The sequence below is a fragment of the Colius striatus genome, chromosome 1 (genome assembly GCF_028858725.1).
Source record: "Colius striatus isolate bColStr4 chromosome 1, bColStr4.1.hap1, whole genome shotgun sequence".
NCBI classification, from domain to species: Eukaryota; Metazoa; Chordata; class Aves; order Coliiformes; family Coliidae; genus Colius; species Colius striatus.
This window is the reverse complement of record NC_084759.1, coordinates 187746138-187890316: the sequence shown is the minus strand read 5'-3', so window position 1 is coordinate 187890316 and position 144179 is coordinate 187746138. Positions and strand designations below refer to the sequence as shown.

At 38.5% G+C, this 144179-nt stretch overlaps 2 protein-coding genes and 1 long non-coding RNA gene across 11 annotated transcripts; 1 reads left to right on the top strand and 2 right to left on the bottom strand.

The window, feature by feature from the left end:
* Positions 1-44269: 44269 nt before the first annotated feature.
* Positions 44270-103975, bottom strand: BRD1 (bromodomain containing 1). Of its 4 annotated transcripts, none has more exons than XM_062018408.1 (13): positions 103609-103974; positions 97764-99144; positions 86923-87079; positions 79407-79538; positions 77040-77168; positions 76020-76332; positions 75025-75285; positions 71285-71773; positions 57472-57607; positions 55510-55637; positions 50179-50288; positions 47177-47331; positions 44270-46157 (listed from the first exon to the last, which is right to left on the bottom strand). In XM_062018408.1, the coding sequence occupies exons 2-13, from the start codon at positions 99128-99130 to the stop codon at positions 45974-45976; spliced, it is 3561 nt and encodes a 1186-aa protein (XP_061874392.1). In that variant the 5' UTR covers positions 99131-99144; positions 103609-103974; the 3' UTR covers positions 44270-45973. The 4 variants fall into 4 exon arrangements, with proteins under 4 accessions (XP_061874392.1, XP_061874407.1, XP_061874399.1 ...); XM_062018423.1 differs by having other exon boundaries at positions 71285-71389; XM_062018415.1 differs by lacking the exon at positions 103609-103974 and adding an exon at positions 102726-102791.
* A 332-nt stretch (positions 103976-104307) lies between these two features.
* LOC133628817 (uncharacterized) lies at positions 104308-114636 on the bottom strand. Of its 5 annotated transcripts, none has more exons than XR_009820865.1 (3): positions 109993-114636; positions 105647-108448; positions 104308-105558 (listed from the first exon to the last, which is right to left on the bottom strand). It is a non-coding gene; the product is annotated as an uncharacterized LOC133628817 (long non-coding RNA). The 5 variants fall into 5 exon arrangements; XR_009820864.1 differs by having other exon boundaries at positions 104308-105719; positions 106791-108448; XR_009820866.1 differs by having other exon boundaries at positions 104308-106959; positions 108355-108448.
* A 93-nt stretch (positions 114637-114729) lies between these two features.
* On the top strand, positions 114730-141752 carry ZBED4 (zinc finger BED-type containing 4). 2 transcript variants are annotated; one of them, XM_062018363.1, is made up of 3 exons: positions 114730-114887; positions 119687-119764; positions 135657-141752. In XM_062018363.1, exon 3 carries the CDS (start codon positions 136095-136097, stop codon positions 139581-139583), a length of 3489 nt encoding a protein of 1162 aa, XP_061874347.1. In that variant the 5' UTR covers positions 114730-114887; positions 119687-119764; positions 135657-136094; the 3' UTR covers positions 139584-141752. The 2 variants fall into 2 exon arrangements, with proteins under 2 accessions (XP_061874347.1, XP_061874354.1); XM_062018370.1 differs by lacking the exon at positions 119687-119764.
* Positions 141753-144179: the final 2427 nt, after the last annotated feature.

Below are 144179 nucleotides of genomic sequence, written 5' to 3'. Positions count from 1 at the left end.
GGCTGGATACTACAGGATCAAGCCTTGCCGTTTGAATTCCTTACTACTGCTGTTGCTTGGCCCTACCTTCTTTGGGGCAGTTGTATTTTATGCACTAGGTGGAACTATATGCTGGCTGAAATACAACTTGTAATGCCATGGCCCTGGATTGCTTTATATCTTATGAAAATATTGTTTCATAGCTATCTTCTTTCACTTTTTAATTAAACATTTTCCTAAGAAATTTTTTTCTTGCAGTGTGACACGTATTAAATCTTTTTAAATAACCTTCTTGAACTAAAAGGAATAGTCTTTCTGGCTTTTTCCCTTTTGTCATATTTCTAAATTTTATATCTCTCTTCTGCTACCCAGATAGTGCTGATGAACAAAAAGAATAATCTTAAAGCTTTTCTGTTTAGTTCAACATTTGGCTGAATTTTATTATGATGTTTCTATTGTTCATTCTTCTTCTGGTTATGCAAATATCTGTATATAGGCAAATTTTAATGAAAGCAAGCCTCTTTTCAGTATCTCTGTGAAGTCTTCATGCTTTTATTCATTACACTATAGTGTCTGAGAGAAAAAGAAGAAAATGCTATCTAGAAAGCCAAGTATAAAGTGAGCATGCCAGAATCTACTGTGGAGGCTTTTGTGGTTTTGACAAGTGACACAACTAATTATAGAGTGCAGAACCTTCTCCACATCCATCAAAGTCCAGGTGCTCCACTTAAACATTTCAAACTTCAGAAGACTCAAAATCACGCTTTAGAGAAATCATTGCTGCTTTCAAGCTGTGCACACAAATACAACTAAACCATATACATGTGCTTCAGGAAGATATTTAGTGTAGCACGTTCCTTTGGCATTTGTAAACTTAATCCTCTCAAGATTATAAACACAAACCATCATCTTGAAAAGTCAACATGCTACAGATGGGTAAAATTATGCCAGCATGTTCTTATGCAAAAACATCCTCCAGAAGACACAGGACATGAGTGGAAGATGATCTGCACTGAAAATAATGTTCAAGATAGGAATTGTCAAGTTTCCTTTGCCTGATCCTTCCAGCAGCCCTCAAGTACTGCACGAAAAAAATTGTTCAATGGCATGTCACAGAAATGATAAAGGAGGCTGACATCCTAAGATTATCCCAGTAATCCAGGTTTTTTGCACTCACTATGGTATGTAGCAACAACAGCACAGTTTGGTTTCATAGTGAATGAGATTAAGGAGAGGCTCTTTTCTCTGTTGTATGATTGTAAAGACCTAATATCTTTGTGATCACACTGTAAGTCTTAATAAAGTGATAGAAGTAATTGCAGATAGTGTTCTTAACGTAATGTTCTTAGACTATTGTAAGTCTTAAAACATTTCACTTGCAAAATTACAGCTACACAAAACCAAGATGAAACCTATCAAAAATATTAAAACTAGCTGATAGTTTCATAAATTAACATGGCAGTTCCCACTTTAAAAAACCTACCTCATCTACTAGTTGTTCAGTTCACTTGATTCATTCTATAAGAGGCAGAAAGAAAAATTTGAGATGGAAAAAATGCAATTTGCATGCTTAGAAATAGTTTTGAAAGGAATCCACTACTACAACCCATAAGGAACTTTGGCAGTCTACTAACTGAGACAATTAACTGAGACAATTAAAGTTGTAATCCACGGACAGAAAAGGTAAATTAAGTATCATCATTGCATCAGGAGTGGACAGCAGTTATGTTTTTGAACATAACTGTATGATATATGTGTGATTACACAGAAGTACTTCTAGAGTACATAAAGTAATTTACTTTTGGAGGATGTAACAGTGTGTGAGAAAGGCAAACAGTAAGGACAGATCACTGATACTAAGGTTTGATCACTTGCTAAAATGAGAACCAGTGTAAACACTCATTATGGCTTTGAGTATTTTTTAATGCATTTAGTGTGGTCAAATGCAGCCATACTTACAGAACAAAAGAATCTGTCTGTTATTGGTTATCTGAGGATATACACATTAAGAGACCTAATCAGCTAAACACAAGCTCCAAATGAAATAATGTGATCAAAACCAGACACATAAACCTTGTTTGAATAAACAAGATGTTTATTGGGGATGATGAGATCTGTATTTCTGTGCTCAAAGTGGTGTTTACACCTACTGGGGTATTGTGCTGTCCAGCTCCAAGGCCTGTGATATTAGGAGAGTATTAATAGTGAAGAAAATGTTTATAGAAGATATTTCAATCAGAAAAAAACTTCTCACAGTATATGTCCTTCAGCAGCTAGTTCGTTCAGTCTGCCTTGACAGAGGGTAAGTGAGGAGATTGCACGCCCAAAGTCTCTGTACGTACATGACAAACAGGCACTTCATAATAGAAGATTCATCAGTGCAGCAGGTAATTCTGTAATGAGTTCAACTGATCCAGATGAAGCAAGCCAAATTCAGATCGACTACATAGCACTAAAGTTAAAGACTAATAAAACACTAAAATTATTTGCGACTGATTATGGCAGACTTATCTCTGGAAACACTTTCAACAAGATTGGTTATTTCTCTAAATGGAACACTGTAGTCCACATGGGAATTAATTAAAAAATCTCCAGTGGACTGTGTAATGCAGGAGGTCACAGTAAATGATCACAATGGTTCCTTCTGAATCTTATAATGTATGAATCTCTGAAACTGGTGAAATAAAATGAGTACAACTGCCTAGTTGCAAGCACACCAGACAATGGGCTCCTCTTCCCACCACTGCTGTGGAAGCTCACATTCAAAACACTCAGCAAACAGTTCACTGAAATAAATCAATATTGGTTTTGATACAAGTGGCTGGTACATAACTGAAAAAAAACGTATTGACTTTTATTGTTTAGGCATCTTGACCCAGAATTAAAAGAAAATGTAAGTACCTAGAAGAGTCTTGAAGGATAAGACACAGCTCACCAGTAACTGGCAGTCAGTTCTAAACCCAAGAGATTCACAGAAGCTTTCTCTATCATCAGATGAGACTTGAAATGAGATGCCTGCAAATCCTAAAGTAGATGTCCAGGCGAGTTGGGATGATTCTCTGCCTGATGGTGTCTCTCTCTCTCTCTGACTATGGCGTACTATGGTGCATAGACTAAATATCCAACTTGCAGACAGTTAGATGGGCAAATCTGAGAATGTATGATTAAGGGTAAAATTCTCACTCATATGCTCAATGGCCACTCAACATTTGTGTTGCAACGAAAACTATGATAAGTCGGAAAATTAGAGATCACCGTGACAGAAATATTTAAATGCCTGATAAGTTGGGCCCATTTCAGACTTCAAAAAATAGTTAACTATCTTGGCACTCATTAACAATATACATGCCCAGCGGTTATTTCTTACTCAGTATTGATCACTATCAATACATATTCAAAACATCCAGTCGTTAACAATCATATCCAATTAGCTGTGAATGCACAGTGACATTGAACTGATGCATTTTTGTTGTCAGCAGGAGCAGGGAGGTGATCATTCCTCTGTAGTCAGCTTTGGTGAGGCTGCACCTTGAATATTGTGTCCAGTTTTGAGCCCCTCATTACAAGAAGGACATTGAGGTGCTGGAGAGGATCCAGAGGCGGGCTACCAAGCTAGTAAAGGATTTCGAGCATGTCTCATATGAGGAATGGCTGAGGGATCTGAGGCTGTTAAACCTGGAGAAAAGAAGGCTCAGGGGAGACCTTATCGCTCTCTGCAACTACATGAAAGGAAGTTGTAGCAAAGTAGGGGTCAGTCTGCTCTCTCTAGTAACAAGCAATAGAACAAGAGGAAATGGTCTCAAGTTCCCCCAGGGGAGGTTTAGGCTGGATATTAGGAGGAATCTCTTTACTGAAAGAGTTGTCAGGCATTGGAATGGGCTGCCCAGGGAGGTGGTGAAGTCACCCTTGCTGGAGGTATTTATGAGATGGGTGGATGTTGCACTTAGGGAAATGGTCTAGTGACTGATAGGGCTGGGACAAAGGCTGGACTCAATGATCTTAAAGGTCTCTTCCAGCCAAAATGATTCTATGATTCTATGATGCAGTACAGTCAGCTGGCTGACGGCTATAGCCCTTGATAGCCTTAGACATCTAGGTTGGAATGACCAGGTGTAAGAGGTCTTCAATAGGTAGTCATCAAATATCTATTAGAATTTTAATATACATAAGGCTTAAGGTTTTGCAAAATGTATCAAATTAAAAGTACTAGACATAGATTTAGTTTTTAAAAAACCTGTTGCTTACTGTTAAATGAGGCACGCTTCTTATGTGGAGTCAGTAATTTATTTTTAGGCTAAATAAAATGTTAACAAGTGTGGTTTTGGTGACAGAGGTCCCTTCCTCCTCAGCTGTATTGAGGTAGATATAATTTTAACATTCCTAGTAAAGGGCCACAGGCTCTCTCCTGAGCTGAGAGCTTAGGCCAGTCCTGAGACTTGGGCTCACCTTGTCCAAGGCTGGGACGATTTCAGCTCTCGACTTATGGGCAAGTGTCTGTTGCCTGAGCTTGAGCTCTCCCAATGCCTCTGTGGGAAGGGTCTGAAAAACCCAGGGGGTCACTGCTCAACAAACAAAAGCCTCTGCAGGGGGCTGGGCCTGGAGACGCTTTGTAGCACACACGCTCAGCTGGGAGCAGCCAGAAGTCAGTAGCTGCAAGCAAGGAAAGTAGACCCCAACACTGCGGATAAGGGGATCCACACCAGCAATGCTACATTTCTCCCAGGGAAAGAACTTGGGATGCCAATGACATACTTGACTGTGGGAAGGATGACACCATTGGCCTTATAAGCTGAAGGGGCACTGAGAGGGTGAGCACAGCACTAGCAAAAAGGAGTAGATATTAGGGTGGGGTTTTATAACAAATTTAAGGATATTATTATTAAGACATTTCTTATTCTGTACTAATTTAGACTGTTAGTGCTAGTATTATTGTAGCTTAATGACAACTGTTGCTATATTTTTATTAGATTAAGATTTTAATTGAGTTAAAAGTTAATTCTTAGCTCATGAGGTGCATCTCATTTTTCATCATAAGAAGATTTCAACTTTAACATTTCTGCCAAAGCTTTAATTTCTTCAACTACAGATTCAGGCAGAAAGATATGATTCCTCAAAGACATATTGTAAAAGTAAAGATCAAAAAGGAAGCTGAAAGATTACCTTGTTTACTGGTTACCATAAGACAATTGCCCTGCAAAGCAGCCATCAATTAAACAAAACATAATAGTTTTGTTCAATGCCCGAGTAAGCACCAGGTTAACATCTGGGCAGCTCAGTGAGTTTATTCTTCTCTTATGTTTCTTGATTTGTAGATAATTTCTCTCATAATCTAAATCAAAATTAATCTAAAGTACTGGTCTAAGGCCTATTAAAATCATTAGGAGACTTTATACTGACTTCAGCTACCTTTGATTCACTCCTTAAGTCTCTGTACAAAGAACAGCAACACCAAGAGGTCATTTAAATAGATGTTCCAGCTTTCTGCAGTTACTATGTGGTATTGCTTTATGTTGAACCAGATAAGCAAAACCTTTCCAAATAGGTAGTTTACATGTACCAGTTCTTGTACTCACCATGCTATTCCTCTTTCCTCTAAAGATCTGTAGTATTGAAATTCCTTCTAGATACAGTTTGGTTGTCAGCAATCACAACAACTCTTCTGCTGAACAGAAAGTTGTTTCATTTCTGTTGTAAAAGTCACGGAAGATAAACCTCGGAGAGCAACGGAAGCTGTGGTGTACTGAACATTTTAAACTCAAAAACGTAAAACTCGGGTGTATCCAGTACGTTCTGATATGTTTCTGCAGCAATCAAATGAGAAATCAAGAATAGGTCATTGAAGGTTATGGAAGGATAGCAGTGTATGAGTACAGATGTGTGCTGCAACTTTTCTGCTGAGTTAGAAGATAGTTCTTCACTGGTATGTTGAAGGAAAGGAGCAGATGGGTGAAGCAGAGGAAAGGGAGGACTCCACTCAGCATTTACCATGTCAACATCACAATGACAGCTGATGCTGATGAAGATGGAGTCAAGAGCAAGAGGAAAGTTTCTGATATCACCAGCAAGAAAGAATAAGACAAGGAATGTGTTAAAGACACATTCCCCTTAAAACAATATACCTTAACTCATAATCTTGAGGTTCAGTTTTGACTACAAAAAAAAGGAGAAATTGTAGAAACACTTTAGCAAACAGTTGAAGGAACATATCTGGACACTAATTCAAAATGTAAATTACTCTGGTTTACCAAATCCTTTCAGTTCTGGTCACTTTGTCTTAGTCAAAAAAAGAGCAGAATCAACCTTTCCCATTCATTTTCCTAATGGTTTTGAATCACTGAAGAGAAAAAGCAAAAAGTGAAAACTGTAGTATATTAACCAATAGACTAATGGTTAATTCCCATGCTATGAGACACTGCTCTTAAACGGGATGAGTGAAATGGATGAATGAAGGATGGAAAGAGAATGAAAGATAATGTGTGAGTGCATAAGTATATGCACACACACAGTTTTTATGTGTATAGAAGTGTGTGTGTGTGTATCTTACAAAGTGTATTTTCTACAGACAAAGCTTAGTTCAGGGAATGCTTTCAAAATGAAAAATGAAAAAAAAGTGTTCTAATGAGAAAGCTTTTGAGCACTCTGGAGTTAGCTGACAACAGACTCAAACACTGCAGCATGCAGGAACAGTAGACAGTTGTGGAAAACAGAACAGTTTACAGTAGTAAGAAAATCTGATGCTGTGCAGTAGCTAAGGTAACATTTTGAATTTAAGAATCAAAGCAAATAACTTAAAAACCAGAAATGAAATAGATGCAGTACAGCATACACAGCTTATTAAGTCAGTCACAACATTTCTGGTTTATGCTGCTATTTTAACCACAGACTTCTGATTTTTAAACAAAGCTCCTGATCTCATGCAGGGTTAGCCTAGATTTTAAATTCTGATAGAAGCAGCTTCCTATGTTAGAGAAAACTCAATAGATGGAAAATAGATTGTTTTTCTTCAGCAATTATTTTATTCTACAGATCACGGAGTTGCTAAAGGCAGTGGGACGCTCCCCTGTGGTGCTTTTTGCTTGATATTTGTCAAGTGAGTTGCAGAATTGTTCATCCGATACTAATAAACAATCTCATTAATGCTGCCTGAGCCCTGCTGCCTGCTCCAGCAAATCTGTCCAAACCTTCATAGACTAGTCACCTTTACTGCAACACGTTCTCTCCCTTGTGTGCAGGGAGAACTCTCTGCTGCATTCCTTATCTTCCTGACTCTCTCTTTGTGGTCCCAGTCATTAAATTAACACAAAAGGAACAATGTAGAGAAACCAATGTACCAATTTAACAGTCGTATATTGCTTTCACAAATAACAATACACTAAGCAATAGAAATCATATGATCCAGGGCACTGATTATTTTTCATCCTTCTATTATTCATGAACCTTTTTTTACTCATTCCAAACAGTCCATTAAAACTAGGGAGAAAGCTGACTTACAAGCAAAGTTTCAAATTCCATTTAAAGATACCTCAGATCCCAGTCCTCTGGGAAAATCACATTAGTTTCTTCTGCTAGAGCTTAGAGTCTCTCCAAATGCAAATAAAGACTCAGGAATCCTTCCTATTGTCTGATTAGAAACTTCTCAACCTGGCAAAACCTTTCCCATGTGGACATTTGTGTGGTGGGTTCCTAGGAATTTCCATTCCAGGTAGAAGGAATGTGAAATAATATTTTTCTGAAGGAAGTCTCTTAACTATAGAAACATGTACAGATTTTTATATCTTTAAACAGGGAAGTAGGTAGATAGCCAGTTCTGGTTTTCTAAGATAAACATTTTTGAGAGAGAGTTTAAGAACTTCCGTTTGGCTTTTTCTTATTCAGTTCCTGTTTTCACTGTATGTAGTCTTTATAGAGTATTTATGCAACAGACCTGCAGTTCAGAAAGTTATTTACCTAAGTTGTGACAAGAGGAACTATTAATGACAAAATGACAAGCCAGACTACCATTATAAGAGGTCTGCAGATGTAAAGGTATGAAAAAAAATCTACACTAAAGAGCATATGCAAATATAAGCTCTGAAGACTCTGAAGCCTCCAGAATGAGTAAACTCAATAAAAGAAACAAAAATAACAAGAAGTTGTTACGGAGAGTGTTTCTATACAGCCAGAATTCTCAGCTCCTGTTTTGAGAGCTGACCTACAAACAAAACATTCAGGTGACAGATTTATTTGGGACCAGCGGAAGGCATTCATGTCTGTATATGTTACATTATCCCTCTGCTTAGCCCATTTGGGTACTGAAATTTCAGGGTCCTTCTCTTCCAAAATTATCATGACAGCTACTCCTTTCTAAGTGAATTCACAAAAGGTTATAGCTTTTTTCTAAAGGAATAGGAAAATAAAGGCTTAATGAGGTGCTAGGTAGCACAGTTTTCCCTTCAAACCTTGCTCACAGCATCCAGGGCATCTGGATTTTTGCAGTCTTGCCCAGAATTATTTATGCACATGAAGAAAGCTCATTTATTTTGTTCTTTGTAAGATATGCTTGGCAATTTACTAATGCCAAAAGGCAGAAAGGAAAATGATTCTTTACTGTTAGATTCAGAAGCTGCTTCAGAAGTGAAAGAGATTTAAAAGTGGGCCGAGTTCCATTAATGTCATTTCATAAACTTTCCTCCTGCATTCTCATCTGAAACTCTGCATCTTTCATCATTATTATGGCTAGCTCCACCATTCAATGCAGGCAAAATAGTAAAGGTCTCATATTCTACTTTTCCTGCTTTCTATCATCAGTTTTAACTACGAATATATAAAACATATACAGTTTTTCAATATAGTTATGTTTTAATGCAGTAAACACCAGTGTAGATGTTTTCAGTAGTGACAGAATCACAGAATTTCAAGGGCTGGAATGGACCTCAAAACACCATCTAGTCCAATCCCCTGCCAGAGCAGGACCATCTACAGTAGGTCACACAGGAACTCATCCAGGTGGACTTTGAATGCTTCCAGAAAAGGAGACTCAACAATCCATCTGGGCAGCCTGATCCAGTGCTCTGTCACCCTAACAGTGAAGAAGTTTTTCCTTATGTTTCTTTGGAACCGCATCTCTGTGGCTCTGTGCTGAACTCTCTCCAGCAGCTCCCTGTCCTTGAACTGAGAGGCCCAGAACCGGACACAATATTCCAGATGTGGTCTCACGAGGGCAGAGCAGAGGAGGGGGGAGAACTTCTCTCAACCTACTCAACACAGCCCTTTTAATACACCCCAGGATGCCATTGGCCCTCTCGGCCACGAGGGCACACGGCTGGCTCATGGTCATCCTGCTGTCCACCAGAACCCTCATGTCCCTTTCCCCTACACTACTCTCTAACAGGTTCATTCCCCAACCTGTACTGGTACATGTGGTTATTCTTTCCCAGACACAAGACTCTACACTTAACCTTGTTGAATTTCATTAGATTTCTCCCTGCCCAGCTCTCCAGTCTGTCCAGGTCTCATTGAATGGCAGCACAGCCTTCTGGTGTGTCAGCCACTCCCCTGTTTAGTATCATCAGCAAACTTGTTGACATCATCCTCTGTTCCCTCATCAGATGATTAATGAATATATTGAGCGTACTGGTCCCAGCACTGACCCCTGAGGGACTCCACTAGATACAGGGCTCCAACTAGACTCTGCCCCATTGATCACAACTCTCTGCCTTCTTCCCTTCAACCAGTTAACAATCCACCTCACTACCTGATCATCCAGCCCACATCTTTTCAGTTTTGCTGCAAGGATGCTGTGGGAGACGGTGTCAAGTGCTTTACTGAAATCAAGATAAACCACAACCACTGCACTGCCACCATTGACCCACCTGGTTACATCTTCATAAAAGGCTATCAGGTTGGTCAAACATGACTTCCCCTTAGTAAAGCCATGTTGGCTGCTCTCAATGACCCTCTTGTCCTTTAAAAGTCTGGAGAAAGAACCCAAGATAAGTCATTCCATCACCTTTCCAGGGATGGAGGTGAGACTGACCAGTCTGTAGTTACCCGGCTTCTCCTTCTTACCCTTTTTGAAATCTAAAGTGACATTTGCTTTCCTCCAGTCTTCAGGCACCTCTCCTGTTCTCCACAACTTACTGAAGATGATAGAGATGGGTTTAGTAATGACTTCTGCCAGCTCCCTCAGCACCCGTGGTCATATCCCTTTGGGGTCCATGGATTTATGTACATCCAGATAGCTCAACTGATCCTTAACCCAGTCCTCATCAACTAAACAAAACTCCTCCTTTAACCTAACTTCCTCTGGAGTTTTCAGCAGTATAAGCAGAGGCAAAGAAGGCATTCAGTAGCTGCTTTCTCTGTATCCTCTGTCATCAGGCATCTGCCTTATTAAACAGTGGGCCTACATTGCCTCTAGTGTTGGTTTTGTCATTATTTGAAGAAGCCGTATTTGTTGTCCTTGACCTTCCTTGCAAGACACAACAAGGCTTTAGCTTTCCTAGTTGCCTCCCTACATCCTCTGACAACAGTCTTATATTCATCCCAAGTGGCCATCCCTTCCTTCCATGATCTATAGACTCTCTTCTTCCATTTGAGTTCCTTATTTAACCATGTGAGTCTCCTGGCTCCCGTTCTTGATTTCCTACCCATTGGGATGTTCTGATCCTGAGACTGGAAAAAGTGATCCTCCTTGAACGAAGACCAACTATCTTGGGCCCTTTTACCTTCTAGTACTCTGTCCCATGGGATATCCCCTAGTAACTGCTTCAAAAAGGCCAAAGTTGGTCCTGTTAAAGCCCTTACTATTAGCCACACTAACTCATTTGCAAGGATCCTTCTCCCCTTTGAGACAGATGAACTCCACCTGTCACCAGACCTGGCATCATGAAAATGTCACCATGGTCAAAAAGCTCTAAAGTTGTGTTGGTGACACCAGTCTCTGAGCCACCTGTTAGTCAGTTGTGCTTTCCCTATTTGTTCAGTATTCCTCCCTGCCATGAGAGGGATGGAGGGCAACACCACTTGTGCTCCTGGGCCATCTAGCATTCTCCCCAGTGCCCTCAAGTCCTTTTTAATAGCTTTTGAACTTCGCTCTGTCATCTCATCAGTAAAAACCTACATTACCAGCAGTGGGTAGTAGTCAGTTGGCTGCAGCAGACCAGGGAGGTTCCCGGCTACATCTCTAACCCAGGCCACAGGTAGGCAGCAGATCTCTCAGTGGGATAGGTCTGGTCAACATATGGGGCCTTCAATTCCCTTCAGAAAGGAACCTCCTGCTACTATAATCTTCTTTTTCTTTCTAAATTGAGGCAGTCTTAAGGCATGATGGTGACTGACTCACCCTGGTCAACTCCTCAAGTGGTCCAACATCTTCATATTCCATTACCTGGGCCTCAACTTTCAAAGCCTCAGACCTGTTATGGAATAGCTAAGCAGGTCATTCACTTGGTCACATTGAACACAGGTGTTGTATTTATGTCATCCCATAGGAGTGCCAGACCCTAGCACTCCCTGCAGCCAGAGACCTGGACACCTGAATGTTTACGAGTGTCTGATGTGTTTATGCATCTGACAGGTTTTTGTAACCCAAAAAGCAACAAATTTTAAATCACACCAATAACGCTACTGTAATTTTTATTAATATTTTCTTAGGTATTATTAAAAAAAAAATTACTCTGAAATGAGAATTTCCAGAGATCCTGAGAAATACGTCTGTGTGATGAGAAACATATCAGAACTGTATTTAATTCCATTTGGAAAAATATCGCTGAGATGCCAAGGCTTAAAAACTTTCTTAAATAATCTGTATCAGAAGAAAATTCACTAGGTTATCCTGATAACTATCTAAAGAGCTTTAGCTGCCTATGAAAGGTTATCCACAGACAAGCAGGATTAATGCAAGCAGGAATCTTTGGTAGCAAAAGCAACTATTTTGACAGCATAGGTGAAACAAACTCTGAATCACATATGCAGGACTGCAGCAAACTGCAGAAATGTGCAGGGAGCCCTTTTCTTCAAAGTCGAGTACGCAGAATTGGTTACTGTGATGTGCAGTACCATACTGCTGCTTATGTTAAGTACTGCCTTATCATAAAAGGGAAATGTAAGTCTCATACTTTAGCCTCCATTTTACATTTAGGCTTAGTCAGTCAAGCTATCTGTCCTTGAAGTTTCATTTTAAAATTTTGATGCAGAAGATTGAGCCCTTCTAGATAATATTTAAATTTCAGTGCCACAGAGTCAAGACTCATCAACCTCATCCAAAGGAGGCAGTATAACTTGCAACATCCTTCTATGTCAGGAAGCTAATCTAGCACATCAAACACAGGATTACATCCTTGGCTTGCCCAAGCACAGTGGATTTGCTATGTCAACACATCACCACCCCTCAGGACAGGAGAATATCCCCAGCTCAGTACTGACTCACATAACAGATATTTTCTTACTCACATAAAAGAAACGCAATCACAGAAACATTCCTGTGTGGAGCAGACAACATGCAGCCCTGATATAAGGCATCTATGGGAATCTACCTTTCCCATAACTTCAGCATTTTGCAGTGTCTACTGTGGTTTTCCCCTCCTCAGCAGGACAGGAGGAAAAAATAAGATGAAAAATCTTGGATAGGGAGGGAGATCACTTACCAATTACCCATCATGAGCAAAACGGATTTACCTCAGAGAAAACTATTTTAATTTATTGCCAATTAAAATAGATTTGGAAGATGAGAAAAAAGACAAATTAGAACACTTCACCTCCAAAAAAACATGTTTTCCTAGGTTCATCTTCACTTCTTCATTCCCAGCTCCTCTACTCACCTCCAGCTCTTGAATGGTGCAGGGGAATGAGGAACAGAGGTTGTGATCAGTCTATAATAGCTCCTCTCTGCTGCTCCTTGCTCCTCACACTTTAGCTCCAGTGTGGGTCCTACCACGGTTTACCAGTCCTTCAGGAAGAACCACCATGGTCTCTCCATCTGGGGGGTGCTGGGGAGTCTCTGCAGCATCTTCTCTCTCTTTGTCTCACCTTGGTGTCACAGGGCTTTTTCTCTCATATTTTTCCTCACTCCTCACTGCCATCTCGAATTTTGCCCATTCTTAAATCTGTTTTCACAGAGGCACTGCCACTGTGTCCAAGGGGCTGAGCTGTTCCCTGCAGTGGGTGGGCTGAAGCCATCTGGAATCATCTGCGTCCAGCCCAAGGCAGGCCTAGCCTGCCCTCAGGGAGACAGTCCCACAGCCTCACTGCCAGTGCTGGGGCATGGAACCCAACACAGACCTGTTGTAGTGGAGGAACGTGCCATTTGCAAATGCCTAGATTTGAAAAGAAATACATGGACAGGTTAAACAAGTCCTTCCACTTTAGAGAGTGACACAGTAGCCTCAGCAGGTCATTACAGCTGCTTGTTAGACAGAAATTTCTGTCAGGGCTCTCCAGTGATGTGACTTGCACCGGCTACAGACTGCAAGCAGCAGCCACATGAGTTCCAGAATTATCTTGACATGTATTTACTCATCTTCAGATGTCTTTGTCATTTTGTCTATGACCAGAGAAATGTATTTACTTGAAATGTTGCATCCTTTCATTTTCATTCCTTTGATTTGTTTAGCTGGCTACAAAGCCAGTAGGATATGTTAGCTCAGTGCTGTTTCTTAAATAAAAAATACACCATGGAATATTCTGACAGATGTACAACCAAAATTCTTGCTGTAATATCCAGTGCCTTGCAGTAGTGATGGCATTTCCACCATTTTATATTTTTGTAAAGACGGTATAGCTTTATATGTTTTTAACAGTGTTGTAGGGACTGTATGATGTAAATCCTGAACGAATCTGATCTGCAGGGGGTTAAGAGGTATCTGTAGTAGGTCCGTGCATATCAATGCATTCTTCAACAGCTCTGACTTCAGAAAATGTTTAGCTTCAGGTGCTCCCATGAAGAATTAGCACAGTAGGTCGATAACAAAAAAGAAAAGATAAAAACAGAAATATATTTAGGTAAGTTGAAGAGAAAATGGGAGAAAAGAAAGACAAAATACAAGAGATCTGCTAACTGTGTTGGGAATCCATGCAGAAGTGGGGGAGGAATCGAAATACGTAATGGAGCATTTTGTCCCTTTGAACTGCTCTGAGAAACAACCCAAAGTTAACCTAGAGTATTAAAAATGTATATTTGCTTGCCCTCTGAAACTAGCATCAGACACCTGAAGTCATTTAGCACACAGAGGTATTTGCACAGTACTGGAATGGTTCAAAAATGCATTGTGGTTGAAGTAAGATATAAATTCCATGTGACTGTAAATATTCAAGAATGCTGTACTATAGACTCTTTTATGGACAGCACTAATGATAATTGCGATCTGGAATGTAGTCAGTCTACCTTCCTGCATCTTTTCAGCTGCCTTTTCAAATATTTTATTTTGTTTTGCCCATCTAAGATTTACAAAATATAACAGAAAGACCCCAAACAGAATCCTTGAGTAGGTTTTCTGCTGCTGAAGTTCTTTGACTAAATCTGAATACTGGATAAGATGCCACTCACTGCCAGAGGATTTCAAAAGGTCTTCTCTGAATAGGCAACCTTCAAATGCCTGATTAATACTTAAACTGCCCTTAATTTAGTGCCTGGACTGAACTAATTATCAGGAACATCAAAAGGTTTCCAGAAATAGAGTCATTAAATATTTTTCCTTTTCCTAGTATTAAAAAGCAACTCCTGGCTTTATTAGTGTAAGTTTTCTCTTTAATTGGGTACTAATGATGGTGCTTTTTCAAGGATTTTCATGGCTAGTATCTTGGGGTAAGTAAACATATAAATAGGTAAGCTTTGGGGCTGAAATCTCAGGTTAACAACATCATTATGGAGATGATATACAATTAAAACACTAAATTTTTCCATAAACTGGCTTTGGTGCTTTACATTTCAAAATAACTCATAACATGACCAAAGTCAGTAGTGTAGGCCCAATCATTAAAAAAAAATATATTTTCTTACAGCTTGAGTCAACCTCTAAACAACCATTTAATGAATTTCAGTGATGGATTATTTAACAGTATCCTTGCTCATTTTTTCTTTTTGCTTTAAAGTTAGCTCAAAATGGGGAAGACTCCTCTAGCAGCAGGAAAAACACCTCTTTGATAGCTGGAATGTGAAGAAACGGGATCTCAGAGCATCATTCTTAATATACATCTTGTTTTTCTGGATATTTAATTAAAGACCTCTCGGTCCTTTTAGTCACAATTGATGTTTATTAGTATCTTGAGTCTTATAACTTGCATTACATGCCACTTTGTGCCCAAAGGTTTCAGGGAGATGATCAAGCTTCTGTCCTTCTTCATGGGTTCAGACTAAGGCTCTTTCTTTTATCTTTTCACTCTGATAATGCAGAAGTGAGGGCTTTCACTGATGACATTTGAGGCGTGAGATTTGTCAGTGATGGAGCACCTTGAGATTTGGTCTCACTTTCTCTCAGTCTAATGCTGGTAGAAGTCATTATTCTTTAGGAAACCCATAACAGCCTGCTGTCATCAACCTCCAATGTAGAAAAGCACCAGCTTACACCAGAGACTATCTCTATTGCTGTTCTCAAAACATATTGACTTCTGGTTTGAGATTCTGGGAAAAGAACAAATCAAAATATTATTAATTTGGTTTATGCACTGACCTTAACAGCGGTGACTTTAGCTGGGAAAATATTACTTTTTAGTAAATATTCTTTCTTGCAAAAATGCTTCATTCCATGTAGTAGACTTGAACCTTCTCTCAATCAGACAAGGAAGAACAGAAGCTGGCAGCAAGTGTGCTACAACTCAGCTACTCTCCAGACCTTCTAGGTCAAATTTCCATCTACCTAGGCCTTTCAAATGCAAAACAACTGCCACTCACATGAACTGGAAACTCTCCATTCTGCAGGAATGCCGACATTTTGATGAAAATTACAAACTGATTCACTTATGAAATAAGAACGGGACAAAAATTATAAAGTATTGGATAAGTTCATCTTCAAATTTTGTGTCTGTTTGTAACTATTTTGTAGTCTGATCAAAATATTTAACATTATTTTCATTAATTGAAAAAATGAATAAGATTCCTTTTTTATCATCAAAAACTTCACTGAAAGAAATAGGTTCATCTGAAGCATCTAAGAGAGATGACTGTTGTCTCTCAACACATCATTAGCTGTTCAGAGGCAGTGGAGTACTCAGACTGTACACAGACTGGCCACTGCAGAATATTTCTTTTGCTATTGTGTCCAGTTCTGGGCCCCACAGTTCAAGAAGGACAGGGAGCTGCTGGAGAGAGCTCAGCACAGGGCCACCAAGATGATTAAGGGAGTTGAGCATCTCCCTTATGATGAAAGGCTGGGGGAGCTGGGGCTCTTTAGCTTGGAGAAGAGGAGACTAGGGGTGATCTCATTAATGATTACAAATATATAAAGGGCAGGTGTCAGAAGGATGGAGCCAAGCTTTTCTCAGTCATGTCCAATGACAGGACAAGGAGCAACGGGTATAAGCTGGAAAATAAGAGGTTCCAAAGAAACATAAGGAAAAACATAAGGGAGCACTGGAACAGGTTGCCCAGATGAGTTGTGGAGTCTCCTTCTCTGAGGACATTCAAAACCCATCTGAATTAATTCACGTGTGACTTACTCTAGGTGGTCCTGCTCTGGTAGGGGAGTTGGACTAGATGATCTTTCAAGGTCCCGTCCAACCCTTAAGATTCTTTGATTCCATGAATCACAAAATGATATGTAAACTTATTCCCTGTCCCATGCAACATTTTTCTTCTTTAACTCCACATGCCATACACCTTTAGATTCTGAACGTGATTCTTACAGGTTTTTTTCCTAACATTCCTGTGGAACTACTAACAATATTACCTCCCAGTGCTGAAAATCTTTCCATTCTAAAGATTTTCTACACAAAGGATGTCACAAATTGTAATGGTTTACTAAACAACTTAAAGTTGCCCTTGCTTTTTTAGTGTCAAAACAAAGCAACTTTTCATTGTGACTGAAAAAATATGCTACAGTTTCCCTCTATCTTTGAATAAGTTGCAACTATAGCAATTTAAAATGCCAGACTGAGACCTGGACCTTGTTCTTTAAAACCAAAAAGTTTGATCACTGGCATCTTTTGCTTTTAGTTTTGCAAATACATCGCCTTCTTTTACAATGCCCTCTGGTCAGCTGGCTTTCTGCACTAGGCATTTAGCTCCAGACAGGTGTAGGAACTATTAATCATGGCAGTGTTTTACCTCCTACTGCCCTTGACCTTCACTGGGGAAAGAAAAGATCTCGGAAAGAGCAGATCAATTTGGGATGAGTCCTCTTCATTTTGGGCCAGATCCCAAGCCAGAAGCAGCCTAAAGACTCTGCTGAAGCCAACAGATTTATTTTATTGAAACCAGTTGAATATCTTTTGCCACAGCAAACTCTGCACCACTCAGAAGAATTTCTTTTCTGTTGTTTCTAGGCTGCCTGAAATATTAAAAATACTAAAGTAAGTATATCCATATTATATGTAAATAGTACAATTTAGATTATCTGGGAGCCAAATAAAACTACCGTGATTGGCATATTTCTAAATTATCGACAAATAATAAGTAATTTCATTCTTGCAGCCTGTTTCTCAGCTAGCTTTGCAGGCTGTCTTCTTATAATTGCTGTATTTTTTTTCAGCTCCTTACTAGTACAATATGGTGAATACATGAAATTCAGTCTTCATTTCTTACTTCAAAGAAGATTCTAGCTTTCAGAGCTACAATAAAAAGTACAAAAATATGTCTTTAATACTTTAAGGACATAGAAAGTCTCCTCAGTTAATTAAAAAAATAAACAACAAACACACAAAAACCCTCACAAGAACTCTGAATATTGGAAAAAAAAAAAGATTCTGAGAATATACTGCTCATCACATTTCATCTTTTGAGACTGACAATGCAGGGATTAGTCCCATTTCACGAAATAAGAGAATGAAGTAGGCTTTTGGATGGATCAGGGTGAGCTGTTTCTGAAAATGAGCCAAATGTTAGGGTTCAGAGGCAAGAGGGAGCAAAAAGGCTCCCAAAAGCCCCAGGTAAAAGCTCAGACTATATTCATCTACCTGTTAGACTGTATAATCATGTAATGAGCTCATGCCTCAGAGAAAACTAATCAATCCTTGTCCTTTCAAGGTGATCGCCTTGACAGGCTCTGTTCTGGAAAGCTAGAGACTCAAGCTCCAAACCAGTATATAGTTCTTCAGGCTATGTAAACCAGGGCAACATCACAGCAACGAGTGATTAGCCAAATTTGTATGAAAGTAATATGATTTATTCCAGTGTAAATAATGTAACAAACCCTCATAGATTATTAACTAAGCGTGATACCAGCAGTTGGCAAGAAGCATTTCTGAGAAGAGACAAAAATCTTTTAATTGGAAAGTGTATTAATGGTCTCTATTTTTAACAAGGAATAAATGTTCAAGAGACCTACTATGTCAGTAATTTATAACTTCCTCCAAAAGCAGCCACAGCTGGGGCAGGAGCTGAACAAGCTACCCCATTAATGAGCCTAGGCCCTGTTTTGAAGGAATAGCAGTGACAATGACAGGAGGTCGATAAAACTCTGACGTACGGGACAGGAGAGGGGCTGCATGACTGATCAACCGTAGTCACTTCTCAAGACAGAGGAGCACCTACCCTCTGGGGCAAACTCATGCATTGGCATGAGCTAACACCTGACATCGGATGGGGTCCAGTGTGCCAGGAGCCCATGGCCCAGGAGCAGCTCCTACATTGCTCAGGAGTCAAAGGAGTGCCAGATTCTACCCTATTTGATGAAATCTTGTCACCAAATCCTGATTCAGACATGGTCCTAAACGAGAGCTGCTCTGATGTTCCCATATGGTGAACATGTTGCATGATACAAACATTTGCAGTCTCCAGGGTTTGCAGATATCAAACTTGAGTAAGGTAACTCCTTCTGCAGGGGTAGTTCAGCTCATTGCAGGAAAGGTTTGGAAAGCAGAAGCAGCACAGGATTCAGTTGCTGCCGTGGTTGCAGCATGGGGGCTGACAAGACAGCACCAGCGCAGGTTCCTGGTGGACTTGGCCCCAGCCCTGACTGGGAGCTGAAACAGGGGCACACACGTGGGCAGAAGGACCCGTCACCTTTCTCAGGTACACCATTTCGGCAGCAGTGCAACACCCATCTGGCAAACACAAATGAGCCAGGCATTTATCTTATGCTTTTCAGTGTATGCAATAAATAAAAAGACAATATTGATTATGTACATGTTAACTACAGAGAAATAGTTTTGCTTTAAGTGTTCTGCAAATAATGAGGTTTTACATGAGGAAAATTAGGTTTTATATGAGGAAATACAGACTAGCAGACAAGGTTATCAGAAATGGCAAAAGAAGAAACTCAGCTCATGTATACACACTCTAATGTTTCTTCAGACGGTTTGGACTGAAAAAGAGCTCCTGCTGGGACATTTTAAGAATAAAAGCAATTAACACAAATAATTGTTGACTGTTTACATTCTTAAGACCTGATCTCTCTCTCAGAAAAACGCCTAATTATATAACAAGATTTAGATGAGCCTTTAATTTTCCTGTCACATTTCTAGCCTGTCAGGTGTGTGGTTTTCGGTGGTAGACAGATGGGTAGGTTTTTTTAGTATTCCGATTACCTTTTTTATGACCTTTATACACAACTGTGAGGATCAGGTCTAACCTTCCATTAGTGTTTCTGAATCAGATCTTTATTTAATAAGCTTTAGATATTAAGAGAGAATTATTGTAGACTATTTTAAATTCATTTCACAATCAACTCTGTCGGTGAAACACTATAATTCAGTATTATTGCATTCTGGTAAGCTCTCTTTTTTTCCCAGAAATACTAGCTGAAATGTGCAAAATTTGATTTTTCTTATACATTCATAACAAAAAAATACTGGAGGTGACGAAGAAATGTGAGAGATTTATTAAAATATTTTGTGCAGTGTTTCATAAAACCTTAATATATCCAGAATTAATTTAACTTGGAATTGTAATAAAGACAAACATACAAAGTGGAAACTATCTGAATAGCCATAAATGCTCATCAATTATAAATATCAAAGTTCTGATTTTTGGGCAAAAGTACTGAAAATCCAGTTTTGTTTCAAATTTCCCCATTAGGCCTGGAAAGTAGGAGTAAAACATGATACTAATAGCAGGAGGTTTGAGGTATGAAAAAAAGGTATCTGCTGAAATTAGAAATGTGTTATTGAAAAGTGGTACAGCTTACGTACAATTTCATACCTCTGACTAAGACTAACGTAGAGCAAAACTGGAAAGAAGGAGAAACCAGGAAAGCAATTACATCAGAGGGATTCAGGCTGATCGCAATTTCCTATAGCTATGTGATAGCATCGGTTCCTGCCAGGCTGCCTACACCACTATTTTCTGGACAAAGTGAAGTACAGCTGCTCAGATGAGTTCTTGTCCATTTGCACAGAGTATGAGCACACGGTCAGAGGAAGGCCCCAGATAATATAGTTTTTTATGGCTACCTTAACTTTTGTTCCCTTTTCTGAATGACACTTAAGATCAAGCTGGATTTCTTCATTTGGGCGTCAACCAATCTTTATCCTTTTAATTAGGCTTGACGAGAAGGAAGTCATGATGGTCTCTGTATACCTTATGCTTTAAAAAAGGGTACTAGCACCTCATTTTGATCCTCAGAAGCCTTCAATAACTCAGAAAATATAAATAAAATCCAATGCAAGAAAAGAAGGAAGTTTTTAATTTTATTTTTGTTGGCTTTCTCCAAGATAATTTCCTGTTTGCACTTATTTCTGGGATTTTGTCATTTCCATATCCCAAATTCAAGCCTTGGCAAGTTGAGATGCCTTGAACAGTAACAACTAGGTACAGCTTGCTCACTGACTGAATGTAAAAAAATCACAAAAGGGGATCTTTTTCAATAAGGCTGGCAAATGAGGGTTTGTCATTGTCCAGGTTTTGAAATCGTATTTTAAGTTGGAGAAAACAACTAGACAACCAGAACAGTGGGACTGATACATGGCTGTGACACTCATACTCTGCATGGCCTTCTCCAAACCCCTCCTCAGAGCCTCCTGCTGCCTATTTGTGAAATCATTTGTAGGAAGGCTGAACTGTCCCCAGGACTAAATTACCAACTACACTGTGTTAAATAGACTAATCTTAAAATTGGCATAATGCCTTTAAATCTTTGAGTGCCCCATGAGATCGATAAGCAACGTGTTCCAAGGTGTTATTATGCCAAATTCAATGGAGGCACACTAGTTCACAAAGTTAAGAAGCTACAACACTGCTGCCTTGTTAGTACTGAGGATCTCACACGAAATCAGCACAGCTCTACTTCAGACTCTTACAACTCTGGTTCACCCAAAATTCACCCTAAGAGAAGCTTTGGTGGCCTTTCGATGCTGAAATCCATGTTTCCTCATTCTCTGAAGTGTGAGGTACCTAATAGATGTGGGCAACCATGCTGCTGTTTGCTCTGTAGACCCGTTTCAGTCAGACAGTAGTCTGCAGTATAAAAATCACTGAATTTCTTGCTTGTGAAGACTATTATGTATCTGACGTGGTGCTTCTGCATTCTCTCCATCCATATCCACAAGATTAGAGGTAGAGTTGCCCACCACCAGGACACTGATTTATCAGGTGTTTCCTCCCTTACATCCCTGGAGCACCACAGCTGCACAAGTGGTCCAGTACACAACAAAAGTCTGCAAGTAACCTCTGTCCATAAGTCTCCCTTAAGCTTTCCTGAGAGAGAAATACCACTTGGAAACAGAAGCAACAGTACTTCCAAGTTCACAACTCATTAAGAGGATATATGATTTTTAAAAGAATGTCAGAGGTTTTAGTGCTATGGTAAGGACAGGGTAACATTTACATCCATCTGTTAATGTGTAGTATGTTTTTCTTACACATTCATAAACAAAAAGATACTGCAGGAGATCAAGATATGTAAGAGAGATTTATTAAAACATTTTGTGTAATGTTTCAAGTGGAAACTATCTGAATAGCCATAAATATTCATCAATTATAAATATCAAAGTTCTGATTTGTGGGAAAAAGTACTGAAAATCCAGTTTTGTTTCAAATTTCCCCATCAGATCTGGAAAGGAAGAGTAAAACATGATGCTAATAGAAGAAGGTTTGAGGAATGAAACAAAGATATCTGCTGAAATTACAGATGTGCTATCAAAAAGTGGTATAGCTTACATACAGTGTCATACCTCTGACAGACTAACATAGAGCTTTTGTTCCCATTAAACATACAGAAGCCATTAAGAGATCTTCATACCTCTAAACAGCCTCGATACTTCCAAACAATTCATTTCAAAAGTGGATGCCTGAATTAGAATGAATATTACTGGAAACTGGTTAGAGTAAAGAAGAATGTTTTTGCAATACTTGAGCTGCTACTCAGCCCCAGCCATCAGCACAGCACTCCACGCTTCAAACCTGCTCCCAGAGTTGGAAACAGCAGCAAGACTATTAATGGAAAAAGTTGTGGAGGCACTCTCGGTCCAAGATTGCCATCTTGTGGACTGTAATTGCAGAAGAAAATTCTTTTAAACCTAGGCTTGCCATCCTGTGATCAGTGACGAAAAAACTCATCTCACATTTATTGCACTCCAAAGAAAAATTATTATTTTTCTAAAGACTCTTTAATGAATCTTTAAGAGCAAAGTAAGGATGTTAAATACTCCTGAAACAATCACAGAAATTGCCGTTTACAAAAAAAATTAATAATATCTAATAATAAATATTTTATAGCTGCAATGTTTTACAATTACAAGGAACAGTTTTATGTGCAAGAATTTTAAATGTAATTTAATGGTTTATAAATTCAGGCATAAAAATTTAATTAAACCTTTCAGAGAGTGAATCGCTTGGTAAAGAAATCTGCTCTCTCAACAGACATTAGCTAGGAAAGCAGCTTTAATACAGAAAAACTGCTCTCCTTCTGAATTACCCAGATAAGTGTGGTTCTTTGGAATGGTTAGTGGGCATAAAGTATTTTATTTACTCAATATTTTGATCTAAAATATTTTAATAGATTTACATCATAGTCAAAAATATTTCAGAAACTTGTTTTCAAAAAATGAAAAATCAGTGTTGAAGGAAAGATGAATGCAACAAGGGAAACTTTTAAGCACCATTATGTGGATCAAATAGCGTATATCCAATATACATGTATAAAGCACCATGGTGGTTGTGATTTACTTAGTTTTACCACTGCCCCACTTTCCCAAAGTCCTGGCTTTGTAAGCAGACTACCCTCCTGAGTCTGATTGCTGGGCCTGGAAAGCAGGCAATCAGATGCTCCCAACAGCAGGGCACATCTGGAGAACATAGGTTCATTACAGGCAACGATGAGCACTGTTCCCTGCTCTGTCATCTGCTATCAAGGAAACTATTTCATCCAAAGATAAAAGCTAAGAGCATTTTTTTATATTTTCTAAGGCCCTGAAGTATATGCAGCTCCTTCTTTGTACTCGTAATATGTGGCTTACAATGAGCCCCCAAAATGTCAAATTCATTTGAGAACCTAATGAGCATCCGTTGAAAGGGCTCCTTGATCAATATTAACAATACACTAGGGACATAAGTTTGTGTAGAGCCAATTTTTGCTTGGTGACAGGAAGGGAGCTGCAGTATTGGTCCCAATAAGCTGTTCTCAAAACATCTCCCAGCTCTGAGGCAGACCCATCTCCAGCCTAGCCAGGACAATCTGGTACCTCTGCCATCACTATTTAAGGAGGAAAATCTGCAGCCACAAAAGGAGGTGGAGGAGTGGTACAATATGGACGTGATTGTGCAACATCTCAGAGGAGGAGGAAGGAAGAGTGCTGGACCGAAGACCCCTCTGCAACCTGTGGTGAGAATGCAGGCTGTGCCCCTGCAACCCATGGAGGGGCAATGACAGGACTGAGAGCCACTAGCAGCTCCAGGTGAGTGCATCTGGATGTGCAAGAGATTATGTGAGGAGGCAGCCATGGCGCAGGCCGTGCTGGAGGGCCCACGGGCCGCAGAGCAGACCCACACAAGAGGCAGAGAGCAGCTGTTATGTTTTGAAGGTTTATGTTTTTGGTTGGTGGTGGATTAAATTAATTTCTGTTTTCTTCCCCAAGCTGAGTGGTCTTGTCTGTTTTGCCTGGGACCATAAGTGGCAACTGAGCCCTCTCTGTCCTTAGGGCATTCCAAGGGCCCATTGTGGCCCATTGTTCCTAGATGAGCTTAAACCAGGATTTTATTAAAGACATACTCTTTTTCTTTAAATATTTTGCATTGTATTTCAGAGAGACAAATGACAAACAATAACAGGTTCGAAATCCAATTACATAGTAGCAATCCAGTAATAATCAGTATCAGCCTGATTTGCATTTCATTTGCAGGTTAATTTTCTTAAATGGAAACTTTCCTTTAATATTTTACGTGGTATTGCAGTCATTTTAAACAATGGTTTAAATTTACAATATCAGCTAGTTAACTCTAAGAGAGTTCTGGTGTCATTTTCTACACTATTTTACATAATAATCACTCAGTTCACTTTGCTCTATTTACTCTGCTATTTATTTGTTATAGTAACGCACAGAGGAGATTCTAAGTTAATACACACAATTTCTGTCACAGAAGTTAAAAAAGGCAAACGTGAACCTGCCTCTGCAGAGAGGTTGGACTAGATGATCTCTAAAGGTCTCTTCCAACCCTACCATTCTATGATTCTATGAAATGTATCCAACCATTTTTGTCCAAATAATCAGATTAATTTTAACAGTGAACATTCATTTTGACTTTCCAAGTGCCAGCTATACATAACTGATATTCAGAAGCTCTTCACTGTCTTCTCTAAATTAAACGAAAGGAAATGTTGCTCTGCTTTAAAAAAAAAGAATCATGAATGTCTTGAATGGGGCATGTAAGGCTGTTGTATTTGAAAATGTACAACATAATGCCTCAACAAACATCAGTGCATGTCTAAAAGGGTCAGGTCTGTAACAATGTGAACATGTCACTCTGTAGAGTGAGGAACAGGATAGAATATTCAAGTCCTTTAAAACAAGACAGACAAGCAAACAGGCCATCTCCCTTCAACTAGGCACTAAGGTGTGGATTTGGCTAATGAAGGGCACTCCCAGGCTAACATAATTATATCTCTGAAGAGCAAAAATCACAAACCTTCACTTACTGTTATTGAAGCTGTAAACACATAAGAACACGTAAGCTGTAAGCAGAGATGCTTGTCAGTTTGATTACTTTATCTTTTGTTCAGATTTTGAAAATTTGCAACTTTTCTCTATTATCAAATTTCTCATATGAAGTATGCAAGTAGAAATGGATATTTTGAGTCACAATAATAGCCAATATAAATCTCCCCATGTGATATGTTTTGGCATGTTTACATTATCACCTTTCTGTTGAATAGCAGTTTTGAAGAAAACATCAGATGTGACACCAGATTCCATAAAAAGGAAAACATATTTGTACCTGTAGAGAATAACTGAATATGAGTAGCAATGGAGTCTTTAATATCCCTAGATATATCAGCTAACAAAATCCAAAATTTGAAAGTGACTTCTAATGCTAAAGACATCAGTATTTAATCCATTCCAGTGTTAATTATTATTGTATCAAAACTTTTCTTCCACCAAAAACCATTGTGAATACAACCTATTCTAAAGAGCTATTTAATGCAATGCTGCTGACCAGTGTTTCCACTGACAAGAATGGAAAGACATAAATACAACGAGCTTCTGAGACACAGCTACTAACCCATAGCTTGTATTTATGTTAAAACTGAGAGAGACAGAAACATAGGAAATTTCACACTAAATAAAAATCGTGGTGTTCTTCCTGGTGCTGCAAAGAGAAATATGTAGGGAACCTTGCTGTGGACCACACCCAATAATTCCTCGATGAAATTGACAGGAAAATGAGAGTAGAAACACCATTTGCACATGGGAAAAGTAATCTACAGATGTCACCGGTTTAAACTATTACTAGAAAAACAATTAGGTGAGTTTTATTCATTTGGAAAAAACCCAAACATCAGTAGAAGTAATTTAGATATGTGTATCCTGGTCATCAACAGCATACACCTTAGCTTTCAAGTAAGAGCTAAACTTCTGAAGGCTGAAATCAATAAGGTTAATGCCAAGACTATGCACATCAACAGTTACCACCTTCCTAGGGCTAATATGTTTTATTCATGCAAACTGTTTTGAGGGTTTTTTAATTATTTTATCAAAAATAGAGACTGGTGCTCAGTGGAAGTCATTTTCATCTATTAAAGCAGCAAGGACTTCTTGGGAAATTCTATATGCACTTGTTAATCATCTGCTGGTATATATGTTTGCTGTAGCCAGATGTTGAAATTTGCTTAAAGATTTCCATTGATTTTTAAAAAGTCACAGCTGTTTCTCAGAAATCTACTTTTCTGGAAAGACAAGTTGGGGCTGCTTTACTTAGTTTAACAAAGGCTCCATATTTACAAGGACACTGAACCATCATTGTGCAAGAAGCCACCAGAGCAAAATCTCTTTACAAACCAGCTTGAAGCTTTAATGGTTTTAGAATAGGCTTGAAAAGATATTTCTATGCCAGAACACAAGACTTAAAGTTCTGATGTATCCAAACTTGCCTGTTGTAGTGGGTCTGGGATGGTAGTGATTTTCCACAGCAGCTCCTGCAGTGCTGTGCTTACTATTGATATCAATATTATGACTACCGCTTGCACAGCATCAGGGCTGTCCCTCCAGCATTCCTTCCCTCACCTTCACCAAAAGCTGTGGGTGGGCATGATCTTGGGAGGGACTATGGCCAGGACAGCTGACCCAGGCTGACCAAGGAGATATTCCATACCATATGACGTCAGCTCAGGAATATAAACTGGGGGAGAGGAGCAGGAAAGGGAGGCGAGATTCATTTCTGGCCTTCCCAAAGCAACCGCTACGCGTACTGAAGCCCTGCTTCTCGGGAGGTGGCCGGACATCGCTGCTGATGGGAAGTAGAGAGTAACAGCTTTATCTGCTTCTGCTTTGCTTCCCGCGCGCGCGGCTTTGCTGCTTATTTATTAAACTGCTTTTATCTCAACCCACGAGACTCCCATCTTACTTTCTCCCCTCCCCTGGCTTGCTGAGGAGGTGGGGGATAAAGCGGTGTGGTGGGCACCTGGCATCCAGCCAGGCTCAAACTACCACACCTATAAAGGAATATATTTTCAGTCTCTCTCTGTATTGTCTTGTGTGAAAATAAAGCCTAGACACTTTTGTAACTACATTCTCTGCTTGTGCAAGGAGATACAGCAACAGTTTCAAGCAATGTCACAAAATGAGCCTTGCTGTTATTACCCACAGGTCTACCACATTATGGGAATGAAAAGATAATAATCCTGCATGACAGTGTATATTCTTTATCCCTTGTTACTAGATGTTTTTATGACTGTCGTGGTTTAGGCCATCAGGGGATAAAAGACCATGATTAGACTCAAGTACCAAAGACTTGAGAATTCTTAAAGGACAGGAAGGGCTTAATTACCACTTATGGTCTAGGACAAAACAGACCAGGCTACTCGGCCTGGGGAAAAAACCAGAAAATAATTTAATCCACCACCAGCCAAAAGCATAACTGTAAAATCCCAAAACATAACCAACACAGAGTGGTACAATGATGAAGAGTACAACCAGCCCTTTAAGACCACCTTCCCCCCACTCCGCCCCTCTTCCCCAGTTCAGAGCCCTGATCCCAGTGCCTTTTTCTCCTCCTCCCCAGAATGGCCCAGGATGGCAGTGAACAGGTGTTTCAGTCAGTCTATTCCTGATGGCTTCTGCCATTTGTCTCTCCTCAGGGCAGGTGGGCTCTACACCAGTCCTACCTGCACCTCCATGGGGTACCTTACGCACACGGCAGCTCTGCACGAGCAGTTCCAATGTCCATTCATCCCAAAGGCTGCAGCTCCTCTCTGCCTCTTGTGTGGGTCAGCTCTGTGGCCCGTGGGCTCTCCAGCATGGCCTGCGCCATGGCTGCCTCCTCACAGTCTCCTGCCCGTCCAGGCGCACTCACACAGAGCTGCTGGTGGCTCTCAGTCCTGCCATTGCCCTCCATGGGTTGCAGGGGTACAGCCTGTGTTCTTGCCATGGGTTGCAGAGGGGTCTCTGGTCTAGTGCTCCTCCTTCTTCCTCCTTTTCTGACTGTGGGGTCCGCGTGGTCACCTCCATCTTGCACCACTCCTACACCTCCTCCCAAGCACTTCAAACTACCGTCCCTAAATAGTGATGGCAGAGGCACCAGATTGCCCAGCTGGGCCGGAGGTGGGTCAGAACCCAAGAGCCAGGGGAAAGTCTGGGAACTCTTTACCAGGTCTGCACTGCAGCCCCCTCATGCTGTTACCAAGCAAAAGCAGCTCCTTGCTAAACCATGGCAATGACCAATTTGCTGGGCTCTTACAGGAGAATAAGGTTCTAGACTCCTCTCAGTTGCTATAAGTCACTTTACAGAGAAAAGAAATTAAAGCTGTGGGTGTCATTTTCCATCATCCTTTTGGGGCCAGTAATCATAGAATCATAGAATGGTAGGGGTTGGAAGGGACCTTTAGAGATCATCTAGTCCAACTCCCCTGCAGAAGCAGGATCACCTAGGTCAGGTTGCATAGGAACATGTCCAGGTGGGTCTTGAAGACCTCCAAGGAAGGAGACTCCACAACCCCTCTGGGCAGCCTGTTCCCCTGCTCCGTCACCCTCACAGTGAAATGGTTTTTTTCTTGTATTTAAGTAGAACTTTTTGTGTTCCAGCTTCATCCCATTACCCCTTGTCCTGTTGCTAGCTACTGTAGAAAAACGGGATGTCCCAACCTCCTGACACCCACCCTTTAGATATTTATAAATGTTAATAAGATCTCCCCTCAATCTCCTCTTCTCCAGACTAAACAGTCCCAGTTCCCACAGTCTTTCCTCATATGAAAGACGCTCCCTTTCCCCTAATCATCTTGGTGGCCCTGAGCTGGACTCTCTCCAGCACTTCCCTGTCCCTCTTGAGCTGAGGAGCCCAGAACTGGACACAGGACTCCAGATGAGGCCTCACCAGGGCAGAGTAGAGGGGGAGAAGAACCTCCCTCGACCTGCTGGCCACACTCTTCTTAATGCATCCCAGAATGCCATTGACCTTCTTGGCCACAAGGGCACATTGCTGGCTCATATTTAGCTTATTATCAATCAGGACTCCCAGGTCTCTCTCTGCAGAGCTGCTCTTCAGCAGTTCCACCCCCAGCCTGTACTGGTGCATGGGGTTTTTCCTTCCCAGATGCAGGACTCTGCACTTGTCCTTGTTGAACCTCATGAGGTTCCTCTCTGACCAACTCTCAAGCCAGTCGAGATCCCGCAGAATGGCAGCACAGCCTTCTGGGGAATCAGCCAGTCCTCTCAGTTTGGTGTCATCAGCGAACCTGCTGGGGGTACACCCTGTCCCATCATCCAGGTCGTTGATGAAAATATTAATAAGCTGACCAGAGCCCCCTAAGGCAAGTGATTTCTATCTTAGCAATGATATCAGATACATTTCCAAAGAATTAACCAGCACAGGAGGCTTGGTCTGCTCCCACAGGCCCTGTTTCTGATGGAGCTGATGAAGGATGAGGAAATGCTATAGTGTCCGTGCAAGACTGCATGGAACAGCAAGGTGTGATTACAGCAAGGCATGTGTGCTGCTGCCATAGAAAGGTGGCTGAGACAGAGAGATTCACTGTGCCCAGGCCGATGCTGCTGCAGAAGAGAGGTTTTGTCTGTGTTCTGTTCACTGTAGATAGATACCCACATCATATGCATTTCTCAAAGAGCAACGACTTTGCAGGAACTTTCAGTCAGGGAATGAGTTGTACAAGGACCACCTCTGCAATGCTCCAGATGTCTCCAGGAAAACAAAAAAAAAGTAGAAATACAGCTTAATGCAATGTGATTGAACTCTGCTGGTTTTGCCCTAGTTAACCCAAGTTAAAGGAAATTAATTTCAAAATCCCACCTTTAAAGGGTGGATAGTGGTTTTGCACTCAAATAACCCACAATTCAGTCTTAAAATCACATAAATATTTAAAACAAACATATACAGTGTTGACCACCTGTCAGGAACAAGCAGAAATCCCTCCAGACCTTGTTTTGTACAGGAGGCTGTGTTAACCACCTGTCTGTACATATGTCTATGGGGACATTTGGGACTAGCTCAGTATGACCTCTGTGTTCTTTTAAATTTATTTTAACAGGCAATATGTTATGTTAAAACAAAACTGTCCCTGTGGCATCATCCATCAAAGAGAATATCTACAGGTAAAGAGCAGGCCTTCATGAGGGAAAACACACAATTCTTTTCAAAGTTGTCAATATTCTTGAGGTTTTTATTTAAACAATAGTTGGAATTTTCTCTGGGTAGAAGTTGGATATAATTAGGATGGGCATATTCATTAAAATAATTGAAAGAGGATCTGGATCTGAAGTTAAATCAAGACTGATGGAAGAAAACCACAAGTGATCATATTGCTCTTGTTTCTGGTACTAAACAGAAGAACCTCCTGGTTTAAGATATGCAAGAAACTTCCTGTGAAGAAATGGGTTTGATATTTTAGTGGCATCTAAACTAGACTTGTAGGATGTTTTGGCTCTCCTATCTGTAAGCCTCTAAAATATTTCCAGGCACATTTTTTATCAGATTGACAATAAGAATTACAGTATCATTAAGATAAAAAGATTTATACCTCAACCACACACAGCCTTCCTGTTCAGACCACTTTTATGAGGATTCAGAGGATACCAAACCCATAATAATGAAATCGTTTTCTATTAAGATGATAATTAGGTGTGCTACATAATATCATTGTAGAACAAAGATGTTCTTAAAGTTTCAACTACTCTATTAATTTCAGTACTGTTAACTCTAATACTGCTAATGTTATTTTAAAAGTCAGTACTGCTAAGTATTTCACAATTAAACAATAAATGTGATGATCTCTAAACGTCCCTTCCAACCCCTACCATTCTATGATTCTATGACTCATTACAAATACTTATATCAATATTATAAATCTGGATAGCAGCAGGCACATGCAAGAATTGTTCAAAATAAAATGCATTTGTGTTTAACAGATCATGTGAAATATCTCGAGCATGAGTAAGTGAAGTTTCAACAGACTAACTTTGCTCTTTTTTTTATTTTTTAACAAAAACAAAACCTCAGCAAAAATAAGAAAACTACATGTGTAACTCCACTGATTACTGAAATGGTGATGATTATTTCATCTCTTATTTTAACAACAAAAACATTTGTGAACTCATGTAGACTGAAATTTCATCCAGAAAATTTTAAAAACCTGCAAATGTCTTATTTAAGCATAAAACAAACTGCTCACAGAACCACAGAATAGTAGGGGTTGGAAGGGATCTTTAGCTATCATCTAGTCCAACCCACTTGCTAAAGCTGGTCCACCTAGACCAGGTCACACAGAAACGAGGTTATGGGAAACAGTCAAAAGCCTTGCTGAAGTCAAGGTAGATGACATCCGCTGCTCTCCCCGCATCTAGCCAGCCGGTTATGCCCACACAGAAGGCTGGTCAAGCAGCACTTCGCCTCGGTGATCACTCACTGCCATCAGCTGCCAGAGCGGGTAGTCAGCGGAGCACAACAGCTGCTGAAGTTCGTTTTCCTCGGGCCGAGCTACACGTGGCGAGTGGCGCCCCCTCTCCACTGCTCCGGACCTTGCGGGGGAGGCGGGGACAGCTGAGGCCGCAGCCGCAGCCCGGGATTGAAACGCCTCAGGAGCGGAGATCCCTGAGCAAAGTGGGGCACGGAGGCACGGCTGGGAGTCATCCGGAAGGGAGGAGTCGCTGTGAGTAGTCGGTGGGGCAGCCAGCTATGGCAGCCACCCTGGTGAAACGTGGTTTTCAAGTAAATGTGGCGACCCTCGTAAACATGCAGGTGTCTAGGTCTCTGGCTGCAGGGAGTGCTAGGGTCTGGCACTCCTATGGGAGGACATAAAAGGCAAGACCTATGTTCGATGTGACCAGGTGAATGATCTGCTTAGCCTGGTGGCTGAACTGAAGGAGGTGGAAAGGCTCAGGAGTGTCAGGGAGTGTGAGAGTGAGAGAGAGAGATAGACTGAGCATCTGTGATCCCTGAGGTGTAAGCAACAAGCTGAGGCTTCACAATAAGTACAGGGTCCCCTACTGTCTTCTAGCCAGGCTAACAGAGGGGACCTAAGAGATGGAGGGAAATGGGTACAAGTCCCTTCTTGGGGAGGCAGGCAAATGCCTTCCTGGCTTCCCATGCCTCCTCAGTGGCCACTGCATAACAGGTCTGAGGCTTTAGAAGTTGAGGCCCAGGCAATGGAATGTGAAGATGTTGGGCCACTTGAGGTGGCTCAGAGACTGGTGTCACCAACACAACTTTGGGTTTTTTGACCATGGTGAAATTTTCATGATGCCAGGTCTGGTGACAGGTGGAGTTCATCTGTCTCAAAGGCGGAGAAAGATCCTTGCAAATGAGTTTGTGTGGCTCACAGAAAGGGCTTTAACCTAATTTTGAAGGGGGAAGGGTTGATATCTGAAATTGTTGCTTGTTTTATACCCTTTGAAGTAGGAATTAATTTTACACTACCTATTCCTGTAGCCTTGTAACTCCAGATGATTATTCAAATACAGAAGGGAAGCTGTACTTTTTTGAATCTGAAAAAAGAGTGCTTATCCTTTGAGGTTTGATGTCACTTCAAAACCTTAATTAATGGTAGAAGAATAACCATCTTAAAAGATCACCTTTAGCACCATATTCTTCCAAATTGTGCTATATTAGTCATATATGCTCCAAACTGAAGGATCTGCAGTCCATCAGGCCAGCAAATACTGATTTAATGAAAAGCCAATTTCAGTAAATTTTAGAAGAGACTCTAGCTAACATATTTTGATATGTTGGACAGGTGGTGATGAATCAGCATCTAAAACCAGCAGCTTAATGATCAGGAATCAGCAAAAGTGAGAAGTTAGTTCTAGCTAGTGAGACTGTGGACAGTGGAGGATAATAGCACTCTGCAAATGGTTCAAACAAAAGAAATTTGGAACTATTTTTTAAAAATTACTAAATGGCACTGCCAAACTGTGCTAATTGTGCAACAGTAGGGTTCTCTCTTCCTCTACTCCAGTGTCGGCTCTGTCCCATGGAGGACAGTCCTTTATGAATTTCTCTAAAACATGGGTCCTTCCTACAGGCTGCAGTTCTTCATGAATTTCTTCAGCACTGGTCCCCCACAGGGTCACAAGTCCTGACAGCAAACCAGCTCCAGTGTGGACTTCTCCCCTTCCATGGGTTCACAGGTCCTGCCAGGAGCCTGCTGCAGTGTGGCTTTCAATGAGGTCACAGCCTCCTGTGGCTATCCACTGGCTGCAGGCCCTCCCTGTGCTTCTGGTGGATATCTGCTCCCCCATGGCCTCCATGACTGCAGGGGCAGGGTCTCACCATGGGCTGCACCACAGGCTGTGGGAGAACCTCTGCTCTGACGCCTGGAGTACCGACTTCTTCAACATCAACTTGTGTGTCAATGTGACTTGCAGAGATATTCTCTCACATTATGCTCAGTCTTCTCTCTGGCTGCTGTTACGCAGCAGTCTTTGCTCCCCTTCCTAAATACATTATCTCAGAAACATTACTACTGTGGCTACAGGGCTGGGCCTTAGCCAGTGCTGGGTCTATCCAGGAGCTGTCTGGCATTGGCTGTGTTGGACATGGGGAGACTTCTCTCAGAAGCTTCTCACTCCTGTAGTCCCTCTGCTACCAAAACCTTGCCCGTACAAACCGAATACAGTGTGTTAACTAACAGGTCTATCTTGGGCCCCAGAATACTCATTTACAAAAACAATTCTGAAATTTCTCTATTTCATGGAAGCTTGAGGTTCAGCAAACTGACCTTTTTTGATAAAATAAAACCTTTTTTTAATGGAAAAGTTTTTTAATACTTATGTCCTAGAGATTTATCCTTTGCCAGCATATCTTCCTTGGAGCACAAGTCAGGATTTAATTCCGTCGCACCGTAGGGCTTCTCATGATTTTCTAAACAGTTAACTTTCATAATCTTTGCACATTATCAGCTTTCTCTGCCAAAGGCCTATTGACATTGCTGTTATCTGTATGATCCTTAGAAACCATTAGCAGTAAGTCCACTCTGTGATTTCAGTTAAAGTTGAAGGACCCTGCAAACCTCCTCTTGTTTCTATAGAGCATGAATTAAACCACAGCAAACTGTAATAAATTGGGTGAAAGGCAGCTGATTTTACATATTGTAATATCTTCACACAAGTGCTCCAGAATAAAAAAAGAGGCGTTATTCTAAAAAAACATTCATTTACCAAAATAATTCAAATATGAATCTGTTCTGCTTTGCAGAATGCAGGCATATTTACTGAATAATAAACTATTGCAATTACCTTTACATTATCTGAGCATATTTGTTCTGTTGGAACTGCTAGTTTTAATATATTATCTGGAATTCAGCATATTTTCAGACTTGCATTTGTCTATAATTGTATCATTTTTTAAAAGTTAATACAAAAAATCCAGTCAAATAGCTTCTTTTAAATTTCTTACCTAACACTGTCCTGGTTTCAGCTGGGAGAGTTTATTGTCTTCCTAGTAGCTGGTACACTGCTGTTTCAGATTTAGTGTGAGAATAACATTGATAACACACTGATGTTTCTGTTGTTGCTAACTAGTACTTATCCTAAAGTAAAGGACTTTACAGTTTCCCATGCTCTGCCAGTGAGGAGGTGCACAAACAGCTGAGAGAGAGCACAGCCAGGACAGCTGTCTTGAAGTAGCCAAAAGGATGTCCCGCACCATAGGATTTCATGCCCAGTATGTAAACTGGGGGAGTTGGATCACTGCTTAGGCATCAGTCAGCAGGAAGTGATTGCATTGGGCATCACTTGAGTTTTTCTCATGGGTTTTCTTTCTCTCTCTTTTTGTTATCTCTCTTTTCATTACAGTTATTAATGTTACTATATTTTATTTCCATTATTAAACTGTTCTTATCTCAACCCAAGAGTTTTACTTGTTTTCAGTTCTCCTCCCCATTGCACCAGTGTGGTGGAGGGAGTAAGTGAGAAGCTGTGTGGTGCTTAGTTACCAGCTGGGGTTAAACCACAACAGATACAGCTCATGCAGTTGCAAATGCCCTAGCATTAGTCTTAAAAAGGAAGACAGCTAAGACGGCTTAATTCAGCAGGCTTGTTGGGGAGTACAGAGCAGGATCTAAGCTAAACTGTTTCTGGTGCACCTTCTTAATTTCACATTGTGCAGTGGTAAAAGTCCAATGCTCAAGAATTGCTCGGTTTGTTCATCTCCTTAATGTTTTCCTCTTTCAAAGCAGAGAGAAAATAGACAATCAACAAAGGGGAAACCTGAAAACAGCCATTAAGAACAGGCACATAAGGAATCTGGAACGTGAAGGAAGACAGAAAATGGAGGGCAGGGCCAAGTCCTCTTAATCTCTATCTCCAGACAGACAGTTACTTTTCAATTTCACCCTTGAGAAAGACTGTAAAAAAAGGCTAAGGGATGAAGTGCGGGGAGGAAGGACCATGGTCATGTACAACCTATGTCCAGACCCATCTCCGTCTTTGGGCCTGGGGGATGTGTGACATTGGCAGGTGTTGGAGCAGTCCAGCAGCAGCTCTGTTTACCCAAGAGCAGCAACCCTATATATGACAGTAATCCTTCTTCTAAACTAACAAAGGAGGTGTACTGTGTAATAGGATAAATCTTTCAAAGATATTAGGACGCCTTCAGCATTTTAGTATATTGACAATTCACTTACATCAAACAAACTAGATGAGAACAAGTTTTTTGTGCTTGCATTTCCACAGCCCTTTGAAAGCAAGCTAACAAACAACTTTGACGGAGTAAAAGAGTTAGGTTTAGTCTTTTGCTGTCAAAAATGTTAGTCCATAGCTGCAATTTTTCAGTAATAATATATGAACTTTAGCTTAAACCTTAGGTTTGGGCAAAATTCAGCCTGTGAAGGGATTTATGTCTTACCCCTGAGGGAGAACTGTTTAACTAAGGTTGCACTCATTTAGAGAAAATGAATTATGCTTGTGAAAGACCTATAAGCAGTTTGTAATATCACTGTGTTTTCACAATAAGCTGGTCTTAATGAGAAAAGTTTTCCACAAGAAAAATTATGCCAACCATAATTCTCCTACATCTTCATAATATATTTGTTTTAAATGAGTAGCTCATCCATCAGAACGAAGTACTTAAATACCTTAAAGACCATTGTGCTAACTTAGTGCTATCATTTGATTAATAGTGCTTTTTCCAAAATAAGGTTTTGTTGGGTTTTTTTTTCACTTTATTACTTTAACGTACATTTTGGGAATCATATTCAGCAGGCTGTCATCTCTTTGTCTAGAGATTTAGCAGTATAAAATGAATTTACATAGAAACATCCATATTTCAATCAGCACATGAAATGTAAATACGGTTTCCAAAAGAAGCAGCAGAGAATGATCAGAATAATGAAACCCCATAGCTTTAAACATAGAGGAATTTAAAGTCTTTAACTACATGCACTAATTATTTGTTTTGTTAGTTCCCAAATGCATTCCCAGGATGCACAGTACAATTTGTATTTCTTTCAATCCTGTCATTGTACACCTGTATAGATTGTTGTCACAGTTTAGGCCTAGCTGTCAACGAAGCACCACAACAGGCTCTTGTCTCTGCTCCTCATCCACCCCCACCCTACTTAAGATGGCAGAGGTCCCAGTGAGATAGGAGGAGAAAAACTAACCTAGGTTGTTGTGGGTTAAGACAAGGGCAGGGAGGGCTCACTGCCAATTATGGTTCCAGGCAAAACAGACTCCAGTACTCAGACAGGAAAGTAAGGAAAGTTTATTTCTATTTATACCTACAAGAAAGAGAAGAGACAGAAAAAGCAAAAACAGAGCAGGATGATGAGAAAAATTACAACCAGCACTTTAAGATCTCCCTCCCCCATCCCTCCTTTCTTCCTGGGCTCAGCTCACTGCTCCCGATATCTCTACCTCCTCCCCCCTCAATAGCTCAGGGGGGCAGGGAATGGGGGATGCAGTCAGTCCCTCACAGATGGTCTTTGATGCTTCTTTCTTCTCAGAGGAGGAGGACTCCTTGCATTTTTCACCTGCTCCAATGTGTCGTCCCTCCCATGGGATACACTCTCTAATGAATCTCTCCAGTGTGAGTTCTTCCCAAGGACTACAGCTTCTGCTCACAAGCTCCACCAGTGTGGGACTCCTTTGTGGCCAGCAGCATTCTAGGCACCTTCTGCTGCAACACTGCTCTCCCACAAATTCACAGCCTCCTCTGGGCACAGTCACCACCCCTAGTGTGAGGCCTCTATGAACTGTCAACAAATCTCTGCTTCACCACTCCTCTCCACAGGAGGCAAGGGGACAGCTGCTATTTCCCCACAGGATGCAGGGGAGTTTCTGCTCCAGCACACCTCCTCCTCTCTTCCCTCACTGACCTTGGGGTCCACATGGTCACTTCTCTCTCCTCCAACTCATTCCACTACCAGACAGCAAAGAAGGAAAAACAGGAAGAATCCTCCTCTTCTGGCTTCTTCTTAAAAAGGGATTGTGGAGTTGCCCAGTTGGCTGAGCCCCAGAAGTGGGTCTGGCTCAGAGCTGGGGAGAGTTTTGAGCAACTTCTTACAGGAGCCATCTTGACAGCCCCTTCCCCATCACCAGAAACAGCTGCACACAAACCCATGACAACTGTATACTGGTAACAGTCAGTACCAGCAGTCAATATAGCACTCAAATAGATAAGGGTCAGTATTTGTTTTATAAGAAATGCTTTATACTGTGCCTCACATCTGCAGGACAGAGTAGAGATTAGGTAGAGTCAAGATTTATGGGCAGATAAAAGACTGCAATAAGTAATTGTACTGATGAGAAACTTTTTGATAAAGTTATGAAGTTATTTTTGTAATAATTTTAATTGTTCATTGAAGCATATTCTTTTCAACAAGGCTTTTTATAGAACGCTTCCTATTTACAGGATGGATGGTTGAGGTAACAGAGGTAGAGGGGCCCAAGTTCAGTGTCCACATGATGCAAATGGGACATAGAACATTCAGATAAAGTACCTGTGTCAAATACAAAGTGGGGCTTTTAACTCGAACCTCCCATGTCCCATGGGATTGCTCTGACTACAGCACTACTGACTATTCTGACAAGAGTCTGGAGGACCTTTGCCCTAAAGATAAATTTAAAAGTTTATCGTAGTAAGACCTTTGATGTTGATGCAAGATGAATCCAAATAGATAAATTTTGTGTACCGAGTCTGTCTGGAACTGAGTTAACTTTTTTCACAGCAGCTCATATCATGCTATTTTAGATTTGTGACAAAAACAGCCTTGAGAATGCACCAGCGTTTTGGACACTGCTGAACAGTGCTTGCACAGTATCAAGGCTACTTCTGTTTTTCACTCTGCCCCTTCAAGGGAGCAATGTGGGGCTGGGCATGAGGCTGGGAGGGGACACAGCTGAGACTGTTGACCTGAGCTGGCCAAAGGCATGTTCCGTACTGATTTATTAAAATGCCTTTATCTCAGCACATGAGTTTTCTCACTTCTGCTCTTCCTATATCCTCCTGTACTGCACTGAGGCAGGGAGTGACTGAGCAGCTGTGTGGGTACTTTGCCACTCGCCAGGGTCAGCCCACTATGCTGCTTTTCTAACAAAATTCACCAAGTGGCTGTGGTAGTGATTAAATTCCAAATTTAATAGCTGATTAAAAAAGAAGCCACAATTTGGAGGCTGAGGCAGAAGCGTCTTCAGTTCAATACCTCACTCTGTCCCAGGCTTCCTCTGTAGCCTTGGACAAGTCACTAAACTTCTGCTTCACTCCACTGCCAGAAATTGCTTCCTATTATATTTTTCTGTTGCACATAAACTACAGCCAAAGCACCAGAAGTGTGGGGCACAGTGCAATACCACAACACACACAAGCAAGAGATCTGAAGACCAAGCAGTAGGGTAAGCAGTACCATGTAAAACTAAACATAAGCAGTGGAAGAGCATTTTGCTGTAACAATCTTCAATGATCATCGTGTGGTACCTTCATAACACCACATGAACACACACAAACATACATACGTATCTGTCTATGCCCATATCATGTATGCAGGATAATCTATTGATCAGCTCTGCATACCTGAATCAAGTATGGGGCCAGCTCAGCTTAGGCTTTTTGTTGCAGGCTTAACATACATGATCTAAAGAGGATTTCACCAGTGCTGTCAGCTATGGGCAGTATTCATAGCTTGTCATACAGTTCCATATGTAACCACAACGTGGTCATGTCATCCCAGTTCAGCTTTTTTCTTAAGTTTTTTTTTCTTACTATCTTTTGGGACACAGAATTTTCCTCAATCCTTCAAACCAAATGGTTTATCACTAATTCTATCTTTACCATAACTAACTGAATGTTAGTAGCGGCAGCACTAAGCCATGTATTGCCTTTGTCTTGCTCTAGAACTGGTTTCCATCATTTGCACTCAAATTAATAAGTGGTCATCTAAACAGCCATACAGCCTTCATGTTAGGACAGATTCCATGACGATTAGAAAGGAGAGTGGTAATTTGATTATGTGCACTTGAGTGGATGAACATCAACTGCAAAGATTTCACGTCTTGCTGCAACAACAGCTAAGCTGTCTCGTCTTCAGCTTTGAAACTGTTTTTAGGCTTTCCAAGGCCATTTGTTCTTTATCTGGTAAGTGTACACATGTGGCTAACATTAAAGAGACAGTTGACCACAGGAACTACAATGAACTTCAGACTGTCCTCAAAACTAATTTTTAGACAGGCAATAAAACAGACTTGTGTGGTTCACTGACTACACCTCCCCCTAGAAGTGACTGAATACATCACTGTCAACTCCACTAGCCTTGGACACAGAAGATAGTGTCACACTAACCAAGATTAATGAAAAGACTGAATGTTAAATATGAAACAAGAACAGAGTTTTCAAAGCCAAAAATTGTTATTGCTGAGGTGTTAAAATGCTAATGGTTTGTTTTTATGCAAGTAGCTTATATTAAGCATGAAAGACTTGACAGACAGCTTGAGCAATTGCAGTAATAAGATGTCAGCATAAGCAGGGTCTCTGGCATATGAAACTCTGGAGTAGGTGTCAGGTGACTATATGCTGCTGCTATTGTCTTAGACTTCATCTTTTTTTAAAAATTCTGACCTAAACTGAGAATTGTGCTCTCATTTTCTATGCAGCCTTCTTTTCCATGCCTAGAAATATGGACTTGTAAAATAGTAACTGTTGTACTGTTGTTTGCCAAATTCAGTTTTTTGGGTGTATTTTCTGGTTGATATAGTCTCTGATAGAATCATAGAATGGTAGGGGTTCGAAGGGACCACTAAGAGATCATGTAGCCCAACCCCCCTGCAGAAGCAGTTCAACCTAGATCAGGTCGCACAGGAACATGTCCAGGTGGGTCTTGAAGACTTCCAAGGAAGGAGACTCCACATCCTCCCTGGGCAGCCTGTTCCACTGCTCCGTCACCCTCACAGTGAAATAGTTTTTTCTTATGTTTAAATGTGACTTTTTATGTTCCAGCTTCATCCCATTACCCCTTGTCCTGTTGCTAGATACCATTGAAAAAAGGGATGCCTGAACCTCCTGCCACCCACCGTTTAGACATTTGTAAATGTTAATAAGATCCCCCCTCAGTCTCCTCTTCTCTAGATTAAACAGCCCCAGTTCCTGCAGCCTTTCCTAAATCTAAATCAACTAGTTCAGTAACATCACTGTTAACAGTTCTCTTACTGTATATTTGGATGAGAAGTATTTTTAGTAGTTTTCATTCTATTCCAGATCTTCTGAAAACAGAAAAAACCCACAATACTGGTGTAGACATTTTAATCTACCTACAGTATCATTATCTAGAGCTTTTATGCCACTTAATGATGTGTTTGTATAACCAGCACAGCCACTCATGGAAGAATACAAAATAATATGAAGTAAATAATAAACAGACTGTGAGAGTAAATAAACATGAAGGAGAGCAAAAAGCCTCGGATGTTGGCTTTTCTCATTCTGGGAACCACTAATTCCCATGATTTAATCTGGCTTTAACATATGAACTTGGGACAGGGGGAAAATCATTCACAGTAGAATTATACTTACAGAAATATGCTACAAATCCAAAACCAAGCTATATTTACCTGTCATTGAGCAGCTTAATGATTAGGAAGCAGCAAAACACTGTTGAAGACTTCTGGACTCTCAAGAGCAGTCACCTGTTATTGCAAACAATGGAGTTACATAGATACTCTCACAAAATTATTAGTACCATTATCAATAATACCATTACCAATGATACCATTATCAGCCTACAATTTTTGTATATTTAGCCAGTTAAATTTTAATGCCCAGTTGCCTCTACCCTAGTGCTTCAAGGGCCGCACACCAGATGCTGGTAAGAAAAGTCACCTGGTTTCTTTGTCCGTGTGTTAATGCTCTGCCTGAGTGAGAGGACATGCTGCTGCACAGAGCACCTCGATAGGGACCATCCAAATCCCAGAACATCTGCTCTCTTCTGCGTAAATCCTTGTGATTTCTTCCCTTTTCACTACTTCCTTACACTTATTGGTCTAATTTTCAATGAAATACTATTTCAATGAAAATACTAATTTTCAATGAAATAGCTGAGAATAGAGTTTGATGATAGCATTAAACATCAGAATTACTGTCAATAAACAACCTGTGGTAAATAAAGCTGGCCTTTTTTTCCTTTTTACAAGATGTTTGCTTTACAATGTAAAATTATATTAAGTCTTAATTCATTATAAAATGTTACATACAAAAGTGTTAAAGAGAAAACCTTAAGAAGCAGTGCTTTAGGAATACTCATAATCCTTAACCACTTTTTAAATGAGCCCTAGAAAAAGAAGGCATATGATTTATTTCCTCACAACTTCCTCCTTTCCCCATGGTGCCTCCCAATTTAAACTAACTGAAAGCGTTACAAAACCTTTGTGAGCTCTGCACACAGAACAATGATACAATCTTCAGGAAGAAAGCTACTTGTATCGTGGGCTGCCAGCGGCTGGAGAACCCTTCACTATTTTTGTTGATAAACAGAAATCAACAGCTGTTGAAAAAAGAAAAGAGAATCAACAGCTAAACAAAACACAGTGTAAAAATGTTAACTCACTTGATGCTAGCAATTAGACACACAGGCAAAAAATCCAGAGTTGTTGTTCCATGTACTAGCTCTAGTTAGAAATAAACATTCCCAAAAGGCAACACTTGCAGCAAGGGTGTCAGAGAAAGCTACTTTTGATGGAATACAAATAGTAGAAAAGGAAAAGACTGTTTGCCAGCAAAAAGTTTTAATAGCAGCATTTTGAAAAGAAAATATTAAGTATTTACTTTGTGAATGTTGATGGTCTGTGTGTTTTGCTCCCTCTAGTGTAAAAAATACAAAATCACAATCAACAGACATTCAAAAAGTCACCAAGTTTGGAGAAACACAATTTGCTTTTTTTTTTTTAAAGACATTCTCTATCGACATTTTTCCCTAAAGATTTATAACATGTTTTCTCACATTTTAATACAAGAGAAGACAAATTTTAACTTAGTTCATTTATGATCCAGGATTCTTACACTTAATTAGCAGGAAGGAATGCAACAGTAAGTAAACCTACACTGTTATCTATTGTTGTAACCTCCCCCAAGAAATCACTAAGATACACTGTGGTGTTCCTTTTTAGCTCCTGAACACAGATTTTCACTCTTAAGATAATCGCCCATTGTTACATGCACACGTTCACCTGACTACTGTACTTGGCTTGGCCCTACAATTTGGAAATCAATCTCAGACTTTGCTTACTAAATAGGTATGAAATCCCTTCAAAAACACACAAGTTACACTGAAGACTGACAAGTCTGAGAAGTTATTTCAGACTTTAACCCAATATAAAGAGCCACTGGATGATACTTGATTTCAGCATGAGAGTGTAACAGCCATAGCCACTGCTGCAGCCCCCTCGAATATCTGGGAAAAATTCCTGGGACAGTTTCCATCGCATATACAAAGGAAAAAAACTTACAGCCTTTCAAGCCAGTTTCAACGAAAGACCATGCAGTTCTTGTGGTTCGTGAGAACATTTAACAGGCTGCTTCTTATCAGTAAAGTTTCCCAGCTCAGAATTCTCTTAAGTGCATACAGACATCTGTAAGATCAAGGCAGCCAGTTTACCTTCTCCAAGAACTGACAGAGCTGTCTCTGAAGATAAAAGCCAGGAAATGAAACTTGGAAGTATGAGCAAAATTCAAATGACATCTTTCACTAAAGATGTGACTAAACAACGTTAAAGAATAATTAAACTAATGCTCCGCTATAGTTTTCAAAAAAAGGACCTCTTTTATCTCCCTCCTTTTCCATTGCTGCCTTCAGAAGCAGTTGAGAACTTGGGAAGCCTTCTATTGAAAAATTTTGCAACTGCTTGTATACTTCTTTTACCGGGACTTCATACTTTATAGATATCAAAATTCTTACTACACAAGTACCAAATTATAATCTTCCAACTCCTACTGCAACTGCAATTTCAGCTTTCCAAGGTCTGGCAGATCCAAAACCTCGTATTCTCTGCTTGTGAGAACAAGGCTCCGAATTATGATCCAGCTTTGAACACATTCAATTAGAGTATATTTGGTGGAACAAGTCTGGAAAAATCTGATGCAGACTGTTTTTTGGAAGACTCGCAATAGGCAGTCTCAATATTGCATAGATTAAGCTCTATTCCCCTTCCAAAATAAGCAGTTGGTACACCCTTGAAGTTACTACACAGGTCTATTGAAGGCAAACAACCAAATTTTCATTTTGTTTTTCTACGTGATGTGGCTGTTGTTTCTATCACAGCAGCACACCTCAGGGATGGTCCTTCCAGGAAATCGCTACTCTTCCTAAAGCTGTGTTTACTTTCGAGCCTGAGAAAACTATCTGCTTGATCGTTTGTGAAATGTATCCAACTCATCTCTGTAACTACTTGAGTCTATTATAGGCAATGGTCTCAGCCAGCATAGCCGGCTGGAATACCTACCACACAGAGGGCTCAGTAAGGACGATACTGCCAGGGCAAGAAAACAATTGGGTTCTTGAACCAGCGCCTCTGTAACAGCTCAGCCGTGGGGTAAGGAAATGGGCACTGTGGCAAAATCTCAGGGGCTAAATTCAGGACAAAATTAACAGTTGAGAAAGAAACTTTATTTCAAGCTTCTAAGGGGGTATTACAAACAATAGAGAATAAAAACATTAAAAACTATTTAAAAAGTAATTGTCCCTTTAAAATAAAGATTCAAGCAGGTTTAACAATGAAGTATGCTATTCAATGAAGTTTTAAAAAAAGATTTAAAAAGTATTGGTTTTGCTGTATTTGCTAATCCTTTATAAAAAAGCTGGGCATAAATACTTCGTGCATTCATATGCATTATTTGGTGTTTCATATTATATAACTTGGTACAGTATTTAAGATATCACTGCAAAAGAGTTCAAACACAGTGCATTTATAAATAATGGAGTCAATATAAATCACATTGCAAACATACCTTGCCATTTTCATTGTTACAAATTCAGTATCTCAGTGAAGGTAGGAATAAAGTAGCTACAACAATCAATATCTTGACTTTATTTTTTTTCTTTTTAATATAAAAATGCAGTTCTGGAAACCCACCCTCCTTCTCCCCCCCTGCCCAAACATAATGCTTTACTTCTTAAAAATAAAAATAAAGTACTAATTCTATATACATCACATGTACCATACAAAAATGTATCCAAAGTTTCTATTGCTACCAAAGTGTTCTAAATTAAAAGGTACATAAATCCCCTCATTGGAAACAAAAGATTACAGGTTACAAAAAAAATCAAATTACACACAAACCATCAAGTTATTTTATACAATTTCCAATACATTTTTCTCCCAAAGCAAGTTGTCTTCTCATGTGCCTGTATAAAAATGCATATCAATATATCTGTCAATTTTATTTTTCATTATAAAGCAAATTAATACATTTTCTACAATAAATAAAACAGAGGGAGGCACACATATCAACAAAATTAAACCAATGGGAGATAAATGGGATATGGTTTTGAAAGAAATAACGTGCTTGCAGGCTTTAAGCCAGGTTTGTTTAAAACAAAAACAATCTTAAGTTATTTTGGGCAAAAATGGAGTGTTTTTGGTGATTTGCAAGTGATGTACATAGTATAACTTTTTTTTGACGTCTTTCTCACAAAGTACCCTTCAAAATAATGCAACCTCCTTTCTTAAAATACATATTTGTAATCGTAAAATTTACATCAATTTTAAATATGTGGTACTTTGTGCAAAGAGCAACGATTTACACAAACATTCAGGAGTCTTTTTCAGAAGCTACAGACCAAGGAAGAAATGATACAAGCAGCACCATACTGTATATGATTTAGGCAAACATATATTTGATGCCATTTTGATATTAGGCTTTAAGATCCACTAAACACCTTAAGCTGGAAGATGGTGCCTAGGTAACTCAATCTCAGAAAGAACGAAAGAAGTAAAAAGCATGGAAACAAAAACTCCCTCCCCAGCAAAATTATAAAAGGAATTAAAGAGTTACTTCTAAAATCAGAATAAGTTAAGTGTTGAATATACATTTATGTACAATTATGAACACTATGAACAAGACATTTTAAACAGGTTTAGTGGAAAATCCTCCAACTACAACACGATAAAACCATTAATCAATATGGCAATGGTGATTTAGAAGAATTGCTCAACTATTTCAAGTTTGCAGTCAGCCACTGAATCAACAATTAAGGGGTTGTATCTTCAATACATTCTTTTAGACAAAGAGGTTCATTAGTAGAGTTCAAGCCTGTGTGGTATTTTTCATGCCTTGGTAGAATTTCTGTTAGTCAATATCACTGAAGTCACTGACTGGTTCTCCATGGACTCTACTCAGGTGATTCATAGCACGATCAAAAGCAATTCTTACTGCTTTTCGTATGCTTGAGTTACGTCCTTCCATCATTTTTAACTTGTCTATGGTCTCATCTATCCCAAGGGGAACCATTTTGGATTTGGGAAGCCACTGCCTGTAATAAAGAGTAAAATAAGTCTGTTAAATATATTTTACAAAACAATCAAGAAGTCTGTCCAGAAATGTGAGGGCTGCTATACTGTGTTCCTCACTCAGCAGATCAGATTTACCATCTTAAAGTGATAAAATTTCCTTTAAGATAGTACTTGCTTGTCTGAAATATTCCAAGAATGTGAAAGATTAAGAAAACCTCTTCCACAAAACATTCTCATTCAATAACACTTTTTAAATGATATTAAGCGTGCACTGAAAAAAATTAGCATGAGGTACTGATGCAGTTTAGTTTAAGAATAAGCAGCAGCGAGTAACAATGAACATGGCTCAAGATTCACTTGACACAGTATTGTTCATTCTTTCACTTCCATTATTAAAAGGAATTTGCAGGTGATATATTTTTGCATTCTTCTAAGTCAAAGAAAATGCATTTAAAAGATTTAATTAAAATGTATAAAGTAAATTTACTTCCGTTTCCACAAAAGTTCACCTGCACCCTGTCTTCTCATGTTACAGGTGTTTATAAAAACAAAAACTAGATAAACTAACGAGTATCTACTAAAGTATGTTACTGTACTCTGCAATCTCAAATGGCACAAACCATGGTTCTAGTTAAAAACTTCAGTTTAGGAGTCCATTTAGAGCTGAACCAACAGCAAATTAGAGAGTAAAGTCTGATAGAAAACATGATTATTCAAAGATATATTTTTAACTGAATAAAACTGGGGACCAGAACAGGAGATTGGAGCATCTTCCTTATGAGGAAAGGCTGCAGGAATTGTGCTGTTTAGTCTAGAGAAGAGGAATCTCATTAACATTTGTAAGTTTATAAATGGTGGGTGTCAGGAGATTGGGGCACCCCTTTTTTTTATTGTATCTAGCAACAGGACAAGGGGTAATGGGATGAGGTTGGAACATAAAAAAAATAATTTAGGAAGGACTAAGAACTAGAGCAGTTAAAAACTTAAAAGAAAAATGCAGTTGAGCATTGACATCAAACAATACATTTCAATAACATACCAACTTCTTTTATTGTCAAAAAATAGTACTAAGAATAGTTTCTCATCTGATTTGGTCTGCATTTGTTCTCCAATTTTCAGTACATCCAGAGGTGGCACTGGTATAGTAACACCGTTGTGATGGCCAGCAACACGAGGCATCTTAGGGTCAATAATCTATAAAAGAGAAGAAGGACAGTTCCTAATTTCTGAAACAACATCATTTATTTTACAGAGATATTAGAAATAAACTTAAATTGGAAAGAACCATAAACTAAACAGCCAATGCTTATAAATTGGCTTTATGTTACACACTTATAACTTTTTGACATAACCTGAACAGCCATGCTGGAGGTGTAGAGGTATATTTAACTGAAAAAAACATCTCTATGTCAGTTCTGCTTAAAGGCATATTTGAATGTTGCTTGGTACCACTTTGCAGCCTAACACGTAGGTTTCAGAGTGAGAAAGCTGAATTGGGATTTCTAAAAAGCTGAAACTGGCCTCAAATTTAGGGTTTTGAATTGCAGATAACATAAGCTGTTTCTTAGAGGTAAGGCAGGAAGATTTGCTTCTGCAAAATATAAGCTCTGCACTAGAAATTTGGGACAAAAAGCCTTTAAACAAGAAAAAAAAGCTGAACAGAAAAAAACCTCTAAAATTAGAAATGGCTTTCAAATGTTTTGCATTTACAATTCAACAACTCCATTTTCAGCAAAACAAGCAGTTACAGTCAAAAATTTATTCTAAACACAGGTTGGGGGAGGAGGAAAGATGCTGCTAACATTAAACTAATCAAACTGACGGAAAAATCTCCTGTGTAGGCAGATCACAGCATTATCAACTGCTCAGCTTCCACCAAAGAGGGTTTATGTTACTCCATGCCTCTTCCATCCATCTTCTACCCTACAAACTCTTGCTATTTTTCCAGCATTCACACTGGCACCAATCTTAATCCACACTAAAGCAATTATGGGAGCTAAATCAACAAAAAGCTAACACTGTGGGAAGTTTGTAGAAATCAGAAGAGCAACTTTCTTCACTGAGGTTTAATTCCTCAAAGAACTCATCACACACTCAGAGAAACACCAGTGCTGACATAAAGGAGTGGGCAGAAAAGGAGCCCTTAGACTGTGACCAAACACTAAGGTGCTAACACCATTCAAGAGACAATAAAATCATCAAAATTTCCAGCATCTGACCCAGGAGTGTTTTGTATCACCACTGCAGGTAGTTAAGTGCTCTAATCTCACCTCCACAGGTTTTAATCTGACTCTGCATGATTACATTTCCTGATGTCCCCAGCTCACATATATTAAAACAGTCATGATTGTCCAGTCTATTACGTAAATCAAGCCACAGCGTAAACAGTTCCCAAATGACACTTCATTAACATTTTATCTGAAAGCTCTGATTTAAGCAGAAATGTGTGTATTTCTCCTAAAATAACATGGGCAAGACACTTTTAAGTTTATAGTATATCACTTATAACTGGATAAAATCAATCAATATATTCTGACCCTACTAAGCCTTTTGTTTTTCTAATGAACTGCAGAATCACAGTATTTTTATCCTCGTTTCACAGTAGAGCATATAGTTCTAACACTAATGTCTGCCATATGCTTATTAAGTTGATCCTTTAAACAATAATATTGATTGCAGAAACAAAGACTACTGAGGTATGCTGGTTTGGTCTAGGGTTGAATTGATTTTCTTCATAGTAGCTAGTAATGGGGCTATGTTTTGTATTTGTGCTGAAACCACTGCTTGACAATGCAGGGATGTTTTCGTTATCACTGAGCAGTGCCTTTTTCTGCTTCATCATCTCACCAACAAGTGGGCTGGGGGTGCACAACAAACGGGGACAAGACAGAGCTGGGACAGCTGACCTGAACTGACCAATGGGATATCCCACACCACAGGATGTCAGGCTCAGCATGTAAAGCTGGGAGACGAAGGAGGAAGGGGAAGATGTATCAAGAAGAGTGTGGCCAGCAGGTCAAGGGAGGTTCTTCTCCCCCTCTACTCTGCCCTGGTCAGGCCTCATCTGGAGTACTGTGTCCAGGTCTGGGCTCCTCAGCTCCAGAGGGACAGAGAACATCTGGAGAGAGTCTAGTGCATGGCCACCAAGATGATCAGGGGACTGGAGCATCTTCCTTCTGAGGAAAGGCTGCGGGAACTGGGGCTGTTTAGTCTGGAGAAGAGGAGACTGAGGGGGGATTTTATTAATATTTACAAATATCTAAATGGTGAGTATCAGGAGGTTGGCACATCCTTTTTTTTGATGGTATCTAGCAACAGGACAAGGGGTAATGGGATGAAGCTGGAACACAAAAAATTCCACTTAAACGTGAGAAAAAACTATTTCACTGTGAGGGAGCAGTGGCACTGGCTGCCCAGGGAGGGTGTTGCATCTCCTTCCTTGGAGGTCTTCAAGAGCCGCCTGGACAGGTTCCTATGCAACCTGATCTAGGTTGACCTGGTTGTGCAGGGGGGTTGGACTAGATGATCTCTAAAGGTCCCTTCCAACTATTCTATGATTCTATGTTTGGAGTAATAGCATTTGTCTTCCCAAGTAACTGTTACACACAAAGCCCTGCTTTCCTGGAGACGGCTGAGCACCTGCCTGATGGTGGGAAGGAGTGAAAGATCTCCTTGCTTTGCTTTGCTTGTGTCCACTGCTTTTACTTTACCTATTAAACTGTCTTTTCTCACTTTTACTCTTCTGATTCTTTTCCTCATTCCACTGAGGTACAAGTGAGCTGTGTGGGACTATTGCCAGCAGGGGTTTAGCCATGACAACAGCTAGTGTACATCTCAAAAGATGCATAAGGTAAGGTAGTAAAAGTTATTGACTTGACATTTAATATTGTAATAACTTTACAAACTGGATGGAGGGTAAAGAGGGCAGAATAATCCACCTTTATTCAACATGAATGGGAATTTATCAATTACCTTAAGCTTATGCATCAGTATCTTCTGAAACAGTATCATTAGTGTACTGACGGGAAGCTGTGTACTTACCAGAGCTGGATAAGAAGGATAGCCACTGCATTTGGCCCATACTACTTTTAGAGGCTCAAGAACAGATGTTGCAGCATCAGTTGAAATCCACATGCTGCTATGCCCAACTTCTAAGAACAAATAATAATTAAATAAAAAATTAAAATATATAAAAAAATGAAATCTCATACAAATCTTCTGCAGTTGTTTCCTTATCAATATCTCATGATCATTAGAATCCAAATACCAATACCTTTCCTGCACATATCAATAAAAAGCAGATAATGTTCATAACAGTTCTTTAAATGATACCAGTACTTTAATCCAGGCGTACAGATATAGAACAAGTTTTTAGATACTTCTACAAACAGAACAGTTTAAAAAAACTTAATTCTCAGAAAGTAAGTGCTTGCCAAATTCTAATACTCCTTTCTCTCTGAAAAAACTCAACAGAAAACAGAGAATTATGGTACTCCAAATAACCAGCTTCTTCTGAAACTACGACAACAATCCTGTCAAACAGGTATTGAAGAAACAAGCTGTACGGTATGATTCCAAAGTATTGGATATCCATAGTAGGATTAGTATCTGGCAACTGACAATGCTTGTCTGGTATACTCTTCAATTGTTATGCACAAAATCTAATGTGTTTTAATTTCTATTTATTTAATCGGCCCTTTGCATCAAAGTTCAAAAAGAACAACAGTGTTGAAGGAAGCAGCTGCAATAGTTGCTTTTTCCCTCTCAGGAGGCAGCATAACAGAAAACTGAGTTTATGTTACTGTCCACTTCTACCAGAATCCTCCATTTTCTTCTCTGTTGCTCACCACTGCATTGGAACATGACACAGGTTTAAGCCTTTCAGCCAATCAGAACTGCAATTGGTCCCCTAGAAACACAGGGATACGGTGAAGGGACTAGGCAGTTATCCACTCAAGATCCTTTATCTGCCCTTTTCCACCCGCCCCTCCCCGGGGATGTAAAAAGTAAGACAACAGCAATGAAAGTTTACAAGCTGTAAAGGAGAGGAGGCACTTCTTGTATGTGAAAAAGTGGTACAAAAAATATAGTTCAGAGGTCGCAGTCACTCTTTTTTTTTTAGCAGTAAGGCAATACTTAATACAGTAGCCCTCTTCTTGCCAAAATACAATTTATTCCTCAATTCTCCCCAGTCTGCTGCTACTTAAAATGGGAAATGCTTATTAGTAATGAAATGTAGCCTGCAGATACACGTTCTGTCTCAACATCACAAAAAAATAATGGAAAAGAAGTGGTTTCAGACCACAGAATATGTTCTCTACAATATATTCTAGGTCACTTTTCAGCCATAGGCTAATCCATTCTTTTTTTTTATATATAAATCATGCAATGGTACCAACATTTCAAGAATATAGTTAATTGGGAAGTCTAACTTCAGAGATTCCCAACTACGTAACATCAGTTATCGAAATGCAATAGCTCATAGTAACTTGCCACCACAGCATAATTAAGACATTAGATGCTTTTGAAGCTAAAAGTTGTTACAGGTTCTATTAAAGGCATCGGTGTCATAGAAGAAAGACAATCTAATGCCATTTTCCCAATGTCTTTAAGGTCTTGAACAAGTTTCCTAAAGAAAACCAGATATCTCTGCCACCAATTCCAGCAGGCTTTACAGGAGATCTTTTAATTACTGGATTCCGTTGCACAAAACAATGACACTTATTGTCTTATTTACACTACTTCTTACTGAACTACACAACCTTGGCAAACAGTTACTAAATCTATTTACTAGCTTATTTGTTCCTTTCTTTATATTTTTAAAGAAGCCATTCTAGAACATCTTTCACTTTCTCTTTAAAAGCTATAATAATATTATTCAGATTTACAAACACATAATACACACAAATATAATGCCTATAGGCAGTCCTGTTACAAGTATAACTGACTACATAAAATACTGGATATTATGGAGAGACACATTAAATCCAGATGACTCTTTTTAATAGTATCTCAGAATACCTATCAGAGTAATTGCTAACACATTTAGGCAACATCTTTACTCCTTTGCTGTATTAATACCAGTATGTGATGTATTCACACACCAATCAGAATCATGAAGGTTTGGATTAATGTATACCTCATACACAGGCTATTTTGAAAAATATAACTTTATCTAGTACATAAAAGCAGTATAAGTCCTCTTCTTCAAGGCAGTTAACAAGAAAGAAAAGAAACTTACATTGTTGTCAGCTGCAGAGTTTGTATGAAATAAAGAAAATAGTATTTAATGCTGACTAGAAGGTCATCCACAATCTGATAGAATGCACACAGCCAGACTCCCTCAGAGACTTCTTGGGTGTCAGTGAGGAAGAGTCTGAGAATTTTTCCTAGTCAGAATTTATTCCATGTGTTGATAAGGAGTTACTACACTAGTGCAAATGGTTGCCAGTTTTCTTTTACAAAACAAAGCCCCCTTTATGTCCTCATGTTATGAGAGACAACGAATTTAAGTTAGCAGTCAGGATAATGTACTGCTGAAGTTTTTAAACAACAGTATTCCCACCAGCTGAAAACCAACAGTACTGAAATATTACGAACTAGACTTAAGATCTTACATCCTTTACTATAAAGCTAGGGATGCCTGATTATACTTTTCCTCCCTTTATAGATTTCTTTTCTTATCACAGTATTTTAAAAAGCAGCTAGTGTGTTTTTTCAGCATCATTCTTAGAATCCTTGTGTTTAGTTTTTTTCGGAAGTTGAGTAAGACACTCAATAGGTGCCAGCATTACAAGTCTCAAAACTTTAAGGCACTTCTCTCTTCAAAAATGGAGCTAAGAACTTCAAATCCAGTAACTGCATCGCTTTTGGCAAGACAAATGAGCTCTTCCCAGGCCAGTCTTATTTTAAACCAAAAATTTCATCTACATAGAGAAGTGCATTTACTGAAAGATAACCAGTAACAGTGCACAGTGTTTTCTTTTTTTCTTTTTCTCTTTTTTTTTTTAATTATAGTGAAAATTGATTTTAACACCTTACACTGAACATATTTAAGCTCCAAAACTATCACTACCCAAGAAGTAGCTGTGGTATCTGCAGCAAAGATGGATCATTCTTTAGCACAAGTGATAGAGACTTTCTTTTTATTCTGTGACTCTTGGTTGTACAAGATGTTCTCTCTGCTAGAAATGTCACCTGTTGAAATTAAGACCACACAGAGGAGAAAAGTATTTTGAGTCAAATGAGGCAAAATGTTGCCCTACAACTTGCCTACTGCCCACTCCTGTGCACCAGCGTAATGTGATTGAAGGAAAAGACAACATTCAGACACTGCTGGAGTAAACTTATTGAGGGGGAGAAAAAACCCCAAGCAAAAATGAGGAAGTGGACAAACTGGCTGGACAAAGATGGGAACAAAGAATTGAAAAGCAGAATAAAAAGCATGAGAGATAAGAAAACAAGAGATAGATAATAATCTTGGATGAGGGAACAAGGAATGGACAGGTAAAACGACTGCACAGGGCTCAGGAGGGATAGGCTGGAGAACACATTGTCACTTTGTCAGAGCAACTTACAGTCCATACAAAGGAATCCAAGACCTACAGCCTCAGCAAATCTCTGTATACAGCAGCTATACCACTCATAGTATGTGTATGTTCATCTTCCACTGCTCTTTGACACCAAGGACAATGGATAATTCTACTTGAAGGACAGAATTCTGAGTAATTTTAAAAATTTTGTATCCACACCTAAAAAACCAATATAAACTTCACATTTCAGTATAGAACATGTTTTTCTCTAATATAACTTGTCCAGCACAAGTGGACCTGGTTCTGAATCATACCTCAGTCTCACAAGTCAAAGATGCTGAATGTGGCAGCAGTATTACAGAAAACAGCATGCCCTAATTTGCACATCTGTCTGTCACCTCAAAAGCACTCTTCTAACACTGCGTTTGGACTAAAGTATTTCAGTTTGCTTGCATTACTATGATTATGTCCATTAATCAATGTAAAATTGCATCCCATCATAATGGCAGTATTATAACACATCATAAGTTTTAATAAGGCATCTTGTAAATAGAAACAAGATATTTCTTGGGCTTAAAGGCAGCCTAATTCTAAGCACTGTGTTTATTTCTAAAGCACATGCATTCTAACAGAACTTTTTGAGACACTTTGCCCTTTATTTACGGTTCTGTTAAAAATCTGTTATATCATTAATAAAAGCGAATCATGATAAAATTTCAGTTATGTACAGAACGTAAGCAGAAGTCTTCACTTCATTCCTACTTATTTCCTCACCTTCATCTGCTGCAGAGGGCAGCCAAGACCTCAAATTAGACAGAATATATGGCAATATATAAAATAATGCTGTTGAATTTCATTTACTCCTCCTTTTAGACAGTTGTAGAATGCATTTGAGAACAGACAGAATTAAGAGCGATCAGGAGTTCTGAAAAAATGGGTACAGGAATTCTAAGTGGGAAGTGTTAAATGTAAGACTATCAAGGACAGGGTAAGAAAAACAGAAAAGGTTAAATCCTGTATAAAGGGGTTACCATACAGATAATAAAAATACTAAACCTGAGAGTCATGAAGCAGTAGCTGAAAACTGATTAGCTGCAAGAAAGAAAAACAAAACTGATCATGTAGGGAGGAAAGAACAGACTAAGGCAAACAGTCAGATAAAAACATTTAGACAAAAAGAAAGTCCTGGACAAGGAACATCCAGGATGAGGGGGAGAAGAGCTGGAAGGTCAGACACTAAAGAAAGGCCTGCTAGACACTGCAACGCTGACAACTTCTGTGTGGGAGTGCTGCATCACACAAATACAGTTCTTAGGGAAGAGATGACCTACTTAAATCTTGTAATGCAATTAAAATATTGAAACAGCCGGAAAATGTTTCAAGAGAACATAAGTATTTCCCTAAAATTTGGTATCTTGCTCTACTCTTTATTCCTAGAAATTTCGACTTCTTTCCGATTCCAAGCTTTTCCTGAATCTAAGCAGATCATGTCTTACTCATTTGTCAATACATTTATGTAGAACAGCATACAAGGAGTAAACCCTAAACCAAGAAGTCCAAAGAAAGATATTGACAAAACCACACACAGTACTTCAGGTAAAGGTTTGTTTGTGTTACCAGAGTAGCTTGCTCACTGTGAATATTACTTATTAATAAAAAAAACTCCAAATAAAGTACTATTCTCTTATCTCCAAAGTCTTTAAAAGAGTCAAAAACAGAAACAAGTAGTTCATTTTCTGAATGCTTAATGTATTCAGCAGTAGAAAATAGGAATGTTAGAATCTGTCAAATAAATGGAAAAGAATTATAGCTATACAAGAATACCATTATTGATACTTACCAGCTGCAATTCTCGCTGCTTTGGCATAGTTTCCATTTTCAATGCATGATATCAATTCACTTCGGTCTTCCAGTGTGTGTCTTCGTATCAGTGCAGGTTTACCTTTACCACACTTTGGTAGGCTGAAACTACGAAAGCACTAACATTAAAATCATTACTTGATAATTAACATTGTTTGCTATAAATCAAGACTTTGAAAAAGTATTTTAAACTAATCAGTACACAATAAAATCACAGCAGCAATCTCTCAGAAATGCTATGTTACAAACATAAACAACACCACAAAAGCCTGGTTATCAGCAAAGACAAACTATGCAACTGCACCTCAGTTGCTCAATTGCTGTACAGGTTATACACACACAAATCAGACACGCCTCCAGTGTTACAGTGGATACTGGCCAACACACTTCCTCCGCTCCAACAGTTCCACTCTATTAGGAAACACAATTATTTTCTCTTTCATTTTTCAAGTCTTTCAGTTGTGGAATGTCTATACACAAAATGGGAAATTTCTTCTCTGTATGTTTGAATTTTCTTTAAAAGTTAAAGAATTGGAACAATTATTCTAGCTTAAATCACATCTAAAAGAGATGCAATATTAAATTGTTTCCGAAAGCCTGTCTGACTTAAGTGCATTAACACCACACCCTTAAACAGTTTAATATCAATTCTGAACACATAAATAAAGCCGCCTTTTTTGTCTGTCTTAACAGATTTACTCTATGCATCTGTACTCCCCATCCTTACAGCCTAGGACTGGAGACAGCTACCTTTTACCTAGGGCCTAGTGTGTTTTTGGAACATGTGCACCATTGGTAATGGAGAAATATTTATTAACGCTGGCAGAGGTGACCTCTCTGACAGTCCTATCTAACAACGAACTTCAGAAACAGAATGTCAATAGCTGGTATACAAGTTCTATAATCATTGCAGCAAGTAGCCAGTAAGACAAAACAGACTGATATTCTGCTGTTCCACAGCTACGGAATTCACCTTTCCTGCTGCCCTGGTTTTGGCTGGATAGATTTAATTTTCTTCCCAGCAGCTGCTACAGGGCTGTGTTTTGGGTTTGAGAAGAACACTGATAACACAGGAATGTTTTGGTTATTGCTGAGCAGCACTTGCACAGCATCCAGGACTTTTCTGCTTCTCACCCTGCCCTGCCACTAAGGAGGCTGGGGGTGCACAAGAATCTGGGAGGGAGCATGAGCAGGACAGGGGACCCAAACTAGCCAAAGGGCTATTCCAGACCATAGAAGGTCATGCCCAGTATATAAACTGCAGGGAGTTGGCTGGGAGGGGTCGATGCTGCTCAGGCATCAGTCAGCATTGTGCATCACTTATTGGGAGGGTTTTTTGGAATGTGGTTTTTTTAAGTTTCTCTTTTTGTTATATTTATTTTCATTACAATTATTGTAACTATATAGTATTGTTATGGTTGTTGTATGTCATTTTAGTTAGCAAACTGTTCTTATCTCAAACCATAAGTTTTGTTTTTGTCTTTGTTCCCTGATTCTCCTGCTCATCCCACTGAGGTGGACGGGGACAGTGAGTGAGCACCTGCTATGTACTTAGTTGCTGCCTAAGGTTAAGCCACAACACTTGTGTACAAGATTATACTTTGGAAATTGCTTCTCTCTTCCCTTCACACCCAATTTCAGTGTTCATGAACAGGAAGGTAATTAAAGTAACATAGTATACAGAGAAACATGTATATGTACCTACACAAAGAAAGACAAGCACAGTCAAGTAGAAAGTGTAACTGTTCAAATCTGCAACAACCTGAATTCAGTAAAAAATGATCAGCAATCCTGGAAAGGTGTCTCAGATCTGACACGCAACACAGAAAATTTAAACGCATTCTTTTTTTTCTAAAATTTATGTACATAAGCACGAGACACAAGGACTAAAGAAAACTGATACATTCATTCTCAAATTTATATTTCAGATTTACAGTTTTACCTTGAGTTACACAGAAGACTGTTACTAGATGAAATACTAGATTCTGATGCACAGCGGCGACGAGGTTCAACTTTTCTTCCTGGAGTATCATCTAATGCTCTGTCTTTACTTCCATCTCCAAAACCATTTGACAGTCCTAGAGCATAACAAAAATATAGTACGTCAAACTCGAAATCACATCATTTTGATTAAGAATTTTTGGTATTTATACACTGCATGATTATTGTTCTGTACTTCAAGTAGTCTGATATGACGAAGAAGAAAGAACATGAATATTAACAAACTATTTCATTTCTAAACATAGTACTATAAATACAAGGTTAGACACTCAAGGCTGCAGAAGGTGGCTAGAAAAAACAAATTAAAAAAGTTACAAACCAGGCAGATTTACCAAGTCAACACAAGACTCATTTGAATACCATGTTACAATCGTAAGTCAAAACTACAAATTCTTTTCAAACACTAGAAGCAAAGAGTAGCAGGAACTCCCTCTTGACACTTATCTAGTTATTCCTGAAAGTCTTTCCACTTTAGTAAACTCAGACTGACATTACCATGTCAGTTTTCTGTGATCAAAAATCAGTAATATGCACATTACTCTTTTTGACTATCCTTCCTCTGCACAAGTTTATATAACATCTAGTGATACTATATTTTAATTTCATAATTATAATGAAAATGTAAAAATGGCTTTTACATTACAAGCTACTGATCTGATGGGCTGCTAATCCTGCTCTGGAACTGTGTAGTTCTTATTAAGCCATTTCCATATGTGACTAAAGAGACAAATGAAGAGGTTTAAAATAGTGTTCTGAAGACTTTCCAAAGGGGAGTGGATGGTAGAAATTAGGATGAAGAATCCAACACAGGCTCAAGAGTATTAACTAAAGTGAGTGTATAAAGACGTTACTAGCCTGCAATCAGCTAATGCAAGCTGTAGACTCCAAAAAGAACAAAACTTTATCATTAATTCCATTCTACGCACACTTATTTCTTTAGAAAAAATTGAAGTCTTCACTTAAGGCATCTGACCATCATGCTTCTCAATGCAAGGAAGAGCTACCCATCCCAGCCATCCTATAACCAGTCTTAAAGGTTATGATGATCTTTGCTCATTCAGACAAATAAGCTTACCTAACTTCACATGCCTCTCCATAGAGTATTATAAGAAGACAATTATGCCAGAACTGACTTTATTAGCTTCTAATTGTTCCAGTCTGTTTGCTACTAAGACCTCTGCAAAGAAGGCTGACAACTAAGGAATTTCAGCTTAGCAAATTACTCTGTACAATCCAGTCACATTTCAAGGCATTTCCATACAGTGATTTATGGGACTTTCCCCCTCCACCCCAAGGAGACCTTCCATTTGGATTATCAACACAATTTTACATTTTTGAGACAAAAACGAGAATTTATTGAGCAACCTGAAAGACTTACAGATGAGCATTCTCTCCCATTGTCATTTAGATGAAATTGCAGAACATTTATTTAAAAGCATCTGTTTTGTAACTGCTATATTTGCTTTGTTTCCTACACAAGAAAAATAGGACAAAGGGAGCATTGTCTTGAGTGTGCCTGAACAGATATTACTGATTAATCTCCTTATTCTCAGCAAGTGAGAACAGGCAGAGAATAAAGAGTTCAGTCCTAGACTATGCTGAAAAACCTGTCAGAAAGCTTAAATTCCCCTATAAACCATCACAGCACACTTCCCATTGAATCTCAAATGAAAAGCTGAAAAAATATCCTGCAAAGATAAAAATGAGATCTCTTAGGTCTCTGCAAAAAGGGTATTTTTTATTCTTAGATCTCCTGCCAGACCATTTTTCAAGGGAAGTGTAGAAAACGTTTTGTTTTCACCTAACCACAAGCCTGAGACGTGTTACTCGTTATTATTCAGGCATCTAGCTAATATACATCAGCTATCAGCAGAAATAAGTTAGATCACAGATTAAATTTTAAAGACAGATTAAGTAATTATTGCTACCAGAACCAAAGCACATTCCCAACATACTCCTAAAGTGGAAGGAAACGTCTGTTTATTCTTAAGAGCATGTATAAAATATGTAACCATATGTATGGTCAAATATGACTCGACTGCCTATCTCTGCATACACTGATTCTGCACATGTATGTACATCCAGGACAAAAAAAAAAAAAAAAAGGAAGTAGTTTCACCTTTTGATTGCTTTCATCAGTTATGACTATGCTGCTGCTGAAATGGGTATTTTGGCACTCAGTCCCTTGCAATGGTTTCTTATCATCACCATGTCAATACAAAGAAATATGTGGTCATAGTGATGCACTAGTTTTCAGTCATGCACTGGGGAAAGCAAATGTGATGGCTGATACTAACAAGCAAGGGATGCAACAGAAACATGGCAACAATAGCAATGGAGACAGCTCTCTGCAGTAGTAGTCTAGTCTTATACTAGTTTAAAACATCATCTACATTACAAGTGTATTGCCTCACTTAATTCACTAAAGTAGGTTTTAAGATCACTAAGCAAAGTTTTTTCAAGCTGTAGAATGGTTACTAGCAGTGGGGGGAAAAGCCCACACACACTATAATGACAAAAAAGGAATACTGAAGTACAAAATAATTTCAGGCTTCTCAGACACATATCTCTTGCTTGTGGAAGTATGAAAAGCCAGGAACATGCAAGCTATCAGCAGCAGTAATTTTACTGAATATCAAAAGCCCAGAATGATATAACCTTAAACAGTTCTTGAGAGTCAAGTTCATATACTCCACTCCTCAGAAATTACAAGTAATATGTATTATTTTAAGAAAGGAAGGTCTCAAAGCTTATTTTAAACAAAAGACAAAACACACAGATGCAGCAGTTCCCAAGTGACCTTGTTAACTTGCCAGAAAAATGCAGGCAATAAAATACAAGTGCTTTATGGTATCACTGATACAAAAATAAACAGATATACTACATTTTTATGCTGTAATTGGGAATTTGGGATTTTTAAAATCATTAAAAAATCTCCAGTGAACCAAGAAACACTCAATCTCCTGCAGATACTAGAACAAGTGAGATTAAAGAAGATCCCTATTTGCTTGTGAATCAAGAAACACCCAATCTCCTGCAGATACTAAAACAAGTGAGATTAAACAAGATTTCTATTTGCTTGAAGGAATTTACATTTTATTGGCTCGTAAGATATTACTAAGAAAGTCAAATGAAGAAAATCCATGGGAAAAGTAACGCATCCTGCTTTTGAGGATTAGTAGTTTGGGTAAGCTTGCAACAAACCTTTATGAGCCATTTACATTTTCCAAAAGCTCATGATTTTGATAGATCAAATGAGCTTTCTCTGCAGTCATGGAGAGAAACTTTATTAGGTCATGTACTGAACTTCTTATACATATCCACACACCAACATCCTTGCCTGAGAACAATCCCACTTAAAAAAATCCCAAACTAAAATCTTTCATTAGTGAATAATTTTTTATATTCCCATCTGTTAAACTGCTTCAAAAAAACCAGTCCACTCAGAGGCACAACTTTTTTTCATTGAAAAAATGTAATTCACAAAGAGTGATGTCTGCTATCCATCCTAAATGCAGGGTTAACTGCCAGTTTCTGCCTTCAGCTCCAGACTGCAATTTACATAGAAAATTTACTACATATCAATCATGGCATATAACTATTTTAAAACTAAAGAAATGCTAACAAACAACTGTTATCCAAGAAGAAAAAAACCACAAACCAGTAAGCCAAAGATTATCAGCTTGCTACTTTTTCACAGGTTTCTCACTTGCCTGAAAACTGTATTTTATTGGGGAAAGTTTCAACTTTTTCTCAACAGTAGCAGTTTGTTCTTAAGCTGCAATTCAAACTTCATTGACTGCCTACATCAAGCAAGTCAGAACCTTGTTGTTCATATCAAACTAATGGAAGCAGGAAAAAGTAACTAATGAAAGACACCAGAAGTTCAGAAAAAATGAGAGAGGAACAAAACTCAGGATAGTCCAAGGAGCAGTATGCTCCATGCATGGACAAAATGCTGCCACTGAATACAGAACTGTGCATTTCACACTGTAATTGCATCTTGCAGTTCTGCTGAAACAGAAGAAATGGAACAATTTTTAAAGCACTTAAAACTGTATTATGCATAGCCTGATGCAAAAACCAAGTATCTTCAAATGTAAGATGAAGTGCTCTATTAAAACCACAGCTGAAGAGCTGAGAAATAATTAAAACTGTTAAATAATTTCAATACCTAAAAAAGTGGGAATATTCAAAAAACAACTGCACACAGTGTACCAGCACTCATATAACACTATCCAGGCTCATTTTACCAAGCAAGGACTAATCAAGACCTGACTTGTGCACTTACCCACCACCAGTGATGTCAGTCTTCATTAAAATATATAAAGAAAAAAATGTGTATTTTACTAATGCTACATAAGTGCACTAAGAGGGAAAACATTTTTTGATACTCTTTACTGCTCCAAGGAGGATTAGACTGGTTTTTGGGTAAAGGAAGAGGATGGAGGTGAAACATTCTGAACTAATCTGCTCTTACATGGCATGTTTTGAGAATAAGAACGCTGGGACTGGTAAAAATCTGCGACCAATTTGTGTCACATATACTACAACATGTACAACTTTATAACTTACGGAAATGGGGAAATATATTGAATGAAGAGCATAGTTTCATATATGTCAAAGACTTCCTCCAACAGTGTTCATATTTTTTTTTTTGTTTTAAGGATGGCTGGTGTCTCCAACATGATCCAAAATAATTACTTCAAATGTAATTGTCTTTCTGTGTTCCAAAATGATCATTTAATTGAATTCCATTCCATGTTGAGGATAACAGAAAATAATTAGGATCCAAAGAGATAAATACCCAGCATGATATTAGTTAATATGAGAACCTGGAAGACAGTGAAAAAGCCATTAAGTCTCTCTGAAAGGAAACAGAGCTTTCAAATAAATAAGCCATCCTTACAGCAGTGTCCAGAGACAGTGAGAATGATTCAAGTGTTAATGCATTCTAACACTAATACTCATCTAAAGTTTCAAAAGGTGCAAAACTAATTTAATGTTTTGCTCTGATTCAATCCTCTTTCTTGAAAGAGAAAATAATTGAAAGCACAGAATACAACCTTCATGTGCATGATACCGCATCAAGAACATGGTTTTGAAATGTATCTAAAAGTGCCTCTAAGAAGAACAAGAAGGGGGATGACCCTAATTTAAGAGTATTTCTACATACAGGTATGCACAGAAAGGATAAAGCAATACTTTAAGGTAATAAATAATCAGAAGTTATTTATTGAATATGCAAACCTTGAAAATGAGTGTACTGCAGCAATAGGAAGGCATCCACACAGTTTTTAAAAAGTGAACCTTAGAGTGATCCTACAAATGTCTACTTCCAACAGTAAATCCTGGAGTGCAGAAAGAATATTAGACACAGTCTTCCATTTCCAAATACACAGATGAATATCTGGGCATGTCAAAGTTTACTCCCAAAGCCAGTTACTGACAAAGAAGATAAAGTTTTGTGTAAGAGTCTGTTTGGAAACAAAGCTTTTAAAACTTGCTCCAAACTTGCTCATGGCCAAAGACAGCAAAGAAGGCTCAATGGGAGTACATGACATCACATCTACATGACAAATAACAGCAGTTTTCAAGATCCTAAACAGGAAAATTTCATCTTTATTGGTTTAACTAGCATATAATTAATACAGTAGTAGCTCATTGAAGAATCAGTTTGATGTGTTTCAAAAGAATGCTTCAGAATTAATGCTGTAACTACTGATTTTCTTAAAAATCTGGAAATAAGAAGTGTTTCTGGCTAATCAGATGAGATCTGATAGAACAGTTGATTCTGATCTGCATAACAGAAAGGAAAACTAATCAACATTTTAAAACTACAGCTTTCATAAGATAAGGATTTTCTGTTACTCTGTGCACTACAATAACAGGATCACTGTATTTTTATGCAGGACATTTTAAAATATACAAGTGAGAGGCAACAATAGTGGAGGAGTTTGAAAACATTCCAGAAAACTATGAAAGGAAAAAAAAGCATACAAGTAAAAATGTTTCTCAAAAAAACACATTTTAAAACTTCTTCTAGAAAGTGCCAGGTGTTCTAGCGATATAGAAAAGACTGATGACAGTAGTTGTATAGTAGAAAATGACATTAAAAAGCACCAGTACAAAACTTTTAGAATATAATACTAACTTTACAAATTCAATTCATGGGTCAGATCTAGTTTATGTGGTTTATAACATGTAAAACACACACAGATGACTGTAAAATACAAGGTTTAAGTGCCTAAGTCACACACAGATCAATGGGGTATGTCAATCAGGAATCAAGAAATATAGTGACTACAGAACCATTTACTTCTAATTATCTTGGCAAAAACTACTTATGAGGATTTTAAATCAGAATCTTTTTTTCCAGTTAAGCAATAATGCAAACAGTAAAGTTCCTTTAGAAAAAATACTCTTACACTTTTTCCATTTGAAGATTTCTCTTCTCATCTACCAAATCCTGATTTAAAACAAGTGTTATTAAATAATCAATAAGTATGATTTTCATTCTCAACTCATAATGAAAAAGCATGATAATTATTTATCAATACACTGCAACAAAAACTTAGCACTTAGCAGTGTTTCAGAGCAGTCCAACAGGACCTATGAAGACAAGTTATTCAACTTCCTAAATGGAACTTAATTTCTTTTTCTTAAATGACTATCTAAAGGATTTTATACAGAGCTTTTACTAATTTTTTTTTCTTTCTCTTTGAAAAAAACGTTTCTCTCTAATTGTGAAAACACAATTGCTGGGCATGATATCCAAAGAAAAAAGAAAAGGACTAAGAGGTAGAACTTCAGAGCTGTCTTCTGTAAGTATGTCCTGCAATATTGCTTTATTAAAAATGAAAGAACTAATTTACCATTTGTCTTTTTTAGCCAAGTAAAAAAACCAGTTCCTAATTTGTACTTCCTTCTAGGACAGGGAACAGAAACTGAAACTGAAGCTGATATTTGATTTGAAAGATCAAGGCAGGAATGTCTACCAGAAATCTGCCACTCCAGAGAGGACATACAGAACACAGCCCTATAACAGTTTTTTCCTTCAGTCCTAAAATACTTTTATCTTCCACAAAAAAATATTTTTATAGAACTCGGGAGTACTTAAGTTGTTCTCATCAGCTTAAGGTTAGTTCTCAACCTCTGCTTTTGTCTCCATTTTTTAAAGTGACTTGTTTGAAAGCAAATTCTGAGTGACAGCTCTATTATTACAGCTTTACAGGGAGAGGAAATAGAAAAAAAAATAAAGAGAGAAAGGAAAATGAAAATGGGGGAAATGTTACCATGTTAGGATAGCATTGCCTGACAAAGTCCAAGTGACAGCATGGCCAATAAATATGGTTTTAATACAAAGTAAAAAGCAAGCAAAGTAACAGCAACTTCACTTCAAGTAGTTTACCTATCCTTCAGTAATATATTTTTCTTTTTATGAGATATCTTCTTAATGCAAACACTTCCTTTATGCACACCAAAGAAACTATATCTAGGTACTACAATGAGAAACACAGAAGAGAGCTACCAATTAAAAATATCCCAGAGTATTGGACTGCATCTATGATACACTAAAAGAGTATATACTACCATAATTACTGTTTTACAGAGGAACTACCTCTATGCATGTAACTATATAATGTCTTTTCATCTAGGGGGGAAAAAGGGGGAACATAAAAAAAACCAAAACAACCCAATCCCACACAAATCTTTTATGAGAGACATTCATCTCGTAGTGAATCATTCAGGGAACTGTCTCCACTCACAGCAGAGATTTTTTTTTTCCTTGAATGTCTTCATTTAAATTATTTCTTCTCTCATTAGTGCTGTCACTTTTTAGATTTTCTTTCTAAACCTGATTGAGGTATTTTGTCCCTGTTTCAATTTTTTCCTTGATTTTTTTAATATGCATCACCTGAATTTTTCTTGCTATGCCTACTTTTATCCTATTCACTGCTTTCATGTTTTAATGAGTTCTTAAGGCTGTTGTTTTAAAAAATTTCTGTATGTCTGCATTTTGCTGTCACTAATTTTTAGTGCTTTTGTCTCCAAATCCTTTGCTTTTTAAATTCTTCAACTTTTACCTCACTGTTGTTAATTTTTAATTTTTTTTCCTTAGTGCTATCATTTAAATTTTTCTTTCTCCTTTTCCATTTTAGTTTGCTATTTATTAATTTTTTCCTCATTTCATCAATCCTACTTGTTTTTAAGATACTTTTTTATTCCATTCACTGCCTTTATTTCTTGTCTTTATTGGTGCCTTGGCTTTTAAAATTTTCTTTCTATATTCACTTTTTCCCCTTTAATTATTTCCTCTCTTTCCTTAGTGCCCTTGCTTGTTAGATTTTCATTCTACATCTGTTTTAGTTTGTAGTCCATATATTTTCCTAATCCCCCTTGCTTTTTAACTTTGTTTTCTACTCCTCCTTCTATTCCCCCTGCTGTTTTTAAAAAAACTACTTATTTTCTTTCCTTGGTGTCCTCCCTTTTGAAATTTTCTATGTCTCTGTTTTAGTTTGCCATCACACACTGTAACACATTCATGACTTCATTTTAACTCCTGAATATGTATCTGACAGCACATGAGCCCTCCTACTACCATGGTCTAATCAATTCTAGACAGTCCACACGGAAATATCCTCATATCACAATTCATATCTATGAATAGGCCCAAGAACATAACATAAACAATATTGTAGTAAACTAATTCACTGTCTTATCACAAACACCACCGTTCTTTACCCATCAAATCTACTGGGTTTCATTTAACAGTATGTGTGTGTACTCACTGAAATACACAGGAAGACTCATCAGCCTCACAATGATGCACTGCTAAAAAATAGAGCCTTAATCACTTGTACTTCTGGCTGCCAGGTTTAGTGCCCACAGCTAGAGTTGGAGTCATGGGATTCATTTTTATGATCATCCATCTCTTCTATCAGGCCCGCGGGTGTATTTGTGGAGGCTGGATTAGATGACCTTTAAAGGTGCCCTTCAACCTAAACTATTCTATGATTCCATCATGTTATAAATAGGTAAAAAATCATGGTGATTTGACCAACTCTGGTACCTTATGTAACTGATAAAATGTACTTCAAGATATCTAAGCCAGTGAATTTGAAGGCAGGTCATCTATACTCAGTTCCAACATCACGGCAAATATGTTCATTTATAAGCACAGTGTAGATCTCCATATTCACTATTTTTTTAATACCTTCAATAAATTCCACAGTTCTCTGTTTACAATCTGCACCACACAGAAAAAAATGTGTTAATTGCCATGGATGGAACACACAAGAGGACTATGAAGTTTTGTTGTTTAGAAAACCAAACTTGGGCCAAGAAATGAGCTAAGCATTCAAAATCAAAAAAGAAATGCCAGTAAAAGGCTCCATGAATCCTAATGCACCAAGAAAACCAGAAGATACTGGTATTAGAAAACACATGAATTTTACGTTGGGTGGTGATATTTTTTTTTTAAATAACCCAAAAGATAATACTGTCAAATAAATTAATGATGTGGAGCTTTATAGTGACATGTATTAATAAACCTTATACTAACTTATCGCAATAGTATAAAGCTTATTTTTCAGATGGGACAAAATTCACACTGAAGCTGTAAAAATGTCGTGCTTATCCCCCTACACAATACCACTTGGGTCCTCCAACTTTCTTGAAGGCAGAAATCGGTTCCCTGAGGGGCTAAGGTTGTGCAAAGATAATGGGTGAGAAAGCCTCAGGACTTATCAGCCTTCATCTCCCAAGGCCCCAGAGAAACATCACCGACTATCACCGGGAAACATCACGCAAATGAAATTAAGAAAAGACCTAATTTACATGCGAAATCGGGGACAGGTTGTGTCTTTGTATAGGCGGATAATGTCATCCTATTATTTTGTAACTTTGTAACAAATAGAAGTCAAGCAAGTTGCCGAGTCGGGTGCGCACGTTTGTGGTGGAGCGATTCCATCCCCCGCCCCCGTACGCCAGGCGTTGAATAAACATACCTTCTTTATAACTTTTGAGTTATAGAGTCTGTTTCCCCAAATCATTAACAGGTTTAAGAACCCCCAAAAATGCCGTCAAACATTTTGTAGCAATCAGGCAGAAACAAAGTCAGTTCAATATTTACTAACAGAATTCATAAGGTGCAACTACATTTGTTGCATACTGATAAATGTATGGAAAATATACATTAAGAAATTATAAATTCCCCCAACTCTCAAAAAAACTCTGTGCTTTCTACTGTGTTACATAATTTAATGATCCAATTTATAGTTATTTGTTTACATCTGTTTCAGTGCCTTGAGAAAATCTGTGCAGCTGTAAGAAAGGCAAATGCTACATAAATCATACGTTTCATTGAACTTTTCTATTACTGCTGTGTAGCCAAGATATAGTAGAAAATTAACATACTGCACTACAATAATCACTCTCTGTAATCCTAACTCTATGGTAAGGTAAAATGATTGTTTTAATATAGTATATTCTAAACATTTAGTTTCTAATTCAAACAGAGGACACCAAAACAACGTTAATTACTATCATAAATTTATGAAAGCTTAAACTGAACCTAATCTAGCATTATATAACACTCAAAAGGTATCTTGAAATAATCATTTGTTCCAGGAGTTTATTTTTCCTGTAACACAACTGATAGAGACAATTTTTTAGATGGGCGGTAAAAATCTACTTTCAATCCATTAATTGAATTTTCCCCAAGTGTTAAGAATTGCACCAATTTCCTGATGAAAAGGATTAACCTTTGTTATAAAAGAGAAAGGTAAGTATAGGACAGATATTTTTAAAGGTCATAGAGCTTGTCACAGTTATGATTTGAAATGCCTAAACTTCAAGAATCGTACTTCCATCTCTGATGTAACAGTGTCCAAAGTAAAACCAATCTATCTTCTTTTTGAAATTGCTAGACGCCATATAAAGCAAAACCAAGTATGTATTGGAAATTTTTTAACCTATTTCTACACAATGTGGCCATCAGTTTCCACAAGGAAACTATGGAGAAAGACGTGCTATATATCTGCGTGAAAATGCTCTAGTAGAACACTATTAAATTACAATTTAAAGTTACATTATACTATTGCTTCATATTTTTTTAACAAAGACTCACATATAAAAGTAGGTCAGAGCTTTAAAGCAAACTGCTTTCCTTCCTCACTGAAGGTTAAGTCACATTGTGCAATAGTCCTGTACTTCCAAAAATACCCCCAGTATTTCAATAATTACTTTATATATGAAAAAACAACACCAAAGGAGACACCAAAGTAGTGTGCCAAAGTAACTGGCAGTATCAAATGTAATTCAAGAAAGCATAATTAAAGGATTTCTATGAGAATAACAAAGCACCAAAGTAGGTGTGGGTTTACTTAACTAGGTAAGCTTTAGCCTTCCTTTAAAATTCTCCAGATAAGAACTTGAGTGACAAGAAAAGGGGAAACAAAGAGGAGACTGAGTGAGATGAGGGACAAAACAACTTCCTCAAGTAAAGAAAAAAGACCCTTTGACTATCAATAGGTAAGAAATTTAAAAAAAAAAAAAGTGATTATGCAACCCCTTAGAAAAGTCAATGCTTTGCATATTAAGCAAGTTCCTTTCCACTAGAACTGAGGATATTTAACACACCTATCAGCCAAAGAAAACAGCAATGTTAGTTCATTTTCAACTACAGTGATGTCTCACAAAGCTGCTACCTGACAAGAATGTGTGTAGAAAGCCTAAACAGGCTTTTTCTATCATGGTGTGGCTTTGGAAGGAAAAGCTCATGTCTTCCAAATTCTTTTGAACAAAAACATTTTTCACTAGCAGCATGAAACTAAAATTTTGTGGGAAATAACCAAATATATACATAAAAATGACTGCATACATAATTTCACTTATTTTTATCAGAACACAAATATCTGCATGAACGGACACCAGGTTGCATATGCAAAAGTAAAACAACGCAGCTGATTTAAAATCTTGGAAAGTATCTAGTTTTGTGCTGGTTTCTTGCTGAACTGTAGCTCAAATTAGCTGCAAACTGTAAATTGCTTAAATTAGTCTGGAGACAGAAGTCTGAAAATAACACGAGGCATAAAATCTCCAGTAGAAAGTAAAATGTTTGGTTACAAATGGAAAAAGAATCACAGGAATAAAATTTGATAAGCTGACACATTTCCATGAACTATATATGCTCAAAACCTCCATACATCATTAATCAATAACTAGAACACTTTCTGCTGAATTTAGTTTGACTAAAATATTTCAATTCACATCCACAGTTTGTTGTTGAACAAACAAATAAAAAGTTTAAATATAAATGTCCCGGAAGTATTAGTTCTACATAAATTTAATTCTGTGCATATCTTCATTAGCTTCAAGAAACCAAGACTACTCAAAGAGATGAAACAGAGAAGTAAAAATATAAATTAAAAAGATCTGCTCTTCCTCACCAAGTCTTACTTATTTTCTCATGCTATGATTCCAGCACTTTAAGAATTTTACTCCTCATTTATCATTCAAAAAACCCCAAAACAAAACAAAAATCCTCCATCCAACAAAACAACCCCTCCAAAACACCCAAAAAACCCAACAAAAACACCACAATCAACCAAAATAAAAGCCAGTAATTTACCCTCCTAACCTTCCAAACGTTAAAAACACCCACAAAACACACAAACAGCTTTTGGAGTATATATTATTCGCAATAACTTTTCAAATTAAATTTCTATGTCTTTTATTCAAAGACACAAAACTCCCACATGCTGTTTCCACATCTGCATATGGGTTTTCAACATGACAATGAGACAGTATATTCATTTCAAAGGTAATAGAAAAGTCATAATAATAGGCATAGATAACATTAAATATACTTGAGCAATTTCCTTAATTTATTGGTGAAGTTTGAATAAAACTCTTGTTGAGGAAAATAGCACCGTTAAGTATATTTCCTATTTTTCCTCAAAGACAGTTTTAGTCAAACTTCCATCAATAAACAAAATTATGGTTCTCCAAGAAAAGGCAAAATTAATGTCTTCAACTACACTACACCAGTGTATCAAGATAATGTGGGGTTTTTGAATGTTCTTTACAGAAGTCTCATAGGAGTGTAATATTACACTTAGATTCTTCTGCTTTATTTAATTACAGTATGCAAAGAAACACAGGAAATATTATTGTACTTTCAGATTTTAAGACTCCCATGTGTTATACATGAGTATAACACAGCATTTCATACAAAGTCACCAGTTTCATAACATGAAAATACGCCTGAACCAAAACTGCAGCAACATGAAGTCATCTACTTTCCATGCTCTTCCTTACATGAGTTCTAGTTTTAGAACCATATATGAAATTTCCATGTAATTTAACAGGGAATTTAAAAACAAAAGAAAACAAAAAGGTGATTCACATTTCCTGTTGGTTGCAACAACGGGCAACAGAAAACAGCTCTAAACCAAAAAATTTAATTAAAAAAAAATCGTCTATCCATACACGTAAACTTGCAGGTTCCATTGTTAAAGTGAAAACTGTGAAAACATAATTGGTTAACCAAGTCTAATGTATAAGGCCAAAACAAAAATGAATTGGTAGTTTTCTGAATTTTAAGTACTCCACCATGAGGAAAAACTAATCAAGTGCTAAAATTACCAATTACACGTATGTTAAGATTACCACTAACATGTATGTTAAAAAAATAGCAGGTATGTTAACTTTCAAGATTTATCCATTCAAATAAGTTTTGTAACATTTACCTGTATCCAAGCGCTTTACAGGGGACTCATCATCAACCTCAGAATCTCCACATGCACTCCTTGATCTTTTCCTTGGGTGCAGAAGTGTCTCCAACCTTGGAAGGACTACAGACAAAAAGGTTTTGGTCCCTAGCTGTGGAGAAGTTGGCTGGGTTTCAGTGTTCTTTGCAGACTTTTGGGGGCTTATACTTTTCGATTTGCAGAAGAGAATGGATGTACGTCTGTTTACATCAGTTGATGACTCAGCTACAGCAGAAACAGTCGACTCATTGAGATTACTGTCAAGTAAGTGTTCTGGAGTGTGTCCATTTATTTCTTTCTGAATGGAAGTGCTATATAATTCATTATCAAATTTTACTCTTTTGTAAAGCTTACTCTGCTCTGGATTGAGTTCTACTGGTTTGAGGGTTGGTGGTTCTGAATTAGTCTCCAAGTTTGAAGGAAGAGGTAATGCATCTGATGGTTCAAGTTTAGGGGGAGATTTATCTCCTGAAAAAATTATAAATAGAGTTTGATTTTTGAAAACCTGTAGTTATCAAGTCTATTATAAAACTCACTATAAATGTGCAGCCCACCAAAGAAATTGTTGTTGGAAACAAAGCACAACATTTTAAAAACAAACCTTGTCTAGCAACAATATGTTCCTAGTTAGTAGTTTCTACTTTTATACTGGGAATGTAAAAGGGATAGAAAAGTAAGTGTTTATAATTGGTGTTAACAATTTACACCTGGATAAATACTTTTTTTACTTCTCATGCAGTTATGTTAGTTTCCTTAACTAAAAACTAAGAAAACTACTTTTTTAATTAGAAAGTTGGGGTAGTGGATGATTATCTGTTAAATGTAATTACACTGCCATTCAAGTAAAATTTTGGTAATGCACGCTTTCACCTATTACCAAAGATAAATATTAATCAGGTAAGCACTAAAGTATTTGTAACCTAAACTACTATAGTGAGATAAAATGTGTTATAAAATGTACAGAAAAAGACAAGATCTGCAAAGCTGTTTTACAATTGTGACTAGAAGTTTTGTCTACCAAAACAAAAAACAAACACAAAAAGGATGCAAAAAACCCTCAATACTACCAAAGCCTTATAGTTTGATTAGCCACTAGTTGGCAAATACACACTCGACAATGCAGACTGCATAGAAGAAATCAGAAAAACCACCCTCTATCTTTCATTCCTTCTTTTTTTAAAAAAAAAAAAAAAAAATCCTGATCATATCCCTGTTAATTCCAGTAATTAATGTGGAAAAGACAATGGAGAGCGAAGTACAACTGTATAAAACTAGTTTCAGTTTTTCACCTTAAGTGATTGTGAAAGAAAATAAACAGTCTACTCTTGCAGCATTCCCAAATACAAGCAGAATAAAGACTAGGTGATCTCTACAGGTCACTTCCAATCCCTATTATTCTGGGATTTTGACTTCCTAACCCATAATTATCAACTCAGAAAGATGTTAAAGTATTCTGTTTAACTTCCAAAAGAATCTTTCAAAATCCAAATTAATAAAACAGAAGATGCTTAATCTAGAGTAACTCTATGAGGCCAACGTAATACGTATGCTATCACATGAAATCTTAAAACATAGTTAATTTTTCTTTGCTATCTGAAAAAAAGAAGAGTAAAAAATACAAGGGCTTAAGGCCTGAATTTGTAGTGGATTAAATATTATCTCTATATTGTTTTGGTTTTAGTTTAGCAATAATTACTTGGAAATCAGTGACTTCTAAGTGCAAAAATATCTCTGCTGCACTGTTTAAGGTTTTAATATGAACTATGCTATTGTCTGATTAAAATACGTTGTTAAAGCGTGACTATTCACATCCTTTGAAGGCACGAAAGTATTAGAAGTGGGAAATAATATTACAAGAAGACATTTAGAATGAAATTTACAGTCAGACAAGCACATCTGAAGTACCGCCAATTAAAAAAAAAGCCTATAGTTTAGAATGTCCAAGGTGATAGTTCTTGTGAACAAATTCCGATTTTCTTACAGTTAATTAGGAAATATACACAAAATATTTAAGCACAGAAAAACACCACAGAACTATTCACAATCTAAAACCTAAATTTCACGGGGTTATTCTGGTACCATATTTTCACACGATCAGAAATTGAAAATGGAATTGCAAAGGGGTAATTAACAGCTTTTCTAAAGTCAGTTCCTGTAGAGATCCTGGGCATAGGATTCTACTACTTTCCTCATCTTTATTTTTGTCAATTTGTTTTCTTTACTGCTCTAAGTATCTTCCATCTCAGAATTGAAATTTGAATTAATGACTATTACTCTTAACTAGGATGAGAATTTTAACAACAAAGACAATTAACTCTGGATCATGTTCTTCATCATGCTTTTCTTTAAAAGCATACGGGAAATAGAAGAACTACTGCTGACTTTTGGACTATTTTTTGCACAACAGCTGCAGTGAAAGGCTGTGTCATGAAAATGTTAAGTTACAAGTAAAAAAGTGAGTGTAATCATTATCTGCTAGAAACTACTTTCCTAAAGAACTATATTCAGTAGCATCATCATTTAAGATTAAAAAAAATCCCCAAATTAAAAAAAATACACATCATTAAACGTTTGAGAATACCTAATGGCCTCATATAAGTATCCTGATTCCTGTACGCTTTTTCTGCTATTGTCATTCAAATCTGAATCAAGTTATATGTTTGAAAAGCATTATTTGAGACATGCTAAGAATGGAACACCAAGCTCCTCTTTGAATGGCAGTAAAGGACAGTCATTTTAGTGACTTCACCTTTGAAGAAGCTGCACCAGACAAACACTTATATTTATTACCATGCTGCCACTTTCCTTTGAGCTCTTTCCTCCTCCTGTTCAATGCACAATTCAAAATGAAACACATCTCTAATTCTTCAAAAGACAAACAGGTTAGCTTTTTAGAGAAGAGTTGACTGTGAAACAAACTCAACAGAACTTTTTTGAGAGACTAGATTTTCTCTGTATCATTTAAAAATGAGCAAGAAAGACCTCAGCAACAAATTTAAAAGCTAAAAATATTCAACTAAAATATAAAGTTAGGTTTTTCAAGTATATTGCTCTCATTGAAATCAATAGGAATTAGTCAAGAGTAGATGTAGTTCTGAGACCAATGTTTTAAGGAGGAAGAGAAGCACAAGGGAAAGGACTGGTTAGATACAGCTGACTTGATTCTACAACACGAAGTTTGTTAAGTCCTATCTATAGTTAACTTTATTTTTTAAAAAATAAAAATCAAAACAAACACACAACTTATTACCCTCCACCCTTCCCCAGAGTTTGGAGTACAGAATTTTTTTAATAAAAGATACAAAAGACAGTACAATGTCCAGAGTTTTCAGCACCACTTAGGCTCACATGATCTATAATACAGATTTTGGAATTTAAGTGGATTTTCAAAAGTAATAAAGATGTTTTCCACTGTGGCATTTCTGATTCCTTTTCATACCAGATGGTTTGTACTTTCATTTCTTAAGACCTAAATTACTGAAAAGCCTTGCTGCTGTGAAAAATAATTGAGGGAGGCTTTGTTGCGTTGCTTTTTAAATTAACAACAACAACAAAACATTAAAAAAAAAAAAAATCATTCTCATACTCTTAAAAATATTTGTTGTAATTAAGTGGGTATTTCTCCATTTAAAAACTATATATTCATTTATCACACTCTGATTCACACGTTAAAGCACCTGACTGAAGAGGTTCAGAACAGTACTGGTTTAAAATCTTACCTTCTTCTTCCCCATCTTGTTCTAATGCTGCACTTTCTTCTTCAAAACTTCCAATACCTGATTCTATTTGAGGAGCTTGGTTGTGTTGCTGACTTAGTTTGTTGCGAATAATGCTGATTTCTTTCTTTAATAGTTTTGCTCTTTTGCTCCTTGAACCACTGGATTTCATTGCACAGGTGAGATCAAGTTTTTCTAGCAACTCTCTCAGTTGTTCTTCCAAGGACATATGCACTCTGTTTGCAGGATTCAGTAACCTATCCACTGAAATAAAAAAATGTACAATTGAAAATGTATTAGTGTTTCCCAGAATAATAATAGTGACAGGAGGGAAAAAAAAATTAACTTGCCAAAATTAACAAAATGTCATAAAAAAGCTACTTAGATTCCAGCCTTAGTAGCATCACCGTTAGCAGTGAATTAAAACTGCATCAAATTCCCCACATTTTTCTCAAGAAAACTCAGTAGTAGCGCAAAGAATTAAAAGGTTAAAAGAAAGACATAATTAATCCTTCCCACTCTAGCAGACGATTTCCTTCTTATCAATGAGAAAGTAAGTTTATGGTTATAAAAGAAACATGCTAATAATTCCTCTTTACTGTCAAGACTTCAGAAAACGGATAACTGTCTCATAAGTAATTTCAATCCCTAGTATTACAAATGTCCTTGATTTTTTAAATTCAGTAGGTTATTGAACGGTAGCCATTTTCCATAACTTACCAGAAGATACAATCATGTGATCAAAAGTGCTCAATTTAAAAATATTTTTCAGGTATCCAGTTAAATTAGGTTCTGACATTGTCAAAATCAGTATCTGTGTAACACTGTTATCTAACAACAGATCTAGTAGAATAGAAACACTTTCACACAATGTTTTTAATGCTGAGGTGGAAATCTAGTCAGCAGTTTAACAGCAATAATCTTAAACATCTGTATGGAATGTACACATTGTATGTAATGAAAAATGCCTTTTAAAATATAATCTAAAAATGTCTTACCATCTTCCCAAGAGAAAGGCTGAGGTGACTCAAGTTTAGGCCGTTCAGGTAAGTGCATTCCAGTTTCACTATTAAAACCGATTCCTTCAGCATCTCGCCTAGCTTGCCTGAGAACTACACCTCCTTGATCTCTTAACCGCACTGCAGCTCTATAAAATATTGTATCTTTTGCATTGTATTTCATACAGTTATCTATGATAAGATTGAAGTCTTCTTCAAACTCACTGAGGTTTCTATAGCCTTGAGCATCTAACCGTTTTCGCATGGTAGAGAAATCCATAGGATGCTTAATATGATCCAAATAGTCTGGGACCTTTGAAAAAATATTTAAAACACAAATGGGTAAAATTATCTTATTACAGACAAATTAATATTAGCTATTAACTGATCTATATTTTTAATATATTTTCTAATGCCTCAATCAAGAACTTGAAAATGTAGCTAGAATTGCACACATCTGCATGCCAACAGATGTTTACATATTACAACACTGAATCTTAAGAAAAAAGTTGGAGCTCTACTAATAGATGTTGAAACTAGGTGTTTTTACAATTCTGTGGGTTTATGTACATATTAAATGTATTTCTACATATGCATAGTTACAAATGTATGCATTTATACATATGTGCACATACATACAATATAAACACGTGAATGCAGCGTATGCACACATGCATATATAGAATTTTGCATATACATTTTATATAGACATGTCCACATCATTTATACACATGTATGAGTATGTATAACTGTGTGTTGACACCTTTCAAGTTTGCTTTATCAAATAACCTTATTGCAAAAGACCAATATGTGCCTATATTATTCCATATAAATATTTCCCAGGAACTATATTTTCGTATATGAGCATAAATGGATTTTCACAGAAGTCGTTACTCTCTATTATAAGAACAGAGATTTAAAGGTAACACTGCTTCCAACTCTGCATGCAATGACATCCTTCTTGTACTTCAGTGCCACCAAGTTGTATCTAAACATAAAGAAATACAGCTGAAAACATACCTCTTTAAGATTGACTGGCTGAGCAAATATACGAGCAGAATCCTTTTCCTGCAGCTGATCCAGAACTGATCGCAGAAGTACAGTGAATGGTGTAAGCTGAAGTTCCATAGCAACCTGCTCTATCTTGACCTAAAGAAATAATAATTATCCAACTGAGCAACTTTCATTAATGTATTGTTTCAAAGTTGTTTTCAAAGCAGTAGTAAAGTACTTCAGATATTAAATACAACATAAAAGTACTAAAGTAAATAAGCTCAATGCTACTTTCAGTATCATCAGTTGGCATTTGTCTGACACACATTTTCAACTGATCCCCTTATAAGAAAAATCATCCCCATCCCTTCAATGTAGACTTAACTTTAGCTTCTCAGAACTCAAATTTGTAATTTTATCTAGAAAGGTCATTTCATTTCCTAATTGTATTTCTTTGCTTTGCAAAGATACTACATAATAAACATCTTCATATTTTGCCAACAATGTAAAAAAAAGAAAGGTAACATGCTTGGAATTAAATTTCAGTTGTACTGCCATATTCAAAGTGGACAAAGATAATTCCATGAACATTTACAGGCTACATAAGGCCAAAATGAAGAGTAATTAAAAAAATGATGTTCTATGTATATTCCAATAAAACAATTAAAAGTCCCAGAATCAACATAATTTTCAAGTATTTGATCCTTCACAATTTTCATTTTTGACAATATTAAAACTCCTTTACAATTTTTTTTCAGGACATTAAAAAAACTTATCAACAGTTTTGCTATGGCAAAAGTAAACTCATAATGACACATTACATGGTAAAAATGACAACAAACTATACACACACATAAGACGTGTATAAATAGTAACACACAATATATGTGCATAGCAAGTGATATGTGAATGTATAGGAATGAGGCATGGAATTCTGGAAAGCACTCAACAATTATAAGCTACTAGCTTGCAATGAATGTTCACAGCTTGCAAAAAGAATTATGTTTTTATAAATAAGGACAGTTAAACAGTCAGTGCAAACATGTTGTTTTCAGTTTTCATGTAAGATGTATCTTTCCACATTACTGTTTCATCAAATTTCTTTTCCAAGCCATGTTTCTTCTCTACGATGTTGTAGGACTCAGATGCAAGTTTTGGGGTTTTGGTTTTTTTTTTTTGGTTTCTGAATAAAAGTGCTACTCAGATTACACAGATGTGTTGGGAAAATTGGAGAAGATAAAATTTTCTACAGGCCCTCAGAAACCAATTGGCTTTGCAAGTCTAACAGAATGACTTTAATGTCTTCAGCAATGCCATGCACAGCAGGATCACATGCACCCCCGGCAATCTGCAGACACCATCACGCTGAGTGAAGCAGTCAACATGTCTGAGGGATGGGATCCCATCCAGAGGGACATGGACAAGCTCAAGAAGTAGGCCCCTGTGAACCCCATGAGGTTCAACAGGGCCAAGAGCAAGGTCTTGTACTTGGGTTGGGGGAAACCCACTATCAGTACAAGGTGGAGGACAATGAGACTGAGAGAATCACTGAGGAGAAGGAACTGGGGATACTGGTGGATGAGAAGCTAAACATGAACCAGCAATGTGCACACATAGCCCAGAAGGCCAACTGTATCATGAGCTGCATCAGAAGAATTGTGGCCAGCAGGCTGAGAAGGTAATTCTGCCCTTCTGCTCTGCTCTGGTGAGACCTCACTGGCAATCCTGCATCTAGCTCTGGGGTCCTCAGCAAAGGAAAGATGTGGACCAGTTAAGGCAGGTCCAGAGGAGGGCCACAAAGACTACAGGAGGAATGGAATATCTCTTTTATGAGGAAAGGCTTAGAGTTGGAGTTGTTCAGACTGGAGAACAAAAGGCTCCAAGGAGATCTTATCACAGTCTTTCAACACCTGAAAAGGGCTTCTAAGAAAGATGAGGACACACTTCTTAGTAGGGCATGTAGCAAAAGGAAAAGAGGCAATGGTTTTAAACTAAAGGACAGTAGATTCTGATGGCATATAAGGAAGAAATTTTTTATGCTGAGAGTGGCAGAAGAGTGAAACAGGTTGTCCCAGAGAGATGGTAGGTGCTCCATGTCTGGAAAAAATCAAGGTCAGGTTGGGAGGAGTTCTGAACAACTTGATCTAGTTGAATACATCCCTGTTCATTGCAGAGGAGTTGGACTAGACAACTTTTAAGGGTTGCTTCCAACTCGAACCATTCAGTTTCTTATATTTTTTTAAAAGTTTGTCTAAGTGTGCTCATGAACGTTTCTTAAATCTACACGAGGACTGAAATCAAAATGCTGCAGTCTTGCAACAACTGTCTGTAAGAATACTTAAAAGTTTCCTTCCCTCAGAAAAGTTTCACCCAATATAAAGGTATTCCATTTACCTGTTCCCTTTTTAATTTTTCACGCTTACGTATAAGTTCAATCAACAAACGTGCTCTTTCAAGATCATGGCGTAGCCTCTGCCAGTATTTCAGTTTTTCTTTTAAGGCTTGCATTTCTTCATCATCTTCTCTCTAAGAAAAGAATCAAAAGGTTTTAATGAATGGAAAATGGTAACCTCTTTTTATAGGTTAGTTTTATGCAATTACAGAATGCATTCACAGCAAACTGTCTTATAGTTATGGCATTTGATCATAAGCTTCATAGTGCAACAAAAGAAAATCTCTGGTCAGAGCATTTGCTAGAGTATGTAGCTGAAAATAAAATTTCTAAACTGGAAAGCAACCCTTTGGTGAAGGCTATTTACATCAGAAAAAGCGATATAGCAAAGAGCAACCTAGCAGTGTAACACGCTGCAAGACTTGGTATTTTCACATCAAAATTCAAACTGGGTGAACATTATCAGCTTCTTCAGAAACACGGCAGAAACAACTTCTTGGTGTGCTCACCAGAACCCACCTTCCCCACACCAGCAGAATTAAGAGAGTTGTAAAAGAACAAAATAGTTATGACTTCTGAGGACAAGAAATGAAAAGCAGTTTATTAAATAACTTCAAATGATACTGCAAATAGGTAATATAGCAACACTACCTTTCAGTGAATGGATGAAAGAATTTAATTCATACACTTTCAGGAAGAAGCTGTGTTTAAACACTTCCAGTATTTAGTTTGACTTGTATATACAGAAAACAGAGCCTTTCTTGTTTGTTTTTACTAATTTTCAAAAGAGAAAGGATAGTATTGGAATACCACCAAAAGTATTCAAATCGTATTGGTAATTCACCAAAAACAAAGCCACAAAAAGTAGAACTCTTGATAGTAGTATCACGTACACAAAAGAAACATCCCCTTTGGAAAATTATTTACATTTAAAGTTAATATTTTATAAAATAAGAACCTCAGAAAGAGATCTAAAACTTGGTATGTTTGCCTGTAACTAGCACAATGCAACATACACTTGTTAAGTAACTATCTTTTTCTTTTTTACCAAATAATACATTCTGTCTTCTGTCTGTTATGAACAACAGAAGACAGAAGAATAAAGAACACTGGCTAAGCAGATGAACAATAATGAACATTACAAGTTGTTACACTCAAAGCAAAAGCTTCGTTAAACAGAGGGTAATTTAGAAATATTAGGTCCTTCAAAGGAAAATGTGCAATCTTTCAGACAGAAAGTTCTAAAAACAGAATTGCAAAAGCTGATGGTTTAATCAATAGATTTTAAAGTGCTATAATTTGATAATCTGCATCATATTTCACTACTTTATATAACTTGTAAAAGTAAAGGCATGTACCTGTGGAAGTTATTAGTTATTTTTATTCAAATCTCTTGACTTCACAGAAGGTGAAAATGCTTAACTATCAACTATCCCTGGATTACAATATAGCAGTCTGGAAACAACAGTTTGTTCCTCTTTTCAAAAAACAACACATCCACACAAAAACAATGAAAAATTGTAGCTAAAAATTTCTAGTTCCCTTTCCTAATGACTATTAACAATGACAGTTATAACGTATTTTCAAGAATTAAGTCTTGACCTGGACACATAATAATTTAACTGCTGAGGGCCAGATTACTTAACAATAAACTGACAGAACATTTCAACATTGCATGTTTTCAAATCTTTAAAATTCTTGAGATCCACTAAATTAGAAAGTCTACACTGCCACCAATTGCTGTTTTCCTACAGTGTAGAAAAGCAACGTTAACTACCATAGCTATTATTTTCATAGTCTTACTATTTTTTCAAGATTAAAACTAAATTGTAGATATTGCTAAGAGTGGAAGGCTTGTTCTCCCTTTGCTTGCAGCTATTTAGAGCCCTCCCTTCTGCTCTATGTAATTGCATAGTTCATCAAACTGAGAAACTGATCCCACTGAAAGCTAAGTCAACAAAACTACCACAGTTTTAGAATGGGTCAAGTAACTTAAACAGAGTAAGGAAAAAAACGTTACTTTATTACACCAGGCACTGGGGAGTTCATTACAGACTTAAGTTTTGGTTAAATCTTTATGTGCAGTTGCACTTTAAAAAAAAACCCAAAGAACTCTTTTTGTTCAATCAGTTGTTTGACCAATTTCATTCCATAAAATAGGCAGGTAGGTATAAATCTCTCAATGTCAAACAAGGAATAAGAGTGGTGATCAACAGAGCCAAGTTGGAGGCCTGTGGCCAGTGGAGTTCTGGGGCCAGTCTTGTTCAACATCTTTATCAATGACCTGGATGAAGGGACAGAGTGGCTGATGGCACCAAACTAAGAGGACTGGCTGATTCCCTGGACGGCTGTGCTGTCGTTCAGCGGGATCTCAACCGGCTTGAGAGTTGGGCAGAGAGGAACCTCATGAGGTTCAACAAGGACAAGTGCAGAGTCCTGCATCTGAGAAGGAACAACCCCATGCAATAATGCAGGCCAGGGTTTGACCTGCTAGAGAGCAGCTCTGCAGAGAGACACCTTGGAGTCCTGGTTGACAATAAACTAAACATGAGCCAGCAATGTGCCCTCATGGGCAAGAAGGCCAATGGCATCCTGGACTGCATCAAGAAGAATGTGGTCAGCAGGTGAAGGGAGGTTCTACTCCCCCTCTACTTCCCCCTGATGAGGCCTTATCTGGAGTAGTGTGCCCAGTTTTGGGCTCTCCAGCTCAAGAGGGACAGAGAACTCTGGAGAGAGTCCAGTGCATGGCCACCAAGATGATCAGGGGACTGGCGCATCTTTCATATGAGGAAAGGCTGCGGGAACTGGGGCTGTTTAGTCTGGAAAAAGAGAAAATTGCAGGAAGATCTTATTAACATTTATAAATATCTAAAGAGTGGATGTCAGGAGGTTGAGGCATCACTTTTTTCTGTTGTACCTAGTGACAGGATAAGGGGTAATGGGATGAATTTGGAACACAAAAAGTTCTATTTGAACATAAGGAAAAACTATGAATGTGGTCAGCAGGTCGAGGGAGGTTCTGCTCCCCCTCTACTCTGCCCTGGTGAGGTCTCATCTGGAGTCCTATGTCCAGTTCTGAGCTCCCCAGCTCAAGAGGGACAGGGAACTGCTGGAAAGAGTCCAGTGCAGGGCTACTAAGATGATCAGGGGACTGGAGAATCTTCCTTATGAGGAAAGGCTGTGGGAACTGGGGCTGTTCAGCCTGGAGGAGACTTGAGGGGAGGACCTCATTAATATACCTTTTGAATACTTATAAGTATGTCAAGAGGATAGGGCAACACTTTCTTCTGTACTGTCTAGTGAGAGGACAAGTGGTAATGGACAAAAGATGGAACACTGAAAGATACTGAAACTCAAGGAAAAGCTTCTTTACTGTGAGGGTGATGGAGCCATTGTACAGGCTGCCCAGGGAGATGTGTAGTTTCCTTCTCTGGAGGTTTTCAAAACCTGCCTGGATGTGTTCCTGTGTGACCTGGACTAGGTGGACCTGCTTTAGCAGGGGAGTTGGACTAGATTATCTTTAGAGGTCCCTTCCAACCCCTACCATTCTGTGATTCTGTGATGACCTTTTTTGCTTTTTTTTTGTGCACACATACACTTCTTTCTTCAATGTCACTCAATCTCTGGGATTAAGATCAAGTCTATAATTTTTTTACACTTTTATCCAACGGAATGTTGGCAGATATGGTTATAATAGCCACAACAACTCCCCTTTACCCTAATCTATTTATGACCCAGCATGTAATGTATACCTTAATTAGATTAAAAGGTCTAGGCAAGCTGAAAAGAGCATGATAGACTGGTTTCCAATATCTAATTATTGAAAACTTGCATAGAAAGGGTTCAAGATTTTAATTCTGAAAAGCCTTTTGACAAGGAAATTTTTTATTAACTTCCCAGTGGAGATGTTCTTCCAAATCTTTCATTCTATACCAAAGCCGGTAAACTTCTTCTGATGACAAAAAAATTTAGAAAGAAACTGTATTATTTTCTGATGGACTTAGTTCTTGTTGAACACCAAATATTATTCAGAAAAGTTAAAACTGACACATTTATTAATACTGATGTAAGAGGAAAACGCTTTTAAGTCTACACACCAAACAGGCATCAGCTAAGAACTGGTCTTCAGCTCCAAGACCCTCCATGAGTATGTTACTAGTCTGCACGCTAGCAGAAATACTGTCAGTGTACCAACAGATCACTCCTCATGCTGGATGTGAACACATGGGGACTGCCTTGCATCCTACAGGGACTGTAAGGTAAGATGAGCAAAACGAAAATAGAAGTATAGTGATGAAATTAGAGCTTGAACAATACAATTAGTTTACTACGACTTTCTGTTGCCATTTTTATGCCAATCAGTCAAAACCATTTAGTGGTTGCAACTCCTGTTCTTACTGAAAACTTAGGGCAGATAAGACCTTAGCCATCTACTATTGTGGTTCTCTGAACAGCATTTTTAAACCAACCTCAGTACAGCTGCAACAATATACTACACTTAAATTTCATGCCTTATTTTTATTCAAGCATTCTTCAAGTATAGAAAAATACAAATAATGGGGATGTAAATTTGTTGGAGTACTGCCAGTACCTTTCCAGAATTTCTAGATGGAAAGTGCCATTATAAACTATTCTTTCAGAGGGTTCCTTGTTCCTGCAGATGGTGAGGTAGTATATAAATGAAGATCTTCCTGCCTGGTTTAGAACTGTTAGCTGATAAAACATCACCTTCAAAAGCATATCATAACTGAACTCTAAAATATATTCATTAGGAAGTAAATCTAAATTATGAATGCTTCTCTTCAACCAAACTTCTTCTAGTAAACAGAGAGGGATCAAAATCATCTTCTAATAGGCATCCTGAAAACATTTTTTTTTTTTTTTTTTTCGGTTTTTGGTTCCTCATCTTAACTTCTTTTTCAGTTTAAATACCAATTTTTTTTAAAAAAATCTTCTCTGCATGACATCAGTGTTTTTGTTGCTTTGATTGACTGAAAATCTATTTGGGCTTCTTGACATTCTGACCTTTCATATAAAATATGATAAAACAAATTTTCCCACCTAGACAAAAATGAACAAAATTACCATCTGTACCTCAAAAATGCGGAGGTGTCCTCACAACAGCAATGCCACAGCAGTTCATTACTGTTCATTATGGTGTGGCATATACTTGGAGTTACAAAGATGACTAATGTATCAAATGCTCTGTAGTTATGACTACTTTAACAGGTATTATAAATACATATTGAAGATGCTAAGGAAAAGACAGTGTCATACACGGGACACTTACTACTCACTGAAAAGCACTACCTACACATTTTTCCATCAACATAATCATTTAATACTCGGTTTTGCTTGAAATTTGCCTTTTCTTTTCAAAAGACAAAGTCAATTTCAATTATAAATTTATAAGAATAAAGTCTCTGAAGTGACACAATTTTTAATAAAACAATATAAATAGTTCCCAATCCAGAAAATATTTTCATTATTTTCTTACTGAAGTCAGACAAGGGGGGGAAAGAAGTATTTGTACAGGAATGGAAACAGGCAATTGGATTTTAAACAGCTCCTATCTAAGGTTTATTTTAGTAAAATAAAACATCAGTTTTAAGAATTGAGGTATTTTTGGTAGTTACTATTTAAATATTTTGTAATGTTGCAGTCTCATCATGGCATCTCAGTAAGAAAAGTACTTCACAACTACCAAGTTGAGGTTTTTTTCAGACACTAACTATAGTCTATATCTATACAATCACATGAGCCCAGACTTTCGTACCTAAGGTCTCAAGTTCTTAAAAAAAATGTCTACTATTTGACTAAATTAATTTCAGCTGTTATTAGGTAACTGTCAGGTACTAGTCTTCAGTGTAGAACTATCTCAGAACCAAAAGATTAATCAAAGATTTAATTTATATTGAAAATTAATTCCATCTAAATGGAATTTGAACATATCAGCTATGAGGAAAGTCTGAGAGAACTGGGACTATTCAACCTGGAGAAGAGATTTGGGGTGTTATGTCTCATCTATGTTTATAAATATGTGAAAGGAGGGTATAAAGAAGGTCCTTTCAGTGGTGCCTAGTGACAGGGCACAAGGCAATAGGCACAAAGTGAAAAACAAGAGGTCTCTCTGAACATCAGAAAATGTTATTTTTTTAATTGTGAGGGTGACTGAGCACTGGCACAAGTTGCCAAGGAAGATTGTGGATTCACCACCCTTGAAGATATTCAAAAGCTCTTTGGATGTCATCCTGGGCAACTTGCTTTAAGTGGCCCTGCTTGAGCAGTGAGGTTGGACCAGATGACCTCCAGTACAGAGGTCTCTTCCAACCTCAACCATTCTAGGAATTATTAGGATGGGGTTTTTAAATAAAAAGCTAGAAAAGAAACACATATAAAAATGACAGATTAAAAAATTGGGAAGCAGTATTTATATCACTACATCAAATAATAATCAGCAAATAGCAACACAATTCAAACAAGAACAACAATTAAGCTTTACAGGGGGGAAAAAATATCTCAATTTAGTACAAGTAAATGATTATAAAATACATTAAGTTCCAGAGACTATATCAGAGGAACAATTCCACTGGAACTCGAACATCTGGAGAATGGAAAGAACATAGTCTACTGCATTTTCACTTCAATTATAAAAGGCATTGGGATGCAGTAAGACTTTCCACATCATGATGCTCCATAGCATTTCAAAATTGACACACATGGATTCAAAGTCACTCAGTTAACTTGAAATCAAAACAACGTAAGACCTGTCAAAACCTGCAATGTCAATGGAGAAATAAATCATATCACAGAAAAGGGAAGTAGTACTGCTTTCTGAATTTGATGCATATCTGGAGTAACCATTTCTCTATTTTTCAGAAATTTTGACTGTTAAATGTGTACAACTTTAAACAACCTAGATGTATTTTAGTTAGGATGAGTTTCACTTGAGCAAAGTATCAACATAAACTTATATTTGTCCACCGAACTATGTCAAAAGTGAAACTAAAGGTTAAAACAGGTCTTTGAACTTTACTAACTTGCTCTTTGCTCTGTTATTACCAATAAGCAATACAGATCTGAATTCAAAGCAAGCTAGCACATATAATCTTTACCCTGTTAAAAATCCCATTTTCCTCAATTTTAAGTAACAAAGATGACATTTGTTGTGCATATTTTAATGAACTTAAAATTAATTTTTTATCTTACTAACTTTCAGTACATTGAGGAATGAGTTCCAAAAAAAACATACTACTAGTCAATGAGCAACAATACTAGGATAGTTTTGGTAGCAGTATTTTTGTGAAACATTTAAGCAAAACAAAGAAAAACCTAAACAAATTTCGTTTTCATATCTCACAAATTAAGAAGGATTAGCTAATGTCATATTCCTTAAGAATAAGGCAAAGAATTTATTCAGTCCTGAATAAGTGTTTACTCCATGCTATGCTTCTTGGTTATTTTTTTACTCTATAGAGACTTTCTGATTCCTTCTTTTAAGTAAATAGTGTCACATACCTGCTGTGTGTTTCTTTGTGACTGTAAACTGGACTGCAGCCTTCTCAACAGAGGAACACCATTCCTAGACAGTCTTTTAAGCAACCAGTAACTGTGCACTCGTTCCACAAACTGCTTCTTCCGCTGAATGGCCACCTGATTCATAATCTTATTTAATCTAAAATATGGAAAAACTGAGATTGTATTTTTCACAGCAAAGCACAAAATGTATTTGTCTATGGAGGTTAAACATCAAATATATACGAATGTATTATGTAACAAAGCAGTAATTAGTATATTACTGTTTACTTTCAACGCCATCCCTTTCAGTACCATTATTTCTGAGCAGTAAATTACAACTGAGTGTATCTGCTTGACACTGTAGATTCTACCAAATATGTTAAGGTACTTTATAAAGTTAAAGGGTACCAATTTTTTTATGATCATTACCTCAAGAGCAATCTCAGATTAGGGCTGAGAATAAAGGTTTATGTGCATTTAAGAATAATTTTCCTAATTAAAATAAATCCAGAAATAAAGTGCTAAATCCCTACAAAAGTATTCAGTCATATGTTGTTAAGACAAAGTTAGCAGTTCATTTTAAAGATAACTTATATTCATTTTTTTCCATAAAAACATGCAACAAAACACGTGTTACTCATCTACTAAAAAATTTTAGTAAATAAAGCAAACACAAAATGTACAACAGAAGAACATTTGGAATTTTACTCCACAAATATGATGAAAATATCTAAACAGAAATATGCAAGAGGGGGTGATAAAAACATCTAAGCAGAATATCTTTATTAAATAAACACTATTTTCTCAAGCTGCTTTTTAAGAGATACAAATACTGTTTACATACACTCTGTTTAAAAACACTCTAGAAAAGAAAACAAACAGAAATCTGTTAATTCTTCATTCAGCGTACTACCACCCAGAGCAGAACTGTACAATGGATAGTAGTAGGTTTATCAGTTTCTGCAATAAATTTAATATCAAAATAGGTAAAACTAAACTCAAGAAGTGTCTGATTTGTAGAGCACCACCATGAAGTGTTTAAATACAAATCACAACTGTATACACATATTAGTACTTTTCTGCTTCTTATCTTTTAATACGAGGAATAAAGCAGTTTATCAGACAAGTAATAGAAGAAGAGTAGTCAAATACCTAATGAAAAATATGAAGCTACAAGTAAACTTCAGGTAAAACCATTTTTAAGAATACCTTGGAAACTTCAATGGCATTTTTCAGACAGAAATACAAATACCCTGAGTTCACCAGAGGTCATCTATCTTTGGTTATTTTTTTCTGGTGCAACACTACTAACTCATCACAGCATAAAGGCAGAGCAAACACTAGTTTTCTTCAAAATGAAGTGCCATGTGTCCTTCAGTGACATTGTTTTTCAATTAATAACTAATCCAGTAAGGAATCCTTGAAAAATTTCAGCTTAATGTAAGGCTTAGAAAGACTGTAGAGAAACTCAGGACTGACTTTTATGTCTTTCACTGAAGGGCAGAGGTAGGCTACACAAACATATACCCAATGCAGAACAGATCTTGATGTGATCATTAAAAATTTCAAACACAAGAAAACTACAATTAATTATCAGAACGCAATAATTACTTTCACATCTGCCTCTTGGAAACAGTAAAACCTACTGAGCTGAGTCAACAATAGCCCAGTCAAATATATACCTATTTTTAAAGATCAGTGACTCATAACTTCACTTGAAGAAAAGTGCCTTGACTTCATGCCCATCAGATGTAGTAAGACTAAGCAAACTCTTTAATTACCTCTTTAGGTATATTTGCCCATTCACATAATAAACTATTCTATTCAGATAATTATAATAGTACAATGCTAGAATAAGCTTATGAAAGATGCTCACAAAAGATATTCTTCAACTTTCAAAATACAAATAAACAAAAGGTAATCCAGAGTGCAGAAACTACCTAACAAAGCATAAGAATCTACTTCTCTCTGCCTTGCTTCCAAATAAAACTGGCTGTTCATATTTCATGTAGATATCCCACTTCTGTAGTAGCAGGATACCACCAATCACCCCTTTATTTCTCAAAATTTCACATTGCAGATAGCTACAGAGCCTCTAAACTATCATCTTAATAATCAAACAAGGATGTTACACCTGATGTTACACCCACTAACTATAGCACAGGTCTTTGATCATCTTTTTGCTTAGCCAGATACTCCCAGGTAGACTTTTAAAGTCTGAAACGCTTTAAATTTTGACATAGTATGACTGGTTTTGAGAAAATAACACACAATCCATCCACTGCTGTAAAGTAGGAGGCCAGATACTGATTATTACTGAAGATCCCACCCTCAACAGTGTTACCATACTGGGAAAGAGGTTCTCACTCACAAAGAATCATTGAGCTGCACAAGCATGAAATAAGGTACATAGGTATGCACCAGTCTTCAACAAGTTCCTTTCTGTTACCTGAGTCTGAAATAAATCCGCTAACTGAACTGAAATTTTCAAACTAGAATTTCGAAATTGAGGTCTTAAAGGAATTTGCTGCACATTCTTCTTTTTCAACAGACACTAGCAGTTTTTAAAAAATATTTAAGAGTAAAACCAAGATGTATGTATTTGAGGCAGGTGAGGGGGAGTTATCTATTTGAAGACCACAGTTTTGCAATCCAGGTTCTGACTTGCACAAAACAGGATTAACTGCTACACTACACTGACAAATCCCTCATGCAAATACACAGTTTAGAGAACTTAGGTCACCTCCTGGAACTACACAAGACACCTCAGCAAAGGCTCTTTTTTTTTGCTAAGGTATCTGTTCACTCTAGAACTTTTGTCCAAGTATAAGCACAATAAAAAATATCAGCTTTCTGTAGTGTTTTATTTTCTAACGACAAGTTAAGCATAGTAAGGAGAAAAAAAAAGTATAATATATATAGAATACATGTTAAACACAAGTGTATTGACTGAACCTGTGCCTGCTCTTCAGAAAAAGCACTGCAGTGAGCAATCTCATTACTTAATAATTTTTCATCTCTCTGCTAAGGTTGCCAAATAAGTGTAAGAGTACTACTGAAGACAGTTCACATAGAAGAGAATGTAGGAACACATATCTGGAAGACATCACCAGAATTACAGTTTCCCCTATCACAACCGACTTTAGACACATTAGTGAAAAAAAAAAAAAATACAACTACAGTAACTACAGAAAGCAAACATGGAGACAAGAAATGTTCTCACTGCCCAGGTTTCACATGGAACAGAGCATTTGTTGAGACACAATTCCCAAGGAGCATTCTGAAATGGACTATGTTAAGTACTAAATACTTTTCTCTCAAAACATTCAAACAAGTAACGTAATTAAGCTAAACCAAGAGCAAAACAGTTCTTTCACTGTAACTTGCTGCAGCCTGAACCACTGTTCTGAGGCTTTAAGAACAGCTCAGTGTGGCTAACAGTACGTTGTTCTTCCGCCAACATATCAATTATCTATAATAAAGTATACTGAAAGAACAATTTGAAAATTCTTAAAAAGACCACAGTGCTCCCTCAATTCAGTAGCTGCTGTTATATAACTGGACCCATAAAAGAAGCATTAGGTTTCAAGCTGATGACCATCAGTCACATTCCCTCTTGGTTTTTTCTTTTTTGGGAGGCTACATTCTAACGCTGCACATATCCAAACTGTTTTTCAAAACTGTTTCATTTGTGCCACAGGCAACTGAGAAAACTAGTACTACTTTCATTCCACAGCCTCACTTGTATCCAACTGTAGAACTCTGTGACATGCACTACAAACACAATACAGAGGTACAGTACAATTCACTGCTTATCTTTAAGAAGGGAAAGGCCTCTTTCTCAACTGAGCCTTTCAAACAGCACCTGCAGTTCCCAGCCTGAAATGAGGAGAAGGCTGAGGAGAAGAAACTTAATTGTTTTGAAAGGGTAAGACAGACTCAAATAATTTAAAATAAAAGTTAACATACAACAGTTTTGGTGAGCAACTGTCATCAATTGCTCTACAACGACCCTTCCCCAGAGACATCTGATGATGATAATCTATCCTGCTGAGGGTGATATTCTTAATGCATGGCCAAAACTTTCAGAGACAGCTGACTGTTACCCAGTCCTGTGTTTCCTTATCTTTTAGACAAATGCATATAATAATTTTTGTCAATGTAATAGTTGTATTCTTGTCATTTTAACAATCGCACAGCTTCCTTCTTACTCTTGACTGCAGCCTTCTCCCAGTTTCAGTCACATGTCACTGTGCCAATGACAGCAACTAGTTACAAGAAAAAGTGAAAACAGTATTTTTTGTGACTATGTGGCAATTTAACATAAAACAGCCAATGAGAGATAACGATCCACTTTCCTGTTAAACATCATTAACTACTCCAGGGACCATACATGCTTTATATATACACTGATATAATTTTAGCACTACAATATATGTTGACTTATAGCATTTCTCCATTCTCAAGCTTTTTGAAATACAAACCAAAGAGAAAATTTCCTTACTAAAGTACACGATTTTGCCAGTATTACTACAGTAACTCAAGGCAGAACATTAAGATCAAATATCCTAAACACTAAAATCAATCCATTTGTCCTGAGTGTCCAGTTTCATGAACTTGTTATTTTGCAACTTTATTCAACATATCAAAAGACTAGCAAAAGTAAATTATAATCTGTAAAATTTTATTTAGTATCCCTAAAATACCAGTTTCTCTTGACCTACCGTAACAGCCATAAACAAACAAATGATGTTCCACTTGACTGGGCAAATAAAATATCCCTACTTTCCAACACAAAGATTGCAGATATGTTACTAAAACCTGTCAGAACAAAACATAAAAATCTACTTTGTTATAGTTTCTTCAATTTAAACTGAGTTTCAAGAACACTGAAAACTTCAGCTTTTGAAGATGAGTAAGCTTGCATGAACAGATGAAACCCTACTCTTCCCATAGACATCCTCTGGCAGCAGACCCTTGTCAAACAGTGTTTGCATGACTCGCCTTTCAATATATGTTTAAAAAAAAAACAAAACAAACCCCACAAAAAAGTGTTTTGTTGCTTTGTTTGCATTAATTTTAAAAAAATAAGCTTACTATATGACATCTTAACTAAAAAACACTCAAACTCCTTTGACTAGCTTTAAAGACAACATATGAACGACTATGTAAAAATGTGAGTCCATTTGTATGCCTTTATTTCCTTTTGAAAAAGTAAAATGTTTCTTTTGTAACTAGTCAAGTCATCTACATACCCAACAGAGTACACATCAAGTCCTAAGACTGACAATGATTTAATTTAAACATCTGTGCATCGCAAGTCTGTACAATCCCCTGAGATGAATACACACTTTCCTAACTACAACACCTTGGTTCTACTTATTATTAAAGTGGGGCTTTTTTTGCTTATTTTTTGCTCTCTGTACAAGTACTGCATTTCAAATGCTTCTTTTTTTCAGACACTACAAATATATCATGTAGAAACTAAAACTAAAGATGAAAGTAAATATTGATACACTTTCAAACACCTGCTTCCACTTAACAAAACATTTATTGTATAAATGGTATTTTAATAAAGCAGATTACATTGCATCTCAGTATATATTTTGAAAATGTTGAAGATTAAATATTTTTTGCCATGTTCCATTTCCCCCCGGGTAGATACCTACGGTATCCTACTTTTTCAACATTTTTAAAGAACATGAAGATTGAAACTGGCTTTGCTTTTTATCAACCAAACTCATTTAAAATGCCTCTTTTTGACACACAAGATCACATCAATATAAAGTTATTTGTATTAAAGAATCAAACACTCGGAAATAAGATCAATAAGGTAGTTTTCACAGCTGATGCTGCAACTACTCTCATTCTGTGTAACCATCCTACTCACTGCTTAAGGCAGCTGTTATAAAGTAAAAGGTTGAGTAGCAAAAAGAAAAAAAAAAGGGATCAGAAATGGAGAACAAAGCCAGTATAAAGTAACTAAAACAGACAAGCTACATTCAGATTGTAAAGTCAGCCCTTAAGAGTTAGGATTTCTTAACTCATAAATTCTGGACCTGCAATCCAAATAAAATACTTATGGTATTTAATTAGGTATAGTATCTATTTATAAAACAGTATTGCAAAATAGTAATTTTATTAGTTTATACAATTATACTATGTATTTACAAAATAAGTATTGTATTTTATTAGGAAAAAGTTATTGCCTACTATGCAAAATTGAACAAATCACACATCATCAGTGGTGTACTAACACTGCAAGAACAAGTTTGCCACTGTCTTCAGACAAACTAGCTAGTGGCAGCAGGAGGCCGCTTTCTGGATGACCATGCACAGTCTGTCCTTGTCATATATAAGGTATAGTTTGAGGGAATGGCCTTCTGCACTCACTCCCCTCCAGGATAAGGCAGCTGCTTCCCAGAAATATGTGACTGTCCATGGCTTAGATGGACATAACTCTTTGCTGGGTGGCAAACTACTTGGATGGCCAAGCCCAGAGGCTGGTGGTGAGCGGAGGTAAATCCAGTTGGCAGCCAGTTACCAATGGCGTTCCCTGGGGCTGAGTGTTTTGACCTGTTCTATGTAATGTCTTTATCAATGATCTGGATGAGGGCATCGAGTGTACCCTCAATAAGTTTGCTGATGACATCAAGCCGGACATGTCTGTAGATAGGCTTTGGGGTAGAAAAGCTCTTCAGAGGGACTTGGACAGGTTGGACACAATGGCCCAAGGCCAGTTGTGAGGTTCAACAAGGTCAAGCGCCAGGTCCTGCACTTGGGCCACAGTAACAGCATGCAATGCTACAGGGTTGGGGCTGAGTGGCTGGAAAGCTGTCTGGCAGAAAAGAACCTGGTGTTAATCAACAGCCAGTTGAACATGAGCCAGCAGCATGCCCAGGTAGCCAAGAAGGCCAAGGGCATCCTGGCTTGCATCAGGAATAGTGTGACCAGCAGGACCAAGGAAGTGATCATAACCCTGTTGTCCACTGGTGAGGCAGCATCTTGGATACTGTGTTAGGTTTTGGGCCCCTCATTATAAGAAGTACACTAGGTGCTGCAGCATGTCCAGAAAAGGACAACAAAGTTGGCGAAGGGCCAGAGCACAAGCCTGATGAGGAGTGGCTGAGAGAGCTGTTGCTGTTTAGCCTGGACTTGAGGCTGACAAGAGGTGTGATCATTCTCTACAACTCCCACCATCACTCTGCAACTACCTGTAACGGAGTTGTAGTGAGGTGAGGGTCAGTCTCTTCTCCCAAGTAATGAACAACAGGGCAAGAGAAAATGGCCTCAAGTTGTGCCAGGGGAGACTGGAGACCAGGAAGAACTTTTTCACCAAGAGGGTTGTTAAACAGTAGAACATGAAGGTGGTAGAGTCTCATCCCTAGAGATACTTAAAAGATACACAGATGAGGCGCTGACAGATACGGTTTAGCTTAGTGATGGGCCTGGCAGTGTGAGGTGAGTGGTTGGACTTGATGATATTAAAGGTCTTTTCCAACCAAAATAATGATTCTATGATCTCCTATCATCAATGGTTAAGCCCTTCTACATTGAAACTGGTAGTTCACAGATGACAGTCTAAGAGGCCATATAACTAGATTACAAATGCTCTACAGAATGACACTTTGTAATTTAACAGCAAAAAGCTTAAGAGTATAACATTTGCAAAATAAATTCTGGTAAATGAAAAGTGCACAGCTCTCAAAATCATTCAAGGCAGTATAGATAAGTTGATATAGAAATTAGCGAGCTACAATAGTTATGCAGAAATTATTAAGTATTTTGTTGTTTTGTAATAGCATTTTTAACACATCCTGAACATTAAGATAGGTGCTTCAACACTATTAAAATGCCCAGGTTTCATATACATCACTATCCAAGTAAAGAAACAGCATATGATCCTTCCCCCTTAAACTCAACATAACTGGTAGGATGGTTTTTCCTCAAGCTTCAGCAGGTGTGCTCAGGGGCTACAATTATGAAGTATTTTCCTCCTCACTATAATCTTTTCATCTCTGAACTTCTCCAGCTACTGACTCTAAAGAACCAGCTATATGCCAAGGAGTAAGACAGTCTAGTTACTAATGATTAAGAAAATAAGCTAAACAAAACATCTCCACATTTGCCTCAATTTCCGGGACGCTGAACACATTCATTTAATAAAAAAAGCACCAGTGTTTAAACACTGAGCATACATGTTCCTTTAATCACTCTTCCTCAAGATCTCTGGAAATGCAAATCACGGTTCAGCTCTAAGGGAAAAAATGTGCACTAAAAAACAGATGAGTGAAAAGGGATGACTTAAAGACTGCTGTGAAACGAAACACATCATTCCTCAACAGTTTATGTGTGTGTATTTAACTCCCCCACACACGTGAGATTTTCTAAGGGAGGAAAAAAAAACCCCAAAAGAATAACAGCCGAAGACAATTATACAACTGAGATTTGGGTCTGAATAATCACTTTTTGTATGAATAAGTCCATTTTTGTTTCGCTTTCATTCAGGTATCAGTTTTCTAGGACTAACCACACTCGCATTACGAAGAGTTCAGCTGAAGACAAGCAATTTATTATAAAGCTCAACTTTAAAATAGTTTTAAACTGTGAAGAAAGTTGAACATCTCTGTAGTCTCAAACTTAGTTGTTACTTAAAAAAAACCCAAAGAAAATACCAACTTTATACTTTTGTTCCTGGCATCTAATTACATTGTTAAAAGAAAAATAATCTGATAATAACATCCTTTTAAAGTCTGACTTTTATGAAAGCCACCAATGAAAAGAAGTACAACTGAGAACACACATTCCAATCCTCAACTCCCACTTTGTTCATATTCTGTCTTAAAAAAAAAAAAAAAAAGAAAATAAAACCACAAACCAGGATTGTCGAAAGTAAGACAAGGCCAAATTCTTTTATATGAATTCTCCCCTCCCATGGACAACAGTAGCTGTTTAAATAACACTATTAGTTGCTTACTCTCAATTCAAGCCCTTCTGTAGTGCATCACTAAACAAAAATACCATTTTACCGTGCAAATCAAAACAGAGAACACTGCAATCAATTTGATGTTCGTAAACACCATGATGGAGCCAAAGGCTGTTTATCTAAGTCAGTCAATAAGCAGTCACTTACACTAATAAAACTTGTGGGATGCAGCCTCAAAACAGGTATTTATTTAGATTAATTTAATAATTCTTAATTGTTTACTACCTGAGACTTGGGAGTGAGCTTTCAAAAAAACATGGCTTATTTCTACAATTTTAAGAGTCATCATTGCCTGAGCATTCAGAGTCCTGTCACAGTATAAACAATAAACCCGCAAACAGAAGTGGTGCCTGTTTTCAGAAACTTTCTAAACTATTGTTCTTAAATCTGTAAGAATTTAATTCAAGGAGTAAACAAGTATATTGATGTTGTAAATACTAGAAACAAAACAAATCCCCGTAAAGACACACTTGGGCTTAGTCCCCATAGTCAAATTTTGCATTTCTCAATCCATTATTCAGTGTTTCAATTATTCAGCAAAGCCAAAACTTTATCTACTAGAGAGCTTTTTATCATTGTTCAAATCTCCAAAACAAACTATTTCCATTATTGAAATGTGTAACTCAGACTAAGAGACAAAAAATCTAAAAAGAGATGCTACTGCTCTTTTAATTTAAGATACGGTTAAGCCAATGGAAGTTCATGCTGAGTTTTTTAACTTCTTAAATAAAAATATTTTTTTAAATCTACATTTTGCTTAAATTCTGTTACTAGTTATGAAAACATCACTTGATGATCATTTCATTAGCCTCACCACATCTAGAGCCTCCTGCCAGCCCTCCAACCATTGCTGTTAAAATACAAAAATATGGCACGTTAAATATAAAGAGCAAATTCAGTTCTAGTGTTCACGCTTTATATTTGCACTCATGTAACAAAAGCTCCTGCAAGAATTTCAAAACATGTATTAATATAAAAAACAGCTTAAAACAGAACTTCTTACAAAGTATAAATTTGTACACAGAGACAAAATTAAGATTAAAACTCTTTGTCACATGCATTCAACCATTTATGTTCAAACATTTTAGTAAAGTTACAGGACACTGATAGTATCATTGAACAGGTGGGCATATTCATTCCAGGTTCCATGACTAAGACATTAACCAACTAACTTACCATCACTCACTTGCTAACTTTTCTTAAAGTCTGCAAGGTAGCAAATTCATCCAAGCCTTGAAAAACACTATTGCATTTGCAAAAGGATGAATGTAAATTCAGGAGAAACCACTTGATAAGTTACTCTACATCACAAGGAAAAATACTTCCTGGAGGTTTGTTTGATACTACTTGCATAGATCTTACAGTATAAGTTTACATTTAATTTAGATGAGATGAACAGGATTTGAATCTTGTATACACAAATCTAAATTTCATTTTGGGGCTCTTAAAATTAGGAAAATAAATTCAGATTCCCACATTATGAATACAGTTAACCTTGAGCTTGGATATTTTTTTAATATGAAGGTCAACTACATTCGCTATTCTGAATTCAGTAGTTATTTCTCAAAAGTACAGCAAATGACAACAACTGATCACACAACACTGTTTGGTCATAAACACACAAAAAAGGCTTTCTGAGGACAATACAGACCACTTGACCACTTAGTAGTTTCTCTGAGAAAGTTACTGCATTTTTAATGCAATTTCACGGAAGTACAATGTACATACTTTACACTGCTCCTCCGAGTATGGCCTTTATAAGAAATGCACAAGAACTTAAAGTTGGTAACTAAAAGCATTGATTTAAAATGAAATAATTAAATAAAGGTGTCTTTCATTTGGGTGGTTTGCTTACCTCTGGGGGGGGATATAAGGAGCAGATACAGTTGGCATAACTGTACAGGGTTCAACCACCGTTTTCTTGGCTTTTTTTGTCTTTTTTCTGACTTTTGATGTAGACCTAGCAGTTCTGACTGATCCCTCCTTTCTACAAACACCGTTTTTGATTTCAGCTTCTCCATAAATATTTAGAGGTCTCCGTGTGCAACCTGGAGGAGTATGTACATCGCAATAGGCAGTCTTTTTTACAGAGAAAGTTGTCCCACTGCCAGTTAGTTCTTTCACAGGTTCCATTTTCATATATAGACCAGCCTTTTGAGCACACGTCACATGGAATGCAGTATAGCAGTTTGCTTTGTGGCACTGGATGCAGGCACCAACACCTTTCTGTTTACAGAGGTAGCATGTTAACTTCCATCTGGCTGGGGGAATGTTCCTGACACCATCAATTGGCTCAATAAAAACTGTATTGGCAAATCCAACTTCTGGAATCCACAAAGCACACACCACGTGTCCCCAACGATCATCATCAGTCTTTTTAAAGGCACCTCCCTTGTTTGGGCACAGCACACAGTCTACAGGCCGAGAACGAGACTGCAGACAGTGTCTGCAGAGCCACTGGCCCTCTGGTATATATGGCACCCCATAGCATTCCTGATGTACTGCTAAATTACACATATCGCAAAACAGGATTACATTGCTGTTCTGACATTCACCATCCATGCATATACAACACACTGCATCTTCATCTATTAAAGACTGATGATCACCCTGTTTTTGGTTCTCACAGTAGGACTCTTTTTCAAACCTATCCATAAGGAATTCAAACATATTTTGTGAAACAACTGACACTCCATCACTTTTCCGCTTCTCATTTATGATTTCTAACCATGCATAATCCTCTTCATCCATGTCATACTCAACTTCGTTATCAAGTTCTTCTGCTGACTTCTCAACAAATTTGTAATAAACTGGAGGCCTCCGGGGAGCCGAAGGTGGACTGTATTCAACAATCCGTACTTTTGGTTCTGGAAGAGGAGCTGTTGTAGCAGGTATACCGTGTGAGCTTGGAAGAGCTTCATTTTTCTTTTTCACTTTGTTATTTTTATGCCGTTTGCTTCTCAGACAAACAGGTGGTCTTTCACTATTTTCTTTATTGCTGTTGCATTCACTCATTTCCTGGGCTGTAAGATCATCTTCTAATATAATCTCTAAAGGATCAAAGATACTGATCCTATGCAGACGACCTTCAATTTCTATTTCAACCATTCTTTGAGCTTGAGCGTATGTCAAGGTTTCTCGTGTAGGGGAGTGCTTAATACTGCATGGGGAAGATGAATGTCTTGCTGCCGATACTCGATGACATCTTCCTTTTCTCCTCATTTGGTAATGTTTACCTAAAATTAGAGCAACAGTTAATATTACAAACTCCAAATATTATATTAAAATATTAATTATAGCAAAGAAAAACCTTCAGTTCTATCACCCTTAACCTACATACTCAATGAGAAAAACCAAAAAAGCAGTCTTTCACCCCTACTTAAGACGAGTGCTCACACGGTTTTGTACAAGTTTAACCTTATGAAAAAAAGTCCACCTAAGTAACAGTTCCTCTAAGTAAACACAAAATCCTTGATACAAATACCCTAAGGAAGAGCTACTTGTAAGACCTCTGGATGAGGGAAAATAAAATTCTCTGAAGTGGCACAGAAAAGAAAAACAACCTTACACTTGTTATAGTGTAAGAAAACCTTTAATACAGTATTTCCTAATACTTTAAGGGTGTCTGCAATTTCAAATTTTTCTTCAACAGCTACACATTACTTTCTCTAGATCTACTCCCATAAGAACTAACAGTTGTGAAAGAAATAAAGTTTTTTCCCACAACTTTTTCCAGTGTAAATTGAAATCATCGTGTTAACAACTTGATTGCTGCCGCTGTAGTTAAAGCTAGAAAAACATGCATACTTCCAAACTTATCAAGTTAGCAGCTTGACAGTTAGTTCTCCACTTCTTTTACTTCTCTCAGTTCTCTGTTAGCCTATTATTCTTTACAAAATTACAAGAATAGAATTGAACTTGCAGTGACAAATACAGTGTAGTACAAACTACGACTAGGAAATAACCCACTTGTAAAGTAAATTTGGCTTACAGCAAAAACATGCTCCTAACCCTATACACACTCCCTTCTCCCTCAGCAGATTTTTCAAGATTTGTTCTCAGAGCAATTGGGGTGAGTAAAAGTCTTCCTGTCTTTAAATTCAATCCAAAGCCCTTCATGGTAATTTTCATGTTTCTCTCTTACTGATTCCACATATCGTACAAAAAGACAGCTTTTCCCCCTCACTATGAAGTACCATGACTAGAACAAGCAAGCATTTTCATCACAAAATTTCTAATTAAAAGCTTCCATGCTTAGAGCTTTTGACATTTTAATGTTGAGTGGGTCTATTTTTTTTTCCTATAAGGGTTGAAAATATTATAAAACCAACCAATAAGGCCAAGTTTAAAAGTTCTACCCCCCATGCCTTCCTTCTATTTGCAAATAAACAGCAAAATTCAACCTCAGCTACAAAAAAAACCCTCTTGATCTTTAATTACCGACTTAAAGTATTATTATTGCCTCACTGTTTCAATCCTGCTCTTTGAGTCAGCATTGTGTATTAGTTAAAATAATATAACTACTCCTGGCATGTATTGCTAAAACAGCAAAGAAACACAGAGATCAAAACAAAATTATTGTTAAAGACTACTCTGTTTTCGGAAGAAAATAGCAAAGACTGGAACAATTATATAAACTACCCAATGTAGCGTGCCTTTTACTTAGTCTATGATGCTGATGTCTAAGTGTGCAACTTCCAGGCACCGAAGAAATTTCTTTTACAGGAAGACAAAATAAGTTGCGCAGGTAGCGTTAAAACTAGTTCTTGAGAGGGGCTGATCTATCTGTTCTCACAAACTGACCTTGTTTTCCCAATCTAAGCTAGTTTTATTATTCATGTAAGTATTGTGCTGCTTATAGATATGACTTTTACACAAATAATCCTTAACTGTTTTCACTTGTTTTTATGCACAAGTGTAAAAATCAGACCTCAGTCAGTGTTTAATCATGACAGACCTCTAAACATAAACAACAGATAAATAAAAAGGTTCCACCTCTTCAAATAAGTTTGGAAAAAAACCTTAAGTTTAAACCACTAATGCTGTTACAGAATGTTGAATTACTAGAAACAAAGGCATATTGATAATTTAACTGAAATTAGTTAAATTAGAAATTAAATAATTTAGATAAGTTAGTTCCCACTTTTGTAATAGATTTTATACTTCAGAGGTCAAAGATAACACAATAGCCCGGATTACTCTTTATTACTATGAACAAATAATGGTGGATTCTTCAGCTAAAATACATGTCACCAACAAACAGCTACCTACTACAGATCAGAATTGTTTCAGGTTTTTTTTAATTGTTTTTAATTTAGTTACCAACCAAAAAAACTTGAAAATTTACATCATGTTTACCTCATATAACTGCACTTTAATTCTGTATATATGGAAAAACCTGTAGATTTGGTTTTTTTTTTTTAATGTCCCTGTCTACATCTTAGGCAGCTGTGTTCACAGTGGTTCATGATGACAGTAAATGTTTGGAACAAAATTCTGGGAGAAGGATGAGAGGCAGCCTTCTGAAATCAAAATAATTTGTAGCTTGCCCATACTTCACAAACTTAACATAGAAAAACACATTTATGCTCTCTAGTCCCCTCTGGTCCTAAGATTCTTAATCATGACTGCAAGCAATAAGAAAATATTCAGCACTACAAGTGTTCTTACTTTAAGATTTAGGACTACTATCATAAAAGTCAAAGAAACTGTATGAACAAAAACTATAAAAAGCAATTGATCTAACATCTAAGCATCTTTTCTGTAATACTCTACTGTAAATCAACCGAAATTAGGAAGCAAATTACAGTTACAGTTAAACACAGAAGGGATATCTCACAGATACAATGCAGTGAACACAGAACTGGATCTGATAGTACTCTCAGCAAATTACATGGAAACTTAGACCCTGAATAACTTAAATTATCCGGAAGCCAAAGTTGTGTTTTGTTTTCCTTCTCCAAACAAAATGTTTGCATTTGTTTGTAAATGTCCTATAAGTACTCTGGATGAAGACCAGATTGCTGCTTAACAAATGAGACTGACAATTGGTTTTCTTTTCCTAGTTAATGATCAGATAGCTTTCTTACCCACCCACTCTGTAGTATCCTGTGGATCGACAGGAATGGGAGACCACGGATCCAAGTTTGAAAGACAATATTAACAGAGCTACCATACCAACATCAAAATGAAGCTACCTCAATGTACTTCCGTTAGCACTTTTCTACCTCTTATAGCAACTCAAACACCTCAGTAGGTAAATCAAAGAAGTTATCCACAGCTTTCCTCTCCTGGAATTACACGAATTCCTCATGAAGAAAGTGACCAGCAGACACTTTCCCTCACCACAAATACACTAAGACAGCTGTTTGTGTGGAATGCACAACAAGAGGCAAAAAATACTCTCTTCCAAGGTGCAAGATAGTCAAAACCAACAGGAAACATATCACAGAATTGCAAGAGCTGGAAGGAACCTCAAAAGATCATCTAGTCCAACTCCCCTGCCAGAGCAGGACCACCTAGAGTAGGTCACACAGGAACTCATTTAGGCGGGTTTTGAATGTCCCCAGAGTAGGAGACTCAACAACTCATCTGGGCAGCCCGTTCCACTGCTCTGTCACCCTCACAGTGAAGAAATTCTTCCTTATACTTCTTTGGAACCTCATGTTCCATCTTACATGCATTGCCCCTTCTCCTATCATTGGACATCACTGAGAAGAGCCTGGCTCCATCTTCTTGACACGTGCACTTTACATATTTGTAAACATTAATGAGATCACTCCTTACAATTTCCTCCTACAACATCTGTCCTGGTTACCTTTCTCGTCTTCAAATAAATTGCCTTTGGTCCCTGGATCGCATGCTCAAGGGAAAAGGGAATTCCACTCTCAATGGACACTTTAATGCAGATCATTAAAAAGAGAAAGACACAGGAATGCTATTTAGTCCTAGACAATGGCGGTGGGTGTGAGGAGGTAAGCAAACAGTGCTTGCACGCATACGGGGTAGACACTGCCCACAACTTCGGGAGTGGAGCGGGAGCAAATCCCCTCGGAGGAATGCAAAGAACCGGGGTTGACGATGCCGTGAGCCGGCCCGGGGACGGTCGAGCGGCGCAGGGTGGCCAGAGCCGCCCTCCCCCCGGGCTGGTGGAAGGCCGCCGGTGCCGCCCGCCCTCCCGCGCCCCTCACCGCGGCTCCCGCCCGCCCCGCTGCCCCGCGCGCGCGGCCTGTCCACGCCCACGGGCCCGCCCCCGCGGTACTGCGCGAACACTTCCTGCCCACGCCCAGGGAGCCGCCAGCGTGCGCACACCCCTCCGCGCCGATGGTTCCTGCCCGGCCCCGGCATTCCCCCCTCCCGGCCCCCGGGAGGATGGTTCCTGCCCAGGCCCATCATCTCCAGCCCTTCCCAACAGTCACCTCCCTCCACTCCGCGAAAATACTCGGCCCACAAATATGGCGGCTGACAAAACAGCTCAAGCGGCGCCCTCCCCCAGACCGCCGCGCTCGTCTCCCCCCCGCGCTACGTCCCCGCCCGACCGCCTCGCCCCCGGGCGCCTCTCCCACGCTGCTGCGCCCGGCCCGCCCTGCCTTTCCCTTCCACCCCGCCGGTCTCGCGTCTCGCCGCGGCCGGACTCGCCGGCTCCCAGCCCCTCAGCTCTCCCGCCCGCCGGCCCACACCACCCGCCCGGCTTAACTCACGCTGTGGGAGCCGCCGAAGCGCGGCTGACAGACCTCCCGCTCCGCCTCTGCGGCCGACGCTGCGGCCGGTTTAATGGCGGAGGTCCCGCCGGTGCTGCCGCCTGGCCCCCCGTCCGGCAGCCGTGGGCAGGCGAGCGGGCGCTGCGAGGGCCGCGCTGCCCGCGGCGGCGACCCGGCGCTGGGTGCGGGGCTGCTGCTGCAGCCGGGCGCGGCGCATTCGTGAGGCGCGGCGCAGGTCCCCGTCCGGCTGCGGGCTCGGCGCTCAGCTCCCGGGGCTGAGAAGCTCCCCTCCCCCCTCGGCACAAACAATGCGGCTTCACCACAGCGCTGCGCCGACGGGGGGGAGGAGAGGGAGGGAAGGGACGTGAGGGCGCCAGGCACCGCCCAGCCCCGCCGCCGCTGCCGCGGGGCGGGGCCTGCGCGCCGCCGCTCCCCCCCCCGCCCCCGGTCGGCGGAGGCCGCTCTGGCACCAGCCGGCACGGGCCGCTCCGGCAGGCTACGCTGGGCCTGGCCGGGTCTCGGGGGACAGGGCGGGAACGCACGACTACGGCGGCCGCCTGCCTGCCTAGGGCCGGCCGGGCCCCGCAGCAGCCAGGCGTCCGCGAGAACAGTTGGGCAGCTCAGCGCTGGGCCAACGGAACGGGGGAGGAGGGGGAGCGGGGGCGGGTAGCGGCTCGTTACAAAACCAAGGCTCGAAACTGCAAGCGAGTGGCATTTATTATTTCGTTGGGGGCCGTCCAAGTTCGGGATTCCTACGTCGAAGCTTTTCTTGAAGGTTAGCTCTTGCATGGTCTCTGGGTCAGGCTGCTGCTTGTAAATTAACTGGTAATAGCCTTACATTTTGACAAAGCAAAAGCAAGTTATTTCTGGCTCTCCCTGGGAAGGACACCCTTTGTTACGTATTATTTTTAGACAGCCATTACAGTCATATTGAAGATCTGGAGTATTTTACTGCAACACATTTCTGTGAGGCAGCTGCACTTACATGCTCATAAAACCACCAAACTTTTAGCTAGCCCAGCCTGAGACAAACACTTGCCTCCGCCAGTCATACAGTTCTGAGTGTAATAAAAAGCAAAATGGTTACGAGCAGGTATGGTTCCCTTTGCACATCTGTAACAACCACTCATTTCTTCAAAATTACTTAGGGATTCCTTTTTTTCCCTTTACTGCTACTGTGTTTGCTTGCCTCAAACAGCAATTGGTCCTACAATAAATTTATGACTAGGAAATCATACATAGATACACTTGTCATTACTTGTAGAAAGCAAATCAAGGTCAGAGAGCTTAAGTAACTTCACTAAGGAAATTCTGTAGAATAGGCAAAGTACTTTCCAACTCCTTTTTACCCCATCAGGGACCATCCAAGCACACTGATCTCTTAAAAGAATAGCCAACATTTGTGCAGTGCATTCACTGTAGAAATAGATCTTTAGGATCAGACAGACTCAGTAACTTCAGTTTCTAATATATTTATAGATTAAAAAAAAAAAGGTATGAACTGTAGAGGCCATCTGGTCACTTGTGTACTTACCTCTGAGGAACAACTTTCCAGTTATATTGCTTAAGTGATCGTACCATCAACCTCAGAAGCCTTACAACATGTTGATTAAATTTAAGGTAGTGCCGTTGCACTTGAATCCAGTTCATGGTAGGTATTAAAGAAGGAGCAGCATACTATATCATACACATTAGCATGCAGTGTATAAAAGTGACTAGAAATTAAAAATGTCAAGAAGCTAGTAACAGTAATATGACAAAAATCACTCTTTTAAGCAATAATCCATGTGTGTATCTGCCCTGCAGCTATACAAATGCTTTGTAACTGATAATAAGCTTTCCCCAGAGTATTTGATGGTGACCATACTCTTAAGTGTCTGATGCACAAGTCTGGTACTTTTCCAGCTTTCTTCTGCCAGGCGGACTACAGCATTCCAGATCTGGACACCCCTTCAATAATACAGTGTTCCTTATTCGTATTTGCATCCTTTTTCTAGTTTAAACTTGTATTTTATTATCTCTAAGAAGCTCTGCTTACCAGATTTTCTTGAGGTTCATCTTCCAGCTCTGCCTGCCTAGTGCATAGGACACATTTAGTAAAACCACTCCACCTGTAAGGTGTAAGGTGATAAAAACAGGAAGTGGCAGCTCCAAAATGATTTCATTAAAAAGACAGCAGCAGCATCATTGATTCACACAACCTATCAACCAAGGACTCATAGCAGAGCCTGAATCAATCACCACAGTGTACTACAGTGCCAGAACCCAATCTAACAGATTTGAAATGAAAAGCTTCTGATCCACAACAGCCTAATGCAGAAAGGCCTCCCTGCCCTTCAGATTCTCTACAGAATTTGAAAGAACTGCTGCACTTCATTTCCTGATTCCCATCACGAACCTGAGACTGTGTCTCGACCTCACACCTCTAACGTGCAGGCAGGGTTCATCGGTGTTCTTGATCCTCTCAGTTAGAAACTATGAGGACTTTTTGCTACGGACTGTCCAGGCTGTCACACAGAATGTCTGTCATTCCTTGATATGGTAGGTACTTCAGAGTGATGGTACAGAGATCAGGGCAGGCTCAACACATAGTTCAGTATTAGGATTCTTACCCTTTCATGTCATTTCTCACTGACCTTATGACAGACTAACAGATCAGGATTCTCAGCCCCTCCATGTTAAATATTAGCATGTTAACTCATTTCAAAATACAAGAATATGTAGCATTATCTGAGTCATTTGACCAATCTTCAGCACATGCTTCTATTATCTAAAATATCTGTTTCCTTTGCCTTTTCCACCTTACAAATAAGCCTTGGTAACTCGAAATCGTATCCTATTTTTGGACAAGGAAGAAGTAATTCTACCGGGATAACAAACAATTTCAGTAAAAACATAGTTTGAACCACTGTTTGATAGTAATTAGACCCTCATCATCTTTTTTGGCACTAGCTCAACATGTGCATGGGACTTCAGTCCGAGTCCATCAGAATTTTCACACCCCTAATTGACATCGTCACGTTTTTCCTCAAGAGCCAAGTTGCCACTGCAGACTCGCTCTACATGGAAAACTTCCACAAAAGTATATTCTGCCTACAAGCCTTCACTTGCACTAGTTACCTAATTCTCAAGAAAAACATTTAAAGATACAAAGACCGTGTAAATGACCAAATGCTATTTACCTGCTTTGAGACACATTTCTAGGTTGCTGAAGTGTTATCATCCACATAGTATCACATTTGTTTTACAGATCACAATCAACTCAGACTCGCCAAAGTACTTAAATACTGGCAGTGGTGCTGATATTCCCTAGATGGAATTCTGTATCTCTCTCCTTGTCTGAACAGCAGGCTGGTGAAAGGACAAGCAAGAGACAAAGCTGACTCAACATGTTCTTCAGAGTCTGCAAGAACCCTTCCTTCTCAAGATAGGTTTTGGACTGCTATAACGTGTGTGTGGATCTTCTTCCTAATGCAATGACAAATCTACCTAACCTTGCTAAGTCATGTGATGCCTCAAGACAATCTATCCCTATAAAGTTTAAGTCTGGCTTCTACACTATATAGTATATACCTTCAGACCCATTAGTATTCCCCTCCAGAATGTTTTCATAAGACACAACATTACCATGATCCTCTCATCCTGCAAGGGGACACTTTTTGATTTCACTTACCTCACTGATTTGTGGTATATGGCACTGATAAAGTACTCACAAGTGTGACTCTGCAAGATTGGCTGTTCTCAAAAGAAAGATTGTTACCAAACCTCACCTAAGGTAGAACAGCATGCACTGTAGAAAAGAAGCTGCAATCCATCAAAAGACATGCTACAGCTGTGCGATGACAAACAAAACCACCGTTTATCTTTAGTCTGTGAGGTGCTGTGGTATCTTCCTTCAGCCAGAAAAGCTGACTTTTTCAAACTTGACTCGGTGATCCAAAGTTCTAGATGACAAATCCTGAACAGGGTTTGACTTTTTGTCTTCAAATATGGAAGAAAAGTGTTGTCCCTTTTTACCCCTACACATTTACTGAATATCTTCTTTCATCTCTGTTTTGGAAGAATTGTCTGCATTTTCCTTTTCATTCCTGTGATCCCGTAGCTATAGCCATACCATGGCAAAAGGTTGAATGAAGATGAAATAATACTAAGTCTCATCCATGTTCACCAACTCCTAAGGAACTAAAGATATTTGCTTCTTTTGGCCTCACTAACTCTTTGTTCCTGCATGTATCATGTCCCTCATTCTCAAAGTGATTGTTTATTTATAAAATCATATGATGACCCTTTAGATCTTCAGAACAGTTCACGTTGACACAAATGGTCTTCACCAAAACATGAATTTTAAAACAGACTGGAGGCTATGTCAATGCCTTTTATGGAACTGACAGACAGAGCCCTACCAGAACTCAAGCCACATCAGTGTGCTTGCTAAGAAATTCCTGTGAGTTGCATCCACTAAGCAATCCTATGGAATGTTATCTACAGATAATTCTTTAAGATCATTTGACAGAGTGGTTTTAAGCTGTACAGCTGCTATGCAAAGGCCCTTACCCCATTTCCATTTAAGCATTCGTGGGAACTACTGCTTTGAGTCACCTACTGCAAGAAGAGGTATGTAGACTGTCACTTGCAGACAGAATGATATATTAACCACTTTGATGAGATACACAATTGACAGGGAAACCTACTTTGTGCCTTACTTACCCTTCCATTATCTATCTTAAATCCTTTAACATCACGTACCTTTGCAGTTCTGCAGTTATAAGACACTCTTTACCGTATGTGGTCATAACTGTAGCATGATGAAAGGTGATGCTTGAGTTCACCTCTATGGGCACTGCAAAGATAAAAAAAAAGAACAAAAATCTTTGGTATTAGGATATACATGAAAGCACACGTAAACTACACATGCACAAAACAAATAATCCCCAAACTACAAAAGGCTGCAGCAAAAGCACAAAGCTTGCCCATCTACTCACTTGTAGGTCTTCTAAACAGCAGAACTACTATCTCATGGAGACTATTTTATCGAGCACAAATCTTGTGAGCAGTTATCTGCATTTATATATGACGATTCTATTTTTTACAAAAGAGCAGACAGAGCCATAAACAAGGGAATAGTACTCCTCTCCCATCATTGCCTCTTTGGCATTAATTATTCAATTCCTAGCATTTACAGTTTGGCACCTTTATTGTGTTCTGCATAGTAACTCCACTTGCAAAGGTCTTTATGGGAAACCATTCCTGTCAAATGGTAGCTGTCATCAGAATAATCTTCCATAAACAAGTCTCTAACTTTCTGTTTAGCTCCTAGAACTGCATCTCTGTATGATCAGATGAAATAATTGCCAGCACAAGGGAGGTAGCAGGAACACAAATCCGGGGTTTGGGAGTGTCCTTTCAGCATCCCTAGTTATTAGCTATCATTAGCTCAGCTGACAAAAGAAACTGCATCTTTAGAATTCAAGTGTCTGTCAAGTCACATAGCATAACTAACTGAGCCAAATTTCGGGCAAAGACAAAATGTCAGTTGTAATGGGTGGGAATCAAAAAGCAAAAGAATAATTGGTATGTGTTCTAAAAATATCACACTTGCATGGCAAAGAATTACAAAACACTGTGGTGAAACAATTTACATTGGATTTTTACTTCTTTTTTTGCAAGACATGCTGAAGAGACCTCAGTAACAGATAAAGACAGAACTTAGAAAAAGTTAATGCAACAAAAAAGCACCCACTTTAACTGATATTTTTTGTCAAAGGCAGACACAGTGAAACAGAAAACAAAGCACTCTGCACACAAATATCTCACACATAGTATGTTTCTCAAATCAAATGTCAATTTCAGTACTTTTGTCTCCGATTTCTAATTTCTCCATGTGGTTGTTCTACCTCACTGAGTTTGGATTTCAGAGGATACTTTGTTTAGCAGGAACTCTGGTAACTGCCAGCACAAACCATGTAAACAGTATCACGGCAAATACATTATTACTTCCTCTGATAACCCTTTCCAACTCCTCCCATCTTTTCCTCTATACTGGAAAGGATCCTCCTCACAGCCTTCATGCAAGCAAAGTTACTTATTGCCTTCAAAAAGTTCAATATATGTTTATTTTATTTATTAACTCCCTTAAAGTGACTTCTCTATTCTCGATTGCTTGCTGTCAGTATCAAAACTTGCAAGCGTAATACATGATGGAGTATAAACCCTGAGTGGAGTTGTTTTCCTAGTTAGGTCACTCACAAATATGTCTCTCTAACATTTACAATGAGTTAATACTTCAACCTTAGTATAATTAAGTTAAAATTCAATCAGCAATGAGACACAAATCCAGTCTTAATTACTTTACTACCTCTTCCTCATTCATTCTAGAGGACAAACCTGGTTTGCAGATGACTAAGACAGTATGCAGGGGATGAAGCTTTTCTGTTAGAATAGATAGTCGTTTACCACAGAAGAAATGCCAGAATAGATGGGCTCACTCAGAATTAACATCTTGTCTCATTATTTACATGATGAATTGCTACAAAGCAAGGTGACAGAAAAGCCTGGGAAGGAAAAAATAAGTCAGAAACAAGACTTAACAAATGACATCTACAAAAAAAGCCCAAAGAAACAAGAGAATGGGACATGGCTCACAGTTTCCTCTGTTTGGAGAGACCTGACTTGTATGCATCAGTTAATAAATAGTAATGAGTCTTATGCAAGTTTTCTTTGTCTCAGACATGCCCACCAGTGACTGATGCAGGCCACGACAGAGATCTTCCAAACTCATGCATGTATAAAAGTTCTGATAAATAACATGGCTTCATAATGCAGACAGAATCTCAACAGGCTCAAAACACTGCCAGAATAGGAATTCTAAATCAAGTGCTTCTGAAAGCCATTTTCCAGCACCGTCCTCACAAGACAATATGGATAAAACCTGTGAACACGCTCTCATATGCTCAACCCCAAGTCAAAAATTCACTGATGTACACCTCTGCTGTGCTATAAATCCAGGATGATAACCAGATTAGACAGGTTGTATTTGTAACAAATGAGGTCATTAATATAAAAACACAAAGTCATCATGGTTTTGGCAGTGAATGCTGTTTAAAGTTGCTCACTACTGTGTAATTGCTCATTCTTTATTTTCTGAGCACTTGACAGCTTAGATCTGATGAGCAGAGCCAAGAGCCCACTGCAGGTAATGAGGTATTTATGTTAAATATGTAAGTACTCTCCTACGTTGTGTTCTTAGAAATTGTACTCCTGTGTTACTATGTTAGACATCCAAATTTAGTACTTCTAACTTCAGTTTTAAGGTTTGGATCGTTAAGTTGACACTGTCTAGATAGCATCCTGGAAAAAGACTGGAGTCTATACAGGAAGGAGAAGAGACCCTTTTATAAAATGATGTTACCTCATTGCACAAAAGAGGCAGCAATTCTTTGTTTTTAAGAACTATTATTTCCCAATACCGTTTTTGTCTTCATAGTTTGAAATGGAAAATGCATCGCTGCTGCAGAAGTTGTTAGAGGTGAAGCCAAAGGTAGCTCAGTAAGGAAAATAAGCTTATCAGGGCAGGTTTGGAAACAACTACTTGAACTTCCTAATTCTGCTACAACAAAGTAAGAGCAGCAGAATGCTTAATCCCTCCAACACTGGTATTATTAATCTACCACTCTTAACATTTAATGCTTTCAAAGGTACACAAATTCACAAAGACAGTACTAATCATAGAATCATTACAATATCAATGTTATTGTTACTATCAAGAAATAAATTGATGGAAAGAAGAAAAAAAATCAGGTTAAGATGAACAGGCTCAGAGGCTGGAAAGACTCTGGGACCACAAAGCTCTGTCTGTAGCAAGTGAATATCTACAATTCTCAAATAACACGTAACATAATATTGACAGAGCAATATGTGTAATTTCTGTCACAGTGGGAAGGGATACAAGGATTTTACGTAGTTTCCAACTGCTTTTAGGCTTGTTATAGCCTCCCTGGGAGCTCCTGAGCTCAATGTGCACTTCACTATTAAGAACAACAGAGCTGGTTACTTACGATTACTGCAGTGACGTTTCCTCCTCTGAACCCGCAATACCCTTTCTCCAGAGAACCCAAACAGCTTCTCTGCAAGCGTGCTCTCTTATTTTTCAGATATTCTACAAGACGTAATGGAGATACAGGCACTTGCAGTATGCTGCAGGGACTGGAGTGATAAATTACTTCTTTATATTCATTTATTATCTGACCACTTTTCATTTGTTCCAACTTCAGTGAAACATGCAAATAAAAGTTTTTCATTCACAGTAGTTTATAAAGGCATAAATGGGGAGAAAAATAAGGAAAAAAGTTACACTTCTGAAGTTAAATAGGTAAAGTTTTGATTTCTTCCTGTCAAGATGCCTGATACAGACTTTCCTAACAGCTACCTTGCCAAATGACCAGGTTCTTTCACATACTTGCACCTCAGACTGCACACTTTATGGAGAATCTATCTTTAGACTATCACTACACCAGTGCTGCTACTGTCACCACAAGCTGGCAGTCTGGAGCCTTCTCTAGGAATTGCAGTTAGTTAGTCTTTCTTTTGCTTGTCACCAGATCACCATAATCTCTTTGTTTTATTCTTCATGTTATTTGGTTGTTTCTAAGAAGACTTTCTGGTTCCAGCTTTGCTCAGATAACTTCAGTCTCTGGCATATTTCTGTAAAGCAGAAAGAAGTTACAGCTAATTCATCCAATCTGTGACACACATATATAGGTTATATACTGAATCAATGACTGGTTCTCAAACCACTTAAAAGAAAATGTCTTTAAATTTTCTTCAAATTGTTAGCTTTCATTAATCTCAACTTTCACTAACCCTTAAGGAATTCTTCAGAATATCATTTACGAAAAATGAAGGGGTACAGAGAGGTGCATACAGAAGGAGCAACATGCAGTGGGAAAGCACAAAGTAAATTTCGAGTGTTTTTTTCATTTACTGTACATTTTTCAACTACAGATTGTGGAACTCTTCAAAGCTATAGCTGTTAAAAAAAAAAAAAAGAAAAGAAACACCAAAACCCAGTTAATAGAACCATGTATTCTAGTATTATAACACTTCCATTGTAAGTGCAACTATATAATTCCAAGTAGAATTCAACGTAACTGTTACAATTTTATAGATCTATAATAAATGCTTCATGAGATTATATATTTATTATTATATGTTAAATTATTACCATAATTTCCTGTCAACAGACTGAGGATAGAAACTTCTTAACTAAGCTCTAACACCTCTATTACTGAGACTGGTTGGAAGATAAAACTTCATTTTTAAGCACTTGTATTTGCATAAATACACCTTGCAACAGTGGAAACTGGGCAAGTCAAAGTAACTTTACCTCAAACCACTTTGGCCTCAGTTACTTGGCCTCAATCCTCTACAGTTGCAGTATAGTAGATGTATCAATAAAAACACATTGTAAGTTTAAAAGTTCTAACATGGAACAAAGCAGGACTGGCAGCACACAGCTATTTTGGGGGGGATTTTGAATAGCATATGAATGCAAAAAAACCCTTGAGCTGAGATGTCCAAAGGAAGTATTAACCATAACTGATCACTTACTTTATGTTATCTGGCACCATCCATTTAGAAGACCATACCAGTACTTCAGAAGTAAAAAAACTATAGACGAATGTTCAAGAGCTCCACTATTTCAAAACAATAAATGTTTGACTAATCTCTTCATATACTGATGTATATGAACGAAATCCATAAAAACATGTTTTTATTAAATCTGTTTTTAAAAAAATCAACTAACTGATGAAAACAACTCGAATAAAAAAAACAAGTACTTGCTTAAGCACTATATATCTCTCTCACTGCTATCTTAATCTAAAACTTAACATTGCTTCCAAAGCAGTGCCATTATTTTTTTCTCCTGCTTCCACTCCAAAAGGTAAGATGCAAGTTATTATGACTATCAACACTGAAGTAAATCTATTTCTGGTAAATCCCAGAAATCTATGCCTGCCCGCATCAGAATCTCACTAGATTATATCTTTATCATCTCTCCACAGAGATGACATACATCGAAAAACCCCAACAAACCCATGCTGCTTCACCTCCAGACCATCCAAAAAGCCTGGATCACTCGGTGCACTTGACAACCTTGACTAATAATTTTCAATCAGAAAAGATAACCGCCGACCTACAACTGAACAACAACAGTGAAGAAGCTTTATTCTGAAAAATTCCAAGCATAGCACAGGTCACTACTTTGTGCAACCGATGCAATGCATCTCCTTCATCCTTGAACGGCCTTTTCTGTAATGGCTACCTAGATCAGTCTTAAGTGGTACGTGAAGTGTCCCTCATCAAGCTAACAGTGGCTGCAATTACAACAAATCAGAGCTCAGAACCAAACCTAGCGTGCATTAGACCACAAATACGTATCGGGATAGGTGTTTCTAAATGCAAACACGCGTAAAGGAGACTAAATTCCTGAAAAGTTGAGAGCTGTGCCCAGAATAGCTGCTTGCCTGCGCTCCCGCAGAGAGATGCTCACGAAGGCCTGTCCTCGGAGTGCCGGCCAGGCGAGGCAGCCAGCCCCTGATGAGGCTCGCAGACAGCCGCTTCGAGCACGCTGGCCGCCACGCACCAGCCCCCGGGCCGCGCTGCCCCGTCCACCAGCCCCCGCTGCGGGGGCAGGAGCGGCCGCTCCGAGCGCGGCCGGCCCGTGAGACGCCCGCCGGCGGCCCCCCGCGGAAGGCGCTGCCACCGGACAGAAGCCACGGTGACCCCTAGGGACGGGCGCTGCCACCGCCCCCTGCAGCCGCCCCAGGAACGAGGCGGGCGGAGGAGAGCGGCTGCCGCGGCCGCACCTTGGCGGAGAAGCCTTCCGTCTCACCCCGGCACCGCCGCGGGGGCGGCGCAGCAGCACTCTCGACCTCCCCACGGCCCCGGCTCCCATCCGGATCCGGGCGCGCAGCCGCCCCGCCGCACCCTGCGCGTCGCGGCCCCGGGGGCGGCCATTTTGCGGGCCGTAGCCCGGATGACATGTTGCGCGTCGTGCGTGCGGCCGCTCGGCGACACCGCCCCCCGCGCCTGCGCCTGCGCACCGCGCGCCGTGGCGGCCGAGCCGGGGCAGGCTGCTCAGCGCCGCGGCGGCGGCGGCGCGGCCGGAGACAAAGCGCCGGGCTAATGAATGGGACGGTCTTGCCCGGGCTTTCCTTTTAACTTCTTCAGGCCCGGGCGGCGGCGACCTCCGGCTTTCCCTGCTGCGGCCGCCCGGGGAGGTGAGTGGCACCGTTCCGGTACGGGGAGGGGGGCCGGGCAGAGCGGTCCGGCTCGTCCTCCTCCGGCTCCTGCTGCCCCCTCCTCTCTTCCCGCCGTGCCTCCGCCGCCGCCGAGTTTTGCCGCGGTGGCGCCGGTGTCTGTGCGGCCGCGGGCCCGCACCCCGCGACCGGCGGCGCCCCGACCCGCCTGGGAGCGCCCGCAGGACAGCGCCGCCAGGCCGGGGAGGGGGCGTGTGGCGGCGGGGCGGCGCAGGAAGCCGGGGACTAGGCCCATGGTGCTGGCTCCATTGTCTGCAAGGCCCCAGGAGGGGGCCCGGCCGGCCCAGCGGTTGAGGGTCGCTGCGTCCCGGACCGCCTGGCAGGCTCTGCTGCCCCCCGCCTGGCGAGGGGTACCCATCGACCCGCCGGCCCGCGCCGCGCACAATGCCGGGCGGGCTCGGGGCGCGGCCGGCGGGATCCGCCGGGGCTCCGCGTCCGCTCGCACCTGGCTGGGCCGTGGAGGCAGCGCTGGCCATGTGGCCACTGCCGCCCCAAGCGAAGGTGGCCCGGGAAACCTTGGGGGCGGAGAGCCCATCGCCCCCCGACGGTGCGGGCCGAGGCTCTGCGGGGACTGGCGTACGAGCTCGGGCACAGGCTGACTCGTTGGGCGCTGGGGCCGGAAAGCCCGCGAAATCCTAAAAAAGCACGTTTCCTCCCGAGAACGCGGGATCCGAGAGGGCCAGGCACCCGCCAGCGGCTTCGGCCGCGGTGTAAACACCGCATCTCTTTCTGTGTGGGGTGAGGTTCGGAGCCCCGTCCCGCTGGGGACGTGTTGCTCAAGAGAGGTGAAAAATGGAAAACTGCAGAATTTGACTTGGATATGCTGCTTCTCCCACTTTCTTCTTGGGACATGGTAATTTTGTTTAAAAAACATTTTATGAAACCTCTAGATCTGTGCTGAGACAACTGCTGATGGTAGAAACTGTCAGTATTGTAATGCTTACAGCATTTCAGAGGGTGTTTGATGCATTTGAAGTTGTCTGCTGTACGTGTAGAGTACTACAAGTGTAAAACAGTTTTAGTGCAGTGAAAGGTAAAAGGCCTTTTTTGTGTTAAGGCTGATTCTAGTTATCGTTGCTAAGTTTAGTAGTGCTTGACTTTGCAGTGTAGAAAAAAGTCCTCTTTCTCCAATCCTTTCTACCTGGTGCTTATGTTAGAAGCAGTTGTGTCTTGTTTCTCGGATGTATCTTTGAGAAATTTCAATAACCTAGCATGAGCTGTTATGCTATGCTTGTCATGCCAAGCAGAGAAAGTCTTTCAAGCCCTGTAACATAAATGTAACTTCTCAGCCTTTGCTTTTCTGTTGTCTGTGTTGCCCAATGTGTATGTGCTTGTGTTTCACTTCTCAAGACAAGATTATCTTCAGTAACGCTATGTTTCACTTAAAACACGGACCTGCACCCTTGGGAGGGTGGTTGTGGGGTACGTGCTGGGTGTAGTGAAGTCTGGAAGACTTTATCAGTTATCCCAAAGATACCATACTGTTACTAGAAATCCTGTGTTTATACAAATACTGGACAGGGGCATTCTAGGTTTCATTTACTATGAACATTTTTTTTGTAGAGAAAAAAAATGTTACACCTCTTCATTGTATATTAAAAGCAGCAGAAATTGTTTTGTGGACTCTCAGAAATCTGAGTGCTCTCTGCTAGGTATAATACCAAGAGGCAAGGTGCTGTAAGTTTTTATACAGTTGGATGACTATCTGCATTGGTACTTAAAGTGTTCCTAGTGTCTTCCAACTTTACCAGATATTGAGGAATTTATTTTACAGAAGTTCTGCAGAGCAGACTAGCATAGAAATTGAGAATAAGTAAAATGAAATATCTAAACTAATAATCTCAAGAGTTTTCTAAACGTTTGTACTTTTGTGTAACTGTTATTCTTGTTACTCTGTATAAAGCAAAATTGTGACGGATACAGTATTCTCAATGATAATGTTAAAGGCAAGGTATGTAGTAGTGAAAGGCTAGACAGGTGATGAGCTTAGAGTAATGCTTACTGTCTTTCTGTTCTCTTGCATACCGTGGTCTGTCTCTGGTGTTTCCACCTACTCTGGCTCGTTTTAAACCTAGACTGTAAACGTCCTGAGCAACAACTGTGTTTGCAGAACAGCTAGTGTCATGGGGTCACAAGTGGTTAAGTGCAGAGGGGGTCTGCTTCAGTACACATGATAGATCACTGAGGCTTATTACAAGTATTTCGGAAATGCAGAACAGCAACTGCCTTTCACACATTTATTTAAAATTGTCCATTCATGTGAAGTAGAATATACTCCAATCAAACATTCTTAAGAACTATTACAGAAGGAAGTCCTGGCAGACTCTTAGGGAATAGTTATTGGTTTATGTGGGCTTTGAGCCTTGCTGTATTTTTTTTTCTTCCCCTTTTTCTTGCATCTTATTATCTCCTAATTTTTAGAACCCGAAATACAGTAACTTCTGAGAGATTGGTGGGGGGTTTTTTTGGGTCCCAGAAGGTTTGAATTCAGGGATGTGGATGTTGTGTCTCCCAACACCTTGCCACATTTTACCACCATTCAAAGTGAAGATGCCAGATGAGATAATTTTGTAAATTTTGTCTTTTGAGACTCACTTTTAATTTGTAGAAGCTCTCCTCTTCAAAATGAGCATATTCTGCTATGGAGTTGCCACTGTAACATACAGTTAACATAATCAGCTTTATGCAAGTAGGTGTGATGATACTAGCTTAGGTTTAGATAGAAAACAGTGTTATAGACAGTTTGTGCAAAATCCCAGACTAATGTAGACCATAGTGTTTAACTCATTAACTCATCAACGTTTTTTTCCTAAGTAAGGACAATCTAGGTATTTTGGTAGTATCGGCATAAGTTAATATAATTGACATAATGTTATCTGTTCTATTGTACACTTTCAAGACAGGCTTCCCAAAAAGATGTTCTCTTGCATGTGGCAGATGTGAATTGTTTTCTGTATAACTTTGTTTATTTTGCATTGACTACTGAGATCATCAGTACCTGTCAATGCTCAACTATGGGATTGTTTTATTTCAACCAATTAGCAAAAAAACCTGAGTAGTTTCTGTGGCCTAGAGATACCTTCAAGTGAAATAAAGAGTTTAAAGCACACACAACAAGAACAACGACAACAAAAACTTTTATTGTTGTTTTGTTTTGTTTAACAGCTGCGACATATTTGAGCAATACTCATTTTAAATACTTTACAAAATGTATGGGAAAATGTATTTGAAATTAATATAGATATTTGTCTTTCATGACTAATAAAATCATTTGTACTAATTTTGCCTCAACTTCATTTAGTTAGCATTTCAATAATTATTCTGCTTATTTGTTACTGTGATTCTGTATGCCACTTTCTGAATCAATGGTTTGCCTCTAAAGAAAATAAGCTCAGATCCAACTAAAATGACTTTCTTAGTTTTCTTACTAAAATGAGCAATCAAGAAAACTCAGGTATCAGTTTGAATGGAATTAAATGTTTGACCTGTCTTTAAACTATTTGTAGTTGTCTTAAATATCAGAATGGGGAAAATAGAAATAGAAGAATGTTGGGGTCTTGGTGGTTTTTTTTTTGGTTTTTTTTTGGTTTTTTTTTTTTTTTTTTTAAGACACATTGTGGAGGATAAAGGTGCATTATTTTTATTCTGTCTTACCTGTAGTCTGTGGCTCTGTCTCTGGCAAGGAATGCAGCCGAGCCAGGTTCATTTTTCTACTTTGCCTGAGGAGCTGAATCTACATCTCAAGAGAGTTCCCTTACAGCTCCTGAGCACTCTGCTCCCCTGGGTCTTTGTCTTCTTGTCTGGCACCTTCCTCTTTGTATACATTATTTAAATGTTGGCTGTAGTAGGAACAGCCAAAATGTCTCATCCTAACAGTCAAATTAGCCAATTGCACAGCTCTGGAGATAGTTTCACTTGCTTAAAAGGAGTGTGTGTTTTAAGTAACAATGTCAATAAAAGAGATTTATGTATAATTAATTCCATAATGAACAGTAAGGCATCAATCAGGACTTTTCACCCTCTGAGAGACATTCTCCTTCTGTTGGTTAGTGGAACTGAAGTTGCAAAACTCCAAAAAAAAATATTCTGTGATAGACTGTTTTGGTCTGTTTTGTTGCCAAGTTGAAATATCTGACTTAATATGCTCCCCTTGCAATCATTCATTTCTCATATGTGGGGTATGATAATCTTGTGTTGATCCTGTGCTATTGCATGCTGATTGATACACGATAGGTGCAGTGTGTAAGCAGAATGTTTAGCTCACTAAGAGAAGGTGTAATGAGCTGCCAGACGATTTCTGTAGTGCATTGGAAAGTGTTGGCAAATCCTTTTAAAGTCTTGAATGTAGTATAGGCTTGGTTTCGTTCATCATGAGGTGCAGTCATACCTAAGCATAAAAAAAGGGAAAACACCAAGACAAGTACAAACATTTGACCTCTGAATATCTTTAGTACTCATCTTGGGCTAGTGGGATATTTTGGTTTTTGTGAGGGTTTTTTGTTTGTTTTTGGGGAGGGTTGGGGGTTTCTTTTTGTTTGTTTTTTTTTTTGCTTTGGGGCTCTAGAGTTGAAAATATTTCATTTTTCTTGACAATTACAAAGACTAGGAATTTTGAAAAAAGGGCAAGAACTACTTCTGTAAGTGCAACTCCTGGAGCTGTCACCTAAAGAGACACTCAAAACATCCCATGACTTGCCATTGTGACAGTTGACATGACTAAAAAAGTTTATTAAAAGAAATTGCTTTCTTCTTTTTCTTAGATACAATCATCATCATTAAGTTTGAGTAGCAAGTATTTAACCTCAAATGAAGCCACCTGCATGCAGTGGAACAAATGTGTAAGTGTGTTCGTTTTTGTTGATTTGTTATTCTCAAGGAACTAGTGGGCAGCTTGTTTGTTTTGCATCTTGTATCGCTGTTATTGCTAATTTGGAGTAAGCCAATGGATAAAGGTAAAGAATAATTGTATGCCTGAGCATTGGCTTGTGTGGAGCCTAATTATCTAGCAGATTTGTATGTGTGCTTGAGACTTAAAAATTGAGTTCAGAAGCCTGGAGATCTTTACAGTGTTACAATAAGTAGTTTATGATTTGTTAGACACCTTTTACTCCATGGCAAGTGCTGACGTGTATAAGTCCTTACCCTGGAGTCTCACTTTTAAAAAGGGGGAAATAACTTACATGCTACATTCATCCTATACTCAAATTATACTTCTATTACCAAGATTTTAGTGTCCTCACTGATAAAGTAAATTTTAAGATTTTCTTCTAGGGTTTTTGTCTGAAACTTTTTATTTCTATGTATATTCAGTTTGAACTGTTGAATATGAGACTTTTAGAAGCCAAGGATTCTTGACTTGGATGCAGTAGAAAAAAGTTGTTCATATGCAGATCAGTATTTGTATGTAGATTAACAAGGAATGTTATTCATGTATAGTGCTTCAGAGCTTTTTGTTTGGTTTTATTCTTCTTCATCCTGCCTCAGATAAAATCGTTCAACTTTTAAGCTGCTGGTATTATTGGTTAACAGGCATGTTAGCAACAGATGGACAAATGTTTAAGATTAGATAAAATGTTGAGCTAAGAAGTCTCAGTGGGCCCATAGAATAATTTGGGTTGGAAGAGACTTTTAAAGATCACCTAGTCCAATCCCCCTGCAATGAGCAGAGCCCTGTCCAACCTGACCTGATGTTTCCAGAGAGGGGTCATCCACCAGCTCTCTGGGCAACATGTTCCAGTGTTTAACCAGCCCTCATCGTAGAAAAATTTCTTCCTTATATCTAGTCTGAATCTACTCTCTTTTAGTTTAAAAACATAACCCCTTGTCCTATTGCTACATGTCCTGCTAAAAGAGTCTGTCCTGATCTCTCTTACAAGCCCCCTAAAGTATTGAAAGGCCACAGTAAGATCTCCTTGGAGCCTTCTCTTCTGCAACAACTGTAACTCTCAGCCTGTCTTCATAAGACTCTGACTCCCATAGGGAAAGAAAAATAAACGTGATTCAGATTCATTTCTTGATGGGAAGTTTTTTGAGGTGACATGCAGAAAGTGTGGAGGATTTTGTTTCATTCTAAGTCTGCTTGTGGATTGTTCTTCATCAGACTCTTAAGCAAAAATCAACTGCTTGTGCTGTAGCATAGCCAAAGAGCAGGAAAGAGTAGTCATTGTTTACAGCAGCCTTTTGAGTCAGTTCTAGACCACTGTAAAATCTGATAAAAGAGACAATGTTGCTTTTGCTAGAATAGCCAGAAGTTCTCTCTCATGTATTTAATGCTGAATTCTAATACTCTCATCTGAAGGTCACCGTATGCTTTGCACTGTTTCATTACATAATGTCAAGCACTGTAGCGTTTTACAGTTCTACCTAAAGTGCCTTTCTAATGTCTGTTAAAAAGCCTTCACTCAAAGTATCCACTTTAGTACTACCTGTCTGTCTACTGAAAATTAGTATCTGATTTTAGTATCTTCAAGACTGTATTTAAATTACAATCTCAGATTAAGTAACTGTTCACTGCAAGTTTGATTGTCTTGATAGATAATAAAATTTCTAAGTGGTTAGTCTTTGTCCTTGTTTGGGCTATGGTAGGTTTAACTTTTATAAGAATCTGGGTTTAGCCAGCATAGGGGTAACTTTTATGAGGAAGTAGGAAGGGGTACAGCGTGGACAGCTGACCCAGGCAGGCGGATGGGTATTTGATACCACCCTGATGTCATGCGCAGTACATATAGGTTGGGAGCTGCTAGGAGCAGCTGTTTGGAACCATGGGTTCGGCTGCCGGTCCGGAGTGACTATGTCGGGTCCTGGGTGGTGAGCAACTGCGTCATGCACCATCCCTTTTGTATATCCTCTCATTTATTGTTACAACTGTTTTCCTTGTTTAGCTGTATTAAACTGTTTGTATTTTAACCTATGTGGGTTTTTTCCCAGTTCTCTGATTGGTGCCCAATGTGGGACCCACAGGGTTGAAATAGGATAGAGTGGGCTAAAACAAACGTGTACATTTCTGTTATTGGTTAAATAGATGCTAGTCGCAATGTTGGTTTATGTGCTCACATGGTGGTATTATATAATTTCTCATATGAACTATATATTCTCTGTGATGTTGTTTATCACCTTTGGAAAAAGGATAAAGACCATCGTTCTGACACATTGGGTGACATTGGCTTATATGGTTGTATCACTGGTTATAAAGTTAGGCTAGTACTTGTACATGGCTTTTTTATCATTTCTGCACCTTGGGCACTTCCTCTCAGAATTCAATAATGATAATAATGACACTCAGTTCATGGGAAAAATGGAGGCCAACAGCATGGACTTAGAGGGCAGGGAAGCCAGGCAACTGGGCTCCCTGTATTGGGAAGGGGACATTGACAAGGCAATTGGAAGAAATACACAAGTCCTTAGCCTATGGAAATGACTTCTGTCAGACATGAAGGGAAGATACCCCTTCAAGGAAGATATTACGTACCACCCAGGCAAGTGGACCACCATGGAGAAAGGTATCCAGTACCTGAGGGAGTTAGCTGTCCTGGAAATGATTTATAATGAGCAGTTACCAACAGACCCTGATGAAGTCCAATACACACAATCTATGTGGCAAATGTTTCTACGAAGTGCATCACCATCTTCTGCCAATTCATTGGTATTCATCTCCTGGAAAGGACAGAGGCAAAGGATAGAGGAAGTGGCTGCTTAACTTTGACAACATGAAGGAAATCTATCTTCCTCCCTACAGGACTGCATCTCCTACCACCATCTGCCTACCTGAGTCCATACTTCCGCTATTAGGAGTAGGTGCCTTTCTGTTCAAGAGAGGGAATATAGAGGGTATACACCATGGGATGCTTTGTGGTTTTACCTGCAGGACCAGGGAGTGAACATGAGCAAGTGGCATGGGCAACCTACTTTGGCACTAAAGGCACAGGCATAGGAGTTACAGGGGAAAAACCGTTACAAGAAGCAATTTTTTCCTGGAAGGATGCCACTCTAGTTTCCAGTGAGCAGTCCCCTAGACAGAATAGAAGGATTGATCTCAATTCTAATCCCCTTGAGGGGACTTCTATCTCTTTTCCACAAAAAGTAAGCAATGACTGCTATTGCCAGTATTAGAGGGGCCCTGTTTCCAGCCAGGTGGAGGAGAGGGACAACCAGTTTATTGAACTGTGTGGATCCGATGGCCTGGCACATCAAATTCACAAGAGTACAAGGCTTTAGTGGATACTGGAGCACAATGCCCTCTGATGCCATCAAGCTGTAAAGGGGCAGAACCCATTTATATTTCTGGAGTGACAGGGGGATCTCAACAGCTAACTATTAGAAGCTGAGGTGAGCCTAACTGGGAATGAATGGCACAAGCACCTCATTGTGACAGGCCCAGAAGCTCCATGTATACTGGGCACAGACTACCTCAAGAGATGGTATTTCAAGGACCCAGCAGGATCCTGGTGGGCCTTTGGTGTGGCTGCAGTGGAGACAGAAGTTGAACTGCTGTCCAGTGTGCCTGGCCTCTCAGAGAACCCTTCTGCTGTGTGGTTGTTGGTGGTCGAAGAACAACAGATGCCAATTGTGACCACAACAGTGCACCGGCGGCAATATCGCACCGAGATTCAGTGATTCCCATTTATAAGTTGATTTGTTAATTGGAGAGCCAAGGGGTGATCAGCAAAACTGACCCTTTAACAGCCCCATATGACCAGTATGAAAGTCTGCTGGGGAGTGGAGGCTGACAGTATACTATCGTGGCCTGAATGAAGTCATGGTGCTGCTGAGTGCAGCCGTGCCGGGCATGCTGGAACTCCAATATGAACTGGAGTCCAAGGCAACCAAATGGTATGCCACCATAGACATTGCCAACATATCCTTCTCAATCCCTTTGGCAGTAGAGTGCAGGCCCCAGTTTGCTTTGACTACTTGGAGAGGGGTTCAGTATGCCTGGAATCAACTGCCCCGGGGTGGAAACACAGCTGCACCATCTGCCATGGACTGATCCAGGTCACACTGGAGAAGAGCGAGGCCCCAGAAATCCTGCAATATATTGATGACATTGTTGTGTGGGGCAACTCAGCAGAGGAAGTTCTTGAGAAAGGGAAGATAATTCAAATTCTTCTGAAGGCTGGTTCTGCCATTAAACAAAGTAAAGTCAGAGGGCCTGCACAGGAGATCCAGTTTTTAGGAATAAAATGGCAGGATGAACGTCGCCATATCTCAATAGATGTGATCAACAAAATTGCAGTCATGTCTCCCCCACCTAGCAAAAAGGAAACACAAGCTTTCCTAGGTGTTGAGAGTTTTTGCACATTCCAAATTACAGTATGATTGTGAGCCCTCTCTACCACGTGACATGGAAGAAAAATGATTTTGAATGAGGTCCTGAACAGCAACAAAGTTTTGAACAAATTAAACCAGGAGATTGTTCATGTGATGGCACTTGGGCCAGTCTGGACAGGACCAGATGTTAAAAATGTGCTCTACACCACAGCTGGAGAGAATGGCCCTACTTGGAGTCTTTGGCAGAGAGCACCTGGGGAGACTCAAGGCCAAACCCTTGGCTTCTGGAGTTGAGGGTACAGAGGATCCAAGGCCTGATACACTCCAACTGAGAAGGAGATATTGTTAGCATATAAAGGAGTTCGAGCTACCTCAGAAGTGATTGGAACAGAAATGCAACTTCTCCTAGCACCCCGACTGCCAGTGCTGGGCTGGATGTTCAAAGAGAAGGCCTTCCCCACACATCATGCAACTGATGATACATTGAGTAAGTGGATTGCACTGATCACACAACGAGCTCACATATGAAATTCTAGCTGCCCTGGAATTGATCACAAACTGACAAGAGTGCAAAGACTGAAATATCAACAGACAAGGTGACATGTGCTGAAGAGGCCCCATCGTATGATGAACTTCCAGAAAACGAGAAGTGATATGCCCTGTTCACCAATGGGTCCTGTCGCATTGTGAGGAAGCATCGGAAGTGGAAGGTGGCTGTATGGAGGTGGCTGCAAAATTTCAGAACCTGCAGAAGCAGAGGGTGTTGTATCTGGGAAAGAGTAAGCCCGTGTACCAGTACAGTTTGGGGAATAAACTGTTAGAGAGTAATATAGGGGAAAGGGACCTGAGGGTCTTGGTGGACAGCAGGATGACCATGAGCTGGGCATGTGCCCTTGTGGCTAAGAAGGCCAATGGCATTCTGGGATGTATTACAAGGGCTGTGGTTAGTAGGTCAAGAGAGGTTCTCCTCCCCCTCTACTCTGCCCTCATGAGACTGCATCAGGAATATTGTGTCCAGTTCTGGGCACTTCAGTTCAAGAAGGACAGGGAGCTGCTGGAGAGAGTTCAGTGCATGGCCACAAAGTTGATGAAGGGAGTGGAGCATCTCCCTTATGATGAAGGGCTGAGGGAGCTGGAGCTCTTTAGCTTGAAGAAGAGGAGACTGAGGGGTGACCTCATTAATGTTTACAAATATGTAAAGGTTGAGTGTCAGGAGGATGGTGCCAGGCATCCATGATAGCACAAGGGGCAATGAGTATAAGCTGGAACACAAGAGGTTCCAAAGAAGTATGTGGAAGAATTTCTTCCTAGTGATTTTGAGTTGTCTTCTGTGGCTTACTGATCGGTGGGGAGACCATTTATGACATTAAATACAATGAATGCTTGTAAAGAACAGGGAGATTCCTGGTACTTGTCCTTTCTCTAAATGTTTATATTTATTTCCATTTTCTGTACCTCACAAAATACTAGCTTTATTAAAATAATTCTTATGGCTTCTGTATAATGATAAAAGTCAAGCAAGTGTGAACAACAAGAGCTATCCTTTTCTTTACTTGCTCTTGTACTAAAATGTTGTGGATCCTGCTCTGAATAAAACACACATGTAACCTTGTTCTGTAAAATTATTTAAATTACAGGTTGTATTACATGAATTAAAGCTCATGAACTGCACTGGTTAGAATAAGTACTACAAGAAGTTTTATTCTTAATTAAAATTCCTGTTGTATTTCTGTTTAGCTCCTTGAGCAAAACATTATTTGCCCAAATTATGTGTCTGTAGGATGATTCTCCTATACACCATTTCTTTTGGGAGAAGAAGACTGAGCTATTTGTTCGCCAGGGACGGGAGTGTCTCTTTGGATTTCCTGCTAACGCTCAGTGCAGTGTTAGTGGAAACAATGTCGGCTTTCCTGGCTTGGTTGTCTGCGTCAGGTGGATCTTTGCTGCAAAGTCTCACCTTGCCTTGGAGAGGGCAAAGGGAGATCTAAAAGAGGGAGATCTCTTGTCGTGGAGGCTAGGGGCATGCTGGTTGGCAAGTGAATAGGGAGATCTGTACACTCATTTCTCTCTCTCTTGTTTTATGAATAGGAGTGTTTGTTTTGAGAGGGACAGAGTTGAGGTAATTGTTTTTTAAACTGGGATGTGAGGTGAAAATGTCAGATGCTACTGATGAATCTATGATTTACTTAGAAAATATTGAATGGCAAAAAAGATGCTTAAGAGGGACATAAGTTTGCCTCTGTCATGGCCATGATTGATTATGCATACCCATGATATGCAAGCTTGGCTTTAAACTTACACGGTTGTTTTTGTTGCAGTTTTTGTGCTTGTTGGCAAGATGAAAGTGAGTATTTCTGAGCTCTATTAAAATTATGTTGGATAGTGTTGTGAACATTACTTTCTGTTATATTTAGCATGTTTGGTAAAGAGATAGTATTTTCCTTTGAGTAAAATCTAGCTGTATTTCTTCAAATTATTACACGATGAAGAAAGAAGTTAACTAGTGCAGTGAGAAAACAGATTTCTACAGAGAATCATTTTCAGTTGAGAGTATCTTCTGACTTGAAGTTTTGTGACAAAGGAATGATTAAGCTTCGTAAAAAAAAAAATCCCTACAAAAGTATTTAAACTACTGTTTACTTTTTGAAAATATATTTTGTCTTTTAAGGGACTATGAAAAGCATTTTTTTTTTCTAACCTGCATTTTTGTGCACAGGCATTCCAGGATAGTACAATGTCATATTACACATATACAAATACAATACGTGTACATCATGGGAAACCTCTCCATAGCACAAGTGAAACTATCTGAGGACATGTAACTAACTGGCGTCAATATGAACATGGAATTGGATTGATGGATGAGTACCTATGAAGGGTTTTTAAAACTGACCTCTTCACACTTAGTCTGGTTAGTATTAAAGTGGATACTAATATATGACAGTCTTAGCAAGTCAACAGATCTGTTCTTTTTTAAAAAAAAAAATACTTTAGAAAACATTATAGTTCAAACAGGATAATATAGTATTACATTTTGTTAAGGACCCTGCTTTTTCATTCATCATCCTGCCTATTCAGCCTTATAACCCTCAGCTTTGTGAGACAGGTGTCTCATTTTTAACTGTTTCAAGTCATCCTTAAAGTACTTAGTTTCACTCTTACTGAGTTTAAAGGTAGACAGTTGAAAAAAATAAAGTGTATGTTTTTAATATGTTGCAAGCTAGGAAGGTGGTCTACTTGGAGAAGAATCTCATGTCTTAATCCTATCCCATTTATTTTGTCAGCTGTGGAATGCACACGGGAGGAAGAGAAGGGGTAATGGACTAGGCAGAGGAATTGATCACATAGGGAAAAACATAATCAGAGGAGTTTTGCTTTGAATTTTCTGATGCTTTTCTGAAAGCAGGCTGCTGCTCTTTACCAACATAGAATAAATATTTTGTCTTTGTCCTTGTTTTGAAACTGATCTGTTGTTACCATGGTTTTGGTTGTGTATTGTTTCTTCTTCCATGATAATACTAATGGATTTTTCCTACTTTGTTCTCTTTTTTTATCTTCTGCATTTTACCCTCATACTGTGTTACTGAAACCTTTGATCATCTCCCCTTCCCTCAGCTCCAAATTATGTAGCATGAGGTAGCAAAAACAGCTTTCACGTCCTGCACTAAAAATGCTAAAAGGCTAAAATACATGCTTCAGCTGTTTAAAAATGATCTATTTTTTTCAAGAAAAACATCTCATGTAGCATTAAGAATTTCCTCATCTCATTAGTGTATAATATTGGTTTATCAAAATTGCAAATGATAAAAATATCAAATTAAGAGTATAATCTCCTGTAGATTTGACTCAAAGTAACATTGAACTGATGTGTAAGATGTAGGAAAATCCTCCTTAAAGTTTAATGAAATTATTGATGATTGTTACATCATCATTTTAACAAATGACAGACAAATCTGACTGATCTGTGAACAATAGCATAGAAACATATCCTACATGTATTGTTTCAGTAGAAACATACCAGATAATGGGAGAGAACACTTCAATGCTTAAGAGGCAATTTGGATCCTAGACAAATGTTGACATAATGTACTTATGACAGATACATTTGGTTTTTTGAGTGATCTCATAGTAAATACTGGAACAGAAATTATTGGCATGTGTACAACCTGCCTTTTTTTTTTTCTCCCCCTGCTTTCTTAGAGGGTGCTGCCTTGGGTTAGAAAAGTGCATGTGAAGAAAGATAGCCCCATTTGACATCTGATGGTATTTTTAGTGAGCTAAGGAAAAAAAAATAGCAACAATTAAAGGCTTATCAGGTGTCTGGAGGTGTCAGTAGTATTACTGTTTGTAGTGATACCTCTTGTTATGTATGGTGGTACATTGAACAAGTATATTTTTATGCATGTGTATTTTTTTTATCTAAAACTTGGGATTTATACTGTTTTGGCTCAGGTGATTTTTTCATTGTTGTTTGTTTTAACTTTGCTTTTTTATTTTACTTTTTAAGTTAAATACTGTGTGAAATAGTATAGAATGGGGATTTCTGTGCTGTGGACTGTATAGTGTTTTACAGTGCTCCTTAAACATAGTGGTGGAGAATGATGCTTCAAATAGATACATGTATAATAAATTTTCAAATAAATTGTGAAGACTGATTTCTCAAAAAAGTAAGTTTAAATTTTGACTCCTTTTCCTGTGCAAGACACCTGCCTTATTCTTAAAGGTGCTGAGCAGTCAGCCTGTATCACTGAGGTCTGGTGAAGCATTTGGGTAGTGAGCACATTTAGCAAATATGGTTGGTACTAAACAGGGATCCTAGAAATAAAATTTCAGCCAGATGTGAATAATACATATGCTAACACAAACATTTATATCAGACTTCAAAAATAATTAATACAAAATAATGAATATGAAATTATTTCATCTTCAGAATGAAATATTACTTAATTTCTACTTTGTATCTAGTTCTAAGTGAATTTTTAAATGGTGCTAATCTGTAAATGATACTGTTTCTCTTCAGTTTTGCCATTGCCATGAATTATTTTAACTTGTTTTACACAAAATTACCCTCTTTACTGATGTCCTGTGCACACTTTCTTCCATACACAATGATACAAATAATTTAGAGTTTGAGATGAAGATACTTATCAAAAACTGAGGCTTTTAGTTCTGCAGTCTTTCCTGAAGTTTCAGGGAATATCTGAAAATAGTCACTGAACAGACTCCCATAGAATTTTTTATATTTACAGCAGCAAGAGGAGAGAGGAGATGTACAAAATAAACGGGCTTTAAGAGGGTAAGAATTTAGGTTTGAGGAGTTTGAGTTTGTTCGATGTTAGGTGCTTTCTTTGTGGTGGTTAGCTTTTAACTCAACACTGCTGCTTTAGCAACAGTCTAAAACTAAAACTGTCATTTCTGAACTGTGCTGTTGATTGTTATCTCTCTACATTATTATTAATTTAGTGTTGGTAGTGAAAATAGAAGACAGAGTCCAGAGCCTGCCAAACCAGAAAATTATAACTTGGCACTAGCAGGTCTGTTTTACTGCTTAATATAAAATAGTTCTTGTTCACAGTGAAATTATTTGATGTTCTGATGGACAGGAGGCAAGAAAGAGGAAAATATTTATGTTTAGCTGATAGTGTTTTTAACTTTTTAGTCTCTACTTCAGCTAAACACCTGTACTTGTAATTAAGATTGAGTACCTAGAGTCTAATGATGAGCATTAGCTCAGTCTCCACACCTTGGTTTTTCTGTCTGGAATACCTGTTCTAGGGCCACAGCCTACACCAAGCACTGAGTTTTTCAGTAACGTGAAGAGGCACGAATGATCTTTATACTTGGTTAAATTGGAGGTCTTTGTGTCATGTCCTGACAAGTTGCATGAGTGTACCAGGGAGCCCCCCTTGGAGGGCTATCCTTCTTCCTACCTTGTCTCCCAAGCCTCTGGGCATGTACCTTTGTCCCATCACTTGCCAAAGTATGTTTTCATTTCCTTTCTTATGTGTTATCCTGGATGTGTTATTTTCTCTCTGTAATTTTTAGCAGCTTCTCCCAGCTTCAGGGGTGAGGGAGTTGAGGGCATCAGCTGGCCTGCCAGGATGTTGCTTTTTTTTCTTCCAGCAGACGAAACCCGTCCTTTGGAACTGCCTGACTTCTACCCCCAAGCTTCTTACAGCTTTTGTGTGTCGTGCTTGGCTGGACATATATCTGTGAAATGCTTCAGCCTTGGAGGAAATAATCCACCCCTTCCCACCATCAGCCCTAGTCTGAGAGCTGAATCTGTCTTTTCTTGTTTAGACCAGCATCTAAAACTGTTTGTGAATGTTCCTTATGTGTAAACTGGGTTTTTTTTCCCCTAAATGTTTGTCTCACTCCAAAGTAGAGCTTTAAAAATAATTATAGAAGCTTTATTTTTTTTCTCTTCTCATTCTACAAGTGTTTCAAGATACTTGAGGAGCCTTTCTGAGAGAGACACCTCAGTGGGTGTGCCACGTGGTAAAATGACCCTGTAAAACTAATGGTAGAATAGATAGAACAAAAATCAAAAGATGAAAATTCCAACCCTCCTAATTGAGAGGGGGTCATGGAATGAGAAATTTAGATTTCTGAAAGACCACTAGTTTGTCACAGAGCAAGAGCTAAACCTAAATGTTATTTCTCATGCAATATTAAAAAAAAAAAAGTATTTTTGTTGCTCTTGAATGTAACTTTTTAAAGACATAAATATGGGAGAAAAGTAAAAGTACTTTCAGTTTCTAACATGAAGGTTTATTTCCTCAGTTTCAGAGCACACCTAACATGCTGATTTTGCAGCCTCTTCTAATACAATGTTCTAATTGCTCGGTATGTTGTAAATTTCTGTGGTTCTTTATGGCCGAGCTGGTACTGATAGTCATAGGAAATTAAATAGAAATAAATACACCACTATTCTTAGTTTTCTTCCTTTGTATCCTTGAAAAGCAGTAAGGTTCATCTAGGCTATACATCCATAAAAATATGTTCTGCTTATTTGTTACAGGATTTTGGATGTGTGTTTTGTGGAGTTTTTTTGGAGAGTATTTGATTAGGGTTTTGTACAGGTGTTTTTGTTTAGTTTGTTTGGGTTTTGGTTTTTGAGGTTTTTTTAAGCAAATAATCCTTCATTAGCATAGTACCATCCCACTTAAGTGGAAGCTAATAATAATTTCTTAAAATGCATCTTCCTTATTGCTTGTCCTGCCCACTTTTAGGTATTTTCTTTTTACTGGATGTTTTTAGTGGTGCCCATATGTTTCCAAAAATGAAGATGATTAGCACTATTTATTCCAAAACTGATAATTTTTTTATGCAGATTTTTCAAATATGCTTTCATGTAGCTTCCAAGCTGAAAATCTGTCACTACTTTTGATTTTTTTTTTTCCAAACTAGTAAATAGTTCTGGTGTTGCTTTGTCTCCAAATTTTTCATCTTTCTTGAAACATCTACTCTTGCATTTTGCAGGTGTGTGTGTCTTTATTTTCATTATGTGCACTTGTATAAATTTAAAGGTTTAAACCACTTTCTCTAAATGTTTAGTTGCACTAAGAGTCTGTAATAAGTCATGATTATTGCCTGACTACTCAACCTAAAATCTGAAACTGTTCAAAGCTTGAAGACCACTGCTTTACAGACAAATAATATACTCATGCTTCTTGCATACTTCTTAGGTCAGTCAATGTATGTCTGCAATCCCAAGACACAAGTATTTCTCTCTTTTACCCTCTTCCTTCATAAATGATTTCTTCTGGTCATGGCAGTCCACTGTGGCACTCTGCGCCACTGACATTCTCCTGATGTTTCTTGTCAACCACGGTACGCTTTCAGAAATCCCATTTTGAATGGAAAATCCTGTAAAATGTTTCTGCAAGCTTCTCACCACAGCAAACCACTGACTCTCTACAGCCTCTCAGGAGCCAATAGTCTAGAGTAGTACATTTGAGCAGATAATTGGTCTTTAAGTTCCATTTCTTTTCTTTAAAAGATTTTTTTTTTTTGCAAGATGCCTCATTTCTCTTTGTTTCACTACTTGTCTGTATCTAATTGAGATTTCAAAAGCATAAATCATTCTAATTTTGAGCTGAGTGCCTGTAGCCTTTTATATCTTCTCCTTGAATATTCTCTTTGTTCAGCAGTAGACCTTGGGAGTAGTTTATGTCCTAGGCTAAATGAGCTATCTAAAGGCAGGCTCTTACATGGAGTTGACTATACATAGATTGACTCATACATAGAGTAAGAGTTGTGGGAGGGAAGAGATGCACATATCTGCCTTTCTAACCCTAAGCATTTCAGGGACTGTATTACAAAGAACATTTGGGTTGAACTCTCAGGGCTGTTTGAAGGGAGGGAGCTTGACTTAATTTTACCATATGATGTAGTTACACACAAAGTAGTAGAGAACATGCTTACATGTTACAAAGAAAATGGAAAAAAAAAAAAAACAAACTAAAACCAAACACATGAAACCTTCCAGGGGGAATCCAACCTTGGGGACTTCCCAGGAAGTGATCTAGCAGCCCTGACAAGTCTCCTCTAAGAATCTCAGCTACTCTGCATTCCTAGAAGGCAGAAACAATGGCCAGAAAAATACGTAATATGTAACCAGACACCTGTAACAGCCATAGGCACAATATAAGGAATATTTTCTCTTAAACTCAGTCATAATTACACTAAAATGAGGTAACTGGCCACAGTTAATAAGCACTTCTTAACTCTGCTAATAATATAACCCTTAACAGCATAAAAGCATTTTATATCACAGATAAGCATAAGTTTAGAAATAATATATAGCTGCAAAGGGAAACGTGTTTAATTGCACAAAACTAAGGCCATCAAGGACCATAGCCATCAATATTTTAACTACATGGCATCAGCTAAGGGATAGTCTGTACTCAAAGTGAATTTGGGATAAGATTATTAGAGCTGAACTGTTTGAAAATGTAGTGATAATGACTGACAATGTGATTAAGGACTTAACAGTTGACAATGTGTGTTGTTAGTGAATGTCAATCTCTTTAAGTTTAGTTGCAAAGTTTCATCTCGTTTGTCAGGTTTCCAAATCTTCCCATCACAGCTACCTTACCCTTAGCTGTGTTAAGCAGTAACTGCTTATAAGGACAGGGACAAGTGAAGCATCGCCGTGGATTTTTCTGTTCAAAGCCTAGAATGGTTTTTTCATAGATCAGAAACTATAGGAATTGTAGGCTAGAGATGTGATTACTAGTTTTGAGGCAAATAAATTGTGCACCACTTTGTTAGAACCTGATGCCGGTGCATTTGTGCATGTATTTTGTGTGAATCTAGCTAGGAATCTGTAATGTGCTTACTGTAACTTGGCACTTGCGTGAATAATTTATGTTCTGTAAGCTCTGCATGGAGTTATTTGTGAGCCTTTCTATTCTGTGATCCTAAGTCACAACAGTTTATTACATACATATCCTTGCTTTTCCTGTTTGCAGTACAGGCTTCAAATTCACAGACTACATCAAAATAAAGATTTTTTTAAAAAATCCTTTAAACTGATTTCTATTAAAAATGTTGACTATCTGATGCTCTCTCTGTCTTGTCCCAGATTCACATGCTTATGTATCATCAGTATGTGTGTGATCACTAACTTGTGTTTCATTCACTTTTATACTGAGTGATGTAAATTCAGTCTCTGCTGCCAGAGTTGTTCTTAGATGTGATTTCACAAACCTGTGGAAAGTATAGTGTAGTGGTGGTGGGGGGGTGCTCCAGAAATTTAAGGTATTTCTTTTTCTTCATGTCTATGTTTTCTTTGTAACTTATCTTCTTTATGCTCAACCCTCGTATCTTTTGGTGCATGAAAACTCTTTTTTCATGAGCAGAGAGAAAGTCAGCACACATACTAACAATTTCACAGAAACAGCGCCACTCCCTTCCTCTTTGCAAGTTCTGACTGCTCCATCTCCCTTTTTGTAAAATAGCTGCAGTAAGCTGATTGCCTCTTCTTTTCCCTGCCCCTTCCCATGCACTGGGAAAGAAAGTATGCTATCGCTACAACAGGATTTCCAGAAATCTGAAATCCATATAAAATGTGTTTCCAATCTCTGCTTTAAAGAGATCTCAGAGAAATATTAATTAAAATAGGTTACAAAGCTTAATATGACATTTGTCTTTATGCAGGGGGGAAATGGCTGTATGAGAACAATTTAGGCCATTTTTACATGTCTTGTAGCTATGGCTCATTTCACCTTTTGTCTGCTGAAATCCTCTTGTGTTTGAGTAACACAGGAAATTTGTGTGAGAAGTTCTCAAAATAACCAGTTCAAATTTATGTTTTGTCTTCAGCTGGGAAGGAAGAGTCCCATAGAATCCAGTTTGCACAAATAGGAGTGCATAGTTTAGCATCACCTGTATGGTCAAAAGTCATTATCTTGAATGAAGGTACCAGTTAACTGCAGTAATCACACAAGAAGAAGTGAAAAGGGGTTGTTCTGATAGAACTGTAGTAAAAAGAAAAAAAAAAAGGTATCTCACATATGCAGACAGCTTTTTCATTTTCATGTGAGGCTGGGGGGAGGCGCGGTGTCTGTTTTTTGAGCCTGTTGTTGCCCTGTGATTTATATACAGCAATACTTCAAAAACCTATCTTTTATACTGGAATTGTTGGTGGGGGAAATCTTTATCTATGAGGGAAATGAGACATCTCAGTGTAAACAGGCTTTCTAGTATAACCCTTGGGTAGGTGAGGAGGCAGCAGTGCTATCCTAGGCACCAGCATGTACAACATACAGTGTGTATGTGCCTTTGCTTCTGAGTGATGTCGTTACACTTTTGGGAGACCTCAGTGTGTACATGGCATTTGCATAGCCAGGTTATCCTAGGATAAACCGAGCATTTCAGGCTTTGATTGTGAAACTCTAGAAGTAGTTTGTTTCTATAGTTGCCTGAGAGTGTTATGGCATGAATATAACCATGTAAGACTGCGGTCAGAGGCAGAAAGATTAGTGTGACAAAACTGGATACCCTTACAGAGGTTTCCTGTAAAATGCCATATTTTTAAACACTGCTGTCAGAAATGAGTCTCACGTGTACAGGAATATAACTTACAGACAGCATATGTTTCATATATACATGTGCATGTACATTCATGCAGTGGATGAATGACGATGTGAGGTGAGGCATAGATATATCCAAGAAGATACAGAAGCAATGTTTAGAGTCTGGATTTTGTCAAAGATGAACCAGGTCTCTGTGTGTAGACGTGGATTTGCCCACAACAAATATATTGAGTAAATGTTGGGGTTGGTTTGGGTTTTTTTGATAATACACAGAATTGTTTTTATCTCAAAGAAAAAAAATCTACAAAACAACCTGCAGAACATTTAGTGCATGTTTTCAATTCACCTTTACTGTAGTTATTTGATGTGTGTTAATCAACTTTGTCTTCTGATTGGTTATTTGTTTTATTTTTACTTCTAGATGGTGCAAAAGAAGCCCAGTTGCGCAATCAGGATGAACAGAATGGCTTCCCGCAGCAACAAAATAGAACATTCATTTATTAGGATTAAGTCTACAACATGAAACGTTTAACAGTAGCTGTGTTTGAGAACATTCGCCTGTGACCTGAAATGTCCTGAACGTGGGGAAGAAAATGGGATTCCGTGAATTAGTCTATAATTTTTAAATGCATTTTTATGACTCAGCATATTTGCTTATGCACAACACGGATCCAGAATTCATAAAGCAGGGATTATTTTAACACAGACACGCATTTGTGTTTGTGCATTCAGAATACGAGATACGTCATTTAAATCAAATTTTAAATATTCTTTTAAATTATCTATATTTATTAATAAATGAAGAGTTGGGAAGAAGAATTTATCATCCATCGACAAGAGTAAAGCAGGTTCCCTCAGAATGGATGGTAATTTTGTACTGGGTAAAATCAATAACTTAAAAGAAGAGCAAGAGGAAGATGGCATTAACTGTACTCTAGAAAGAATGGATATAAAGGCAGAAGGAGATGATTTCAAACATGCAGACAGCAGTGATGAACATGAGGACAAAGAAAAGAACTTCATTACCAATAACCCTGGCAAATATTTATCTGCAGAAAATGAAGATGATTATGGATCTCTCTTTTCTCAGTATAGTAGTACACTGTGTGATGTAGCGATGGAAGCTGTGACACAAAGCCTCCTTTCTAGCAGAAACATAAGCTCCAGGAAAAAGTCTCCTGCTTGGAACCATTTTTTTATATCTCCTAGAGATAGTACTAAAGCAATATGTATGTACTGTATGAAAGAATTTAGCAGGGGTAAAAATGAGAAGGACCTGAGTACAAGTTGTCTCATGAGACATGTGAGAAGAGCCCATCCCACTGTACTAATTCAAGAAAATGGAAGTATGCCAGGTATATCCTCCTTTTCTTCACCTACGTTGTTACTGCCACCTCAGTCTGCAGATGTTGGAGATCTGAGTTCTATGTTATCCCCCATAAAACTGGTCAAGAAAATGGCTTCTAAAATACCATCTCCAGATCGAATAATTGAGGAATCTGTTTCTATTGCTTCTTCTGAAGAAATACCAGATCTCTCAGTTTCTGAAAAGTGCAGCAAAGAAGAAGTCACGGTTGGGTCATCTCCACAGCTACCCAACAGCCAGTACGATGACACTGTGGAGAATGTAGCAGAAAAAACTGTTGTAATTCCAAAGAGCACATCAGGTTCCAGGAGGAGATCTGCTGTCTGGAAACACTTTTATTTGTCACCTCTAGATAATTCTAAAGCTGTTTGTATCCACTGCATGAATGAATTCAGTAGAGGGAAAAATGGAAAAGACCTGGGAACGAGCTGTTTAATAAGACACATGTGGAGAGCCCATCGTTCCATTGTCCTTCAAGAGAACGGGGGTGGTACCAGCATACCACCTCTCTACACTGCACCTCCTACTCTGTTGCCTTCTTTACTACCCTCAGACAGCGATCTGAATTCGATGTCGTCTTCTCCTGGAAAGCTGATGAAAGAATCAACTTCTGTTTCTTCTTCTCCAGACAGAATCTCTGAGGAGATCCATACTAATATCTCTTCTGGAGATGCTCTGGTGGAAGATTCGATGCTGTCATCTTCTGATGATATAGGTGAAGTCTCCTTTGTTTCATCTCCCGAGAAACAGTGTGAGGGCTTAGGTCCGCTAATATTTGAACCCACTGCTGTATTTCAGCAAAATAAAAGGATTATGAAAAGGCTTAAATCAGAAGTTTGGCACCACTTTTCACTGTCACCTGCAGACAGTCTAAAAGCAGTGTGTAGATACTGCAGTTGTATGATAAGCCGCGGTAAGAAAGGAGATGTAGGCACAAGCTGCTTGATGAGGCATCTCTATAGACGCCATCCCGATGTAATTGGAAACCAAAAGAGCTTTCTTGATATGAGTTTGGCAAATTCTCCTTACGCCACTTTGGCTTCTGCAGAATGCTCATCCTCAAAGTTGACTGACTTGCCTACAATGGTTACACATGATAATCAAATCATATTTCCTGTTAATAGTAAGAAGACCTCAAAACTGTGGAATCACTTTTCGATTTGTTCTGCAGATTCAACAAAAGTAATATGTATGCACTGTGGACGTACGATAAGCAGGGGGAAAAAGCCAACAAATCTAGGCACAAGTTGCCTTCTAAGACATTTGCAGCGGTTTCATAACAATGTGTTGAAAACTGATGTCTCAGAGACAGTATTATCCTCATCTACGGATAATCACGTGCCACTGAGCACAGAATTACTAGGATCTTCAAATTTTGATGAAACCAATGACAAGTTTTGTGACTCTCACCCAGTTGCCAAAAAAATCACAAGTCTTGTAGCAGAAATGATTGCACTTGACCTTCAGCCATATTCTTTTGTAGACAACGTTGGCTTTAACAGGCTGCTTGAATATTTGCAACCTCAATATTCTTTACCTTCTCCATCTTACTTTTCTAGGACAGCAATTCCAGATATGTATGATAATGTAAAACAGATCATTATTTCACATCTTAAAGAAGCTGAAAGCGGGGTGATTCATTTTACGTCCGGGATATGGATGAGCAACCAAACACGTGAATATCTAACTCTGACAGCTCATTGGGTAACTTTTGAGTCTTCGTTTCGACCACAGTGTGAGGATTACCATTGTTCAGCACTACTAAATGTATCACAGATTGATTGCGACTACAATGGCATCAGCATTCAAAAGCAGTTAGAGTACTGGTGGGAAACGTGGATTACTTCCATTGGCCTTCAGATTGGGATTACTGTTACAGATAATCAGAGTATAGAGAAAACTTTAAATGAAGGTGACCATTCAAGCGTACAATGTTTTAGTCACACTGTTAATGTCATTGTAAATGAGGCTATTAAAAGCCAGAGAATGGTGCAGAATTTGCTTAGTATTGCAAGAAAGATCTGTGAACGTGTCCATCGGTCAGCGAAGGCGAAAGAGAAGTTGGCCGAGTTGCAAAAAGAGTATGAGCTGCCTCAGCATCAGCTGATACAAGATGTTCCATCCAAGTGGAATACGTCATTTCATATGCTTGAACGTCTTATCGAACAGAAGAGAGCAATCGATGAAATGTCCATAGAGTGCAGCTTTCGGGAGCTCATAAGCTGCGACCAGTGGGAAGTCATGCAGTCCGTGTGTCACGCTCTCAAACCTTTTGAAGCCGCAAGCAGGGAGATGAGTACACACATGTCTACTCTCAGCCAGGTGATTCCAATGATTCATATACTGAACAGGAAAATAGAAATGCTGTTTGAGGAAACAATGGGTATAGACACTATGCTGAAATCTTTGAAAGAAGCTATGGTGAGTAGGTTGTCCTCCACGCTTCATGATCCAAGGTACATTTTTGCTACACTGCTGGATCCCCGGTATAAGACATCCTTATTTACGGAAGAGGAGGCCGAACAATATAAACAAGACTTAATCAGGGAGCTGGAAATAATGAGTTCTACCTCAGATAATGATAAACCTGTTTCCAATGGATGTGATATAGGTTCACCATCTACAAATTCTTATGGGGAAGATAATCTTTGGTCACTCATGGGTGACATGAAGAAAACAAAAGACCTGAAAGAGAGAGCAAAGTTACCAGAGGAAATGGTGCTTTCTTATTTGGAGGAAGAAGTGCTTGAGCATAACTGTGATCCTCTAACTTACTGGAACTTTAAGAAGTCGTCTTGGCCAGTACTGTCAAAATTGGCTGTCAGGTTCTTGGGTTGTCCACCAAGTATTGTTCCTTCAGAGAGATTGTTCAATACATCCAATGAAAGCAACAACTTTAGTCAGTCAAGGTTAATGATTGAACACTTTGAAAAGCTTATCTTTTTGAAAGTGAATCTTCCTTTGATATACTTCCAGTATTGAAACTAATGAACAAACTGCTAGACTAAATCTATTGTTGCTCACTGGATATTAACTATCTATAAGTCAGATTTTTAAATTGCTCCAATAGGGGCCATGTATGACATCTAATCAGTGACTATAATTCCAAATTTTACTTTCCTTTTTTTCAGCTTTCGATATGTCTACATGTGCCTTATTCATAGTACTTCAGGCCAGATATTGTATATATGTTTTTTAAAAGTTCACACTAGAGATAGCCTGTCTTGTCAAATTACACAAGATTATGTAGGTTTTAATCCATAATTGTAAATGAACTTTAAAAAGCTCAGTCATTTGTTTTAATAGAATGGAAAGGAAAAAAAAAAGAAAAAAAAGATGTAAACAGTTCTCTTCTGTAGTTTTTTTATTCGATTATTATGTAAAAACCATAAACCAGGTACTGTATTTTAGTTGAACATTGCTTTAATTGCAGCGAAACAGCTTTTGTAGTTGTCAAAAGAAAGCTGTACATGAAAGATGAGGTTCAAGATGGTTTTTTTATCATGTGGTGTTTTTAACTGCAAGCCCTAAAGTGCTTAAATGATTAAGAAGAATTATTGAGGAAGCTGTGTTTACAGGAGACTATTGACTATCTGGAAATGAATCTTAAATTTGAGATGATATGGAATGTCAGTTACACAGCAATCGGTAGTGAAGCTTCCCATTCTGGGTTCTCCTGTTCAGGTTTTATGTTTTGACTGAACTACAGAAATATTCTGGGTATTTATAAAAGCTCTTTGGAAGTTCTTTTCAAAGTTTGTGTATTAATGCTTGTTATTTAATGCCATGTAAAAGCAGGAAACTTACCATGAAGACTGTAATGTCATTCTGAAGCGTTTTCTAATCTGTAGTGCATCGAAATTGTAAGGTTCCCTATTGTAAAAAATGAGCCCTTACTTCTAATGTAATTTCAATTGTGTAGAACAGCCTATCTTGAAGCCTCTAGTACAGAAATAACCAATCTGATTTTCAGTAATAGCCTTATGGATATGGTGCACTGCTTAGAATTTTATGTAGTAGGGTTGATTCTTAAATGTCGGTGTCCATCAGGCAAATGGGATGTAGAGCCTTCAAAACTTCCAAGTAAGATTGAAAAAAAAAATATATAGCCAGCATTTGAATTTCAAAGGAACGTTCTCCATGTTTTTTTAACCATAGAAAGATTAATCTTCTCATTTCAGTTTTCATGGAATACTTTTTGGGAAACAAGTCATCGTTTGCCTATGACCTTTTAGAAAAGTTGTAGCTTTGTTAAAATACTGTACCTACGCCTAATCTAATTTTGCATTTACTATGTTTTAGTGTATTTATAAATGGTGAACTCAGTTTCTGAAATTAAACATTTTATTTGCAATTTTCTAGTGGTAGTCAACACTGCCTTTTATTTTCAGATGGATTTAAGACAGCTATTGAATAAAAATTGATACAATTGTAAATATACCACAGAACATGCTATGTGAAGAGATTATTTCTCCGTTTAGCTCTTTGGAGTTAAGCCTGGAATCTGGTTCTTTTCATTTCACTCAGGCTGTTCAACCTCAGGAAAACTTGTTGAATTCTTTCCCAGGTGCCTTTTCATTTCCAGGTGATGTTTCTCTAAGCATTTATTGTTTCAGATATTTCAATTGTTATTCCATCAGTTATGTTTACACCTGTACTATTTAAGTAAATTGTTATGCAGTGTACTTGGGAAAAACTAATTCTGCGTTTTGTCTCCAATATTTTAAAAGGTAACTTTGAAATCTATCAACAGTCAGCATTTCTTTGTTCTTCTAGGGTTAAACGAGAACACTTGTGTTTTTGTTTTTTTCTTCCTGCAGTAATAAAACAATTTGTTCTAGTTTGTGTATCACTGGAACTAGGTGAGTTTGAAGGAGCTTATTGGGAAACATGTTTAAATGGATACTGGTTAATTATTATCTCATTTTTTCCCCCTACATTTTAACTGTGAATATAACTTTGACCTTTGTAAAGGAGATATTTAGTCTCAGAACCAGTAGAGAGGGAGGTAGGGGATGAGGAAGCTTTGTTTCTTTTTTACCAAGTGATACAATTTTTATGCAGGGCTCCAAATGTAAATAGAGCCTTTGGCTTAAAGGGCTGTAGAAACAGAGACATTGTAGCAGTGGGAGTGCCGGCCGGGGAACAAGATTACCTGGAAGTCCCAGTACTCTGGAAGCAAGAGTCTTGGCTCCTCTGAAGGAAGTCTTTATTGTAGCTCCTGGGTAACTCTCATGTGGAAAGTTGATGTTATGGCATTTTGTAGCTCCCAATTTGGATATTATTTATAAAGATACTTAATTGTATAGTCATGCTTTTTGTCAAAACTTTTCCAGAGAGCACAATAGCTCCAGAGAGCTATTTTTAAAAGCAAAATCTTACCAATTAAAGTTAGTCTACTTTATATTTTATTTGTACCTGCAGTTTCTTTTGTTTTTTGAATGGCTTTGTTCTTAAGACTTCACGGTTTCAGTGTCAGCTTCATTAGGCAAGTATTCATTAGCTTCATTAGGCTAATGTTAGAAACTCTTTTAAATTGTATGCAGACCCAAAAGACCTTCAAATCAAATCACAAAATTCTTAAAGACTTGAATAAAAGTCAGAGAGAATGAAAGCACAGAGTTGCTGTTTTCAGTTGTAAAGCTTGATTTTTCTGTAGGAAGTATGGGAACATCTGTATCTCCAGTTCAGGTACTGCTGCCTTTGAGAAAATAGTGACTTCAAAAAGGACAGAAGGCTTTCACTCAAATAATGAGGTAAATTATTGAGTTGAGGGGCTTTTGTGTTGGGTTTACTTCATTATTTTTAATTTAATTTCTTAGTGATTACTACAACATTTTTTCCAACCCTTTTCATATTTGTAATGTGTAGGAAACTGCTGGTTTTTTGCCAGACCCTCTCTCAGACTGAAAAAGTAGAAGCTGTTAACAGTGGGAGTTTTCATCAAGCCATGTTTGTGCTGCATCACCCCTGCAACAGCAGACAGTTCCCTAATGCACAATGATGCTGTGAACCTGCAACAGTGATATTTATTTTATTTAAACGGTTAATTTTAGTGCTTTAGCAACTCTAGAAATAAGTCTTGGTAAGCACAAAATTAAAATGTAGATAGTACTAAAAATGGTACTTTGTCCTTGTAAGAATCTGAAGAGCTCTTGCTTCTCTGAAGAGTTGTCAGGTGTAACAACTAACTAAACAGTGTAGCAAGGAATACTTTGCAGTGCCAAAAGTGGGAGCAGAATGAAGTAGAGATCTCCAACAGCGTTTTCAAAGAACTTAAATCTTGTGAAGGGTATATAAAGTATCTATTAAATTTTGTATTGTGCTCTGGAAACTTGTGATAATGCCTCCCTCACATTGTTCCCTTCTATTTGGCCTCTTTCCCTGCCCACCAAGTAAAAGGGAAGGAAACGTGTTTGACTGCAGAATTTGGCCAGCGAGCATTGACTAGCAATACTTACAGCTGCTTCTTCCCCAAGAGGAGCTTCTGAATTTACAAAGAAACAAAATCTCAATCTAAAACACATTAAATGTAGGTATAGCTAGCAAACTTGAAGTAGATGTCTACAGTTGAGAGATCTGTCCCTTAAAGTAGCATTTTTTCTCCACCACTATACAGAACTGACTATAACAAACTTGCATTTAGGTATCTCCAAGCACAGGAAAAAACAAACATATAATTAGCAGTTAACACTTTCTAGTTGCTTATTATTTAGCTTTCATAAACTAAGCATTTTAGTGTTCCACAAACACATTCACTTATTCTTAATGACAAAAGTGATTCTTTACCTTCTTAGTTTCCTGCAAAACCCTGTAGTGCTTCATTTCGTGAAATGTGTGACAACCAGAAATAGTAACCACAGCAATGTCCCCAACCCGGAGATCAGCTTGGGTTCTGGGGCTACATCCATGCTGAAGCAGTCCCTGCCTCGGGGTTGGTGAGGTTTTATTTCCTCTGGCAAAGGAAAAGATAGACTCCATTTCAGACGTATTTTTACCTTACATTTGACCTAACTGGACACAAATCAAGCCTTGGTACAAAACCAAGGGCTGTTGCAGCTGAAATAAAGCTGAATTGGTTAAAGTGCCTCTTAAAGTAAGATGCAGAATTTCAGATGAAACACTGGCTGTCCTTGCTATCATAAGCAAAGGTCTAAAATGAGCAACCAAAAATGGTTGTAGTTGCTCATAAGTAGTTGCATGTTAAATGCATTGATTACATTGAGGAGAACCTTAATGTTCTGTGTCATGTTAAGCAGAGAGCAATGCATTTCACTGGAGATGTCTGAGACTAAGGTTAAGCAGCTAACAGAGAAGGCTGTGGCTAAACAGTCTTGCTTACATCACTGATAAACTCAGCTTGTGGTTTTGTTCTTGCAAATAGAAAGTGAATTCATTTGTACAACAAATACTTTGAATAGTAAGATTCAAGGAAAGTTGGGGGAGGGGAGTGTTGCAGAAAAGGAGTATTTAAGAATGAGAACAGGTAATAAAGCGAGGAAAGTAGCACTAGACTTGGGTATGATTCCTGTTATATGTGGAAAAAGTGCTCTTGGATGCATGGGAAATGCAAATTAT

What these genes read in the sequence shown, in the direction of transcription:
- BRD1 (XM_062018408.1), bottom strand. Translation starts at nt 99,130, where the DNA reads ATGAGGAGAAAAGGAAGATGTCATCGAGTATCGGCAGCAAGACATTCA. An exon ending in AGCCAGTCAATCTTAAAGAG is followed by an intron (nt 76,333 to 77,039) that starts GTATGTTTTCAG and finishes ATTTTTTCAAAG; the next exon opens with GTCCCAGACTATTTGGATCA. An exon ending in AGCAGCGAGAATTGCAGCTG is followed by an intron (nt 50,289 to 55,509) that starts GTAAGTATCAAT and finishes ATTTGTTCTTAG; the next exon opens with AAGTTGGGCATAGCAGCATG.
- ZBED4 (XM_062018370.1), top strand. Translation starts at nt 136,095, where the DNA reads ATGGATGGTAATTTTGTACTGGGTAAAATCAATAACTTAAAAGAAGAG.